The sequence below is a fragment of the Primulina tabacum genome, chromosome 2 (assembly GCF_025594145.1).
Source record: "Primulina tabacum isolate GXHZ01 chromosome 2, ASM2559414v2, whole genome shotgun sequence".
NCBI lineage: Eukaryota > Viridiplantae > Streptophyta > Magnoliopsida > Lamiales > Gesneriaceae > Primulina > Primulina tabacum.
Window position 1 is genome coordinate 41364692 of NC_134551.1, and position 144179 is coordinate 41508870.

General features: G+C 37.4%; 2 protein-coding genes and 2 long non-coding RNA genes across 5 annotated transcripts; 1 reads left to right on the forward strand and 3 right to left on the reverse strand.

Moving 5' to 3' along the window:
• Positions 1-16141: 16141 nt before the first annotated feature.
• On the reverse strand, positions 16142-82997 carry LOC142531925 (uncharacterized). Of its 2 annotated transcripts, XR_012816416.1 has the most exons (5): positions 82855-82997; positions 82065-82388; positions 81052-81169; positions 80803-80862; positions 16153-16227 (listed from the first exon to the last, which is right to left on the reverse strand). It is a non-coding gene; the product is annotated as an uncharacterized LOC142531925 (long non-coding RNA). The 2 variants fall into 2 exon arrangements; XR_012816413.1 differs by lacking the exon at positions 81052-81169 and having other exon boundaries at positions 16142-16227.
• Positions 77742-79344, forward strand: LOC142531931 (uncharacterized). Its single transcript, XR_012816418.1, has 2 exons — positions 77742-78229; positions 78274-79344. It is a non-coding gene; the product is annotated as an uncharacterized LOC142531931 (long non-coding RNA).
• Positions 82998-117414: 34417 nt separating the features above from the next.
• On the reverse strand, positions 117415-119890 carry LOC142531936 (fructose-bisphosphate aldolase 5, cytosolic). The gene is made up of 3 exons (XM_075638217.1): positions 119756-119890; positions 118262-118944; positions 117415-117940 (listed from the first exon to the last, which is right to left on the reverse strand). The coding sequence occupies exons 1-3, from the start codon at positions 119781-119783 to the stop codon at positions 117575-117577; spliced, it is 1077 nt and encodes a 358-aa protein (XP_075494332.1). The 5' UTR covers positions 119784-119890; the 3' UTR covers positions 117415-117574.
• Positions 119891-139295: 19405 nt separating this feature from the next.
• LOC142537921 (histone H4) lies at positions 139296-139936 on the reverse strand. Its single transcript, XM_075643383.1, has one exon. The coding sequence runs from the start codon at positions 139842-139844 to the stop codon at positions 139533-139535; it is 312 nt and encodes a 103-aa protein (XP_075499498.1). The 5' UTR covers positions 139845-139936; the 3' UTR covers positions 139296-139532.
• Between the last annotated feature and the right edge of the window lie 4243 nt (positions 139937-144179).

Consider the following 144179-nt stretch of genomic DNA (forward strand, 5'->3'; position numbering starts at 1 on the left):
AACAAATAACAAAAAGTATAATATGACAAGATTGATGCAAGAATGAAAGAATATACATGTCTTGATCTTTAAAGTTACCAAAACGATGATATTGAGGCGGAAAGGATGCGATGGACGCTACGGGACGAATAGTGGCGCGATTAAATGAAGAAAACCCAACGTGAATCACTGAAAATAGAGGGGCAAGGTGACATCTAGAAAAAGGGTCAAGAACCCTAACTCTACTCAAGAGAAAAAATGAAATGGGAAGGAAATGAATTGTATGTGTGCAAAAACGTGTGTGTGTGTAGGCGTGAATGTGTGTGTGTGTGTGTTAGTGGGTTAGTGGGGAGGGAATTAAGGGATTAATTAGAATAATAAAATACTAATAATCACTTAATATACTGACTAAAATACTAATTTCCCACAAAATACTAGCATCTTTAAAATTGAAATAAAATACACATGAAACAAATCTTTAAAGGCTAAAATTCAAAAAAAATATCACCTAATAAATAGGTAAGGCTTTAAAATGCTAAAAAGTTAATAAGTCATTTGAAATATCATTTTCTCAACTTTAAATAAATACCGCATTTTAAAATTGCCAAAATCGTCGTCGGTCTCTTTTCCTCGATCCCGCATCGAATAATCGCCTGAAACATGAAACTTAAGAAAACATCTTAATGTGCATCACATAAAATTAAATAATTTAAAATAATGCAATTAAATAAATCATGCATCGCTAAAATCAATTAAAACTTAAATAAACAATTTAAATAAATACATGGGTTTTACGTGTAGTGATTTTGGGCTCTACATAGGTACTTATGCAACATATATATCGAAACAAGTTTTAATCAAATTCTAGCTTACATATAATCAAACCGATGTATTTTCATGCATATTTATATCAAAATACATTATATAACATGATCAATGCATAAAAGAAAGGTTTAGACATGCCTTTGCGTTAAAACGCACGATATATCGACAAACGAACACGAGGACGAACGGAGACGGTTTGCTGCGTTTAATGGCTTCAAAATGGCCAAATTTATTAAGTATGGTAGTGTCATGATTGTCTAGGCTACTGGTGGAAGAAAAATCAACCAAAAATCCTCCTACCCTAGTGACGAATTCGACCGAACTATGTGCTCTTGGTATGTGTTTGTGTGTGTTTTGTGTCTCTGTGTGTGTGTGAGAGTTGTGTTGTGAGATAGTATTAGGACTCTTCTTGTATTTAAATAGGATAATGACTAAGTGTGTAGTTAATTAAATCACAATTTGAAATTACTAATTAAGCCGTCCAATTTTTGAAATGAAGAGTCCTACAAATTTTAAATTATACTCATAATTAAATACTGCCTAATTTACTTAATTAAGTCATAAAATAATTATTAAAATATTATATTTCGAGTGGACGTATTTAAATTCCTTATTTTCTGTTAGGATCGGTTGATTGATTGGGAAGTGTTTAGAGGGGGAGTTGAATAAACACTTACGCTTATGATCTCTTTTCGAAATGAAGTATCAGTTCGGTGACAAACTGAAACTAGAATCTTGTCAGTCGATGACAATCAGTTTAACTGATAACATTTGCGGAAAATAAACTAACTGAAAGATAGAATAAATAACTGAAGTAATAACACGAAGATTTATGGATGTTCAGAGATTTAATTTCTCCTACGTCACCCATTCTATCACAAGGATAAGATATGCAATAAAAGAATTTGATCGATACAAAATTTGTACAGACCCACTTCAGTTTAGACTTAACACTACCAAAACTGAAACTCTTAGTTTATATAATATTTCCCAGTTTTACGACTGATTTTATCACAACTGATCTAATTAAATATCGAATGAAATACAAAAAAGTTTGTGCTTATAAGCTCTAAACATAGCCTCAAATGCACAAATATATATGACAAATGTGAGCTTTTTCGATTCTTGAATAAGAGAGATGATTTCAGCAGAGTAACAACAAGCTTTTGAGAATGTATAGATCGATTCTTTTTCTCAACTGCTCTTCTCACCTATTTATAGGCTTCTCTTCCAACGGTAACATTAAATATAATTTGAATCTTTATAACCGTTGATTGCTACGTCAATATTCTTTTGACATTCGTACATTGTAGACTCTGAAATGCGAAGTTCCACTATGAGTTGCAGTCTGCTTTGTACTATTTGTCGGTTGAATGTCCTTTTCAACTGATGACGTGTACAGCTGAGTGATATCTGATAAGCAATAGCTGATACGCTTAGAACTGAATATATGAACTGATCATTTTCCAACTGATCAGTCAGTTGTCTACGAGAATTCAGTTATGCTGTAAATGAAGTTCAGTTACAGTTTAGGCAGCTGTCAGTTGATTTGTGTAGATCAGTTTATTTTTAGATTTTTTGAATAGTTAGTCCAATAAATTAGATACTTAGTTTGTCAAATAATCGAAATTTGGTTTCCAACAATTACCCCCTTTTAGGTGATTGACAAAACTTGGAACTTAATAAACTGATCAACTGAACTTTAGGAAAATTCTTCGAACTCATTGTAGATAAAATGAGAACAGAAGAAACCATGTACAGATTCGTACAGAGAATAACATAATAAATTTTCAACCAACAACTGAAGTCAGTTGATTTTCAGCTACTATTCTCCTTTATGATCAGTCTTTCATCAATCTTTCTACTTCTCCCTTTTTGTCAAGCACGTCAACTTTTAGGGATAAAACGAGAACATCGGCTGCAATATCTTTGATAGCGGTCAACACAATGTCTTGCAGCAGGCCAATCTTTTTGGAGACTGTGCTTTCCAGAAAGTCAAATCGTCTGTCGACTAGTTCTTGAGTTTGAAAATGGGATTCAGTCGACAATCTGTCTTTCTTGATTTCATCCATTTGATAGTAAAGAGAATTAATATGCTGAGTGATTTTATCTAGTCTGTTTGAAGAGAACTCGTAGTTTTAGTTAAGCTTTAATGAATGCGCAAGCTGGGTCGACTGAATTTCAGATATAGCATTCATCATATTGTTGAGGTTATGCTGAACAATCTGAATTTCTTCAAATAGAGCATCAGTATCTGAAATACTTGGAAACATTACTCTGGAAGTTCCTGGACTTTGCACCCTTTCTTGTTGAGTAAATACAACCAATGTGCCATCAGTTGCTTCAGTTACATGCTCCGCTATTTCTGATATAGTTTCAGTTGTATGCACTTGTTGTTTTTGGGGAGGAGAAGAGACAGATGGAATAACTAAAATAGTGGAGGGTTCTTCAGTTTGTTGAGTAACTGGCTCTTCAGTTGGTTGGATTATTGGTTCGTCAGTCGGTTGAGAAACTGGCTGTTCAGTCGGCACTTCTTCAACTGTAACTGAATGCAGTTGAGCTTCTGCAGTTGTTTCAAAAACTGCATGTTCATTCTGAACAACTGACTGAACTTGCTCGTCAGTTCCTCCAAAAATAGCCTTCTCGGCTGGTTCTTCAAAAATAACAGCTTGATGAGCCGATACTTCAACAAAATGGTTCCACGGATGCTTCAGTGACAAGTGGTGGATATGCTGATTCTTCGGTTAGAACAGCATCTTCAATAGACCTGGATTCTTTTAGCTGGATGTCAGAGGTGACTGATTCAATGACCTCATCAAGATTGGCAAATGACAATTCATCTTCAAAATAAAGTTTTGGATCAGCAGTTGTTTCCTTGAAGGGCTCTTGAACTGATTGTTCAGCTGGCTCTTCTGGTGAAAAAGCTTGGAATGTTGCTGGAATGATCATCTCTTGATCCATTTCCCAATGCTTGATTTCTCCTTGTAATCCAATAAGATCTGTCTCCAGTTGGGTATACACCGCTTTGTCATTGAATGCGGTTGGACTGGTAAGATCAAATTTTTGTCGAAGTTCAGCAGCTATCTTCAATAGCTGCTTTGCTCTCACTTGGTCGAAGAAATATTTCTTCCGCTCTAAAGCTTGAGCAATAGTAGAAGCTTTGACCATCTTCAAAACTCCAGTTTCCAGCTGAATGAATTTCTTGAGTTTTGACTTCTTCTGCAGTTCTTTGGCAAAGACATGAGTTCTAAATTTTACCCATGCATTATAAACTTTGAGCTTTTCTTCCGAAAATTAATTGATCTCTTGCCAAATGAGATCAATGTGCGTCTTAATAGCATTGGTTGGTCTGAGCTCTTCTTGCATTTTTCCTTTTCCCTTTGGATCAGTCAGGATATGACGAATGCTCAATCCTAAGGTAGTTGCATCAATGCGTTCTCTAATCACCACCCCTTTTGGTCTGGAAAAAGGTAAAGGGTTGTGGCCTGAGATCATGATCAATGGAGCCTTAACTCAAGCAGGCTTCTGCTTTTCACCGGAATCGGTGATCTTCTTCTTCGTGAGGATGGTTGACAAAGGTAACTGATCCTCAGTTGAGGATTCAGTTGGAACAGCTTTCAGAGGAATAGTCTTGATAGACTGTGGAGCTTCTGATTCCATCAATCTTTCAGTTGGTATGGCTCCAACTGTAGCAACAGGTTTGGTCTTCAAGGTCCTTGGTTTCTTGACGACCTTGGGAGACGGAGTCTTCTCGAAATCAGATTCAGTGACAACGAACTTGCGTTTGATTGTTTTATTCTTGACTCTCTTCTTCTTTTGGACTGATTTGGGAGCTTCTTGAGTCCCAATCTCCTTCTTGATCTTCAGGAATTGCTCAGGGGAAATTTCCAATTTCTGCTTTGGTGGCTGAATAGTTTTGGCATTGAAGATTTTCAGTTTTGATGATTTCTCAGAATCATCAGCCACCACCCCTTTGACTTTCATCAAATAACTAAGATGCACTGCACAACCTTTGGACTGCTTGGTCGATTGAAACATATTCCTCAAAATATTGAAGATAAGATTCTTCAAGTTCAACCTTCGACCAACCATAATAACAGTTATGGCTTGAAACTTCTCAAGAGTAAGTGCGGCAAAGGATCCAGTCTTTGTCAATAGCCCTTTGTCTACAATATCAGCTAGAATTTGTACCTCAGTTTTAAGTTCCTTTTTGGGATCGGAAACCTTGATTTTCCGACCATCATCAGATAGAATAGATTTCATCTCCTCAATATCAGATGCTCTCACTTCAGCAAGATTTGCTAGCCCATCAGAAGGCAACTGAAAAATTTTGCAGAAGAACTCTTCCTCGATGACCAGCAATTGACCATTCACAGTGGTTGTGATATTTCCATTCTGATCGATGAATCCATTTGCATAGAGATCCATAATCTCTTTGGTATAAATTTATTGGGAAGATAAACCCAGAAATTGATTCAATCCGGCATCTTCTAGTTTGATGAAGATGTTCTTCACAGCTTCATCTGATACGGTCATAACTGAATCGAAGTTGATAGCCATTGCATTCATGATGTGAGCTGGGATCTGATTTGACATTTGAACTGAATGTTTTGCTGCAAGAAAGAAAGCTTTGAGTTTGCTTTTTTATCTGGAAATCTGAAGTAAGCGTAAGAAAGAAAAACTGAAATGGAGCGGGCAAAGAACTTATGTACATGACTGTTCAAATCATTGGACATTTGTCAGTCCAGGAAAAATTGAATTAAAAACGTGTGTACGTGTGGTAGAAACGTGTGTATGAGATACATGGATTGTGTGGGTCCACGTTGCGAGATACTATGCAATGAAAGATAGCATTTAATGCTTCGACAAACAGTCACATCACTTGTTTTGGAATAAAATACGATTAATTGGTTAACTTATATGAGAAGATTAGTTAAATTATCAACTGAACAATCAGTTGTGAGACTGAATTATTTCATATGAAAATTCACTAACTACTGTCTTCTCAGTTAACCTCTTAAAATCGATATTCCCCCTAAATAAATGCATGATTAAGTTTCAAAAATTTAAACAACAGATAGAGTGACAAAGTAAAGTAAATCTTATTCTTCAGAAGATGAAACGTTGTGTGTAATAATTACGTCCTTTCAGTTGCTTTGAACCTGAGTTATAAATAAGAGTAACACGGTTAGTCTTAACACATTGGCACATAAATATTTCAAGAGATATAATGGCAGGTTCAAGCAGTTCGAAGGTTCCAGATATGGCTGATGAGTTCATGGATGCAGCGCTGGAAACAAGAAAGACTGCTATGGAAGATGAAGTCTTCCACAAGATTCTCCAATTCTGGCAAAAGCTTCAAGATCTCCAGTCCCTTCAGCAGGGAGGAGCAGTTGCCACCGCCAAACGGGTGGCAAAAATGAAGAAATATTGGCGGCGCTTGCGTGTTGCTGATGAGGTGGACATCTTCACTGATGAAGTTGTCTACCTACTGATGCTTAAGAAAGAGAAGAGGACTCTGAAACGCATTGCTATTTCAGAGGGCTTCCTGAATGCTTCCACATGGGTTTTAACCGGTTGGTTGACCTTGTGAAGGTCTCCTGTTAAGAATGAAATCATCAATGTACGCAAAGTTTATAATAAATAAAATGTTTATTTAGTTTATCATTGTCTTTTTATTTTACTGCACAACTTAACATCCATCAGTTGATAAATAGATAACAAACTGGATACAGTAAATGATAAAGGACTGACTGACATCAGTTGAGAAACAGTTAATGAACTGAATATTGTAGCTGATAAGTGTTTAACTGACATCAGTTGAAAAACTCAAACTGATAAATGACGAACTAAATGAGCAGCAGTTGACAAACAAGCAATAAAACTGATTAAGATAAATAAATTAAACCGAGTATATTGCGAAAGGGAGAAAACTTAGTCTTTGACAATGATTTGGTGAAAATGTCAGCTGCTTGTTGTTCAGTTGACATATATTCCAGTCTGATAGCTTTCTTCAGAGCATGATCTCCGATGAAGTGATGCCTGACATCAATATGCTTGGTCCTTGCGTGAAGAACTGGATTGTAAGTTATTGCAATCGTGCTTATATTATCATAAAATATAGGAGATTCTTTAGCATCAACTCCATAATCTTTTCAGTTGTTGCTGAATCCAGAGCAGTTGAGCACAGCAGCAAGGTATTCTGCTTCAACTTTGGAAGTAGCTATGGATGTTTGCTTTTTGTTGAACCATAAGATCAGTCTGTCTCCTATAAACTGACAAGATCCACTGGTGCTTTTACGATCTAGCTTACACCCTGCATAATCTGCATCTGAATATCCAACTAAATTGAAAGAAGAGTCTTTAGCGTACCATAATCCCACATTTTGAGTGCCTTTTAAATATTTTAAAATTCTTTTGGCAACTGTAAAATGCGATTGCTTAGGATTTGCTTGAAATCTAGCACACATGCAAACAAAAAATACTATATCTGGACGACTAGCAATTAGGTACAATAATGAACCTATTAAACCTCTGTAGAGTGTCGTCTCAACTGATATTCCCCCTTGATCATTGTCCAGTTTGACTGATGAACTCATGGGTGTGCTTGCAGCTGAGCATGTTTCCATGCCAAATTTCTTCAGCAACTCCTTCGTGTATTTAGTCTGACTGATAAAAATACCAGTCTCCAATTGCTTCAATTGCAGTCCAAGGAAAAATGTCAGTTCACCCATCATGCTCATCTCTAATTTGTCCTGCATTAACTTGGCAAATTTCTCACTTAATTTGGGGTTAGTTGACCCAAAAATAATATCATCAACATATATTTGCACAAGTAAAATGTGATCATTCTTAGTAAATTTGAACAATGTCTTGTCAACTGATCCAACTGTAAAATCATGATCAGTTAAGAATTTTGAAAGTGTCTCATACCAAGCTCTTGGAGACTGTTTAAGACAATATAAGGCTTTGTTCAAATAATAGACATGATATGGGGAACGGACGCTAACTCATTTTCTTAAATCGTCATTGGGATTAAATGGATCAATTAAATAAATTAGGTCGAATTTTTTTTTAAGTCGAACACTTTATAAACAAGTGTACAAAGTTCTACAACAAGTTATGCTCCATCTTATTTAATTACAAGTTCAAGTTCAATATCTACAACCTGATCACGATACACAACTTGTTCAACATCAAGTCATAACAAAACTATAGATATAACAACTACATATCAAGTGTTGAACAACCATTCTATATCAAAGCCCGGATCACCACTCTAATCTCAATCTTTCAAGCTCTTCTCGACCCTGATCATGTCCCACCTGTTGTCATGCACACATACGAACACAACAACTGTCGGATAACTCCGGTGAGAAACATATTTTCCAGTATAAACAATGTATACATGCATTTTATACAAGCATATATAACAACATAAAACATGTGTCCACTAATATGTATCATGATCCATAATCTAGGAAAACATAAATCGATACAAAGCTGTAAATCAAACTCTTTAACTCTTACTCTTTGACTCGACTCTTATCTAGGGATCCCGGTTTGAATAAAAATGTAACAAGTCTCCCACCTGCTCCCCCCTTCTAGATGGTGGTACGTTCTTATTCCCGGACTTCGGTACACTATATTGAGTATCTACAATAGGAGTCGATCTGTCTCCTAGGCGCATCGATATTAACCAAACGTCCAGTGACTTGGCACCTCTGCCAAAGACTCATTCAAGACATTTATCTCTTATTTCATGCCGTCTATAAATCAATAGAACAAACATATAATTCAAAGTACAAACAATGACAATCAAGTATGTGGTTTTGGGAACTGAAATTATATCTTACTCGAGTTATCTATCCTGGTTTAACATTGATTTATACCTTTCTTTTCTTAGTACAAAAGCTTGGCAACTTTGATCTTTCTTCTATCGGTTCTGAAGTTAAACTCTCGAGTTCGAAGCCTTCACTAACAAATATCCTTTTGAAGCCCTTGACGAGAGAAGCACGGAACTAAACTCGGATTGAAAATCGGACGGCCAGGTCTTGCACGATCAAATTCTGAAATTCTAGGAAACTTAGAGGAATTTCTATGGAGTTCTGTCTCGGTTTTTCTTGCTGGAATTCTGAGGTGATGGGGAATTTACACTTTTAAATGCATGGTAAAGAAAAGTGTAACTTTTCTATTCAGCATGTCTCGCGCATATGCGCGTCCAATGCTGGCGCATATGCGCGAGACTTTCTGTCTCGGTGCTTGCACAATTCAACTGCTCGATTATGCGCGCTCTGTCCCCACGCATATGCGTGAGACTTGCTGTCTCGGCATTCAGCATTTCATCTGCTCACGCATATGCGCGAGACGTTCTGCCTCATCGATTGGCTTCTCGCGCATATGCGTGTCTCTTCTCCGCGCATATGCGCGACATCTGCTGGTCTCCACTCTTATATGATGCTTTTCCACTCAATCCCCTTAATTGCACTTTAGCCCCTGAAATCTTCATTATTTGCGATTCTGTTAATTGATTAATGTCCGATTAAAATGATATAATCTCAGGCATTACAATTCTCCCCTTCTGAGACATGATTTCGTCCTCGAAATCGCAGGCAATCAAATTATATAAGATAAGAAGAAATAACAGAAGCTAAATAAGAAACTCACATCAGTGAAACAACTCTGGAAATTTCTGTCCCATTTCTGATTCAATCTCCCAGGTAGCTTCTTCAATGCCATGACGACTCCACTGAACTTTCAAAAGCGGAATAGTCTTCGTTCTGAGCTGTTTTTCTTTACGATCGAGAATCTGAATTGGATTCTCAAAATAACTCGGAGTTTCATCAAGTTCGGCCACATCAGGTTGAAGAATATGAGAAGTATCAGGAAGATATTTCCGTAGCATAGACACATGAAAGACATCATGTATTCCAGATGGAGACGATGGAAAAGCGAGTCGATAGGGTTGACTACCTATCTTCTCAAGAATCTCATACGGACCGATATAACGTGGAGATAACTTTCCTCGTTTGCCAAATCTGGTAATGCCTGTGAAAGGAGAAATCTTCAAAAATACTGTCTCCTTGCTCAAATTCTAAAGGACGACGTCGAATATTTGCATATTTGGCTTGTCTATCCTGAGTTGTCTTCATTCTTTGCTGAATCAGCTTCACTTTTTCAGTCATATCTCGAATCACGTCAGGTCCAAATTCAGGTACTTCTGAGATATCATCCCAACTAGAGAGGAGATCTGCACTTCTTTCCGTACAAAGTTTCAAACAGAGCCATCTCTATACTCTTCTGATAGCTGTTGTTATAGGAGAATTCACAAAGTGCTAAGGAATCTTGCCAACTAGTGCCAAAATCTAGCACTACCGCTCTAAGCATATCCTCCAATGTCTGGATAGTTCTTTCTGAATGTCCGTCTGTCTGAGGATGATATGCAGTACTCAAATGTAATTGCGTACTTAGAGCCTGTTGCAAACTGTGCCAAAAGTGCGAAGTAAATCAAGGATCACGATCTGATACGATGTACTTTGGCACGCCATGCAATCTGACCACTTCTCTGACATAAATTTCTGCCATCTGATCATGTTTGTATGTCATTTGGTAGGGAATAAAGCACGGTGATTTGATCAATATGTCAATAATGACCCAAATCGCATCAAAACCTCGGGAGGATCGCGGTAGCTTTGTCACAAAATCCATGGAAATGTGGTCCCATTTCCATTATGGAATAGATAAGCTATGCAATAGACCTCCTGGTTTCTTCCTTTCTGCTTTCACCTGTTGGCAATTCAAACATTTGGACATAAAACTGCAATATTTGATTTCATCTGTTTCCACCAATACTGTTTCTTCAAATCATTGTACATTTTTCTGCCATCAGGATGAATACTCAAAAGACTACAGTGAGCTTCTGCAAAAATCTGTTGTCTCATGTCTGAAACATCTGGCACAACAAGCCGATTATTCACATATAACACATTATCACGAAACTGATATTCTGATTGATGCCCTGATCTGACCATCGCAATCGAACTCTGAATATTCTGATCGACTTTCTGTGCTTTTTTGATTCTTAACATCAGCTCTGGTTCAACTTGAATGGTACAAATTCTCAGAGGTTTACAATCTGTCTCAAATACTAATCCAGAAAGACAGCAATCTTCAATCAAATTCGAGACACCAATCGTCAATAGGGATAAAGAACATACCTTTCGACTCAGTGCATCAGCTGCTGCATTTGATTTCCCTGGGTAGTAATTGATTTCACAATCAAAATCTTTCAGCAAATCAAGCCATCTACGTTGCCTCATATTCAGTTCAGACTGTGAAAAATAGATATTTAAAACTCTTGTGGTCAGAAAAAATCTCAAACTTCTCACCATATAGATAGTGTCGCCAGATCATCAATGCAAAAACAATGGCAGCCAGTTCAAAATCATGAATCGGGTAGCGAGTCTCATGCGATTTTAATTGTCTCGAGGCATAAGCAATAACATGTTCTCGCTGCATTAAAACACACCCTAGTCCCCTGTGAGAAGCATCACAATAAACAACAAAATCACCAGTACCTGATGGAATAGTCAACATCGGAGCACTGGTTAATCATTTTTCAACTCCAGGAAACTGGATTCACACGCCTCTGACCAAACAAAAGGTGCATTCTTCTGGGTTAAATGAGTAATCGGCTTAGAAATACCAGAGAAATCTTTGATGAATCGTCGATAATAGCCTGCTAAACCATAAAACTGGTATCTTTGGCACTGATGTCGGTCTAGGCCAATTGATCACAGCCTCAACTTTGCTAGGATCAACAGAAATACAATTCCTAGATATAATGTGCCCCAAAAATACAACATGTTTCAGCCAAAACTCACATTTCGACCGCTTTGCATACAGTTTCTCAGTTCTCAACGTCTTCAATACAATTCTCAAATGCTCAGCATGATCATTCAGATTCTTCGAATAAATCAGAATATCGTCAATAAAGATAATTACAAAGTCATCAAGATATTTCTGAAATATATGGTTCATCAAACCCATAAATACAGATGGAGCATTCGTTAAACCAAATGGCATGACTATAAACTCATAGGGGCCATACCTGGTTCTGAAAGCTGTCTTCGATATATCAGAATCTCTGATTCTCAGCTGATGATATCCAGATCTCAGATCGATCTTGGAATAAACAGAAGAACCCTGCAACTGATCAAATAGATCATCAATACGAAGCAAAGGGTATTTATTCTTTACCGTAGCCTTGTTCAATTGCCGATAGTTAATGTAGAGTCTCATTGAACCGTATTTCTTTCTGAAAAACAATACTGGAGCGCACAAAGGAAAAACACTCGGTCTGATGTAACCATTGGCTAGTAACTCCTCTAATTGATCTTTCAATTCTTTCAGTTCAATTGGTGCCATTCTGTATGGAGTTTTAGAAATAGGTACTGTACCTGGTATCAGTTCAATGCTGAAGTCTATTTCTCGGACTGGAGGTAAACCTGGAATCTCATCTGGAAAGACGTCAGCAAACTCACATACCATTGGCAAATCTGCCAATGAAGGGCTCGACTTCAGTACATCTACTGAATACACAAGGACTCTCTCTGCTCCCTTCTGCAATAATCAAGTCATAAACAAAGCAGATACTAAAGGAATTCGAACTCTGGAACCCTTACCGTAAAATTTCCATTCATCATCCATATTAGGTCTGAATCTTAGAATTTTCTGAAAACAATCTACGGTAGCTCTGTACTTGGTCAGCATATCGATACCAATAATGCAGTCAAAATCAGACAAACCGAGTACAATACAATCTAACTCTATCTCATTACCTTCATACTGCAACATACAATGTCTAACAAAAGTCACTGATATAAGACCTCTCCCCAAAGGTGAAGAGACAGATACTTCAGTAGATAAAAACTCAACGGGCAAAGCATGCATCAATGCAAATCGCTCAGAGATAAAAGTACGGGATTCACCAGTATCTATCAACACATAAGCAGGATAACCACAAAGAGAACAGTTACCTGCAACCACATCATCAGGTGCTTCCTGGGCCTGTTCCTCAGTCAATGCAAACACTCTGGCCTGCTGTCTTGGAGGATGGTTAACAATCTGGCTTCCTCCTGGCCTCGGCTCTGACTGGGTAGATGGTGGCTGAAAAGAGTGAACAGCAGATGGTCGTCTATCAGCCTGAGCCACTGATCCAGATGATCCTGCTCCCTGGGATCGTTGAGAACCTCGCTGTGGACAGACTTTGGCGAAGTGTCCCGGCTATCGACAGATATTGCAACTACCAAACACATTTTGGCATTGCTACGTGGGATGTCTTCCTCCACATGTTCTGCAATAGACCCCTGTATAATTCTGGCCAAAACCGGTCTGTCGTGAGCCACTGGAGCTAGATGAACTGCTTCCAGATTTATTAAACCGTTTCCCTCGGGCTTTCAGATTATCTTTCTTTCCACTGCTGCTACTGCCACTATCAAATCTGGGAGGTGGTTGGTGGAACTGAGCTTGAGGTTGTTGTTGTCTCAGTGTCTGAGCAACATATGAAGTTCCTCGCTGCTTAATCAAGCCTGCTTCAGCTCCTTTTGCTCTGTTCAATGCATCAGCAAAATTATTTGGTTGCCCCATGTTTACCAATGTAAAAATATCAGGATTCAGCCCATTGATAAACTGATCAGCCACGACTTCATCATTATCAACAACGTGAGGAGCAAAATGTAACAAGATAGAGAATTTGGCCACATATTCTTCAATATTCAACAGACCCTGTCTCAGATTAGCAAACTCTGCACCCTTGTATTTTCTGTACGATACTGGGAAAATTGTTGATAAAATTCAGCTTTAAATATTTTTCAAGTAATCACCGTACCTCGATACTCCAAAGCTCTCTTAGTTGTGAGCCACCAGCTTTTTGCAACCTCGTGTAATTGATGTTTAATCAGTCTGACTCTACGCTCATCTGTATAATCGAGGGAATCAAACAACATCTCAATATCATCAAGCCAGCTCTCACAATCAATAGACGCCTCAGTGCCTTTCAAAGTCGGCGGTTTGAATGACTGAAATCTCTTTAACGGTGTTTCCATGGGTGTCATTGTAACATCCATCGGATTATTTGAAATACTACCCTGTTCTGGGTCTCTTCGAGGAGGCATATCTAATTATCAAAATGATTAGCAATCAAATCTAGCAAATCTATCTCAGTCCTCCTCTGATCATCACACTTCTGATGAAGAATCGGTTCTAATTCATTCTCCAATAATACACGTTTCCAATCAAATCAGATAATCAGGTAAAATGTATTTTCTAAAGCAGTAAAACATGCTGTCATACTAGCATATAGCATTTGTAAATCAACATTATAATAAATTATATACTAGTATCATAGAAGCAGGAAAGAAAACACAATCTACCCTGCTTACTCGCTTCTATTTCAGTCTAAGAAACCTACTGCTCTGATACCACCTGTTGTGAAGACCCGGACGCTAACTCATTTTCTTAAATCGTCATTAGGATTAGATGAATCAATTAAAAAAAATAGGTCGAATTTTTTTTTTTAATTCGAACACTTTATAAACAAGTGTACAAAGTTCTACAACAAGTTATGCTCCATCTTATTTAATTACAAGATCAAGTTCAATATCTACAACCTGATCACGATACACAACTTGTTCAACATCAAGTCATAACAAAACTATAGTTATAACAACTATATATCAAGTGTTGAACAACCATTCTACATCAAAGCCCGGATCACCACTCTAATCTCAATCTTTCAAGCTCTTCTTGACCCTGATCATGTCCCACCTGTTGTCATGCACACATACAAACACAACAACTGCCGGATAACTCCGGTGAGAAACATATTTCCCAGTATAAACAATGTATACATGCATTTCATACAAGCATATATAACAACATAAAACATGTGTTTACTAATATGTATCATGATCCATAATATAGGAAAACATAAATCGATACAAAGCTGTAAATCAAAATCTTTAATTCTTACTCTTTGACTCGACTCTTATATAGGGATCCCGGTTTGAATAAGAACGTAACAAGTCTCCCACCTACTCTCCCCTTCTAAACGGTGGTACGTTCTTATTCTCGGACTTCGGTACACTATATCGAGTATCTACAATAGGAGTCGATCGGTCTCCTATGTGCATCGATATAAACCAAACGTCCAGTGACTTGACACCTCTGCCAAAGACTCATTCAAGACATTTATCCCTTATTTCATGTCGTCTATAAATCAATAGAACAAACACATAATTCAAAGTACAAACAATGCCAATCAAGTATGTGGTTTTGGGAACTTAAGTTATATCTTACTCGAGTTATCTATCCCTGTTTAACATTGATTTATACATTTCTTTTCGTAGTACAAAAGCTTGGCAACTTTGATCTTTCTTTTATCGGTTCTGAAGTTAAACTCTCGAGTTCGAAGCCTTCAATACCAAATATCCTTTTGAAGCCCTTGACGAGAGAAGCACGGAACTAAACTTGGATTGAAAATCGGACGGCCAGATCTCACAAGATCAAATTCTGAAATTCTAGGAAACTTTGAGGAATTTCTATGGAGTTCTGTCTCGGTTTTTCTTGCTGGAATTCTGAGGTGATGGGGAATTTACACCTTTAAATGCATGGTAAAGACAAGTGTCACTTTTCCATTCAGCATTTCTTGCGCATATGCGCGTCCAATGCTGGCGCATATGCGCGAGACTTTTTGTCTCGACGCTTGCACAATTCAACTGCTCGATTATGCGCGCTCTGTCCCCGCACATATGCGCGAGACTTGCTATCTCGGCATTCAACATTTCATCTGCTCGCGCATATGCGCGCCCTGTCTCGCGCATATGCTCGAGATGTTCTGCCTCGGCGATTGGCTTCTCGCGCATATGCATGTCTCTTCTCCGCGCATATGCGCGACATATCCTAGTCTCCACTCTTATATCATGCTTTTCCACTCAATCCCCTTAATTGCACTTTATCCCCTGAAATCTTCACTATTTGCGATTTTTTCAATTGATTAATTTCCAATTACAATGATATAATCTCAGGCCTTACACATGATCAGGAAAATAGTGATTGATAAAACCTGGAGGTTGTTCTACATAAACTTCTTCCTGCAACTGCCCATTTAGAAATGCACTTTTTACATCCATTTGGTAGACTTTAAAGTTCTAGTATAATGCATAGGCAAGGAACATTATGATATCTTCCAGTCTTGCAACTGGTGCATACGTTTCATCGTAGTCAATTCCTTCTTCCTGCCTATATCTTTGTGCTACAAGTCTAGCCTTGTTCTTACCGGGTCAGATGGTTTACCTATCACCAATTCTGGAGGATGTGATTTCTTCCATCTGAGCTCAGTATTTGTTTCTTCCATATCGGCAACTGCTTCTATTGGCAATTTAACGTTTTCAGTTTCAGTTGGAGATGTAACAGTTGGTAACTGAATATCATTTGTTTGCTCCACCAACTGAATATCAGAAGCAGGTTCCTGTTCAACTGATAGATCTAGAATTTTTGGTTTAGGTGTTTGAATGATATTTCTATTGATATGATTTTATTCTTCACTATCATCCTCCAAACTGATCTATGTAAGACGATCAACTAGCTCAACTGAATCAGTTAGCACAGTTTCATCAAAAACAACATGGATAGATTTTTCAACATTCAAAGAGCTTTTATTAAAGACTCTATATGGTTTGCTAACTGAATAATATCCAAGAAATAATCCTTCTGCAGATTTAGCATCAAAGTTTTTTAAATGATTTTTACCATTATTATGGATAAAACATCTGCAGACAAATATTTTGAAATAGGAAACCACACTTTTTCTTGCATGCCAGATCTCATAAGGTGTTTTCATATGATTCTTATTTACCATTGATCTGTTCTGAGTGTAGCATGCAGTGTTTACTGCTTCAGCCCAAAACCTTTGAGAAATACCAGAATCAGCAAGCATTGTTCTAGCAGCCTCTTTAAGGATCCGATTTCTTCTCTCAGCTACACCATTTTGCTGAGGTGTTCTAGCTGCTGAGAGCTCATACTCGATTCCAGTATTTTCTAAAAAAATTGAAAGATTTTGATTGATGAATTCAGTCCCTCTGTCAGACCTTATTCGATCAATCCCAACTGATTTTTCATTTAAAAGTCTTTTGAAGAGCTTAATCAGTTGGCAAGCAGTTTGGTCTTTAGATTTGAGAAAAATGACCCAAATAAATCTTGAAAAATCATCCACAACCACTAAAGTGTATTTCATTCCCCCTAAAATCATGACTTGTATTGAACCAAAAAGATCCATATGCAACAGTTCTAAGCATCGGGAAGATGATTTACAACCTCTGTTTTTGAATGAAGATCTTACTTGTTTACCAAACTTACATGCCGAACAAACTTTTTTTTTGTAAAATCTATTTTGGGCAAACCAATTACAAGATCATGTTTACTCAGATAGGCAATAGACTTAAAGTTTAAGTGGTTCAACTTCTTATGCCACAACCAATTAATGGAAGACTTGGAAGCAATGAAACAAACTGGTGCATAAGGTTGTTCAGTCCAACTGACTTTGTAAGTGTTTCCACAACGATTTCCAGTTAGGATGACCTCATCAGTTGAGTCTCTAACTGAGCAAATATGTTTGTCAAACTGAATAGAGAAATTATTGTCGCATAACTGACTGATTCTTATCAAGTTATACTTCAAATTCTCAACTAGTAGAACATCTTTAATTGTAAAGTTACCATGGATAAGCTTACCCTTACCCACAGTTTTACCTTTGGAGTTGTCTCCAAAACTGATGTTTGGTCCATTATATTTGATCAGTTGAGATAGCAAATTTTCATCTCCTGTCATATTCCGCGAACAACCACTGTCTAGATACTAAATTGATTCAATGATTGTACCTGTTATCTGCAATCACACACAATATATAATTTTGGTACCCATATTCATTTGGGTCCTAAACTGATTAGTACTTTAGGAACCCAGACTTGGATCAGTTTAACTGACTTCCCAGTTGCTGTGTTCCAAACGGTTTTTCTCAAATTCTTGGCAATATGTGTGTTATGTGAGGATGAAACAGTATGATTTGTATCATTTATCAACTGACTGTTCTTTTGATATCTTTTCTGAACTGGATTACAGTTGTACTGATTGTAATAGTCATTCCTTGAGTACCGATTTTTGTGACTGGGTCGTTTAGATGATCAGTTTCTTGTATCAGTTGGACTCTCAGAACTATATCCAATTCCATACCGTTTGCCTTTGTTCTTACTCTCAGTCAATTGAACAGTTGATTTACTAGGTTCTGGGAATTTATTTACCAAGGTTGATTTTACAAAGGTAATGTACTTTCTTTTGTTATTATTCAACTTTGGCTGAGTATCATTTGCAGAGTTTTCAACGTGATCGTTAAAACCTAAACCATTTGTCGGCAACTGATTTTTGAGCATTCTACGTTTCAGTTAACTTAATTGAAGGCTTGTTCCAAGCTTGAATCAGTTCGGTATTTTTTGAAATTTCAGTTTTTAACTGACATATCAAAGCTTGGTTCTCACTCAGTTCTGCTTTTTGCTGTGAAATCTCGCTCTTTAGACTCATCAGTTCAACTGACTTATCAGTTTCTATTTTGTTGTCATTGGGATCATTTTGCTCAGTTTTATCCTTCTGAAATGATCTAGCAAGTTTGTGATACTCATCTACCATAGTCATGCAGTGTGGTAATGAGTTCCTCACGTGTGAAATCAGTAGAGCTGAAATCAAATACATGTTCACTTTCTGACTCCAGTTCTTCATTGTCAGCCATCAAGCATTTGACTTCCTCCTCATCTTCACTTGAGCTGATTGGGCTTTCTGGTTCTGACTCGTCACTGTCAGTTTCTGCCCACTTGGATTTGCTTTCTTCAGCCAAAAGCACTTCATGCTTCTTTTTGGATGATTTCTTGTTATCTCTGGTCCTTCTTCTATGCTCGTATGGCTTCTTTGCCTTTTCAGTTGATCCACGACTATCCTTCTTCGTCTTAGGACAATCTGCTATAAAATGACCAGATTTGCCACAGTTGTAGCAAGCATATGACTCATCTTTGGGCTGACTTTTCTAATACTGCTTCTGGAAATTTCCTTGATTCTTCCTCATAAACCTTCCAAATTTCTTGATAAACAGTGACATAGCATCACTGCTCAGTTTATCAGCAGATTTGTCAGCTGAACCAGTTGGTTCCAGTCTGACAACACTTAAAGCAGTTGTAGCTGGTGGTGTTGAGGGTTCTCCTTCTCTAGTCTGCAGCTCAAATTCATATTCCTTTAAATCAGAAAACAGGTCGTGAAGCTCAACCTTGTTTAGGTCCTTTGATTCCCTCATAGCCATGATCTTTACATCTCATTCTTTGGGAAGACCTCTAATCACCTTTAGTGCCACTTCTTTGTTCGAATACAATTTTTCAAGTGCATTCAGTTCGTTGATAATACCACTGATCCTCTCATTGTATCATGCATGGATTCTGCATTCTTCATTTTTATGTTGTCATATTTTTGAACAGCCACTGATAGCTTGTTCTCTTTTGTTTACTCATTTCCTTCGCACAGCTGGATCAGCTTCTCCCATATTTCTTTTCCAGTTTTACACATCTTGATTTTTCTGAACGTGACTTTGTCCAGTGTTTTATTCAAGATATCCTTAGCCACATTATCTAGGTTGGCTTTCCTCTTATCCTCAGTTTTCCATTCCTCTCTGGGCTTTTCTAAGCGATGAGGTGCCCCATCAATAATGGCAACTACTGTATTTGCTTTTAGGATTCTCATGGGACCGTCAGTAATGACGTACCACATGTCGTCATCTTGTGCAGCTAAATGAGCATGCATTCTTATTTTTCAATCATCAAAGTCTTCTCTGGAGAACAACGGTATTTTGTTGAATGAAAACATGTTAATCAGTTTTGTGAATAATAGTATTCTGAGACAAGATTCAATTGCTCTGATACCACTTGTTAGGATTGGTTGATTGGTTGGGAAGTGTTTAAAAGGGGGGTTGAATAAAAACTTACGCTTTTGATCTCTTTTCGAAATGAAGTGTCAGTTCGGTGACAAACTGAAATTAGAATCTTGTCAGTCGATGACAATCAGTTTAACTGATAACAGTTGCGGAAAATAAACTGTCTGAAAGATAGAATAAATAACTGAAGTAATAACACGAAGATTTATGGATGTTCATAGATTTAATTTCTCCTACGTCACCCCTTCTATCATAAGGATATGATATGCACTAAAAGACTTTGATCGATACAAAATTTGTACAGACCCCCTTCAGTATGGACTTAACACTTCCAAAACTGAAACTCTTAGTTTATACAATATTTCCCAGTTCTACGATTGATTTCGGCACAACTGATCTAATTAAATATCGAATGAAATACAAAACAGTTTGTGCTTATAATCTCTAAACGGAGCCTCAAATGCTACAAATATATCCAATAAGTGTGAGCTTTTTTGATTCTTGAATAAGAGAGATGATTTCAGCAGAGTAACAACAAGCTTTTGAGAATGTATAGATCGATTCTTTTTCTCAACTGCTCTTCTCACCTATTTATAGGCTTCTTTTCCAACGGTAACATTAAATATAATTTGTATTTTTATAACCGTTGATTGCTACGTCAATATTCTTCTGACATTCGTATACTGTAGACTCTGAAATGCGGCATTCCACTATGAGTTGCAGCCTGCTTTGTACTATTTGTCGGTTGAATGTCTTTTTCAACTGATAACGTGTACAGCTGAGTGATCAGCTGATAAGCAATAGCTGATACGCTTAGAACTGAATAAATGAACTGATCATTTTCCAACTGATCAGTCAGTTGTCTACGAGAATTCAATTATGCTGTAAATTCAGTTCAGCTATGGTTTAGGCAATTGTCAGTTTATTTGTGTAGATCAGTTTATTCCAGATTGTTTGAACAGTTAGTCCAATAAATTAGATACTTAGTTTGTCAAATCATCGAAATTTGGTTTCCAACATTTTCGAAACTTGCTAATTGAAATGCTTAACATACTTTTATTTCACTCGATAAATTAAATTTAGCCTTAAATGCTAAAATTTATAAATCCTTTAAAATACTATTTTCTTGACTTAAATAAAAATTATAACTTTAAATTTTTAACACCTTAATCGTCTCCGGTCTCCTTTCCCGGTTCGGCATAGAATATTCTTCTGAAAGATACAACTTGAGAAAACACTTTAAATTGCATAAATAAATATATATACATTAAAAATAATTTAACACATAACATACATTACATAGATTATTAATTAAATACTTAAATTATTTCAATCATGCATGGGGTTTACATGTACTGGTTTTTGAGCACTACAAATCCTCCCCCTTAAATAAATTTCATCCTCGAAATTAAGACTTACCAAACAACTCTGGGTAGCGAGTCCTCATGTCGGCTTCAGTCTCCCAAGTAGCTTCCTCGTAGGAATGGTTCATCCACTTGACGTTGACCAACTTGGTAACCTTGTTCCGTAGTCTCATCTCCTATCGATCTAGAATCAAAATAGGCTTTTCCTCGTATGACAGGTTCAGTGATAGCTGTAACAGTTCAAAGCTTAGTACATGTGAAAGATTCTCCATGTACTTCCTTAGCATCAAAACATGGAACACATTGTGTACTCCTGCCAGATTCAGCGGCAGTGCTACTCGATAGGCTAGTGTTCCCATTTTTTCAAAGATCTCGAACGGTCCAATGTGTAGAGCTCAAAATCAGTACACGTAAAACACATGCATTTATTTATTTTTTAAATTATTTAATTACTTTTAAAATGATTTTTAACGATGCATGATCTATTTAATTGTATTATTTTAAATTATTTATTTTTATGTGATGCACGTTAAAATGTTTTCTTGAGTTTCATGTTTCAGGCAATTATTCGATGCGGGATCAAGGAAAAGAGACCGGCGACGAGTTTGGCGATTTAAAATATGGTATTTTATTTTAAAGTTTGGATTGAGGCATTTTAAGTGATTTATTTAGTTTTTAGCATTTTATAAGCCTAATTTAATTTATTAGGTGATTTTAAGATTTTAAACTTTTAATGTCTAGCACATGTGTATTTTATTTTAAATAGGGGATTTTTGGTAAAGTTAGTGTTTGATTAACATTTAATTAGTTGTTAATTTTTAATTAAGCAAAATTTTATCCTCTAATCACCTAAAACTCACGCACACACACTTAAACACACACACTTACCCGACAACACACACACACATTTTCATTGCTTAGCATTTCATTTCATTTCTTTTTTTTAGAGTAAACCTAGGGTTCTAAGAACCAAGAGCAGCCGCCCCTATCCTCTGCATCTTTCCAGAAATTTTCGTCCGCTTTTCTTCAAGAAAATCGTGCCACATTCATCCCGGATCAACCCTCGCACCATTTTCGCTTCGGCATCGCCGTATCGTGAGTTTTAAATATCAAAAGGCATGTATAATCTTTTGTTTCTGCATCAATCTCGTCATATTCTGTGTTGTGATATTTATTGTGCATAAAAATCCATGTATGTGGTGAAAAGTTTGAGCAAAAACGTTTGAGTTGAATTTTTGCTCGAAAATTTTAGATATAAACATGTGTCTGCTGTAATTTCGATTCTCGTGTAAATTCAGTCAATGTTCTGGGAAAACTTTCAACATATAAAACATAGAACTTTTTGATACCTTCGATTTGACAGTAAATTTGTAATTTTTGGATAAAAAACGAGTGAATTATGATTGTTTTTGTGGGACTGCTGAAACTGCATTTTTCTAAAAATGTGTTCTTGATGGGTTCTTGAAGTTTATTATTTGCAGGCTTAGTTGGGAACAATCGGGTGATAGCTGCTGCGTTTAGGTATATGGAGTAGGATGTTGGGATAAGTTTTGATGTTTCGTTTCCTGTCAACAGTCCTTGGGTGCATTAGAAGTCATAAGAAGCATTTGGTATAAAAAAAATTTGAATTTATGGGTTTTATTGCATGGCGTGTGGTGCGTCGTTTCTGTGGGGACGTTTGGGTTGTTTTTATGGAGTCGATTCAGTGCCATAGCGTCCTAGGATGAATCTCGATGTTTTGGTTCATGGTCCGTATGATCGAATTAGGAGGATTAAGCCACAAGTGTAGTGATTTCCGTTGGTTTACCTTTTTCGTAGGCACACGGACCCTGAAACGGGGTCCGTGCCCTTGTTTCTTTCGGCGTGTGAAATTCCAGAGTCTACATGGACCCGGAGCCAGACCCTAACACGGGGTCCGTGCCTTTGTTAATTACGTAGGTTGAGTTTGTCGTGTCTTCCATTGCTTGGGAAATGATCACACTTCATATAGAGATTGTTTTGGGGTTCGATGTCATGTTTTAGTACGATGATTAAACGAGGTCAAGTCCCAAGTGATTTGGAATGTCATAATGAAATTTGTCATTTTGGGTGTGAGCATGACTAATACGTCTAAGTTATGGAAGTTAAGTGCTGGAACTCATGTTAGTATGCGCAGGAGGCTAAACCCGAGGACCTATAATGCTTTAAGATTTTATGCATGTTTCAAATACTTTGATTTTCATTAGATGTGTTTACGTTGATGAAACAAGTATCTTTAGCAAACTTTATTCGTGATCTTTTTATTGCAAATATTTTTGGATTAACAGTTTATTTTAATCTAAAATTTGAAAGTTTATTTCTTATTTAAGAAATTTTTTTAATTTTCTGCAAATTTTAAAGTTGTTCAAAATACAGTACGTTACATTAGGTATCAGAGCGGTGTTCTTGTAAAGGGTTATGCATACTGCCAGTTGCGAGAAGCTCACGAAGTCACACCTCAAGTCTGTAAGTTTTAAAGTTTTAAATTGTTTCATGTAGTAAACATCAAGTCATGATTTCAGCACTTTCATCATATGATATTAGTATTATGTTCATGTATGTTTGGTTTACGTGTTGGATAAATTTTGGAACAGTATGCCTCCTAGACTTATGGTTGCGCGTGGAGCAAGATGAGAATAGGGAAGCCCAGGATGGGGAGAGGGCCACTCTTCCTCGTCACCACTAGATATGTAGGCTCAGATAATTGCAGGTATGGTTCAGTTCTTTGCACAATTTGCGGAGAACAATGCTGCAGTGGATACAGGGGCGAGGCCTAGACCAGAGGCAGTTTATGAGAGGTTCAGGAGGATGCACCCAAAGGAGTTCTCGGGTACTACTGACCCGATGGTAACTGAGGGATGGATTAAGTCCATCGAGGTAATTTTCTCTTTCATGGAGCTGCAGGATGCAGACAGAGTTAGATGTGCCACATTTCTGCTGACAGGAGATGCCAGATTGTGGTGGGAGAGCGCATCTGTGTCAATGAACCTGCAAACAATGACTTGGGATGGCTTTAAGGAGGTATTCTACTCCAAGTACTTCACTGAGGAAGTACGCTCCTGTCTGACCAGAGAGTTGATGACTTTACGACAGGGAGACAGCAGTGTTGCAGAGCTTGTCAGGAAGTTTGAGAGGGGGTGTCACTTTGTACCCCTGATTGCGATTGATGCCCGGAAGAAGCTGAGTCATTTTATTGATGGCTTATGGCCGATCTTGTGCCGTGATGTGAGGGTTGCTGGTCCTATTACTTATGCAGTTGTCGTGTCGAAAGCTTTGGTGGCAGAGCAGGACCAGAGAGAAATTGAGAGCGACAGGCAGGGCAAGAGACCCTATCAGGCACCACAGCAGCAGCAGCGATCTCAGTTTGAGAGGCCTTTCCAGGGACAGCAGGGGAAGAAGCCATTTCAAGGATCGCCGAAAGGCAAGGGTCCTATTCCTCAGCAGAAGGCTCCTCAGAGGCCGGATGAGCAACCGGTGTGCCTGAAGTGCAACCGCCAGCATCCGGGACAGTATTTATGGAGATCGGGCAAATGCTTCAAATGCGGAGCCAGTGATCATATGCTGAGAGACTGCCCACGGTGGAAGCAGCCGACCTAGGGGGGAGAGTGTTCGCCATGCAGGCAGAGGAGGCAAACCCATACACGACCCTGTTGACTGGTAACTTATTTATTTCAGCATCGTATTAACTTTGTTATTCATATCTCAAATTTTATTTGAGATTATTAGTGTGCTAGTTAGTATTTTTGGTGACTTGTGTAAAGATTTTCTACTATGCGCGAGGTAAAGATTCGACTTTTGGGATAAGTTTTGTGTTGTGCTAAAGTCTCTCAGGAAATATTTTTATAAAGAGGGTAACCACAAAGGCCTTGATAGATTCCGGGGCCACCCACTCTTTTATTTCGGAGTCATTCGCTAATCACCTGGATGTCAAGTTTATTGGACTTGACGTGAGCTATTCAGTGATAGTCTCATCAGGGGAAGAGTTATCAGCTACTAGCATGGTCAGACACATCGATCTTGAACTGCAGAGCCACTTAGTGTATGCCGATTTGATTGTGTTGCCGATGCCAGAATTTGATACTATTTTGGGAATGGACTGGCTGACGAAGAACATTGTTCTTATTGACTTCCAGAAAAGGTCAGTGTTGGTAAAACCGTTGGGCATGGAGAAGTTTGTCTTTGAGCCAGATAGATGGAAGAGTTTCCCTCGCATAATCTCTTGCATGCAGGCACGGAGACTTATTCACAAGGGATGTCAGGCTTTCTTGGCCAGTATTATTTCCACACCTAACGTACCCACTCCGTCGATATCTGAGATGCCAGTAGTCAGATATTTTCTTGAAGTGTTTTCTGATGACGTCACAGCTTTCCACCAGAGATAGAGGTGGAGTTTGCTATTGATCTTATGCCAGGAACTGTGCCAATCTCTAAGGCACCGTACCGTTTAACCCCAGTTGAGATATTAGAGCTCAAGCAGCAGATTCAGGAGCTCCTAGACAAAGAATTCATCTGCCCTAGTTTCTCACCATGGGGCGCACCAGTGATCTTCGTTAAGAAGAAAGACAGGATCATGAGGTTGTGTATCGATTACCGAGAACTGAACAACGTAACGATCAAGAAACAATACCCACTACGAGGATCGAGGACTTGTTTGATCAGTTGCAGGGAGCTACAATGTTCTGTAAGATAGATCTGCGATCAGGGTATCATCAGCTGAAGGTAAAGTATGCAGATGTTCATAAGACGGCCTTCAGAACCAGATATGGGCACTACGAGTTCTTAGTGATGCCGTTTGGACTGACGAATGCTCCAGCGATATTTATTGACCTCATGAACCGAGTATTTCAGCCCTACCTAGATCAGTTCGTCATAGTGTTCATTGACGACATTCTTATCTACTTGAAGAGCCATGAGGAGCACAGTCAACACTTGGGTACAGTTTTGCAGGTATTGCAGAGTCGTAAGTTGTTCGCAAAATTCAGTAAGTGTGAATTCTGGTTCGAGAAGGTAGCATTTTTGGGTCATATAATATCTAGCAGTGGTATCGAGGTGGATCCAGCTAAGATGGCAGCAGTTAAGGAATGGGTTGAGCCGAAGAATGCGTCAGAGATCGGCAGTTTCCTAGGCTTAGCAGGCTATTATAGGAAATTTATTCGGGGATTTTCTTTTCTTCGATAGCAGTGCCACTCACCTCATTGACCAAGAAGAATGTCAATTTTTTATGGAGTGATGATTGCCAGAAGAGCTTTGATACTTTGAAGTAAGCTCTTATCACAGCGTTGGTATTAGCCATGCCAGCAGGACAAGGCAATTTTGTGCTATACACCGATGCTTCTAATCATGGTTTAGGCGCAACTTTGATGCAGCATGGTCAGGTCATAGCCTATGCCTCCAGACAGTTGAAAGTGCATGAGAAGAATTATCCGACTCATGATCTCGAGTTAGCTGCCGTTGTAACGCCCCAGATTCGACGACTGTCCTCACTGCACCACGACGAGTCTTTTCAACGTGCTTATGTCCTCACTCACACGCACCCTAGGAAACTTCCTAGGAGGTCATCCATTCCAGAATTTCCCCAAGTCAAGCACGCTTAACTTTGGAGTTCTTATGTGATGAGCTACCGAAAAGAAGATGCACCTTCGTGATATGAGTAGTACAAATCAAATCTTTTAAGCCATTTTCAACTGTACAGTCCATTACATTGAACAGTCTCGGAATCCCTCTCATTCCGGTATGGGATCGGTTCATTCATGTTCCCTCCACCTAGAAGCCTGCCAAGAGCCGCTCATTGTCCGTGCAACCTCATGGCACTGGCGATCACCCCCCGCCCTTTTCGACCCCGGGCCTCACATGCCCACCAGCTTCCGCTTGGTTCGTCCCCGAACCACAGCGTACTAAGAGAGGTTGGCTCTGATATCAGCTGTAACGCCCCATATTCGACGACTCTCTTCACTGTACCACGACGAGTCTTTTCAACGTGCTTAGGTCCTCACTCACACGCACCCTAGGAAACTTTCCAGGAGGTCACCCATCCCAGAATTTTCCCAAGTCAAGCACGCTTAACTTTGGAGTTCTTATGTGATGAGCTACCGAAAAGAAGATGCACCTTCGTGATATGAGTAGTACAAATCAAATCTTTTAAGCCCTTTTCAACTGTACAGTCCATTACATTGAACAGTCTCGGAATCCCTCTCATTCCGGTGTGAGATCGGTTCATTCATGTTCCCTCCACCTAGAAGCCTGCCAGGAGCCGCTCATTGTCCGTGCAACCTCATGGCACCGGCGATCACCCCCCGTCCTCTTCGACCCCGGGCCTCACATGCCCACCAGCTTCCGCTTGGTTCGTCCCCGAACAACACCGTACTAAGAGAGGTCGGCTCTGATACCAGCTGTAACGCCCCATATTCGACGATTGTCTTCACTGTACCACGACGAGTCTTTTCAACGTGCTTAGGTCCTCACTCACTCGCACCCTAGGAAACTTTCCAGGAGGTCACCCATCCCAGACTTTTCCCAAGTCAAGCACGCTTAACTTAGGAGTTCTTATGTGATGAGCTACTGAAAAAAAGATGTGCCTTCGTGATATGAGTAGTACAAATCAAATCTTTTAAGCCCTCTTCAACTGTACAGTCCATTACATTGAACAGTCTCGGAATCCCTCTCATTCCGGTGTGAGATCGGTTCATTCATGTTCCCTCCACCTAGAAGCCTGCCAGGAGCCGCTCATTGTCCGTGCAACCTCATGGCACCGGTGATCACCCCCCTCCCTCTTCGACCCCGGGCCTCACATGCCCACCAGCTTCCGCTTGGTTCGTCCCCGAACCACATCGTACTAAGAGAGGTCGGCTCTGATACCAGCTGTAACGCCCCATATTCGACGACTTGTCTTCACTGTACCACGACGAGTCTTTTCAACGTGCTTAGGTCCTCACTCACACGCACCCTAGGAAACTTTCCAGGGGTCACCCATCCCAAAATTTTCCCAAGTCAAGCACGCTTAACTTTGGAGTTCTTATGTGATGAGCTACCGAAAAGAAGATGCACCTTCGTGATATGAGTAGTACAAATCAAATCTTTTAAGCCCTTTTCAACAGTACAGTCCATTACATTGAACAGTCTCGGAATCCCTCTCATTCCGGTGTGAGATCGGTTCATTCATGTTCCCTCCACCTAGAAGCCTGCCAGGAGCCGCTCATTGTCCGTGCAACCTCATGGCACCGGCGATCAGCCCCCGCCCTCTTCGACCCCGGGCCTCACATGCCCACCAGCTTCCGCTTGGTTCATCCCCGAACCACACCGTACTAAGAGAGGTCGGCTCTGATACCAGCTGTAACGCCCCATATTCGACGACTGTCTTCACTGTACCACGACGAGTCTTTTCAACGTGCTTAGGTCCTCACTCACACGCACCCTACTAGGAAACTTTCCAGGAGGTCACCCATCCCAGAATTTTCCCAAGTCAAGCACGCTTAACTTTGGAGTTCTTATGTGATGAGCTACCGAAAAGTAGATGCGCCTTCGTGATATGAGTAGTACAAATCAAATCTTTTAAGCCCTCTTCAACTGTAATGTCCATTACATTGAACAGTCTCGGAATCCCTCTCATTTCGGTGTAGGATCGGTTCATTCATGTTCCCTCCACCTAGAATCCTGCCAGGAGCCGCTCATTGTCCGTGCAACCTCATGGCATCGGCGATCACCCCCCGCCCTCTTCGGCCCCGGGCCTCACATCCGTCGTCTTTGCGTTGAAAATTTGGAGAGATTATTTGTATGGCAAGAAATGCCAGATATTTACTGATCACAAGAGTCTCAAGTACTTTTTAACGTAGAAAGAGCTGAATATGAGACAAAGATTGTGGTTAGAGTTACTGAAAAACTACGATTGTGAAATTAGCTACCATCCAGGTAAAGCAAATGTCGTGGCAGATGCCTTGAGCAGAAAAGTTGTAGTCGTAGCAAGTTGTAAGTGCAGAGATATCTTCAGTCAGAGATTCAGATATTTGGGTTAATGGTTTATCCTAAGGGCAGGGCTCCTAAGCTGACTAATCTGACAGCCCAGTCTTCTATGTTTGACCAAATCCGTAGAGGTCAGCCTTCAGATGAGAAGTTACAGAAATGGGAACTGAAGGATGAAGCCAAGGGCAGTGTACTTTACACTGTGTCTTATGGTATTGTGAAGTACAGAGGAAGGATGTGGGTACTTAGTGTTGATTGGATCAAAGAGAATATTCTAACAGAGGCACATACATCTCTGTATTCCATCCACCCAGGAGGTACCAAGATGTACAAGCATTTGCTGATTTTGTATTGTTAGCCAGGTATGAAGAGAGACATCCGCCGATTTGTGTCTGAATGCGTCACTTGTCAGCAAGTGAGAGAAGAGCATCAGAGGCCAGTAGGAATGCTTAAGCCGCTCTCCATCCCCGAGTGGAAATGGGAGAATATCACCATGGACTTCGTTGTTGGTTTGTCGAGGTCAGTCAGAGGATCCATGCTATTTGGGTTATAGTTGATCAATTTACTAAGTCGGCACACTTCTTGCCAGTGAAGACGACTTTCTCCATGACGCAATATGTGAAGCTCTATATCATGGAGATAGTTCGATTGCACGGAATCCCAGTTTCTATTGTGTCCGATAAGGACCCAAGGTTTACATCGTCCTTTTGGAAGAGTTTACATGCAACCATGGGGACGAAGTTCCTATTCAGTACAGCATTTCACCCTCAGACAGATGGCCAGTCAGAACGAGTAATTCAGATTTTGGAGGATTTGTTGAGACCTTTTGTGATAGATTTCCATGGGAATTGGGAATCAAAGCTACCCCTAATGGAGTTTACCTACAACAATAGTTTCCAATCGTCTATAGGTTTGGCTCCCTACAAGGAACTGTATGGAAGGAAGTGCAGATCGTCGATTCATTGGGATGAAGTCAGTGAGAGATCAGAACTTGGTCCAGAGTTTGTTCAGCAGACTGCAGATGTGGTGGTCAGGTTCCGAGACAGGATGAAGACCGCCCAGAGTCGTCAAAAGAGTTATGCTGACAAGAGCAGAAGGGATCTTGAGTTTGCCGTAGGTGATCACGTTTTCGTAAAGATAGCACCTATGAAAGGTGTTATGAGGTTTGGGAAGAGAAGCAAGCTTAGTCCAAAGTTTATTAGACCGTTCGAGATTCTTGACAGAGTTGAGACACTAGCTTATCGTGTAGCTCTTCCGTCGAATCTGGCCGGTGTACACAATGTGTTCCATGTCTTGATGCTGAAGAAGTATATAGCAAATCCTTCGCATGTTTTGAGCTATGAGCCGTTACAGCTTGCTCCGGATTTTTCGTATGAGGAAAGACCTGTCCAAATCCTAGACCGACAAGAACGGAGACTTCGGAACAAATTTACCAGGCTGCTCAAAGTCTGGTGGCTAAATCAATCAGTGGAGGAGGCCACTTGGGATACCGAAGCAGATATGAGAAACCGCTACCTGGAACTGTTTGGTAAGACTTAATTTCGAGGACGAAATTTATTTAAGTGGGGATGGAATTGTAGAGCCCAAAATCAATACACATAAAACCCATGCATTTATTTATTGGTTAAATTATTTTATTAATTTTAAAATGATTTTTAGCGATGCATTATTTATTTAATTGTATTTTTTAAAATTATTTATGTTTATGTGATGCACGTTAAAATGTTTTCTTGAGTTTCATGTTTTAGGGAATTATTCGATGCGAGATCGAGGAAGAGAGTCCGGCGACGAGTTTGGCGATTTAAAATGTGGTATTTTTTTTTTAAAGTTAGGATTGGGGCATTTGAAATGATTTATTTAGTTTTTAGCATTTTAAAAGCCTAATTTAATTTATTAGATGATTTTAAGATTTTAAACTTTTAAAGTCTAGCACATGTGTATTTTATTTTAATTAGAGGATTTTTGGTAAAGTTAGTGTTTGATTAACATTTAATTAGTTGTTAATTTTTAATTAAGAAAAATTTTATCCTTAATTACCTAAAACTCACGCACACACACTTAAACACACACACACTTACACGACAAAACACACACACATTTTCATTGCATAGCATTTCATTTCATTTCATTTTTTTGATAGTAAACCAAGGGTTCTAAGAACCAAAACAGCCGCCCCTATCCTCTGCATCTTTCCAGCAATTTTCGTCCACTTTTCTTCAAGAAAATCGTGCCACGTTCGTCTCATATCAACCCTCGCACCATTTCCGCTTCGGTATCGCCGTATCGTGAGTTTTAAATATCAAAATGCATGTATAATCTTTTGTTTTCGCATCGATCTTGTCATATTATGTATTGTGATATTTATTATGCGTAAAAATCCATATATGTGGTGAAAAGTTTGAGCAAAAATGTTTGGGTTGAACTCTGGATCGAAAATTTTAGATCTAAAAATGTATCTGCTCTAATAACGATTCCTGTGTAAATTTGGTCAATTTTTTGGAAAAATTTTCAACATATAAAACGTATAAATTTTTTATACCTTCGATTTAACAGTAAATTCGTAATTTTTGGATTAGTAACGAGTGAGTTATAATTGTTCTTGTGGGACTGCTAAAACTTCAATTTTCTAAAAATGCGTTCTTGACGGGTTCTTGAAGTTTATTAGTTGCAGGCTTCATTGGGAAACGTCGGGCAATCGCTACTGCGTTTAGGTATATGGAGTAGGATTTTGGGATGAGTTTTGATGTTTTGTTTCGTGTCGACAGTGCTTGGGTGCATTAGAAGTCGTAAGAAGCATTTGGTTTCAAAAAAAATTGAATTTATGGGTTTTATTGTGTGGCGTGTGGTGCGTCATTTATGTGGGGACGTTTGGTTCATTTTTATTAGGTCAAGTCAGTGCCATAGCATCTTATGATGAGTCTTGATGTGTAACGTCAACTCTTTTTTTTAACTCACATTTTTTAAAAAACATTTAAACGTTTCGCATGCATACATTGTACAGAAAAATATAACATTTAAAAATGATCTTAAATATTTGATGGTAAAAATAATGCAATTTAAAATAATCAAACTCATCCCAAAATCATACGTAAACATGAACCAATCAAAATCTTAAAAATCATCAGCGTATGAAAATATTCATCACCACTCAATCTCATAAATTATAATGCGGAAAATATGTGGTCCTCGGGTCGTGTCACCGCACCAGGTCTGCCTACTCAGAGTTTGGATGCGGAAAATATGTGGTCCTCGGGTCGTATCACCGCACCAGGTCTGCCTACTCAGAGTTTGGCACCTCCAGTCCCCTCATCAATAAGCTCACCTGCATCACACACGCCCAGTGAGTCTAAAGACTCAACACACCTGTACCAGGAATAACAAGTACATATACATGGCACACAACAGTGAAAAATACCATAATCAACATATCTTATATGAACTTTAAAATCTTAATGTAAACGTGTTATATGCAATCGTGACATGTCAAAAACAGCTCATCGTTAATCATCATTCATCATTTATCATTCATCATTCGTCATTTATCGTTCATCATTTAGCAAATTCAGTTCATTAGAAGTGACTATCGTACATCATTCATCATTTACGATGGATCCATCATACATAGAACCGCGGTACCCGGCGGCTGTCGGACATCAGTGACAGGATCACCCATCCATTGTGCCTAGGCCTCATCATCAGCATTTACATATACGTCTTAAACATTTACATATACTTCGATAGCCACAACTCATTCCCATCATTCAAAACATTACCATTTTCATCACTTATAAAAATCATGCACCAATGCAATTTTTCTTAAATCCAAGCATCCGACGTATATTTTCATAAAATCTAAAAATCGTGATCATGATGCATAAACATTTAAAATATCATAAATTTGTGCTCAGGGCGTTACCAAGACCAAAATCTCATCCCGGGTGCGAAATGACCATTTTGCCCCTGGAAATCCAAAAATTTACATTTTGCCCCTAGACATAAAATTTAACGTTTTTGACGTTTTCTTAATACCATTGACTCTAACATGTCCTAAATAATTATTTAAGCCTACATGAATTTTTTTTATTTTGCTTAAATCGATGACTTTTAAATTAATCTTTAAATAAAACATATTAATGTGTTTTAATCCCGAATTAAACCAAACCTTAGCATAAAATTCTCAAATTAAAAACTTAGACTTATAATAATTATTTGAGCTTAAATATAATTTTCCACAATTTTATTAAGCATAAATCTAGGCGTTTCAATTAATTCTTTAATTAACGTTTCGTGCGGCAATTAAATCCCGGATAAATCCAAAACTCATTATTTTGATCTGAAACTTACCAAACTCTTAAAAATGTCCCAAAACATATTTACAATCATTCCTAGACATAAACTCGAGCTCATTTCATAACTTAACCGAATTGTTTTAAAACTTAGACTGGGGTCCCGGTTTTAACCCGAATCGATTCGAAATCCAACCAAAGTTTTCCAACTTTCTCCTACACCTATTAAACATATAAAAGGATCTAAAAACATCCAAACCAGACCTCTACAGCCCTCGGCCATGAACCATATACTGCTGGAAAAATTTCCCAAAAGAACTCACTTGAACTCTGGTTGCACCCCTACCATAATTTACGTCCCTAGCCCAAACCCAGCTGGACCAGCAATGACTCGACCTTCCCTAGACCATCCTAGGACACCTCTGGACTCAAGGAACTCACGGCTACAGCCCCATGCAAGCCATGAAGCGCAGCCACTCGAGGAAAGCTAGAACGAGCCCAACCCGAGACCCAACTTCACCAAGCTCACTCGATCGCCTACAACACCATGCCCAGCAGTGTTCAGGCTATCTAAGGACACAACTCAGACCCACCAGGGTCTGGTTCGAGGCTTGGGAGCAGCCCTTGCACCACCGCCTACTTCTAACCTCTCGACAGCCCCTTCCTCAAAGCAAAACAAACGAGACAAGCGCTCGGTTCCTCCCCGATGGAAACCCTTACGCACCACCAGCCCTTTGACAGCAGTAACTCACGACCCTAGCCACGTAATAGCCTAAGCTTGGCAGTCCCCTTGCAACAAAACTACAAAACGTAAACAACACAACACCAAAAGCAATAAAATTGAACAAAACCGAAGGATTCCTCATGTTCTTGACTAGATCGAAAGATTTCATGTACACATGCTGTAACGCCCTGAAAATTTTAAGGTCCACGCGAACCACATGCATACGATTTATTAAATTCCCCTGTATTTTAATTAATTGTTTTAATTACATAAATTAATTATGTTGTACATATTTGCATGTTTAAAATATATTTTTCTACATGGTTGCATTAAAATATATTTTTAAAGGATATTCGAGTTGCGATCGAAGAACGGAGACCGAGGGCTCGAAAATGAAAAATGTTTTTATTAAATAATTGTTTTTAATAATTTAAAATGTGGTTGATGTTTTTTCATATTTTTGAAAATAAGGGGTTTTGATGTGATTTTATACGTCGGGACGTACATTTTATCGGTGTTGATTTTTCATCAAAATACGAATGTTTTGTGCAACCCGGCTATTAAATTCACAAACTTATTTTAACAAAATTATTTTAATATTTTAATTAAATCCTAAGCAAGTATTAGCGGGCCTAAACTTAGGCTTAATAGGCCTAAATCCTTGTTAGGAAATAATTAAGTATAAAATATGATAATCACTCCAACCTTCCACCAATCTCACGCCACTTTGGAGAATTTGCACACACCAAAATTCTCCTCACACTACACGACACACACACACATCAAATTGAAGAAAATTTCGGTGCAAGCTCCAACGGTTTCAAGCCAAGGTCTCCTACGTCTAAGTTCTTCGTATCGCCATCGAATATTTGTGCGTTTAATACGCAAAGGTATGTCTTAATCTCTTTTTTCTCATCTTTCACACCATATTATATATTTGATACATGATTGCATGAAAAACATGATACCACTTTTATATTTTCGTTTTTATGACTATACATGCACAAAACTAGTGTTTTCATATTTTAAAACTCCTCATAATGATGCACAAAGAGCTGTCATGGTAGGGGTACTTGAAGGGATGTTTTTCCACATGTTTAAGGGTCCCTAGGTGTAGGTTTAAGGGCTGGAAAAAATAGGGAAGAAATAAAAACAAAAATAGATTCCTTAAGGGAAAAGACTCTTCGACTAGGAGTCTTTGAGGGTCATGGCTGCTAGCTGCAGTTGGGGAGGGTACACTAGACTTAATTGGGCTGCATAGGAGGGATGGGTAGAGGGTGGACATGGTGGTTAAGGGCTGGAGGCGAAGCTAGCCTAGGTTCGAATCATATTAGGACTAGGACTCTTGTGCAAAAAAATTCAGTAGCTTCCTAGGCATGTTCAAGGGACTTAATGGGCTGGAATTAGGTTTTATATGGGTTAGTTAGGTGTTATTAAGCTTTGGTTCAAGTTTGGTAAGTTTTGGTTAAGTTTCGAGTCCATACGAGTCAAAACGGGAAGTACGTCTAAGTTTAAAAACGAATCGGGAAACGCCTAGATTTAAGCTAAATAGAATTATGAAAAATTATATATAAGCTCAAATAATTATTAAAAGTCTAAGTTTTTAATTTGGAAATTTTATATTAATGTTTGGTTTAATTCGGGATTAAAACGCGTTAATATGTTATAGTTAAATATTAATTTAAAAATCATCGATTTAAGCTAAATAAAAATATGAGAAAATTTATGTAGGCTTAAATAAGTATTTGAGACATGTTAGAGTTAATGGAATTAAGAAAAAGTCAAAACGTGAAATTTTACGGCCTAGAGGTAAAACGGTCTTTTTACACCTAAAATTTAGTAAACATCATGGCAGTGCCCTGAATGCTGTTTTATGTGCTAACATGATTATTTTCAATGATTATGGAATTTTATATCTTAAAATGATTATTTTAAATGTTTATGGGATTTTATAAGTTAAAATGAGTATTTTAAATGTTTACGATTTATTATGTCAAAATATTATTTATAAATGGTTATGATTTAATACGTTAAAATACTTATTTTAAATGTTTATGATTTAAATGCATATTTTAAACTATTATGATGTTGAAATGTTTATTTTAAAGATTTATGGATTTTTATAAGTTAAAAGGTTTATGGATTTTTATGAGGAAACGATAACGTTAAAAGACGTGTTACATGCTTGTTTTTAAAAGAAAAAGGATATTAAATGCATGATGTTTATAAAGTAATGGGAATGTAAAACGTTGAAGGAAGTGAAGTAATTGTGACTATTGAGGTTATAAGTTTTGAGGTAAGAATGGGAATACCGTGAGGGGAGAAGGCCCCAGAGGGAGCCCATTTAAGGGAAAAGGCCCCAGAGGGAGCCTCGACGATCGTATTCTATTCGAAGAGGATAGGCCAAGGCTCAGTTGACGAGTGAGAGTGTCCCTGATGTCCCCGTCGCCCAGTACTGTGGTTACATGTAAATGGATCCATCGACTTTTTGAGGTTTGATGAAAATCACAATTAACGATCTGAATTTAACAAAAGAAAAGGAAAAGGAAAAATGTTTATGATCATGATAAAAGGATTCATGTTATGAAATGAGGAAAAATGAAAAGTTGAGGTTTACGCTATGCATGTTATAAAAATATTTATGTTTAAAGTTTATGCATCTTCATGAAAACGATATTTTAAGTACAAGTATTTTCACTGTTGCATGTAATTAGTATATGTATTACTTGTTATCAAGATTATGGGATGTTGAGTCTTTAGACTCACTAGGTGTGATTGATGCAGGTGATTATGATAATAATGTTAATGGAGGTCTTGATGGTTGACTTTGCTAGATTGAAGGAGCACATAACCCGAGGACCTATGCTAGTTTTCCTCACTAGTTTACGATTCATGGTTTTAAGTGATGTTAAGAATACTTTTATAACTTTTAATTATTTATGAGTGATTTTTGAGAGGTTATAGTATGGGCTATACTTTTCAAATAATGTTTTTTGGGTTGATAAAATAGTTGGTTGTTTTACTTTTAAAATGGTACCAAAATATTTTATGTTTCGGCCGAATGCTAATTGAAGTTTGAAAAAAAAATCTAGTACGTTTTAATAAAACGAGTAGCAGACGTTTCACATGCATACACATCAGTAATATCAACGTGAATGATGCAAAAACGAAGTAACAAGCGTGCCTTGATGTATTTTTAACGAAAACTTGAAGAACCGCGCGAAGGGAAGGCACCAGAGGAATTTTCTTTGAAAGCTTAAGCTTGGCCGATGGATGCTTGGTGTTTTGCTGCTGAAAACAGAGAGAAAAGTGATGATTGGAGGGGAGTGTCGGTTGCTTCAATTTATTAGGTGTAGGGTAGGTTTAGGTTTAGTTTAAGTGTAGTTTAGGTTAATTAAAATGTACACTAATAGACTTCAATTAAAATAAAAAGGATTTTAAGCCCAATAAGCTTAAAAGTAGACTCATTAAATCTAAACACACTCCCGAAAAATATTTCGTGTTGGAAAAGTTTTGAAAATATTAGCCGAACTCTCAAAAGTCCATCGATTTGATAAAATTTGCGCACCGTTAAAAATTAAAATCTTGCGGTTAAAAATTCCAATAAATCTCAATTCTTGAAAAATACCTTTAAAACATCTTAAATTAATTAATAAAAATTAATCATGTAAAAAAATAATTTTTTCTGATAATTCTCCGGACTCCGTTCTTCGTTCGAGCGCAAAATGCAACTTAAAAATCTTTAATGCATGAACCTTTAAAATTTCATGAAATAAATCCTATCATGCAATAATTATGCATGAAATTTAAATAAATCATGAATTAAAACACAAGTTAATGAAATAAACATGCATTTAATGCTTTAAAACAATTTAATAAAATACCAAAGAAATTTAATAATTTGCATGCATGTGGTTCAAGTTGACTTTTCGATTTTTGGAACGTTACAATCTCACCCCCTGAAATTGAATTTCGTCCCCGAAATTCGCTTATCCTTGATAATCACAAAGTTTAGACTTAGTTCTAGTATCCCAATGGTCCATGCTTCCGCGGCGCTACTCTGATAAAATAATAAATCTTAAGATGTCCTTATGTCTCCTCGATCCTAATTATTTCTCCTGTCAAAATCCTCGTTTGTGAATCGTAACCGAAGTCGATTTATAGCAACTTAGTTTTATTCTACTATGTCCTCGAAATTTGACTTTTTTCACAATTCTCAATATTAGAAATAATAGTCCAAACTTATCACATCTTAATTTTCTTATAATATACCCAAGATGTTCATTGACCTATTATATTACAATATTGAAATCTTTACAGCATCCTTTCTTAAATTTATTGAATTCAAGATATGTTAAAGCATCAAATCCAAGTATTGGCATTCATGCAATTCGACTTAGGAGATCTTAGCACAAATATTTTCTAATCATTTCTATCCCCGGTATTACACTTAAAAGTTACACCTTATCTCAACCCCATAATAATATTAGCCTAAGATCCTTGAATCGAATCTTTATCTTACGGCACCAAACTTACGTAAGTACGTAACTTACTATTTACAAATACATCCCGGATGTAAAATTGTTGCAATTCTTAAACCTCGAATAATGTTAATCCATAAAACCCAATTATACAATATCGATCTTCTACCTAATTAGTAAAACCCTTCTCGCATCAGTTGCATGCTTAAACTATTCCCTTCCCAATTACAATAGAGTTGAGGCCTAAGGCCTTGGACTATCCTCATTGAAACGAATGTTGCATTCTTACGTATCCTCAATGCTTAATACATACTAGCGTATAAAACTTATTTAGTCATCCCATGGGAGCCTTAGACTAACTGTTGGAAACTTAATTTCTGCTATTTGACAAACTAAGTGTTTAATTTATTTGACTAAACTGATCAAGTAGTCTGAAGTAGTGAACTACCTAAAACAACTGACAGATTTCCTAACTGAAGATTAATGCATAACTGAAGATTATTGCGAAATTTATCAAAGGCAACTGAAACCAGCAGAACTGAACTGACGAAGACAACTGACTGATCAGTTGATATATTCAGTTGTGAGTTTACCAGCGATTACTTATCAGCTGATCATTCAGCTGTACACATCACCAGTTGTTGAAAATGACATTCAACCGACAATAGTACAAAGCAGACTGCAACTCATAGTGGAACGCCGCACTTCAGAGTCTACAGCACAAACTGTTTTGTATTTCATTTGATCTATAACTAGATCAGTTGTGCTAAAATCAATCGAAGAACTGTGAGAATTGTGCAAACAAAGAGTTTCAGTTTTGGCAGTGTTAAGTCCAAACTGAATTAGGTCTGTACAATTTTGTGTATCGATCAAAGTCTTTTAGTGCATATCTTATCTTGTGATAGAATGGGTGACGTAGGAGTTATTAAAATCTTCGAACATCCATAAATCTTTGTGTGTTCTTTATTCAGTTACTTAGTATATCTTTCAGTCAGTTTATTTCAGCAACTATTATCAGTTAAACTGATTGTTATTGACCGACAAGATTCCTAGTTTCAGTTTGTCACATAACTGAAACTTCATTCGAAAAGATTGTGAAATTCGTAAGTGTTTATTCAACCCCCTTCTAAACACATCTCAACCTATCAACCGATCCTAACAAGTGGTATCAGTGCTCGTTTAATCTTGTCTCAGATTACTCTTACTCAAAACTGATCAACATGTCTTCATTCAACAAAATACCGATGTTTTCCAGAGAAGATTTTGATGACTAGAAAATCAGAATCCAGGCTCACTTAGCCGCACAAGATGACGACATGTGGTATGTCATTACTGATGGTCCCATGAAGATCCTAAAAGCAAATACAGCTGTTGCCATTACTGATGAGGCACCTCATCGCATAGAAAAGCCCAGAGAGGAATGGACAACTGAGGATAAGAGGAAAGCCAACATAGATAATGTGGCTAAGGATATCTTATATAAAACGCTGGATAAAGTCACGTTCATCAAAATCAAGATGTGCAAAACTGGTAAAGAGATATGGGAGAAACTGATCCATCTGTGTGAAGGAAATGAGCAAACAAAAGAGAACAAACTATCAGTTGCTGTTCAAAAATATGACAACATCAAGATGAAGGCTGTAGAATCCATGTATGAGTACGATGAGAGGATCGGTGGTATTATCAATGAACTGAATGCACTTGGAAAAGTGTATTCGAACAAAGAAGTGGCACTGAAGGTGATTAGAGGTCTTCCCAAAGAATGGGATTTCAAGACCATGGTTATGAGAGATTCAAAGGATCCTAACAAGATCGAACTTCATTACTTGTTTGCTGATCTAAAAGCTTACGAGTTTTAAGTACGAACCAGATAAGGTGAACCTTCAACACCAACTACCACAACTGCTTTGACTGTCGTCAGAATGGAGCCAACTGGTTCACCTGACAAATCTACTGATGAACTGAGCAATGATTCTATGTCATTGTTAATCAAGAAATTTGGAAGGTTAATGAGGAAGAATCAAGAAAACTTCCAGAAGTAGTATCAGAAAAATCAGTCCAAAGAAGAATCATATGCTTGCTACAACTGTGGCAAATCTAGTCATTTCATAGCAGACTTTCCTAAGCCAAAGAAGGACAGTCGAGGATCAATTGAAAAGAGAAAGATGCCCTATGAGCACAGAAGAAGGATCAAGGATGACAAGAAATCATCCAAAAAGAAACATGAAGTGCTTTTTGCTGAAAAAATCAAATCTAAATGGGCAGAAACTGAAAGTGAAGAGTAAAAACCAGAAAGCCCAATCAATTCAAGTGAAGAAGAAGAGGAAGTCAAGTGCTTAATGGCAGATGATGCTGAAATTGAGCGAGCAAGTGAACAGGTATTTGACTTCAGCTCTACTGATTTCACTCGTGAGGAACTCATTACCACATTACATGACATGGTAAATGAGTATCACAAGCTTGCTCGATCATTTGAGAATGTTAGAACTGAGTAAGCTGATCCCAATGACAACAAAACAGAAACTGATAAGTCAGTTGAACTGTTGAGTCGAAAGAGGGAGATTGCACAGCAAAAAGTTGAAATGATTGAGAATCAAGCTTTGATATGTCAGTTAAAAATAGAAATTTCAAAACAAACCAAACTTATTCAAGCTCGGAACAAGTCTTCAGTTGCATTTTCTGAAATGCAGAACTCACAAAAATCAGTTGCTGATAAAACTTGTTTAGGCTTTAACAGTCATGATGAAATTCTGCAAGTGATACTTAGCCAAAGTTGAATAAAAATAAAGGAAAATACATTACCTTTGTAAAATCAACTATGGTAAATGAATTATCAGAACCAAGTAAACCAGCTGTTCAATTGAATGAAATTAAAAACAAAGGCAAACGGTATGGAATTGGATATAGCTCTGAGAGTTCAACTGATTCAAGAAACTGGTCACCTAAACGATTCAGTTACAAAAATCAGTACTCAAGGAATGGCTATTACAATTACTACAATTGTAAGCCAGTTCAGAAACGATATTAAAAGAACAGTCAGTTGAAGAAGGATACAAATCATATTGTTTCATCCTCACATCACACACATACTGCCAAAAATTCGAGAAAAACCATTTGGAACACAAAAACTGGGAAGTCAGTCAACTGGTCCAAGTCTGGGTTTCTAAAGGACTAATCAATTTAGGACCCAAATGAATATGGGTACCAAAATTATATACTGTATGTGATTGCAGGTAACAAGAATGAACAAAGAATCAACTTGGTATCTAGATAGTGGCTGTTCACGGCATATGACAGGAGATGCAAATTTTCTATCTCAACTGATCAAATATACTGGACAAAACATCAGTTTTAAAGACAACTCCAAAGGTAAAACTGTGGGTAAGAGTAAGCTTATCAATGGTAACTTTGTAATTAAAGATGTTTTACTAGTTGAGAATTTGAAGTATAACTTGATAAGCATCAGTCAGTTGTGCGACAATAATTTCTCTGTTCAGTTTGACAAACACACTTGTTCAGTTAGAGACTCAACTGATGAAGTCATCCTAACTGGCAATCGTTGTGGAAACACTTACAAAGTCAGTTGGACTGAACAACCTTATGCACCAGTTTGTTTCATTGCTTCCAAGTCTTCCAAAAACTGTTTGTGGCATAAGAGATTGAACCACTTAAACTTTAAAGCTATTGCCTATCTGAGTAACCATGATCTTGTAAATGTTTGCCCAAAATAGATTTTTCAAAAGAGAAAGTTTGTTCGGGGTCAGTTTGGTAAACAAGTAAGATCTTCATTCAAAAACAGAGGTTGTAAATCATCTTCCCGATGCTTAGAACTGTTGAATATGGATCTGTTTGGTCCAATAACAGTCATGAGTTTAGGGGGAATGAAATACACCTTAGTAGTTGTGGATGATTTTTCAAGATTTACTTGGGTTATTTTTCTCAAATCCAAAGACCAAACTGCTGCACAACTGATTAAGCTATTCAAAAGACTTTTAAATGAAAAATCAGTTGGGATTGATCGAATAAGGTTTGACAGATAGACTGAATTCATCAATCAAAATCTTTCAACTTTTTTAGAAAATACTGGAATTAAGCATGAGCTCTCAGCATCTAGAACACCTCAGCAAAATGGTGCAGCTGAGAGAAGAAATCGGACCCTTAAAGAAGCTGCTAGAACAATGCTTGCTGATTCTGGTATTTCTCAAAGTTTTTGGGCTGAATGAGTAAACACTGCATCTTATACTCAAAACAGATCAATGATTAATAAGAATCATATGAAAACACCATATGAGATCTGACATGGAAGAAAAAGTGCGGTTTCTTATTTCAAAATATTTGGATGCAGATGCTTTATTCTTGATAATGGTAAAAATCATTTAAAAACCTTTGATGCTAAATCTGTCGAGAGAATATTTCTTGGATATTCTTCAGTTAGCAAAGCATATAGATTTTTTAATAAAAGCTCTTTAAATGTTGAAGAATCTATCCATGTTGTTTGTGAAGAAAATGTGCTAACTGTTAAGCCAACTGATTCAGTTGAGCTAGTTGATCGTTTTATAAAGATCAGTTTAGAGGATGAAAGTGAAGAAGAAAATCATATCAATAAAAATATCCTTCAAACACCTGAACCAGAAATACTAGATCAATCGGTTGAACAGAAACCTGCTCCTGATAATCAGTTAGTGGAGCAAACAGATGATATTCAGTTACCAACTGATGCAGCTCCAACTGAAACTGAAAACGTTCAGTTGCCAACAGAAGCAGTTGTTGATATGGAGGCAACAAATAATGAGCTGAGATGGAAGAAATCACATCCTCCAAAATTGATAATAAGTAATCCATCTGACCCGGTAAGAACAAGAAATCAAATGCTTAATTTGTTCATTCATTCTACTTTTGTTTCACAACTGGAACCAAAGAAAACTGACAAATCTCTTGCTGATCCTAACTGGATAAATGCAATGCAAGAGGAGCTAAATCAGTTTACCCATAACAATGTCTGGAACCTAGTTCCAAGACCAGTTTGCAAAACAATTATAGGTACAAAGTGGGTATTCAGAAATAAACTGAACGAAGAGGGTTCAGTTGCACGCAACAAAGCTAGACTTGTAGCACAAGGATATAGGCAGGAAAAAGGAATTGACTACGATGAAACGTATGCACCAGTTGCAAGACTGGAAGCAATCAGAATGTTCCTTGCCTATGCATCATTCAAGAACTTTAAAGTCTACCAAATGGATGTAAAAAGTGCATTTCTGAATGGTCAATTGCAGGAAGAAGTTTATGTTGAACAACCACCAGGTTTTATCAATCATTCTTTTCCTGATAACGTCTATCATTTGAACAAAGCTTTATATAGTCTTAAACAAGCTCCAAGATCTTGGTATGAGACACTTTCAAAATTCTTAACTGATCATGATTTTACTGTTGGATCAGTTGACAAGACGTTGTTCAAGTTTTCTCAACTAACCCCAAATTATGCGAGAAATTTGCCAAGTTAATGCAGGACAAATTCGAGATGAGTATGATGGGTGAACTGACATTTTTCCTCGGTCTGCAAGTGAAACAACTAGAGACTGGTATTTTTATCAGTCAGACCAAATACACGAAGGAGTTACTGAATAAATTTTGCATGGAAACATGTTCAGCTGCAAGTACACCCATGAATTCATCAGTAAAACTGGACAATGATCAAGGGGGAATATCAGTTGAGACGGCACTCTACAGAGGTTTAATAGGTTCATTATTGTACCTAACTGCTAGTCGTCCAAATATTGTATTTTCTGTTTGCATGTGTGCTAGATTTCAAGCAAATCCTAAGCAATTGCATGTTTCGGTTGCCAAAAGAATTTTAAAATATCTAAAAGGCACTCAAAATGTGGGATTATGATACGCTAAAGACTCTTTTTTCAATTTAGTTGGATATTCACATGCAAATTATGCAGGATATAAGCTAGATCGTAAAAGCACCAGTGGATCTTGTCAGTTTCTAGGAGACAGACTGATCTCAAGGTTCAGCAAAAAGCAAACATCCATAGCTATTTCCACAACTGCAGCAGAATACCTTGTTGCTGGAAGCTGCTGTGCTAAATTTCTCTGGATTCAGCAACAACTGAAAGATTATGGAGTTGATGCTAAAGAATCTCCTATATTTAGTGATAATACAAGCACGATTGCAATATCTTACAATCCAGTTCTTCACTCAAGGACCAAGCACATTGATTTCAGGCATCACTTCATCAGAGATCATGCTCTGAAGAAAGCTATCAGACTGGAATATGTGTCAACTGAACAACAAGCTGCTGATATTTTCACCAAACCACTGCCAGAGACTAAGTTTTCTCACTTTTGCAATATACTTGGTTTAATTGATTTATCTTAATCAGTTTTGTTGTTGCTTTGTCAATTGTTGTTCATCCAATTTGTCATTTATCAGTTTAAGCTTATCAACTGATGTCAGTTGAACATTTATCAGTTACTATATTCAGTTCGACAACTGCTTTTCAACTAATGTTAGTTAGACATTTATCAATTAATGTATTAAGTTTGTTATCTATTTATCAACTGATGAAAGTTAAGCTTTGCAGAAAGATAAAGAGACAACAGCAATGATACAAATCCAGATTTCATTAAGAATGGAATCGGAACCATACAACATCATTCAGTTCACGTTCTATAGGATCTTGCCAATCATTTAACCAGTTAATTAGTTCATGGCAACGCAGCTCTCTGAAGGACTCTGAAGAAGAGATCCTCTCAAGCTGATGCCACTCTTTCCACAGCAGTACATGAAACAGAACTGTATTAGAGGCAAGTTGTGAAACGCGACAAACTTTAAAACGCCTGAAGTATTTTCTTGCTACAGCTCTCTGCTTGGTAGTAGGAACTGAGCCTTGTCGTCGAATAGACTGGAGGTCTTGAACTTTCACCCAAGAAGACATGACCTTCCTCCAGACATACTCTTCGATGTTTTTCTTCAATTGAGAAAGTGTTCTTGGTGCAACTGAGTTATGAGTTCGGCTGCAGGCATCCGAATTCCTCGAATTAGACATACTGAATTGTTGTTTATCTAACATGTCTTTTTCTTATTAATAGACATGTTACATTCGATAGTAAAGAAGATGAAAAGACTCTAGTCAACCGAACCGACTTTTGACTTATTTAGACTGAGTTTTTCTTACCCTTTTCTCTCAATTATATGCATTTATTGAGGAGGAATGTCGATTTGAAAAGTTAAGTGAGAAGACAATAGTCAGTTGGTTTTCACCTGAACTGACTAAGTTTTCAACTGGTCATTCAGTTGCTGATCTAACTGAACTTCTTCGATAAGTTAACTAATAAATCGAATAATATTCTATATTAAATGATGTGACTGTTTGTCGAAGCATTAATTGCTGTCTTTCTATCAGTAGTATTTTGATACGTGGACCCACATAATCCATGTATTTTCTACACACGTTTTTACCACACGTACACACGTTTTTAATTCAAATTTTCCTGGACTAACACATGTCCAATGATTTGAACAGTCACGTACATAAGTACTTTACCCGCTCAACCTCTGTTCTTCTTTACGCTTACTTCAGATTTTCAGAGCAAAAATCATATTCAAGATTTATTTTTCGCGGAAAAAAATTCAATCCAAATGGAAAATCAGATCCCAGCTCATATCATGAATGCAATGGCAATCAACTTTGATTCAGTTATGACTGTATCAGATGAAGCTGTGAAGAACATTTTCATCAAACTGGAAGCTGCTGGACTAAAACAATTTCTGGGTTTATCTTCCCAAGAAATCTATACTAAAGAGATTCAGGATCTCTATGCCAACGGATATATCACTCAGAACGGCAGTATCACAACTACAGTAAATGGTCAGTTGCTGATCATCGAACAGGATTTCTTCTGCAACTTATTCCAACTGCCTTCTGATGGGCTCAAAAATCTAGTTGAAGTCAAGGCATCTGATATTGATGAAATGCAAACCCTTCTATCTGCTGATGGTCGGAAAATCAAAGTTTCCGATCCCAAGAAGGAACTGAAGACAGAGGTGCAACTACTGGCAGACAATGTAGTCAAAGGGCTACTAGGAAAGGCTGGATCATGTGCTGCACTCACTCTTGAAAAGTTTCAATCCATGACTGTTATCATGGCTGGTCGAAGTTTGAACTGGAAGAACCTTATTTTTGATATCTTGAGAAATATGTTTCAATCGTCTAAACAGTCCAATGGTTATGCGGTGCAGCTTAGCTATTTGATGAAAGTCAAAGGGCTGGTGACTGATGATTCTGAGAAATCATCGAAACTGAAAATATTCAACGCTAAAATTGTCCAGCCACCAAAGCAAAAATTGCAAATGTCTCCTGAGCAGTTCCTGAAGATAAAGAAGGAGATTGGGACACAAGAAGCTTCCAAATTAGTTCAGAAAAAGAAGATTCTTCAGAAGAAGACGATCAAACGCAAGTTGATTGTAAGTAAATCTGACTCTGAGAAGACTCCATCTCCCAAGGTCATCAAGAAGCCAAGGACTTTGAAGACAAAACCTGATGCTGCAGTTGGAACCATACTGTAACGCCCCGAAAATTTAGAAGTCCACGCGAACCACATACATGCAATTATTAAATTCCTTGTGTATTTTAATTAAATATTTTAATTGCATAAATTAATTATGTGGTGCATATTGACATGTTTAAAATATACTTTTCTATATTGTTGCATTAAAATGTATTTTTAAAAGGTTATTCGAGTTGCGATCGAGAAACGGAGACCGATGGCTGAAAAATAGGATAATGTTTTTATTAAATAATTGTTTTTAATTATTTAAAATATGGGTGATGCTTTTTCTTTTTTTTTTTTTTGAAAATAAGGGGTTTTGAGGTGAATTTATACGCCGGGACGTAAATTTTATCGGTGTTGGATTTTCAACAAAAATACGAACGTTTTAGCAACCCGGCTAATAAATTCACAAACTTATTTAAGCAAAATTATTTTAAATATTTAATTTAACACTAATGGGCTAGATGGGCCTAATTAAATTGTTAATGGGCCAAGTCTTTAATTAGTGATTTAATTAACTATATAATATTATAACCTACCCCATAATTCACACAATTCAAAACACCTCTAACCAAAAATCACACGCCACACACTTCACAAATTCCCTCAAGGACACGGCACCACACACATCACAATTTGAAGGAAAAATTCGAGAATTTGCTAAGGGTTACAAGCCAAGGTCCCGTCGTCCCCGTTCTTCGCAATCGTCAACGTAAAATCGTGCGTTAATTACGCAAAGACATGCCTATTCTTCCTTTCAAAACCATCATCACATCATAGTATTCTTTTATGCATGAAAAACATGAAAAACAAGTAACATATTATGTATTTTCGTTTTTGTATGTATCATGTAAGTTTCAAGTGCGATTTTTGATCCAAATTGTGTTGTTTGTGTGCATAAAGGGGCTGCCATGCCTAGGGAAGGTTATGGTATGGTTTTACATGAATTTCAGACACCTAAACACCACACACGATTCAAACGCATGCTGGGAAGCAACTCGCTGACATGGGAAGCAAGGGGCTCGGTTTTTGTTCTTCACGGCTAGGCTGGGCGTTGGCTGGTTCCAGGGGCTAGCCAAGGTCATGATGGAGTCAAGGGAAGAGTCCTGGCCATGCTAGGACTCGAGCTAAGAGGCTCGGAGGAGTCCTTGACAGCAAGGACTCCTACCCGAGAAGAGTCATGGACGGGCGCAACTTCTGTGCTTGTTGCAGACTTGTGGGCGCGGTCCAGGGAGCCTGGGCTGGGTTAGGTCGACTCCTTGGGGTCTTAAGTGAGTGCTCATCACGATGGTTCAGGGGTGGCTCGGTAGGTTAGAGTCCTGGAAGTTAGAACAAGAGTCCTTGTCAAGGTGTAACTCTCGGCCAGCTTAGGGTAGTTGTGTGAGGGCTTCGTTTTTCTGTTTGGGGTGGTTTCCGTGTGTTCTTTAGGTCCAGTAGGGTACTCTAGGGTGTTGGTCAGCGTTTGGACTAACATGGCTCGGGGGTGACTCGATAAAATCAAGAGATGGCTCGGGGTCGAAGTTTATGTGTCATATTAGGGTTTCCTAAGCTTTAAAACTTGAACAACGGCTCACGGGGGTCGATTCGTGGTTCATGGGGACTAAAATAATATAAAAGACTAAACTTAGAATTTAGGAATTTTATATTAAAGTTTGGGATTTTTTGGAATTAAAACGCCTTCAAACACGTCCGAATATGAATTAATTAAAAAGTCTCGTTTTTAAGCTACATAAAATTATGGGAATTTTAATTTAAGCTTAAATAATTATTTGGGACATGTTAGAGTCAAGAAAATCAAGGAAACGTCAAAAACGTAAAACGTCACGTCTAGGGGTAAAACGGTCTTTTTACACCGAAAAATTAGTAAACGTCATGGCAGTGCCCTATTTGCTGTTTTATATGCTAACATGATTATTTTTAATGTTTATGAATGTTTACAGGGTAAAATGATTATTTTATATGTTTATGATTTAAAATGTTAAAATGTTCATTTTAAATGCCTATAGATTTTCATGATGAAACAATAACATTAAAAGACATGTTGCATGCTTGGTTTAAAATGAAAAATATTATATGCATGATTTTTATTAAGTGATGATAATATGTTGAAGGATGTGAAGGGATTGTGACTAACACGATGATATGTTGGAGATATCGTGAGGGTTATGGTCCCAGTGGGAGCCCGACGATCGTATTTCCTTGGATACGGATATGTATATGTATATGTATATGTATATGATGATATGATAATACGTAAGGCCAGGGCCCAGTTGACCGGTGAGAGTGTTGCTGGTGTCCCCCGCCGCCCAGTACTGTGGTTACATGTAGATGGATCTATCGCCTAACACGTATATGAAAGTCACAATCAACGATCTGAATTCAACAAACACGAACATGAACACGAACATGAGTAGGAATACGAATATGGACATGAATATGAATATGTTTAAGTGATATGTTTATGTCTTTTGAAAATGTTTTTATGCATCATGAAAATGTTTACGAAAATATTTAAGTTTAAGTTTATGCATCCTCATGAAAATCATATTTTAAGTACAAGTATTGTTCACTGTTATATGTTAACTGTATTACGTATTACTTGTTACCAAAGATAGGACGTGTTGAGTCTTTAGACTCACTAGGTGTGTTGATACAGGTGGGATTAATGGCATATTGGAGGTCTTGACGGGTGACTTGCTGGACTGTCGGTGCACATAACCCGAGGACCAGCGCTTCTATTTTCGCATTTAAGTTTATCGCTTTAAGTTAAAGATTTCTACGACATTTTACTTTATGATTTTGAGATATTTTTGAGAGATAGTATGGGCTACACTTTTCAATTAATTATTGCTTTCTAGGTTTGGTAAACGATTTACGATTTCATGTTTGACTTCTCTCTTTGGATTTTCAAGCACTAGTAGGATGTTTTATTTTAAAAATGGTGACAAGGTGTTTTAAAACGTTTGTATATAAGTATATTTATTTACGAGGAAAAAAAAATTCTAGTACTTTTTAAGAAAACGAAAAAGAGGAGACGTTTCAGTTGGTATCAGAGCAAAGGTCCTGTAAAGGGTTGTGCCACCATCAGCGCCAGAAAGATCAGTCGTCAAGCCTCAAAGTTGTAAGTTTTTACGTGCTTTATATTATTTATATGTTGTCACCTGCATGACTACATGATTATATGTTCACGTCACATGTTTAATAGCTTCATGATAATATATGATTTATATGCTTTGGAATTTTTTTATATGTGATACGATATGAAATGAAAAATTATTTGATTTTAACGCATGTTGGTTTTGTGGTGGAATTGGATCATGTTGATTTTTGGGTTTTAGTATTGACGTTTTACTTTTTGGGTTATAGGTTAATCGTGAATATTATGAATGCTTTATGGGATACATAGATTTTCTAAGAAAATATTTATGATTCAAGGTCACTAGTTGAATTAATTCTTGGGAATTACTCATAAGAAATAATGATTCGAGGATTTGAAATGACTTGGGAGTAAGAAAATGTACAAATTGGGATTTTAAGTTTTGATGAAAAGTAAAATTGGTTATAGCAATTGATTTTGGGTAAATAAGTTTAAATTATCAAAATTTATGTTATGGGAAACCCGTAGAGGAAAATTAAGAATGTTAAGAACTTATGGGTTAATAGTAGGATTTTTTCGAAATTTGGGACCAATTAGGATGATTTTTGAGGAAATTAAGATTGTATTTTGCGAATATTAAGGAATTTGGGGGATTAGTTTAGCAATAAGTGAGAATTGAATGGGTTAATTGATTAGGGTTTTCAAGAATTTAGACTTTTAAGGATATTTGGAAACTTGAGATATCTTGGATTATAAAGTTATAAGAAATGTTAATCAAGGTATTGTAGGATGAATCGATATTAAGCTTGAAAATCTAAGCATTAGCGGAAGTGTTTGGGATTTTAAGATTGAAATTTGATAAGTTGAAGAATATTTTGGGTATAAAATAAGGAAAGTAATATACGATAGGCGTGGTCATCCATATTTTTATATTGGGAATTTTAAGAAAATTTGAAATTCGAGTTTATAATAGTAACAACACTAAGTCGTTATGGGTCTTTTAAGTTGCGAATTGCAAAATAAGGATTTAGAAGAAAATATAAATGGGATCAAGGAGACGTAAGGACATTCTAGAAATTAAGTTTTATCAGAGTAGCGCGACGAAAGCGTGGATATTTGGGATACTAGAATTAAACCTAAACTTTGGGTTATTAAGGATAATCGAATTTCGAGGACGAAATTCAATTTAAGGGGGGGAGATTGTAACGCCCCGAAAATTTAGAAGTCCACGCGAACCACATGCATGCAATTATTAAATTCCTTGTGTATTTTAATTAAATGTTTTAATTGCATAAATTAATTATGTGGTGCATATTGACATGTTTAAAATATACTTTTCTATATTGTTGCATTAAAATGTATTTTTAAAAGGTTATTCGAGTTGCGATCGAGAAACGGAGACCTATGGCTGAAAAATAGGATAATGTTTTTATTAAATAATGGTTTTTAATTATTTAAAATATGGGTGATGCTTTTTCTTTTTTTTTTTTTTTGAAAATAAGGGGTTTTGAGGTGAATTTATATGCCGGGACGTAAATTTTATTGTTGTTGGATTTTCAACAAAAATACGAACGTTTTAGCAACCCGGCTAATAAATTCACAAACTTATTTAAGAAAAATTATTTTAAATATTTTAATTTAACACTAATGGGCTAGATGGGCCTAATTAAATTGTTAATGGGCCAAGTCTTTAATTAGTGATTTAATTAACTATATAATATTATAACCTACCCCATAATTCACACAATTCAAAACACCTCTCACCAAAAATCACACGCCACACACTTCACAAATTCCCTCAAGGACACGGCACCACACACATCACAATTTGAAGGAAAAATTCGAGAATTTGCTAAGTGTTACAAGCCAAGGTCCCGTCGTCCCCGTTCTTCGCAATCGTCAACGTAAAATCGTGCGTTAATTACGCAAAGGCACGTCTATTCTTCCTTTCAAAACCATCATCACATCATAGTATTCTTTTATGCATGAAAAACATGAAAAACAAGTAACATATTATGTATTTTCGTTTTTGTATGTATCATGTAAGTTTCAAGTGGGATTTTTTATTCAAATTGTGTTGTTTGTGTGCATAAAGGGGCTTCCATGTCTAGGGAAGGTTATGGTATGGTTTTACATGAATTTTAGACACCTAAACACCACCTAAACACCACACACGATTCAAACGCATGCTGGGAAGCAACTCGCTGTCATGGGAAGCAAGGGGCTCGGTTTTTGTTCTTCACAGCTAGGCTGGGCGTTGGCTGGTTCCAGGGGCTAGCCAAGGTCCTGATGGAGTCAAGGGAAGAGTCCTAGCCATGCTAGGACTCGAGCTAAGAGGTTGGGAGGAGTCCTTGACAGCAAGGACTCCTACCCGAGAAGAGTCATGGACGGGCGCAACTTCTGTGCTTGTTGCAGACTTGTGGGCGCGGTCCAGGGCGCCTGGGCTGGGTTAGGTCGACTCCTTGGGGTCTTAAGTGAGTGCTCATCACGATGGTTCAGGGGTGGCTCGGTAGGTTAGAGTCCTGGAAGTTAGAACAAGAGTCCTTGTCAAGGTGTAACTCTCGGCCAGCTTAGGGTAGTTGTGTGAGGGCTTCGATTTTCTGTTTGGGGTGGTTTCCGTGTATTCCTTAGGTCCAGTAGGGTACTCTAGGGTGTTGGTCAGGGTTTGGACCAACATGGCTCGGGGGTGACTCGATAAAATCAAGAGATGGCTCGGGGTCGAAGTTTATGTGTCATATTAGGGTTTCCTAAGCTTTAAAACTTGAACAACGGCTCACGGGGGTCGATTCGTGTTTCATGAGGACTAAAATAATATAAAAGACTAAACTTAGAATTTAGGGACTTTGAACACAAAACCTGATGCTGCAGTTGGAACCATACCAACTGAAAGTTTGATGAAATCGGAAGCTCAACAGCCTTTCAAGGCTATTCCTTTGAAGGCTATTCCAACTGAATCATCAACTGAGGATCAGTTACCTTTATTTACTATTTTACCATAGAAGGTCATCGAATCAGGTGAAAAGAAGAAACTTACTGGAGTTAAGGCTCCATTGATCAAAATCACTGGTTACAACCCTCTACCTTTTGCCAGACCAAAAGGGGTAGTAATCAGAGAACAAGTTGATGTGACTACTTCAGGGTTAAGCATTCCTCATGCCCTGACTGACTTGAAAGGAAAGGGAAAAATTCAAGAAGATCCCAGACCAATCAATGCAATCCAAACGCACATTGATCTCATTTGACAAGAGATCAATGAATTTTCAGAAGAAAAGCTCAAGGTTTATAATGCATGGGTCAAATTCAGAACTCATGTCTTTGCCAAGGAGCTTCAGAAGAAGTCAAAACTGAAGAAATTTATTGAATTGGTAAATGTTGTTATGAAGATGACCAAGGCTTCTACCATTACTCAAGATCTGTAACGAGAGAAATATTTCTTCAATCAAGTGAGAGCAAAACAGCTACAGAAGATAGTTGCTGAACTGCGACTGAACTATGATCCTACCATTCCAACTGCATTCAATGACAAAGCTGTGTATACCCAACTGGAAACGGATCTTATCGCATTACAAGGAGAAATCAAACATTGGAAAATGGATCAAGAACTGATCATTCCAGCAGCCTCCCAAGATTTTTCACTAGAAGAGCCAGAGAGTCTTCCCAGGAAACAGTTGATGAAACTTCTCAACTAGCAACTGCCCCTTCCACATCAGTTGCTCCACCATCATCATCTTCATCACCTCCTTCTTCAACTGATGATCCGAAGCTTTTTTCTGAAGCTGAATTATCATTGGCCAATCTTGACGAGGTCATCAAGTCAATCACCTCTAATATTCAGCTGGATACATTCAAATCAGTTGAAGATGTTGTATTAACTGAGAAATCAACAGATCCACTTATTGCTATTGAAGCATCAGTAGATACTTTTTTGTTGAAGAACCAGCTGTTTAAGCTGCTATTTCTGAAGAACCACCCACAAAGGCTGATTTTGGAGGAACTAATGAGCCAGTTCAGTCAGTTGACATGACTGAACAGCCAATTTTTGAACAAACTGAAGAGGCTCAGCTGTACTCAGTTACAGTTGAGGAAGTGCCAACTGAAGAGCCAGTTTCTCAACCAACTGAAGAGCCAATAATTCAACTGACTGAAGAACCAATTACACAACAAACTGAAGAACCTTCTTCTACTTTGGTTCTTCCACTTGTCTCTTCTACTCCCCAATTTCAACAAGAACGTACAACTGAAAATATTTCAGAAATATTGGAGCATGTAACCGAAGCTACTGACGGCACCATGGTTGTTTTTACTCAACAAGAACAGGTGCAAAGTCCAGAATCTTTCAAAGCAATGTCTCCTGGTATTTCAAATATTGATGCTCTGTTTGAAGAAATTCAGACTGTTCAGAACAACCTCAACAATATGATGAATGCTATTTCTGAAATACAGTCGACTCAGCTTGCTCACTCATTGAAGCTTAACTCAAACTATGAGTTTACTTCAAACAGACTAAATCAAATCACTCAGCATATCAATTCCCTCTTCTACCAGATGGAAGAAATCAAGAAAGACAGACTGTCGACTGAATCCCATTTTCAAACTCAACCATTAGTCGGCATACACTTTGATTTTCTGCAAAGCACAGTCACTAAAAAGATTGATTTGTTGCAAGACGTTGTGATGACTGCTGTCAAAGATATTGTAGCCGATTTCGAATTTTATCCCTAAAAGTTGATGTGCTTGACAAAAAGGGGGAAGCAGAAAGATTGATGAAAGACTAAAAGATCAGAAAGAAGACAAAGGGAAGAAGAAATGAAGATCAACTGACTGACTTCAGTTACTGGTTGAAGACCTTTCTTTTAATCTTTGTGCGAATCTGTACATAGATTAGTTTCTGATTTTCTTTCTTTGTACGAATCTGTACATTATAAGAATTATTTTATCTACAATGAGTTTGAAGAATATCTTTCAGTTCAGTTGATTAGTTCATACTTTACAAGTTTTGTCAAACACAAAAAAGGGGGAAATTGTTGGAAACTTAATTTCGGTTTTTTGACAAACTAAGTGTTTAATTTATTTGACTAAACTGATCAAGTAGTCTGAAGTACTGAACTACCTAAAACAATTGACAGATTGCCTAACTGAAGATTAATGCAAAATTTATCAAAGGCAACTGAAACCAGCTGAATTGAACTTACGAAGACAACTTACTGATCGGTTGGAAACTGATCAGTTGATATATTCAGTTGTGAGCTTACCAGTGATTACTTATCAGCTGATCATTCAGCTGTACACGTCGCCAGTTGTTGAAAAAGACATTCAACCGACAATAGTACAAAGCAGACTGCAACTCATAGTGGAACGCTGCATTTCAGAGTCTACAGTGTACGAAAGTCAGAAGAATATTAACGTGGTAATCAAATGATATAAAGATTCAAATTATATTTAATGTTACCGTTGAAAGAGAAGCCTATAAATAGGTGAGAAGAGCAGTTGAGAAAGCATATATACGATCTATTCTTTTAAGCTTGCTGTTACACTGCTAAGATTACTTCTCTTATTCAAGAATCAAAAAGCTCACACTTATCAGATATACTTATAGCATTTGAGGCTACTTTTCGAGCAAATAACCACAAACTGTTTTGTATTTCATTTGATCTTTAACTAGATCAGTTGTGCTAAAATCAGTCGAAGAACTGTGAGAAATTGTGCAAACTAAGAGTTTCAGTTTTGGCAGTGTTAAGTCCAAACTGATGTGGGTATGTACAATTTTGTGTATCGATCAAATTCTTTTAGTGCATATCTTATCTTTGTGATAGAAGGGGTGACGTAGGAGTTATTTAAATCTCCGAAAATCCATAAATCTTTGTGTGCTCTTTATTCAGTTACTTATTCTATCTTTCAGTCAGTTTATTTCTGCAACTGTTATCAGTTAAACTGATTGTTATTGACCGACAAGATTCCTAGTTTCAGTTTGTCACATAACTGACACTTCATTCGAAAATATTGTGAAATTCGTGAGTGTTTATTCAACCCCCTTTCTAAACACATCTCAACCTATCAACTGATCCTAACACTAACTCTAATAAATAAACTTCAATTATACCCCATAGAGTTCCAGGATTTCCATATCAATGTTTTAGATTTTTTACTCGATAAAAATCTTAATATTCGTTCATTGATAACCTGTGTTGAACACCACTAATTCCTTTTTTTGTTTATTTCACCCAAAATTTTTGTATAAACACTTATCTCATAAACTTGAAATTCAAGCTTACTCAACCCAAATAGTAATAAATAGTATAACTCCAACACACATATCCGCTTAGTTCCATTTCTCTTAATAACTTCCTAAAATTTCTCAAAACAAGGTGTCTACTTTAACCCTTACATGCTTCTACCAAATACCCTAACCATCAGTCATGCCCAACTTTGTAGAAAAATTAAACCGTAGTAATGATTTAATTTTTAACTCCTAAAATCATGATTAAAACTTATGCTACATCAAACTTTATGTCCCCAAAAATAAGTTAACTTAATGTTTAATCTTGTAACTTGACCAATTGATCAATTTTATCTTAAATTTTTCCACAGCACTATTCCATTAACACCTAGATTTTCAAGCCCAATATTGATTCATCCTGCCATGCCCTTGGTTACCATTCCTTATAACCTCATAGACCAATTGTTTCAAGGTTCTAGATATCCCTTCAAATCTAAATCATCAAAAATTCCGGTCATTTAAACCATTCGTTTCTCGCTTACTGCTAAACAAATCCCCCAAATTTCTTAAAAATTACAAAATTAGTTCTTACTTTCCTCGAATATTATGTGATTTGTCCTTAATCTCAAGAATATAACAATTACCCATAAGTTTTTGGCGTTCTTAATTCCATTTTATATGTTTCTCATAACATAAAGTTCAATAATTTTAAGCTTATTAGACCCAAAATCAATTCTCATAACCTCGAAAAATTACTAATTTAGCTCAAGTGTTCCTCAAAAGTTTGAATTTATTCCTCAAAATTATCAGAATTTGCAATTTAGCCCCTAAAGTTCTCGAAAATTACTTTTTTAGCCCTACAACTCTCGAAATTTGTATTTTTGTCCCCATAAAATTTTCGGCTTGGCCTCATTAAACCTTAAAATTCTCGAAACTCAAAATTTAATCCCAAAGTTCGGTAAATTCGAAAATAGTCTCTTAGAATTTTATTTTTTCTACTTAGGTCCTCAATTATTGGTTATTACAATTAGATCCTTAAAATTCTCAATTCGTGCAATTCAATCCTTAAATTCAACTAGGTAGAGTATGCATCCTAAATAAATTCTACGTCTTTATAATTCCAAAGATCGTCGTAGTCTTCGAATCATTAATCCTTACATGGAATCTTCAAAAATTAACTCAACTAGTAACCACGAACCATCAGTAAATTCTTAGAAAATCTATAAATCCCAAAAGTATTCATAATTATCAAAATTAACTTATGACCCATAAGGAGGACATCAGTACTACTGACCCAAAATTTAATATAGTCAATTCATTCCCAACTTTTCCCTTCGCCCAATTAGTCATAATCTTAATCATGTCCAATTCCACCACAAAACCAGCATGCATGAAAATCATATAATTTCTCGTTTCATGTCGTAACATGCATAAAAATTTTAAAACATTAATTATCAAAACATAGCGACAAATAAACATGTATTGTAAGTATATATCATGTAAACATGCATGTGATAGCATTAAAAACATTTAAATCATAAAAGCTTACAAACTTGAGGCTTGAAGACTGAGCGGCAGAAGCTGGCGGTGGCACAACCCTATAGAGGACCCTTGCTCTGATATCAACTGTAACGTCAACTCGTTTTTTTTTTAACTCACATTTTCGAAATAACATTTAAACGTTTCGCATGCATGCGCTATACAGAAAAATATAACATTTAAAAATGATCTTAAATATTTGACGGTAAAAATAATGCAGTTTAAAATAATCAAACTCATCTCAAAATCATACGTAAACATGAACCAATCAAAATCTTAAAAATCATCAACGTATGAAAATATTCATCTCCACTCAATCTCATAAATTATAATGCGGAAAATATGCGATCCTCGGGTCGTGTCACCGCATCAAGTCTGCCTACTCAGAGTTCGGCACCTCCAGTCCCCTCATCAATAAGTTCACCTGCATCATACACGCCTAGTGAGTCTAAAGACTCAACACACGTGTACCAGGAATAACAAGTACATATACATGGCACACAGCAGTGAAAAATATCATAATCAACATATCTTTCATGAACTTTAAAATCTTAATGTAAACGTGTTATATGCAATCGTGACGTGTCAAAAACATCTCATCGTTAATCATCGTTCATAATTCATCATTCATCTTTCATCATTCGTCATTTATCGTTCATCATTCATAATTTATCATTTAGCAAATTCAGTTCATTAGAAGTGACTATCGTACATCATTCATCATTTACGAATGATTCATCATACATAGAACCGCGGTACCCGGCGGCTGTCGGACATCAGTGAGAGGATCACCCATCCACTGTGCCTAGGCCTCATCATCAGCAATTATATATACATCTTAAACATTTACATATACTTCGATAGCCACAACTAATTCTTATCATTCAAAACATTATCATTTTCATCACTTATAAAAATCATGCACCAATGCAATTTTTCTTAAATCCAACCATGCGACGTATATCTTCATAAAATCTTAAAATCGTGATCATGATGCATAAACATTTAAAATATCATAAATTTGTGTTCAGGGCGCTGCCACGACCAAAATCTCACCCCGAGTGCAAAATGACCATTTTGCCCATGTAAACCCAAAAATTTACATTTTGCCCCTAGACGTAAAATTTCATATTTTTGACATTTTCTTAATTTCATTGACTCTAACATGTCCCAAATAATTATTTAAGCCTACATTAATTTTCTCATATCTTTTATTTGGCTTAAATCGATGACTTTTAAATTAATCTTTAAATATAACATATTTATGCGTTTTAATCCCGAATTAAACCAAACCTTAGCATAAAATTCCCAAATTAAAAACTTAGACTTCCAATAATTATTTGAGCTTAAATAAAATTTTTCATAATTTTATTAAGCTTAAATCTAGGCGTTTCAATTAATTCTGTAACTAACGTTTCGTGCGGCGATTAAATCCCGGATAAATCAAAAACTCATTATTTTGATATGAAACTTACCAAACTCTTAAAAATGTTCCAAAACATATTTATAATCATTCCTAGACGTAAACTCGAGCCCATTTCATAACTTAACCGAATTGTTTTAAAACTTAGATCGGGGTCCCGGTTTTAACCCGCATCGAACCGAAATTCAACCAAAGTTTTCCCAACTTTCTCCAACACCTAATAAACATCTAAAAGGCTTTCAAAACATCCAAACCTGACATATACACCCCTCGGCCATGAACCATATACTGCTGGAAAAATTTCCCAAAAGAACTCACTTGAACTCTAGTTGCACCCCTACCATAATTTATGTCCCTAGCACAAACCCAGCTGGACCAGCAAAGACTCGACCTTTCCTAGACCATCCTAGGACACCTCTGGACTCAAGGAACTCACGGCTATAGCCCCATGCAAGCATGAAGCGCAACCACTCGAGGAACGCTAGAACGAGCCCAACCCGAGACCCACCTTCACCAAGCTCACTCGATCGCCTACAACACCACGCCCAGCAGTGTTCAGGCCATCCAAGGCCACGACTAAGACCCACCAGGGTCTGGTTTGAGGCTTGGGACCAGCCCTTGCACCACCGCCTACTTCTAACCTCTCGACAGGCCCTTCCTCAAAGCAAACCAAACGAGACAAGCGCTCGGTTCCTCCCCGATGGCAACCCCTACGCACCACCAGCCCTTTGACAACAGTAACTCACGGCCCTAGCCACGTAATAGCCTGAGCTTTGCAGTCCCCTTGCAACAAAACTAGAAAACGTAAACAACACAACACCAAATGCAATAAAATCGAACAAAACCGAAGGATTCCTCATTTTCTTGACTAGATCGAAATATTTCATGTACACATGCATACACATCAGTAATATCAACGTGAATGATGCAAAAACGAAGTAACAAGCGTGCCTTGATGTATTTTGAACGAAAACTTGAAGAACCGCGTGAAGGGAAGGCACCGGAGGAATTTTCTTTGAAAGCTCAAGCTTGGCCGTTGTAAGCTTGGTGTTTTGCTGCTGAAAAGAGAGTGAAAAGTGATGATTGGAGGGGAGTGTCGGTTGCTTCAATTTATTTGGTTTAGGGTAGGTTTAGGTTTAGTTTAAGTGTAGTTTAGGTTAATTAAAATGTACACTAACGGACCTCAATTAAAATAGAAAACGTTTTAAGATCAATAAGCTTAAAAGTAGGCTCATTAAATCTAAACACACTCCCGAAAAATATTTCGTGTTGGAAATTTTTTGAAAATATCAGCCGAACTCTCAAAAGTGCTCGATTTGATAAAATTTGCGCAACGTTAAAAATTTAAATCACGCGGTTAAAAATACCCAATAAATCCCAATTCTTGAAAAATACCTTTAAAACATCTTAAATTAATTAATAAAAATTAATCATATAATAAAATAATTTTTTCTGATAATTTCCCGGACTCCGTTCTTCGTTCGAGCGCGAAATGCAACTTAAAAATCTTTAATGCATGAACCTCTAAAATTTCATGAAATAAATCATATCATGCAATAATTATGCATGAACTTTAAATAAATCATGAATTAAAACACAACTTAATGAAATAAACATGCATTTAATGCTTTAAAACAATTTAATAAAATACCAAAGAAATTTAATAAGTTGCATGCATGTGGTTCACGTTGACTTTTCGATTTTCGGGACGTTACACGATGTGTTGGTTCACGGTCCGTATGATCGAATTAAGAGGATTAAGCCACAAGTGTAGTGATTTCCATTGTTTTACCATTTTCGTAGGCACACGGACCCGAAGCCGGACCCTGACACGGGATCCGTGCCCTTGTTTCTTTCGGAGTGTGAAATTTTAGGTCTACACGGACCCGGACCCGGACCCTGACATGGGGTTCGTGCCCTTGTTTCTTTCGGGGTGTGAAATTCCATAGTCTACACGGACCCGGAGCCGGACCCTGACACGAGGTCTGTGCCTTTGTTAATTCCGTAGGTTGAGTTTGCCGTGTCTTCCATTGCTTGGGAAATGATCACACTTCATATAGAGATTTTTTGGGGGTTTGATGTCATGTTTTAGTCGATGATTAAACGAGGTCAAGTCCCGAGGGATTTGGAATGTCATAAGGAAATTTTTTATTTTGGGTGTGAGCATGATTAATACGTCTAAGTTGTGGAAGTTAAGTGTTGGAACTCATGTTAGTATGTGCAGTAGTGACCCCAAGCGAGATCCAACGCCATGTAAGTATGTTCGACGTGCAAAATGAGAAAATATTATTTTTGAGGTATACTAAATGTCTTGTGACCAATTATGAACGGGTTTGAAGTCGGTGAACGTGGCCGAGGACCTCTCAACCCCGGTAAAGCATGACTGGGTTTAGATCAGGATTGGAAAGCGGTAAAGTATGACCAGGGACAAATCCACCCGGTAAAGTATGTCTGGGGATCTCATGTATGTGGTAGTGGATTTTCCCTGCCAGCCCAGTATTGTGGTTTAGTCTGATCAGGCGCATTTATGTATGGGTCACTTGCTTTGAAACATATCTCTACGCAAAATGAAGTATGAGGAGACGAGGGGTGAGGACCAATGAGCCGGCTTGGACTGCGCAGGAGGCTAAACCCGAGGACCGCCAGTGCTTTAAGATTTTATGCATGTTTCAAATACTTTGATTTTCATGAGATGTGTTTACGTTGATTAAACAAGTATTTTTATCAAACTTTGTTCGTGATCTTTTTATTGCAAATATTTTTGGATGAAAAGTTTATTTTAATCTAAAATTTGAAGGTTTATTTCTTATTTAAGAAATTTTTTTATTTTTTCGCAAATTTTAAAATTGTTCAAAATACGGTACGTTACACTATGAATCTCGAACTCAACTTGCCTTTCTTCGTGAATCACATAACACCCTTCATAGGTGTTATTTTTACGAAGACTTGGTCTCCTACAGCAAACTCTAGGTCCCTTCTTCTCTTGTCAGCATAGCTCTTTTGACGACTCTGAGAAGTCTTCATCATGTCCTGGATTTTGACTATGTATACAGTCTACTGAACAATCTCTGGACCAAGTTCTGATCTCTCGCCGACTTTATCCCAGTGAATAGGCGATCTGCATGTCCTTCCATACAATGCCTCATAGGGAGCCATACCTATGGATGACTGAAAGTTGTTGTTATAGGTGAACTCCACTAGCAATGACTTTGATTCCCAACTCCCATGGAAATTGATCACGCATGCACGCAGTAGGTCTTCTAAAATTTGTATCACCCTCTCAGACTGACTATCTGTCTGAGCATGGAATATGGTACTAAATAGCAACTTCTTCCCCATCCTGGAATGCAAACTCTTCCAAAAAGACAACGTGAACCTCGGGTCTCTATCAAATACGATGGTAACGGGGATCCCGTGTAATCTGACTCTCTCTCAGATATAAAGATCTGCATACTGCGTCATCGAGAAGGTCGTCTTTATAGGCAAGAAGTGCACCGACTTGGTAAGACGATCAATGATTACCCAAATGGCGTTGGACCCTCTGAATGACCTCGGCAAACCAACTACGAAGTCCATGGTAATGTTCTCCCGTTTTCACTCGGGGATAAGAAGAGATTTGATCCTCTCTGCTGGTCTCTGATGCTCTGCTTTCACCTGCTGGAAAGTTAAACGTTCATATACAAAGCGTCGAATGTTTCGTTTCATTCCTGGCCACCAATATAGCATCTGCAAGTCTTTTTAATTTATGGTGCCTCTTGGATGAATGGAATACGGTGCTTTATGCGCTTCCGTCAAAAGGTCTCCTATAATCGAATCATCTCAAGGTACCCAAATCCTTCCTCTATACCTTACAATCTCATCGCTCACTGTATAGAGCTTACGGCCTTAGATTCATCTCTCGATCGCCATTTCTGCAATTGCTCATCAGATGTTTGTCCACTACGAATATGGTCTATCAAAGTGGACTGCACTGTCAAGGTGGATAATCTAGGAGCTCTGTCCCTAGGATACACCTCGAGATCGAATATCTACGTCTCCAGTTGAAGAGGTCTCTGTACCGATAGTTGTGATATAACTCCTGCTTTCCTACTCAAGTCATTAGCGACTACATTGGCTTTTCCCGGATGATAGCTGATATCGCAGTCATAATCTTTCACAAACTCTAGCCACCGTTTCTGTCACATGTTCAACTCCTTCTGAGTGAAGAAATTTTTAAGACTCTTGTGATTAGTAAATATCTGGCACTTCTCACCATACAAGTAGTGTCTCCATATCTTCAAGGCAAAAACCACGGCAGCTAACTCCAGATCATGAGTCGGATAGTTCTTTTCATGCACCTTCAACTGTCTGGCGGCATAAGTGATGACTTGGCCTTGTTGCATCAATACAGCACCTAATCCGAGCTTAGAAGCATCGGTGTATAACACAAATTTGCCTTGCCCTGATGGCATGGCTAATACTGGCTCTATTATAAGAGCTTGCTTCAAAGTTTTGAAGCTCTTCTGGCAGTCAGCACTCCATACGAACTTGGCATTCTTCTTCGTCAATGATGTGAGTTCAGCTGATAGGTGGTTCACCAGAAGACCTTCAGAAGCCCGGCCAGCAAATGAAAAGTTCAACTAATGAAGATCCCAGCTGACCAGTTCAACTGAATCAGTGAAATCAGTTCATCTGACGAGCCAACTAATTTCACCACATCTATTCAAGACCAGTTTAGCTGGCCAGTTCAGAGCATCGGTTAGAAGCCGACCAGTTTTCAGAAAACAAAAAGCTTATCTAAGTGGAATCCAGTTGTGCACAAGGGTATAAAAGCAATCGTTCGATCAAAGGACAATAATGAACATTGCAGCAGATCTTAAAGTCAATAAGTTCTATAATGGCTGTCAGAAATGACAAGACACAAATTTCAAGGAACGGATTCAAACTGCAACGAACATATTTGATGATTCTTGGTGTACGATCACATTTCCCCTATAAATACAAGATCAAGACCATCAACAGAAGGAGTGTGAAGAATAGAAAAGCGTGTGGAAAAACAAGTGTGGGAGAAGATAGGCCACGCATAATGCATATCAGCTTAAAAAAAGCAACCAGCCCAGTTTTGAGGGAACACTTCATAGTGTTATCAGCTTAGATTAGAAGCACAATTCTCTCATTGTGTGATAACACTTTCGTTTTTTATTCATAGATCAGTTCTCACACACGCACACAAAATCACTCACATATACACAGAGAATTGAGCTTATTGAATAGCTGAGTGAGTCTTGCACAAAGACATTAAACTTGTGTATATAGTCTTTAGCACATAGACGTTAAACAAATGTTGGCTGGTAGGTGCTGCCTTCAGTCTAGACTAGGAGTTCAGTTAGGCAGTAGTGTAAGTGCTAAGCTGAGTGGGTTTGTACAAAGAGTTGTATAAATCAAAATGTTCTAGTCGATCCTACCCGAGGTGGTAGAAGGAGTGATGTAGGAGCAATTGAAGTCTCCGAACATCCATAAACATATCTTGTGTCTTTAACTGATTAACTATTGCTTTGAAACTGATTTGATTAGTTGAGCTAATATCAGTTTAGTTCTCATCATAACTGAACTGATATAAGCTCGAACCGATCCCCCTTATTTCAGTTATACAGTTCACACAAATTAAAAACTTTAAACTGTTCAGTTTTCTTAACGAAAGATTATTTCGAGTATTCTCCGCTATTTGAAAATCAAACTCGATTTAATTAATTGGCGTTTACATACTTAGAACACGAGCTATTGCAGCTCATTGAGAATATTGTGTTTGAAACACTTTTGCTGGTGCTAAAAATGATCCTATCAATTGGTATTAGAACTAGCTATTCTAAGAAGAACATTTGAAAACTGAAATTTTAAAATATGTTTCAAAATGATATTTAAAATGGCATTAAAATCATTTTAAAAATTTTATATGTGTTTGTCGTGGGAAGAGAGAAGATTTTTGGATCTGCAACTAACATTGTAGTCACTTCTCTCGACTCCATAATTTTTGTTGTTTTAGCAGCTTGCAAGGTTTTGAGTCCAAACTAACAGCAGAATAGCTAAACTGATCAACGAATAAGATTTCAGATTCCAGCCTACCAGTTCAGCCGATCAACAGACGAATCTCAACCACCAGCTGAAATGTTGGATGATTAGGAGCTTAATCATCAGCAGTATACCTCCACTTCATTTCCATATCAGATCAAAGTAGATGATCAATGTGTTTCAGCATCAGTTGAGTCCAGTTTGCATCAGCTAGACAAGTTAGCCAGCACAGAGATAAAGTCCAAGGCAATTAGCTGTTCTTGTAGCAAAGAAACTCAAGATCGATGCAGCATTTCAAGTGTTCAAGGCAACCGGTTATTGGTATATCCAGTTCTATTATATATAAACTGACTGATATTTGATGTTGTTTAAAATTTGCTATTGTAGTACCAATTTCCCCTACACATATTGGTGTGATTAAATATATGATACAAGGGACGCGTATTTGATTAAATAAACATCATGTTTATCCCGTTAGTTTTTATGTGACTGAACTACTATGTTCATATTTGTTGCCTAAACTGCTTGAATGTTAAATGATGCTAAAACTTCTTTTTAAATAGCCTAAATGATTATATTTTTAAGGAGGAGTTTTTGAGGGAGAGATTTTCTTTAAAAACTGTTTTTAAATATGATATCCCTCGAATTGAAAAATATTTTGAATTTTTAATTCAGTTCTTGAGGGGGAGTTTTTAACTATTTTAAATATTTTTTATTCTTACAAAGGGAGAATTATTAAATATTTAACGGTTTTATTTTTAAATCGCTTTAATTGCTCAAGTTTTGTGATCATAAAAAAGGAGGAGATTGTTGGAACATTTCGCATTCGCAATCTTATTTTAATGTTAACAAAACTTGTTGTTTTGTTTCTAACGAATTTACCTAAGTGCGCAGAAAGCTGAAACTGATCAGGCTTCGAACTGATCAGTTATCGAGCCATAACTGAAGTTATCGAGATGCAAACTGAAAGTACCAACTGATTGACCGAACTGAACCAGCCCAACTGATATATCAAAGAACAGTTCAACTGATTGTTCAGCTGATAGGTGGTTCAGCAGAAAACCTTCAGAAGCCCGGCCACCAGATGAAGAGTTCAACTAATGAAAAGCCCAGCTGACCAGTTCAACTGAATCAGTGAAATCATTTCAGTTGTCAAGCCAACTGATTTCACCACACCAGTTCAAGACCAGTTTAGGTGACCAGTTCAGAGCATCGGTTAGGAGCCGACCAGTTTTCAGAAAACGAAAAGCTTATCTAAGTGGAATCCAGTTGTGCACAAGGGTATAAAAGCAATTTTCTGATCAAAGGACAATAATGAACGTTGCAGTAGAGCTTAAAGTCAATAAGTTCCAGAATGGCTGTCAGAAAGGTCAAGACACAAATTTCAAGGAACGGATTCAAACTGCAACGAACATATTTGATGATTATTGGTGTACGGTCACATTGCCTCTATAAATACAAGATCAAGATCATCAACAGAAGGAGTGTGAATAACAGAAAAGCGTGTGGAAAAACAAGTGTGGGAGAAGATAGGGCACACATAATGCATATCACCTTAAAAGAAGCAACCAGCCTAGTTTTGAGGGAACACTTCATAGTGTTATCAGATTATATTAGAAGCACAATTCTCTCATTGTGTGAGAACACTTTCGTGTTGTATTTATAGATCAGTTCTCACACACGCACACACAATCACGCACGTATACACAGAGAATTGAGCTTATTGAATAGCTGAGTGAGTCTTTCACAAAGACATTAAACTTGTGTATGTGGTCTTTAGCACATAGGCGTTAAACAAATGTTGGCTGGTAGGTGCTGCCTTCAGTCTAGACTACGAGTTCAGTTTGGCAGTAGTGTAAGTGCTAAGCTGAGTGGGTTTGTACAAAGAGTTGTATAAATCAAAGTCTTCTAGTCGATCCTATCAGAGGTGGTAGAAGGGGTGATGTAGGAGCAGTTGAAGTCTCCGAACATCCATAAACATATCTTGTGTCTTTAACTGATTAACCATTGCTTTGAAACTGCTTTGATTAGTTGAGCTAATATCAGTTCAGTTCTCATCATAACTGAACTGATAAAAGCTCGAACCGATCCCCCTTATTTCAGTTATTCAGTTCACAAAAGTTAAAAGCTTTAAACTGTTCAGTTTTCTTAACGAAAGATTATTTCAAGTATTCTCCGCTGTTTGAAAACCAAACTCGATTTAAATCATCGGCGTTTACATTCTTAGAACACGAGCTATTGCAGCTCATTGAGAATATTGTGTTTGAAACACCTTTGCTGGTGAAAAAACCGATCCTATCAAAGTGGCACTGCAATAGATGAAAATCCCTGAATGAATTTTTTGTAGTAACCCGCTACGCCCTAGAAACTGCGTATCTCTGATGTGTTCTTCGACTCAACCCATTGCTTCACTATTTCTACCTTCGACGGGTCAACTTCATTGCCACTACTAGAGATAACATGTAGTGCCCAAAAATCAGTACACGTATAATTCATGCATTTATTTAATTGTTAAATGGTTTATTTAAGTTTAAAATGAGTTCTAGCCATGCATGATTTATTTAAGTATATTATTTTAAATTATTCATGTTTATGTGATGCACGTCAAAATATTTTTCGAGTTTCATGTTTCAGGCGATTATTCGATGCGGGATCGAGGAAAAGAGACCGGTGACGATTTTGGAAATATTTTAAAAGATGGTATTTTATTTTAAGTTGAGAATGAGGCGTTTTAAATAATTTATTAAGTTTAGCATTTTAAAGCCTAATTTATTTATTTAGTGGATTTACGAGTTTAAAACTTTTAAAGATTTATTACTTGTGCACTTTATTTTAAATTAAGGGATTTTATTAAAGTAAGAGGTGGATTAGTATTTTTATTAGTTGTTAATTACTAATTAAGCAATTTATTTTCCTCATTAACATCCCCAATCCCCTCCCCACTACCCAACTCACGCTACACACACACATTACATGTTTTACACACTTTTACACACACCAAGAGCTGTAAAACACGCACACACATTCAGATTTCTATTTTAAGTTTTTTTAAAAAGAGCAAAACCTAGGGTTCTTTGCTAGAGAGCAGCCGCCCCTCCCCTTCAACATTCCAGCAATTTTTGTGTGCTTTAGTGCAAGAAAATCGAGCCACCATCGTCCCGGATCAACCCTCACTCCGTCTCCGCTTCGGTATCGTCGGTTCGGTAAATTTTAATATCAAAAGGTACGTATATTTTTTTGTTTATGCATCGATCTCGTCATATTATGTGTTGTGGTGTTATTTATGCGTAAAAATACATGTGTGATGTGTAGAAGTTTGAGCAATTATTTTTAGATAACTTTTGAAACCATTTTTGGATCTAAAATGACGTTTTTGCTGTCTTTTTAAATACTGCGATTTTTCAGTTGTGATTCTGAGAAAACTTTCAACACAAAAATTGTAGAACTTTTTGATACCTTCAATTTGACAGTAAATTCAAAATATTTGGATAAAAATTGAGTGATTTATGGTGTTTTTTTGTGGGACTGCTCAAACTGCGTTTTTCAGAAAATTATATATTGATGCGTTCTTGAAGTTTTAATGTTGCAGGCTTCGTTGGGGATCGACGGGTGATCGTTGCTGCCTCTAGGTATTCTTAGTATGATGTTGGGTTGGCATTTGGATTGTCGGTTAGTGTTGATAGGCAATTGAATTTCTTAGAAGTCGTAGGAAACGATTTGGTGTCATTTGCCGTATTTTTTAGTTGTATGTGTCGTAGGGTGGAAGTCGTTGCTTTGGGGCGTTTGTACGAGTTTGGTTCCACGTTAGGGTATGCTAAGATGGGTCTCGGGATGTCGGTTCATGGTCCGTTCAATCGAGTCTAGAATGATAAGCATTGCATGTATTGAGTTTTCGTGGGTTTACAGGTCGCGCAGGAACACGGACCAGGACACAGACCCTGGCACGGGGTCCGTGCCTTCGTTTTCTTCTTGGTGTCATGTTTGCGAGCCAACACGGACCCCCACACGGACCAGGGCACGGGGTCCGTGCCTTTGTTTTTTTCACGGTGTCAATTTTGCGACCCTACACGGATCTCCACACGGACCTTGTCACGGGGTCCGTGTCCTTCCTTCTTTTCGGTAGGTTTTGTAGCGAACCTACACGGACCCGTAGCCGGACCTGGGCACGGGGTCCGTGTACTACTTTTTTGGGAAAAATGTATTGTGTTCTTGGGAGTTTCAAGTCATTGTTTAGTACGATGATTTAAATGAGGTCAAGCCCCGAGCGTTTTAGAACGTCTTAAGTTATTTATTTAATTCGGTGGTGAGCACGTAAACCTACGTCTAAGTTATGCAAGTTAAGTATTTAAAATTCATGTTAGTATGTGCAGCAGCGGCCCCAAGTGAAATCCAACGAATCCCTCAATGCCAAGTATGTATGTTGACGTGCAAGAAAATATTTTCAAGTTTTTGAGTTATGCTAATTGTCTTGTGACCAATTTATGTATGGGGTTGGAAAGCGTTAAATCATGAACGAGGACCAACCCACCCCGTTAAAACATGAACGGGGCGTTAAATCATGAACGGTGACCAATCCGCCCGTTAAAGCATGAACGGGGATCTCATGTATGTGGCAGTGGATTTTTTCTTGTCAGCCCAGTACTGTGGTTTAGTCTGATCAGGCTATTATGTTATGGGTCACTTGCTTTGAAACATGCCTCTACGCAAAAATGATGAAGTTAATATGTACAAGTATGCAAGCATGTTTATGAAAATCTTTCATGTTATGGCACGTCTATGTTATATATGCATGTTCCAGTTTATTTCAAGTTCAAGTTTCAAGTATGTATGTTCTATTTGAAGTTGTATGTGGTTTTATTACGTATTATTCGTTACTTCCACTTTATACGTGTTGAGTCTTTAGACTCACTAGACTTGATCTATGCAGGTAAGGATGCATTTGAGGAGACGAGGGGTGGGGACCAAGGAGCTGGCTTGGACTGAGCGGGAGGCTAAACCCGAGGACCGACCAAGTTTTTAGTTTTTATGAAAACGTTCAAATACTTTTGCCGAACTCTTTTTTTAAGATCTTTCGCTGCAACAACGTTTGAGACGTACAGTTTATTTTATCAAACTTTGAAGGTTCACGAATTGTTTAAGAAAATTTTTAATTTTTCCACAAATTTTAAGTAGTAAAAGTACGGTACGTTACATAACATGTCCCAAAAATGCCATCTTCTCTAACCAAAAATCATACTTGCTGAACTTTGCAAACAACTTACAATTCTGCAACACTTGCAATGCGGTACGCAGATGCTGGTCATGCTCCTCCTGGTTCTTCAAATAAATGAGGATGTCATCTATGAATACGATGACAAACTGGTCCAAGTAAGACTGAAATACGAAATTCATGAGATCCATGAAGATCTCTGGAGCATTTGTCAATCAAAACGGAATCACTAGGAACTCGAAATACCCATAGCGAGTTTTGAAGGTTGTCTTGTGCACACTGCGTCCTTCACTCTTAGCTGATGATATCCAGAGCGAAGATATTTCTTAGAAAAATAGAAGCTCCTTGCAATTGATCAAATACGTCATCGATCCTAGGCAATAGGTACTTATTCTTCACCGTAACTCTATTCAGCTCCTGATAGTTGATGCAAAGCCTCGTACTTCCGTATTTTTTCACGAAGAGCACTAGTGCGCCCCAAGGTGAACAACTAGGGCGTCTGAATCCTTTATCCAGTAGCTCATGTATTTGTTGTTTGAACTTCTTCATCTCTGCGGGCACTAATCGATACGAAGCCTTAGAGATTGGCACGGTACCCGGCATAAGATCAATGAAACATTCCACGTCGCGCTCAGGTGGGATACCAGTAATGTCATCAGGAAAGACGTCCGGAAAATCTCTGACAACTGGAACGTCTGCTACTTTCTGACTGGTAGTAACAGGGGCTGAAATAATGCTCGCCAAGAATGCATGGTTATGCATAAGATTCCTCACCTAAAGACATGATCTCATCCATGGCGTGCTGGTACGTCCACTTGGCTCGAATACAAACTCCTCCTTGCCCAATGGTCTAACCCTCACTGATTTTCGTTGGAAGTCAATTGTTACTCCATTCTTTGACAACCAATTCATTCCTAGAATGATCTCAAACTCGAGCATCGACAGTACAATAAGGTCGGCGTAGATTGTGTGGCCCTAAAGCTTGAGGCTCAAGTCTCTGACCACGTTAGAAGTAGATAGTTCCTCCCCAGATGGAACGGTCACAGAATAACACACATAAATCTTGGTGGGCTTAATGCCCAAATAACTCACAAAATCGTCTGCTATAAAAGAATGAGTAGCCCCGGAATATAATAGAGCATTGGTGGCGACTCTCGCTATATAGATCCTCCCTGAGATAATGTTAACATACACTCAACCCAACAATTCTCAGAAAGACTAAACTTAATCTCACGCACAAGCTAAATCTACTATCCTAGATTTCTCATATAAATTTCGAAATTTAGCCTACGAGTATACCAAAAATTTTCGAACCATACATAATAAATTCCAACAAATAATACGGTGCTAAATAAATTATATTACCTGTCAAGAGTTTAATATCTGGGTCTGTCTCCTCGGCATGCATCACGAAGATTCGGCCCTGAGTCGGCTGCTTCCACTGTGGACATTTCTTAAGCATGTGGTCAGCGGATCCACGCTTGAAGCACTTGCCTGAACCCCAGACACTCTCATTCATGCTTTCACTGCACTTTGGGCACATTGAATATTCGATAGGCTTCTGGACCAATCGATTCGGGAATCGACCCACATATAAAATACATCCTAACATACTGCACAAGGTCCTAAACCAGCCCCGAACCATAACCAAACCATGTGCCATGCTTAACAAACAATATAGACACAAGCTGCCTAAAGAGTGACGCTATGCCACTTATAAGTTTTGTACGACTTACTATTGATTCCATATCAAACCAAGCCCAAACCAAGCCCTAGACTCGACCCTTAAACATAACTTTAGCCTCAGTTTTAGCCCGTTCCAGCCCCTGACACACCACAACCCACTATAACCCATAAAGTCGTGGCCCTAGTCACGCCCTCTCCTATGCGTGCAGCCCAAATTTCGGATCCAGCAGTTTTTCCACCCAACCAGCCCTTAATCGACCCGCACCACGCTTACCTCGCGACCCTAAGACCCCACCTAGACCCTAGCCATGAGCTCTGGTCCAGCCTACATCCCAACCGACGTGAAAACCTGCGATCTAGCTCCTATGTTCGTCGTTGTGTGCTTGTTTTGTTTCATGCTGTCTAGCGGCCTATCGGTCCATCCGGACAACTTAACGACATCTAAACACATCTCATAACAAGACCATACTTAGCAGCAAGTCATAGGTACTACTCAACGAAGGCGGCGATCAAAACTCGAAGAAAACGTAGAACTTCATGCAATATATATATATATATCGAAACGAGTTTTCATCAAGTTCTAGCATACATATAATCAAACCAATGTATTTTCATGCATATTTTATATCCAAATATAGTATATAACATGATCGATGCATAAAGAAAAGGTTTAGACATGTCTTTGCATTAAAACGCACGAAATATCGACAAATGAACATGGAGACGAACGGAAACGGTTTGCTACATTAAATGGCTTAAAAAGTGGCTAAATTTATGAAGTATGGTAGTGTGATGATCAGCTAGGCTAATGGTGGAAGAAAAATCAACCAAAAATCCTCCTACTCTACTGAGGAATTCGGTCGAATTATATGCTCTTGGTGTGTGTTTGTGTGTGTTGTGTGTGTGCTTGAGTTGTGTTGTGAGATAGCATTAGGAATTTTCTTGTATTTAAATAGAATTATGAACAGGTGTTTAGTTTAATTAAATCACAATTTAAAATTACTAATTACACCCTCCAATTTTTGAAATTAAGAGTCCTATAAATTTTAAATTCTATCCATAATTAAATACTACCTAATTTACTTAATTAAGTCATAAAAATAATTATTAAAATATTATATTTCGAATGGACTTATTTAAATTCTTATTTTCGAAACTTGCTAATTGAAATTCTTAACATATTTTTATTTCACTTGATAAATTAAATTTATCTTTTAAATGCTAAAATTTATAAATCTTTTAAAATACTATTTTTTTGACTTAAAATAAAAATTATAACTTTAACTTTTTAACACATTAGTCGTCTTCGATCTTTTTTCCCAGTTCGGCATAGAATATTCGTCTGAAAGATACAACTTAAGAAAACACTTTAAATTACATATATATATATACATATATAAAATAAGTTAACACATAGCATGCATTACCTAAATTATTAATTAAATACTTAAATTATTTCAATCATACATGGGATTTACATATACTGATTTTTGGACACTATAATCAGTTTCTTCCACAATGCCTCAAGGTTCAACTGCACATTTTGAATGTGAACGGAACGAGAAACCTTCTCCTCATCCTCTTCTAAACGATCACATTGCACAAATATGTTGTTGTTTTGGTTTCACGTGTTGTTTGATTGCAAATTGTGCTCATTCGAGCAATTTTCTTTGTAATTACGACACGTTGAGATAATATGACACAATCAGTATTATTGAAAATTTTGTTACTATTTTACAGTTTATTGTTGAACAAACTATACCCGTTTTTAAAATATTTGTTCTCAAATTTGCATATCATATACCCAATAATTAACTATTTGTACTCAAACATGTGACAGAAACTGGACATGAATTGATCATTCATAAACATACCACATAAACCAGTAACACAACCAAAGGTGTCCACCATAAAACATATAAGAACAAAAATACGTAAAGAAACGTAATGTACAAGATTACAATAATTATTTCATGCTAATTAAAAAAAATTATTAATATTTTACGTTTTATTTTTGAACAAACTATACCCAATTTTAAAATATTTGTTCTTGAATTCCCATGTCATATAACCAATAATGCACTATTTGTACTCAAACCAGTAGCAAAAATTGGAAATGAATTGGTCATTCATAACTTACTACATAAACCAGTAACACCACTGTTGGTTCCCATCACACAATATAAGAACAAAAATACGTAAAGAACACATCAGTAACATGGAAACAATGTCTTGCACAAGATTTCTATAGACAAAACAATCACACAATGTGTAAATCATCAATGCTACCACTCGAGCGTGTCTTTCTTCTCGAATGTAACAACATGCTTGATTATCCTTCTAGCAATCTTTTGTTTCCTATCATAGAGTAAAAAGAACACGTTTCTGTCATCAAACAATAATAAAATCACACTGATAGAAAAAAATTCAGATATTTAATAATAAACAAAAAAAATGAAACACCAACTCAATGAAACAATAACAGCTAGTTTATAGCTACTTTGCAACTGCCCTGTTGTGGCCTACCGTATGACAACGACTACACTTTGACACACATGATTCGACTTGCGATAGTATCCTCTTAGTCCTCTTTCATCCTGGCTAGCTACAAACATCATGAGCTTTGATTACATTTACTTCGTCAACATATGACTCATTAATGTCAAAAGTTGGGATTGAATTAATAATTCATTTGTATGCTTGGCGTTAAAATTCTATCTTGAAATACTTGTCGCAAAAATCATAAAATGACAGACTTAATAGTGGCGCAAATGTGCTTGCATGGAAGTTTATTGATTTGCCAATCTCTGTATGAACAAGTTAGATTAATTAAATCAATAGTAAAGGATTTGTCAACATCAACTACTTCAAATCTCCAATTACATGCTGCCGCGTTCCCGCGTAAATGATCGTGTAACGGGTCTCTTGCAGGAGGAAACCGTGGAATCCAGATTCCACGTTGGTTTATTAGTCTTCCTTCCTTGACGACCAATCGTATGAATGATGGGGAGGCTCGATAGAGAGAACCTCGCAATCTCGGAACACTTTTTGTTGGGAAATTCGATGATAACTTTTATTCACGCAGGATGAATATAAATAAATACACAAGAGTCCTAGCTTACCATATCCTAAAGATGATAATCATCTACCATATCCTAACAAACCAGATCCTAACTACCAAATCCTATCAAAATTCAAAATAAACAAATAAGAAAAGAATCATAATCCTTGGGTTTAAAGCGGCCGTGCGTGTACGTCTTGTAGACCTGAACTTTCAGACTCCCTTGCTGGGCCTGGCCCGCTGTGGTGGTCGTGACATCACCCACCCCCTGAGATAGGTGTTTGTCTGCAAACACAAAAGCTGGAAAACGTTCTGTGAACAAAGCCTCATGTTCCCATGAAGCCTCGGTTGGTGACAACCCGTGCCAATGAATCAACAACTCTGCTCTCCCCTTGTGAACACGTTGGTCGAGTATGGCCTGAGGAGTAGGGAGTTGCTCTCCCCAATGGAGAGAAGGGAGCGTGGGCTCGCATGTTTCCGCACCACGAAATGGCTTCAAAAATGAGACATGGAAAAATGGATGCATTTTGGCGGATTCAGGTGATTCTAGTTTATAGGCAATTGACCCAATCCATTCTAACACCTTAAAAGGCCCATAGAATCTAGGAGATAACTTCCGATTACCTCGAGCCGATAAACTTAAGTGGCGATAGGCTGGAGTTTCAACAAAACCACATCATTCACATTAAATTGTAATTCCCGGTGAATTGTTGTCATATTGCACCTTCATGCGATTTTGTGCATGCATCAACCGGTCTGTAACGTCTCGTAGCACCCTGTCACGAGACAGTAGCGCTTGATCCACAGCCTCGAGGTGAGCTATCCCTGGACAATAAGATAAAAAACGAGGTGGTTGCCTCCCATAGATGACCTCAAACGGAGAGGCACATAATGAAGAATGAAAACTCGTGTTGTAGCAATATTCTGTCCATGTGAGCCATTCCCCCCACTTCTTCGGATGGTCTCTTGTAAAACAAAATTAGTACATCTCCAAAACTCGATTAACAGCCTCCGTTTGCCCATCAGATTGAGGGTGGTACGATGAACTGAAACAAAGCTTGGTCCCTTACAAACGAAACAGCTCTTTCCAAAATGAACTCGTGAATGTCACCTCCCGATCGCTGACAATAGATTCGGGTAGGCCATTCAGCTTAAACACATAGTCAAAAAATATGCGATCCACCGAAACAGCAGTAAAAGGGTGGGAAATCGCAATAAAATGTGCATACTTTGAGAAACGGTCTACAACGACGAAGATCGCATTTTTTCCAAGCGACGAGGGGAGACCCTCCACAAAGTCCATCGAGATATCTGCCCAAATTTGGTGAGGGATCGGTAGTTGTTGTAGGAGCCCCGCCGGCCGAAGGTGCTCAACTTTATTCCGTTGGAAAACAAGGCATGTGGCCACAAAGTCCTTCACATGTCGTCGCATTCATGCCCAATAGAAGTCGCGAGTCACTCTCTGTAATTTCTTTTGATATCCTTCATGGCACGAATTGTGTAGGGACCCAATAATTCGAGTTTTCAATTGTGACGTCTTGTGCAGAAAAATCCAGGATTTATAAAGTAAAAGTCCTTCTACATAAGCCAAGTTGTCATGGTGAGCAGCCCTTACATTTTCCTGTATGAGATGCTGGATTTCGTCCGAGTGTGTGTGTTCGGCCTTAATATCATCTAAGAAATCCCAAGATGGAGCTGAGACAGCGGTGGCGCATGCTGTAGAAGATTCTCGTCAGGACAAGGCGTCCGCCACGATATTAGAACGCCCATACTTGTATTCTATGATGAAATTAAACCCCAATAACTTGCATAGCCAGCGTTGTCAGGATGACGTTGCAATCCATTGTTCTAGAAGATACTTGAGACTGTAGTGGTCGGTGCGCACTACAAAAGGTTGGCCCCAAAAATATGAGCACCAATGGCGTATCGCCCTGGTTAAGCCCATTAGTTCCTTCTCGTAGGTGGGTAATTTTTGGTGGTGTTGAGCGAATGAATGACTAAAGAAATCTATTGGGAATTCGTCTTGCTGAAGTACTGCACCAATACACGAGTCTGAAGCATCACATTCAACGATAAATGGCCTGGAAAAATCTGGAAGGGTAAGAACCGGGGTCGTAGTGAGTGCCTTTTTTAGTTTCTCAAATGCCGTTGTGGATTCCAAGGACCATATGAAGGAATTTTTCCGAAGAAGAGATGTCAGCAATCAATCTATAGTATTTGACAAAATGGCGATAATATCCTGCAGATCGATGAAGCCACGTAATGCTGTGGGTGAGGTCGGTTGTGGCCATTCTGCGATGGCCTCGATCTTAGACATATCAATCTTAGCACCTGAATGTGAAATCACATGGCCCAAGTACGCGACTTCCTGTTGAGAAAAGAAACACTTGGAGCATTTTAAGAAAAGCTGGTGATGCTGCAGTGCAGTGAGAACTATGTGCAAGTGATGTAAATGACTTTCCCATGTAGGACTATAAATCAAGATATCGTTAAAAAACACGAGAACGAATTTTCGTAAGTAAGCCTGGAAAACATAATTCATAAGAGCCCGAAATGTGGCGGGCGCAGTGAGACCGAATGGCATAACCAAGAATTCGTAGTGCCCATGGTGTGTTCGGAATGTTGTCAAGTGAATGCTTCCTGGATCCATGCGAATCTGGTGATTACCTACTCGCAAATCTAGTTTTGTAAAGAAATAAGCACCAAATAATTTATCCAATAGTTCCTCGATGATGGGTATCAGAAATTTGTCCTTGACTGTTTTAGCGTTTAGAGCACAGTAATCAACACAAAACCTCCAAGTTTTATCTGCCTTAGGAAGTAGGATGACGGGTGACGAGAAGGGAGACTTACTATGTCGAATAAATCCTTTGGATAACATCTCGGTGCATTGTCTTTCAATTTCATCCTTCTGACAATGTCCATAGCGATAAGGGCGGACAGCAATTGGGCTCGTCCTGCATTCTAGACTGATTTTGTGCCTGAATTTGCGGAGGGGGGGAAGGCCTAAAGGCTCCGCAAATACTGCCGCAAATCCTAGTAGAAGACTATGTAAATCTTGATCCTTTTCCTTCTGTACGTGCATGGCAGCAAGGTGGCCACTCGATCTAGGGTGGTCCTTTGTGTTTCCCTCGAGAGTAACTGTCTGCCCATGGGACACAAACCGCATACACATCTTGGTGAAGTCCCATTGAATTGGTCCAAATAGTTGGAGCCAATTGACCCCTAGAATTGCCCCAAAACCACCCAAGGGAATAATAATGAAATCGATGCAAAACTTGCATTCTCCCAAACCTAGAACGACGTTATGGAAAACTCTCGTGCAGGGAATCCGTCGCCCATTGGCCACCAAGACCCGAAGAGTAGCCTTGGGTTCCATTGAGAGCCCCAAACTCTACGCCAAGGACTTGTCTAGAAAACAATGTGTGCTGCCAAAATCAATTAAGGCGAGCAGTGGGTTGCGTGAGATCGACCCTTTGATCTACATGGTTTGTGCCCCCTGTGTACCCGTGAGGCATGAATTGAAACCGCTGGCTCGTCTTCATCGATGGGGGGGCTCGGATCATCTCTTTGTGTTGTATCATGCAATGTTTCTATCCAGAACAACCTCTTACAGCGATGCCCCGGAAGATATAGTTCGTCGCAATTATAACACAGTCCTTTCGCCTTTCGTTCTTCCATCTCGGAGCGATTTAATCTCCGGATAAATGGACCTGTTGACTGTTGGGCAGCATTGCGGCGGTTAGTGGGCATGGTACTGGATGGACGCACCCCCGAGAGCATGTCGTATAACCTTGCGAGGCGCATGGCCCTTGGTAAGTCCAGAGGTAGATGAATGAGAACCTTTGCTGTGATAACCTCATGTAGCCCGCTAATAAAAAGTTCCACCAGCTGGTCTTGTGATAGGTTGGACGTTCTAGCCATTAATTGCTCGAATTTCTTTTGATAGTCTTCCACGGAACTCGTCTATTTTAATTCAGATAGTTCCCCTAATTTAGTGCAACGTAGGATTGGGCCGAAACGTAGGTGGCACTGCTCCTTGAAGTCATTCCAAGTCATGTTGGGGTTGTTCTCCTCTGCCTTCAAAAACCATAATTGCGCATCTCCCTCCAAGTGGAACACTGCGATTCTTACTTTGTCATGGGCTGGTTTGTTTTGATAGCGGAAGAAAAATTCACAGTGGATGAGCCACCCGAGCGGGTCGGCCGCCCATTATATCAAGGAAGGTCCAGTCGTGAATAGCTGCCTTCCGAAAAAAGCCTCTCCTCTATCGGGTCCGCCATGACGAAAATCGCTCGAGCCCCTCGCGTTACTGTCCATGTCATGATTTTGAATGGATTCTGTTCGAATAGCCGTCACTGAGAGGAATAGTTCTTCCAGTTGCTCTCGAAACCCTTGCTGGATTTGGTCCTGTACCTTCTTGTCCTCGATGTACATTTTCATGAATGCATCTAGTTGTTTCGAGATTGCCGAAGTCACCCATTACACCCTGCTCTGATACCACTATGTCGCGTTCCCGCGTAAATGATCGTGTAACGGGTCTCTTGCTAGAGGAAGCCGTGGAATCCAGATTCCACGTTGGTTCATTAGTCTTCCTTCCTTGACGAACAATCGTATGAATGATGGCGAGGCTCGATAGAGAGAACCTCGCGATCTCGGAACACTTTTTGTTTGGAAATTCGATGATAAAATACACAAGAGTCCTAGCTTACCATATCCTAAAGATGATAACCATCTACCATATCCTAACAAACCAGATCCTAACTACCAAATCCTATCAAAATTCAAAATAAACAGATAAGAAAAGAATCTTAATACCTGGGCTTAAAGCGGCTGTGCGTGTGCCTCTTGTAGACCTGAACTTTCGGACTCTCTTGTTGGGCCTGGACCGCTGTGGTGGTCGTGACACATGCCCGGTGAACTTTCAACTTCTGAGATTCAAGAGATACGCTAGCGATAGTCTTCTCCTTTGATGTACTTAATTCTTTAACCCTTGCCAACGTTGATTCACGTCGATGGTGCATCATGTTCATGATTTGAATGCGTATGTGGTCCACTATGGCCACAATATGGATATACCGAGCTGGTTCAACCAAATGGCCACAATATGGATATACCGAGCTGGTTTAACCAAATTATTATAACACTCGGCTATAATATTATTTATAACACCTCATTTATTACCAAGAAACAACACATTTCTCTAACTCGATGGCTCAGAATTTGCAATAAAATCGATAGAAATTAGCATAGGACTGTAGGATATGGTTTATATGTGTTTCATATTCTTGCAAAGATGGAACATACACAGCTTTCTTAAGTACTAAAGACCAATGTTTTTTGTTATATTTTGGATAGCTTCGCAACACCTACAATGACAAAATAAAACATATAAGTTAAGTAAATGTCTAATAAATCAAAACTTATATTGATATGAAATCAATCAAAATATATAGTCTCGCCAAAATTAAGTAATTGATAATTTACCTGTTACACAAAATTTTAACTAAATTTCTTAAGTGATATGCATGATGACTACCCGCAAATAGTAACTTAACTGCCTTAATAATCATGTGATGTCTATGGGAGAAAATAGTGACTTGAATGGAATGTTTTGATATGAAATTAGGACATTTCTCAAATGATAACAAAATCATTTCCATTTAATATCGTTATCTGCAACCACAACAGAATAAGCAATTGTGAAAAGATCATCATTAGTATAGTTCGACACATCAAGTAAGAGACAATATTTATACTTATTATTTATATGAGTCTCATCCAAAAAAATCAACAACCTACAACTAGTAACAAAACAAATTGCACATGCATGAAAAAAATTAATAACCATTTAAATTTTTTAAATACGGAATCAATTTCACACTCAGCATCACAGCCATGATTTTTTTGTCAAACAACGTGACAACACAATCTTAGTCTATCATAACATCCCTTATATGTGCCAAGAATATCTTGTATCGCTAACTTTTGCCCTTCCACACTTTGCGGCTGTCTAACTCTACCCCATAATCCCTTTGTAAGTCTTTCTGAATTGTACAAAGACAATAAGATGGCTCTCCTATCAATTTGTCTTTCACCACATTAGCGATCCAAGTTACATCAGCTCTAGGATCCCTCAGCTACGTAAATTGTCCTCACCGCATGTATGCTGGGAGTTGCATTTTCGAATACCAAATATATTTTCTGGTCTATATTTAGAAGCATAAATTATGCATTCTTCAACCTCATTATCAGTCCTTGATTGTGTGTCTTCCTCGTCAATCTTACCAGTTTGATATTAAATTAGTAAGATGTAGCAAAGACAAATAAGCATAACATACATAATGCAAGGAATTAAATGTAAAAAAGATTAGTAATTAAAATAAACGATACAAAAATCATGTTCACTATTGCTAAAAATGTTTTCAACTCTATCAAGCTTCATGAAGCAATAATCAAACATAAAAATGTATAACTAAAAAAATTCACCGATTGCACAACTTCAGCCTTGCTAGATATAAAATAAAACGTTATCAAAACACAATGCGACCATGGATCTAATATATTTTACCTCGAAAAATTTGGGTGGCCAAAAACTTCGTTTTTACTCTCAGCCCTCAAGTTGATCATGGTCAGTTTCAAACACATAATGAAGATTAATCATGTTAAGGACATCATCATCAGCGTTCAAAGACACATCTTTTGCTGAGGAGCTACTATCGTAGAATCATAAATTCGGATGTAATCTCAACATATATTTTCCCAAGACTCACATATATATCCATCAAATAAATGACATCCACTGAAAAATCGAAATCACAAACAACTAGTTCTTGAACCTACAACTGCCCAAAACACAAGGTTGCAAGAACCACTTCCAGATTCCATTTTTCACCTGATCCACACAAAAAAAAAAAAAACACATTCAATTTAATAATATAAAAGTTGAATATGAAAGTTTCAATCATATAACATTCCAGACTAAAACCAAAAAAAAAAAAAAAAAAAAGAGTCGGTGGTATGCAGATTTCAATACCATAAAAAAATTTCAATAATCTTTAACAATTTCACAGCTTTACAATTAAAGAACTAAATCATGAAAATTAGAGATAAAATCGTTAGAATCAAGAGCTAGAAGGATTTTCTAGATAATAATTTCATAATTGAAATATATAAAACACAAACCCAATAACAAAACTAAACCCTAAATATTGGCCATGAAATCTGTAAGATTAACATGGTGTAGAGAACTTCCATAAAATCACTCTATAATAGACCAAAAATCTGATAGAATCATTTAATTGAAAAAAAAAACACAAAGCAACTCATAATGGCGCAATTTCAAAGAAAAAAATCGAAACCTTCAACACGTTTGGAATTGCTTTGGATTTTCAAAGTTCTGGAATTTTTCTTTCTAGCTCCTCGTTTCCTAGCAAAGAAAAAAAAGGGTTTTTTCAGGGAGTGAGAATTTTTTTTTACTTTCCTAGGGAGTGACAGAAAAGCTGAGAGTGGTGTTGGGGTTTTAAAGCTAATTAACCGTTATTTTAATGTATTAAATTAAATTTAAAAAATGAATGTTAAAAAAAATAATTATTAGCTTTTATTGTAACATTTAAAAATTTACTAAAATCTATCAAGTAATTAAGGCGCCGTTTAGATAAATATTTATAAAATATTTTTATAAAAATGTTTTTACAAAATTAAAAGATGTTTTAATTAAAAAAAATATGTGTTTGGACAATTATTTTATAAAAAAAAAATTTTATAATTAAAAAATAATATGTTTTGATTTTCATCATTACCTTCATTTCTAAAAATATGTCTCAATTGTTATTTAAAAATTATACTTCGATAACAAATTTTTAAAAATATATTTCAGAAACCTTTTACATAAATCTTATGTTAACAAACAGTTTAAGTTTTTTCACTTATGAAATACTAAAAAAAAAACATTTTCAAAATACTTGTTCAAATGAAGTCTAAATTTTTTTATAAGAGTTATTTTATCTATATCTATTTATTAGAATTCAGTAGAACGAAGTCTAAATTTCTTGATAAAAATTATTTTATCAATGTTTATTTTGAAACGTTTGCTATTCATTTTGCTTAAAAAATACTAGAAAAAAATAATTTTAAAAAAACCTACTATTGAATCGGTTGAACCCTTTAACAACATATAAAATATTTGACACTATTTTTAGAATAAAACAACCAACTAATATTTGAAAATCAAAGGAAAAGGTCAAAACATGAAATCGTCAAACGTTTTATCAAACCTAAAAAGTAATAAACTTGAAAAGTATAGCTCATACTAAACCTCTCAAAAACCACTCAAACATAAATAAAAAGTCTTAAAAATCTTTTAACGTAAATCATAAACTTAAATCATAAGTGCGTAAAATAGAAGCGCTGGTTCTCGGGTTATGTGCAGATACAGTCCAGTCAAATCAAGCATCAAGACCTCCACTACCCTCATCATCATATTCATCTGCATCGATTACATCTAGTGAGTCTAAAGACTCAACACCACATATTCTTGATAACAAATAATTAATACAGATCACATGCAGCAGTGAAAATACTTGTACTTAAAATAACATTTTCATAAACATGTAAAATCATAAATATTTTTATATTATCATAAACATATCTATATCATCATCAACATATGGATATTCATATTCATATTCGTGTTCGTGTTTTGTTGAATTCAGATCGTTGATTGTGACTTTCGTGTTCGTCTACGTGTTGGGCGATGGATCCATCTACATGTAACCACAGTACTAGGCGGCGGGGACACCAGCGACACTCTCACCCGTCAAATGGACATTGGCCTTACGTATTAACATATCATCGTATTCATATTCATATCCAAGGAAATACGATCGTCAGGCTCCCACTGAGACCTTAACCCTCACTATATCTCCAACATATTATCATATTAGTCACAATCCCTTCCATCCTTCAATATTTCGTATTTCCATCACTTTATAAAAACATACATAATAATATCGTTTTTGTTTTAGATCAAGCATGCAACATATCTTTTAAATGTCCTTATTTAAACCATAAAAATCCATAAACATTTAAAAATCATAATTTAACATAGAAAAATTCATAAATATTTAAAATAATCATATTAGCATATAAAACAGCATTCAGGACACAGCCATGACGTTTACTAATTTTTGTGTAAAATTATCGTTTTACCCTAGACGTAAAATTTCACGAATTTGACTTTTTCTAATTTTATTGACTCTAACATGTCTCAAATAATTATTTAAGCCTAAATTAAAATTTTCATAATTTTATTTAGCTTAAATACTAGACTTTTTAATTTATCTTTAATTATTCAGTTTTAAGACGTTTTAATCCCAAAAAATTCAAAACTTTAATATAAAATTCCTAAATTAAAAACTTAGACTATTTAAATTATCTTAGCCCTCGTGAACCACGACTCGACCACGTGAGCCGTGTTTCGATTTATTTGCTCAAAGAAAACCCAAACTTGACCCAAAGTTTTCACCCCGAGCCATGGTCCGATTTTCTCGAGCCACCCTCAAACCATGATGGACGGAACCCTGACCAGCCACTCTAGGAACCCTCCTGAACCCATAGAACCAACAGCCTTGACGCCTAGCTCGAACCCGAAAGCATAACAGCAGGACATGCACTCGGCCGAGAGACCTTCATGACAAGGACTCCTTGAACTCAAGCCTAGGACCTAGCCCTCGACCCTGCTCTTAAACCAGCCTATTGTGTACCCACCTAGGACCCTAAGGACTCGCCCTAGCCCAGCCTTGAGCCCTCTGGCTGATCCCCTTAGTTCCTGGAAGTCTGCGCAACCCTGCGCGATTTCCCTTGGGCTCACGGGTGGGCTAGGATTCCTTCACAGCCCTTGTGCTCGAGTCCTAGCAAGGCTAGGACTACCTCCCTGACTCACACAAACCCTGACCAAGCTGAGACCAAGCCGACCATCAACCTAATGAAAACCGAGCCCTATGATCACCCATGCCCAGTTTCAGTTCCAGCTTGTGTGTTTCGTGTTTGTGCAATGTTTTGGTGATGTTCTGTTGGAAACTAGATTCTGGAGTTTGACAAAACATGAATCAATCGATTAACAAAATATGAATCAACTGATACGCGCAAGCGAATTCGGCAACTGAACTTATCAACTGAAATCAGCTGATACAATGATACAGAGTAAACTGATCAGTTGGAACTGATCAGTTAAAACATTCAGCCGAATGCCTCAAAGTCTCTCAACTGAAGATGTCTCGGGAAAGAACAAAGAAGACATTACAGATTACAAGAGCACCGCACAACAACCAAGACTACTTAAAACAACGCATTCCGGACAAAGCAATTAAGACGCCGAATTACAATAAATGAAGCAAACAATATCGAAGGAATAATCAAGTGGAAACCAACGGATACAAAGATTCAAATTTATCTCAAGATTACCGTTGGAAAAGAAGAGTATAAATATGGCAGAAGAAAAAGAAGAAGTGACGATACATCATTCAAAACTTGCTATTACTCTGTCAAAATCTCGGCTCACTCTTACTTGATTTATTCGTAGCAATCAAGGCTACAAGTTAAGCAAACTAGCACTCTGTAATATTTGTTAATTCAATAGTGCTAAGAACAGTTACGCACAGAGATCATTTTGTAATACTAAGAGTTTCAGTTTAGACAGTGGGTAAGTCCTAACTGAAGTGGGTCTGTACAAGTGTTGTATTGGATCAAAGTCTTTTAGTGGAAATCCTATCCTTGTGATAGAAGGGGTGACGTAGGAGTAATTGAATTCTCCGAACATCCAGAAACAATCCTTGTGTATTTTATTTCAGTTCTGTATTCTATCTGTCAGTCAGTTACCTTCCGCAACTACCTCAGTTTAACTGATTGATATTGACCAACAAGATGCCGAGAATCAGTTTGTCACCAAACTGAACTCGAAAATTCGATAAGACCAATATTAATTGAGAGTGTTTATTCAACCCCCCCTTCTAAACACTCTTGACACGTCAATGGATCCTATCAAGTGGTATCAGAGCGGTTGAATCTTGTTCTTGAATACTTCTGATCTATAAATCTCCTAGCATGACTTCATTCAATAAAATTCCTATGTTCTCAAGAGAAGATTTCGATGACTGGAAAATCAGAATGCAGGCTCACTTAGCTGCACAAGATGATGACATGTGGTATGTCATAACAGACGGACCCATGAAGATTCTAAAAGCAAATACAACAATTGCCATAACTGAAGGGGCACCACAGAGATTTCAAAAGCCCAGAGAAGAGTGGACAACTGAGGACAAAAGAAAAGTCAATCTTGACAATGTGGCCAAAGATACTCTATACAAAACACTGGACAAAGCAACATTCAACAAAATAAAGATGTGCAAAACAGCAAAAGAAATTTGGGAAAAGTTGATTCAGTTATATGAAGGAAATGACCAAACAAAAGAAAATAAACTCTCTGTTGCTGTTCAGAAATTTGACAATATCAAAATGAAGGTTGGAGAATCAATGAATGAGTATGATGAAAGGGTGAGGAGTATTGTAAATGAATTAAATGCACTCGGAAAGGTGTATACTAACAAAGAGGTTGCACTAAAAGTGATGAGAGGTCTTCCAAAGGAATGGGATATCAAAACTATGGCTATGAGAGAATCTAAAGACTTGAACCAGATCGAACTTCATGAACTATTTGCTGATTTAAAGGCTTATGAATTTGAATTGCAGAGCAGAGAAGGAGAACCATTTACTCTTACAGCTACAACTGCTCTAGTAGCTGTAAGAACTGAATCAACCAGTTTAGTCGAGAAATCTGCCGATCAGTTAAGCAATGATGCTATGTCATTATTCATCAAAAATTTTGGGAGGTTCATGAGAAAGAACCAAGGAAACTTTCAGAAGCAATACCAGAGAAACAATTCCAAAGAAGAAATAAATGCTTGCTACAATTGTGGCAAAACAGGTCATTATATTGCTGACCGTCCTAAACCTAAAAAGGACAGTCAAGGATCAACTGACAGAAGAAAGAAATCATATGAGCATAAGAGAAGATCCAGAGATGATAAGAAAACCTACAAAAAGAAACATGAGGTTCTATTAGCTGAAGAGAACAAATCCAAATGGGCAGAAACTGATAGTGACGAATCAGAACCAGAAAGCTCATATAGCTCAAGTGATGAAGAGGAAGTCAAATGTCTAATGGCCAATGATACAGAAGCAGAATCTACAAGTCAACAGGTATTTGATTTTAGTTCAACTGATTTTACACGAGAAGAACTCATTTTAACATTGCATGAAATGGTAAATGAGTACTAGAAACTTGCATCATCATTTGAGGAAATAAAGTCAAAGCAAAATGATCCCATGGACAATAAAACCAAAACTGATGAATCAGTTGATGGGTTGAGTCTAAAAAGGGAAATTGCTGAGTTAAAAGCAGAGAGAAAGAAAGATCAGTCACTGACCCAGAAATTGATCCTTGAAAATTCAAAACAGACTGAACTCATTCAATCTTGGAATAGGTCGTCTACTGCACTGAATGAGATGCAGAATTCACAAAAATCAGTTTCTGATAAAACTGGTTTAGGGTTCAGTAATCAAGGAGAAACGTTTTCAAATGATACTCAACCAAAGCTGACAATGAACAAAGGGAAGTACATTCACTTTGTCAAATCAGCAGTGGTACAAGAACAAATTGAGCCCAGTAAACTGATTGAACAACCTACTGAGAAGTTGAACAAGGCTAGAAGATATGGGATTGGCTATAGCCAAAAGCTTTCAACTGATTCACAAAGCGGGTCATCAAAAAGATTTCACAAAAACTATTCGAATGGCTATGTCAATTACTATAACTGCAAGCCAGTTCAGAAGAGATACAGATTGAACAATCAGTTGAATAAGACTAAAACACATACTGTATCAACTGTACACTACTCACCAAGCACACAAAAGCCGAGAAAAACCATTTGGAATACAACTACTGGAAAGTCAGTTAGACTAATCCAAGTATGGGTTCCAAAGGGACTAATAAGTTTTGGACCCAAATAGATATGGGTACCAAATCATATTATGTGTGTGCTTGCAGGTAACAGGTACAGATAAAAATTCAATATGGTATTTGGACAGCGGTTGCTCACGACATATGACAGGAGATGCAAGTATGCTATCTCAACTGACCAAATATAGCTGTTCAAACATCAGTTTCGGAGATAATTCCAAAGGTAAAACCGTGGGTAAGGGTAAGCTTATCCATGGTAACTTTACTATTAAAGATGTTTTATTAGTAGAGAATCTGAAGTATAACTTGATTAGCATCAGTCAGTTATGCGACAAATGGATTCTCGGTACAATTTGATAAAAACTCATGCTCAGTTAAAACATCAACTGATGAAATCATACTAACTGGCAAACGATGTGGAAACACATATAAAGTCAGTTGAAATGAACAGTCTCATGCACCAGTCTGCTTTATTGCTTCAAAATCATCTCAAAACTGGTTGTGGCATAAAAGGTTAAATCATTTAAACTTTAAATCCATTGCCTATCTGAGTAAACATGAACTTGTAACTGGTTTGCCCAAAATAAATTTTTCAAAAGAAAAACTTTGCTCAGCATGTCAGTATGGAAAACAAGTACGATCTTCTTTCAAAAACAAGGGCTGTAAGTCTTCATCCCGATGCTTAGAACTATTGCACATGGATCTCTTCGGTCCAATACCAGTCATGAGCTTAGGGGGAATGAAATACACCTTGGTGGTCGTAGATGATTTTTCAAGATTTACTTGGGTTATCTTTCTCAAATCCAAAGACCATACGGCTGCACAACTGATTAAACTCTTTAAAAGACTTTTAAATGAAAAATCAGTTGGGATTGATCGAATCAGATCTGATCGAGGAACTGAATTCATCAATCAAACACTTTCAAGCTTTCTAGAAAATGCTGGAATCAAGCATGAGCTCTCAGCAGCAAGAACTCCTCAGCAAAACGGTGTAGCTGAGAGAAGAAATCGAACCCTTAAAGAAGCTGCTAGAACAATGCTTGCTGATTATGGTATTTCTCAAAGATTTTGGACAGAGGCAGTAAACACTGCATGTTATACTCAGAACAGATCAATGATTAATAAGAATCATATGAAAACACCATATGAGATCTGGCACGGAAGAAAAAGTATAATCACTTATTTCAAAATATTCGGCTGTAGATGTTTTATTCATGATAATAGTAAAAATTACTTAAAAGAATTCGATGCCAAATCTGCAGAAGGAATATTCCTTGGATATTCATCAGTTAATATAGCTTATAGAGCCTTTAATAAGAAAACTTTAAATGTTGAAGAATCTGCGCATGTTGATTTTGATGAAACTGCACTAACTGATAAGCCAACTGATCAAGTTGAGCTAGCTGATCGATTTTCAGATATCAGTTTGGAAGATGGTGACAAAGATGAAAATCATAATAATCAAAACATCCTTCAAACACCAGAACCAGAGATATTGGATCAATTAAATGAGCAGGAAGTCAATGCTGACAATCAGTTATTAAAGAAAAATGATAATATTCAAATATCAGCTGACGAGGCATCAACTGAAGCTGAAAACTGCATTCAGTTACCAACTGAAGAATTTGCAGATGCAACGAATGCTGAGTACAGATGGAGAAAATCACATCCACCAGAATTGGTAATAGGAAATCCATCTGATCCAGTAAGAACTCGCAATAAAATGTTAAATTTATTTATTCATTCAGCCTTTGTCTCACAAATGGAACCAAAGAAAACTGATGAATCTCTTGCTGATCCTAACTGGGTTAATGCTATGCAAGAAGAGCTGAATCAGTTCACTCACAATAACGTCTGGAACATAGTTCCAAGACCAACTTCAAAAACCATTATAGGTACAAAATGGATGTACACGAATAAACTAAACGAGGACGGTTCAGTTATACGCAACAAAGCAAGACTAGTAGCACAAGGATATAGGCAAGAAGAAGGAATTGACTACGATGAGACGTATGCTCCAGTTGCAAGATTGGAAGCAATCAGAATATTTCTTGCTTATGCATCTCACAAAAACTTTAAAGTTTACCAGATGGATGTGAAGAGTGCATTCCTAAACGATTTCAAGAAAATCCTAAGCAATCACATTTCTCAGCTGCTAAAAGAATTCTGAGATATCTTAAGGACATGCAAAATGTTGGCTATGGTATTCCAAAGACTCCACCTTCAATTTAGTTGGATATTCAGACGCAGATTATGCAGGATGTAAGCTTGATCGCAAAAGTACAAGTGGATCTTGTCAGTTCTTAGGAGACAGACTGATCTCTTGGTTCAGCAAGAAGCAGACATCCATAGCTACCTCAACAACAGAAGCAGAATATCTTGCTGCTGGTAGCTGTTGTGCACAACTGATCTGGATTCAGCAACAACTGAAGGATTATGGAGTAACGTCAATTGAATCGCCCATATTTTGTGATAATACCAGCACAATTGCCATCACTTATAATCCAGTTCTTCACTCAAGAGACCAAGGACTCAAAGAACCTAACCAATAACCACAGTGGAAGTCATTCCACCTGAGAAAATTATTCAATCAGCTGCTCAACAGCCCATTCAGGCTATCCCTTTGCAAGTAGTCTCACCTGATGATTCAGTTACCAAAGCAAAGACATCAGCTAAGGTAAGAGCTCCCTTGACTCTTGTAAATCGCCCTACCATCCTGCCTAGAGCCAGATCTAAAGGTGTAATATTAAGGGAACCAGTGCACTACACACATTCTGGAATGGATCTTCCTCACATTCTCTCAACTGACAAAGGAAAAGGCAAGCTGGTTGAAGAACCCCGGCCATCCAATGTCATTCAAACACACATTGACCTAGTTTGGGAACAGGTCAATGCATTTGCCACATCACAATTAAAATCTTTTGATTGTTGGAAAAGTTTCAGAACAGAAATCTTTGCTAAAGAACTGAAGCATAGATCTCAACTGAAAAAGTTCATCAAGCTAGAAGCAATTGTGATGAAAGTAGTCAAAGCTGCTACAATTCCACAGGCATTAGAAAGGCAGAAATATTTCTTTAATCAGATTCGCGTCAAAAAGCTAACAAGAATGGTAGCAAAGCTGAAGTCCAACTACAATCACACAAGTCCAACTGCATACAATGATAGAGCTGTGTTCACTCAACTGGACACAGATCTTAGTAGTCTGCAGAGTGAAATCAGATTTTGGGAAGAAGATCAGGAACTAGTTCTTCATGACAAACCCCCCAACTCAAATATTGAAAAAGATTTATCATCCTCTCCACAAAAAGAACCATCTCCACAACAGGCAACTGAAAAGCCAGTTCAGGGAATACCTCAATCCTCTCAGACAGAACATCAGCTATATTCTGAAGCAGAACTATCCTTGGCAAACATTGATGAAATCATTCAAGATGTTACCTTGGAAGCTCAGCTAGAGGAAATACAATATGACTCAATTACCCATTCAGCTGAACAACCAGAGCAAGACATTAAGATATCATCTAAAGCACCAGCTGAGTCACTTATTGCTGAAAAATTTATATCTGCTCAAACTGAAGATCAAACTGAAGTGCCAAACCAAAATTCAGAAAAAGAAATAACTGAATCGGAAAAAGCTCAAACTGAAGCACCAGTTCAGCCAGAAACTTCTGCTGAACAAGATATTCAAACTGATGAACAAGCAAAACCCTCAGAACAAGAAACTGCTGAACTTGTAGAAGGTCAGTTGCTCATTGAATCAAAGGAGCAAGAACAAATTTCAGTTAATTCTCCAAAGGAGGCCCCTATGTATGAACCATCCATCTCCATCATTCAGCCAGACAGTCCATTTCTTGATCAAAACCAACGTTCATCATCTCAAATTCAAGAAAACATTCCAGCTCAGCCTATGGCTGGAACAATGGAAACTAATCAAGCATTAGTTCTTTTTGGACAAACATCGAAGCATTCAGAAACGCCCAGTCAGCGACCTCCAACTCAATCCACAGAAATGGATGTTGTTCTTGAAGAAATCCAGAACATACAGTACAATATGCAGCAGATGCTCGCTGAAATCAAGAAAATTCAATTCTAACAAATGTCTCATACTGTCAAATTAGATTCTTCGACTGAATTTGACTCGGCAAAACTAAACGCTCTTCAAGCCAACATGGACTCTCTTAGCAGAACTGTGCATGAAATAAAGAAGGGGCTAGTTAACTCACTCTTTACAACTCAGGATGTAATCAGTCAGAGAGTTGAGCGACTGGAAACCTCTGTTTCAAATAAAATAGAATTGCTACAGACCTCCCTCACAACTGTTGCCACAAGTATCTCATCAGATGTAAAAATTCTTTCCATTGACGTTCGAAAGTTATCAGACAAAATGGAGTTGTTTGACAAAAAGGGGGAAGAACAGCAGCTGAAGAAGAATTAATAAGATTATTAGAATCAACTGATATAATATTCTCAGATTTTATGTTATCTACAAGGAATCCAATTATTTTATGATTCAGTTGTGTAATCTATTATCTACAAAGATCTCAGTTATTCGATCTTAAATCACTTGGTTTTGTCAAACACCATAAAGGGGGAAATTGTTGAAAACTAGATTCTGGAGTTTGACAAAACATGAATCAATCGATTAACAAAATATGAATCAACTGATAGGCGCAAGCAAATTCGGCAACTGAACTTATCAACTGAAATCAGCTGATACAATGATACAGAGTAAACTGATCAGTTGGAACTGATCAGTTAAAACATTCAGCCGACTGCCTCAAATTCTCTCAACTGAAGATGTCTCGGGAAAGAACAAAGAAGACATAATAGATTACAAGAGCACCGCACAACAACCAAGACTACTTAAAACAACGCATTCCGGACAAAGCAATTAAGACGCCGAATTACAATAAATGAAGCAAACAATATCGAAGGAATAATCAAGTGGAAACCAACGGATACAAAGATTCAAATTTATCTCAAGATTACCGTTGGAAAATAAGAGTATAAATATGGCAGAAGAAAAAGAAGAAGTGACGATACATCATTCAAAACTTGCTATTACTCTGTCAAAATCTCAGCTCACTCTTACTTGATTTATTCGTAGCAATCAAGGCTACAAGTTGAGCAAACTAGCACTCTGTAATATTTGTTAATTCAATAGTGCTAAGATCAGTTACGCACAGAGATCATTTTGTAATACTAAGAGTTTCAGTTTAGGCAGTGGGTAAGTCCTAACTGAAGTGGGTCTGTACAAGTGTTGTATTGGATCAAAGTCTTTTAGTGAAAATCATATCCTTGTGATAGAAGGGGTGACGTAGGAGTAATTGAATTCTCCGAACATCCAGAAACAATCCTTGTGTATTTTATTTCAGTTCTGTATTCTATCTGTCAGTCAGTTACCTTTCGCAACTACCTCAGTTTAACTGATTGATATTGACCAACAAGATTCCGAGAATCAGTTTGTCACCAAACTGAACTCAAAAATTCGATAAGACCAATATTAATTGAGAGTGTTTATTCAACCCCCCTCTTCTAAACACTCTTGACACGTCAATCGATCCTATCATGTTCTAGGACCCTAACCCCGTGTAAAACAATGTTTGATTGTGTCCTAATGCTGGCAGCCTTCTTAAACACACAAAATCATGAATTTGGAATCAAATAACCCAAGTTTAGAACATGTATGCATGTAGTTACGAAAATACAACTTGTGTGCCATGTTTTCCTTCAAAATATGCTTAGATAATTACTATGGTGTGATAGATGTTTGAAGGAAAGAAATATGTGTGACTTTGCGTATTTAACGCACGAATTCTCGTTGATGATTGCGAAGAACGGCGACGACGACCTTGGCTTTAATTCCCCTTGAAGCTTTCGACTTTTACTTTCAAAATATTGTGTGTGTGTGTGTGTGTCGTGTATATTGAGGGGAATTTTGGAGTGGAATTCTGAAAGTTGCGTGCATCATGTAGGGTTATGGGGTGGTTTTAGCATGTTATATACTTAATTAATCCATTAACAAGGCTTAGGCCCATTAATAAATTTAATTAGGCTCATTTAGCCTATTAGTGTTTAATTAAAATATTTAAAATAATTTTTTGGTTGAATAAGTTTGTGAATTTATTAGCCGGGTTGCCAAAACATTTATATTTTTGTTGAAAAACCAACACCGATAAAATTTACGTCCCGGCGTATAAAATCACCTCAAAACCCCTTATTTTCAAAAATATGAAAAAGCATCACTCATATTTTAAATAATTAAAAACAATTGTTTAATAAAAATATTTTACATTTTTCAGCTCTCGGTCTCCGTTCCTCGATCGAAACTCGAATAATTCTTAAAAATAAATTTTAATGCATGTAAGTAGAAAACTACTAAAACGTCATGTAAATATGTCACATAATCAGTTAAGCAATTAAAATAAATTAATTAACCATTTTTCATATTCCCTATATTTGCATGCAGTAGTATTAAGTCGTCTTAACTTTGGATCTTACAATTCCTACCCCCTTAAATAAAATTTCGTCCTCGAAATTAGAACGTACCCCTTAAGTCTCTCTCGGTTTTCCAAGTAGCTTCTTCTTCCGAGTAATTCAGCCACTTGACCTTGACTATTGGAATGACTTTCTTTCGCAGTCTTCTTTCTTGCCTTGTCAAGATTTGGACAGGTCTTTCTTCATATGTCATATTTTGGAGTCAACTGTAGAAGTTCATGAAAGGATCGGTTAATAAGGTGATAAGTGTTTAGAAGGAGGGTTGAATAAACACTTACGGATTTTATTTCTTTTCGAAGATTGGGTTCAGTTTTGTTACAAACTGACACTCGGTATCACGTCAGTCAATGAAAATCAGTTTAGCTGATGAAAACAGTTGCGGAAATTAAACTGTCTGAAAGATAGAATATCTAACTGAAAATATTAACTGAAGTAAAATGAACACGATTTGTTTCTGGATGTTCGGAGACTTGAATAACTCCTACGTCACCCCTTCTATCACGAAGATAGGTTATCCACTAAAAGACTTTGATCTAATACAAGAATTGTACTGACCCACTTCAGTTTGGACTTAACACTTGCCAAAACTGAAACTCTTAGTATACAACAATTTTTACAGTGCGTGCCTGATCTTAGCACAACTTAAAGAATCTAGCAAAGATTACAACGTGCTAATATGCTCGAGAATGTAGCCTTAAATGCTACTGATAGATCTGATAAGAGTGAGCTTTTGATATTCGAATACGAGTAGTGATTTTTGCAGCGTAACAATAAGCTTGAATGGAATAGTTGTTCGATGTGTGTATTTCAGCTGCTTTTTTCACCTATTTATAGGCTTCCCTCTCAACGGTAACATTAAATAGATTTGAACTTTGTATTCGTTGATTGCCACGTCAAAATTCCTCTGACACCCGTACACTGTGATCTCTGAAATGCAACGTTCCACTAAGTAACAGTCTGCAGTGTACTACTGTCGGTTCCTGATAACTGATGACGTGTTCAGCTGAAGAATCAGCTGCTGAGCAATAGCTGGTAAAGAATACAACTGCCGGTAGTTAGCTGTGCATTCAGTTGCGTAGTTCACTTGCTGGATTCAGTTTCTTAGTTCAGTTTTCTCGTGTTCAGTTATTTGCATAATCAGTTGGTTCGCATTTTGTCAAACGCCGAAACTTAGTTTTCAACAATTTCTCCCTTTATGGTGTTTGACAAAACTAAGCAAATAATAACTGATCAACTGAATTCATTGTAGATAATAATTTGATCAACTGAATTGAACCGAGTAATATTCTTCAAGAATACAAGACAAACTGCTACTTAAAACTAAGACTTCTTCTGTTGTTCTAGAATCTCTTTAATCTCTTCCTCCTTTTTGTCAAACATATCCATCTTAAGATATAATCTTCGAACATCAGTTGATAGGATATTGACAGTAGTGGATATGCTGGAGACAGCATAGCTCATTGTGGTTTGCAGCAAGTCTATTTTTCTTGAGACAGATGTCTCCAAACCTTCAACTCGTTTGCTAATAGAGTCTTGGGTTACGGAGAGACTCTTAGCTAAACATTTGTTCTTTTGAATTGCATCCAATGTAAGGGAGAGAGAGGTTACAGCAGCTTGAATTGCCTTTAGATTCTCTGAGTGAACACTTCTGAATGTTCCAGCTTCAGAGTGTGAGACAGCTGAGTGTGCTGAATCTTGGTGATGGCAGAGATCATCTGATTCATGTTATCCTGAATATGTTGAATTTCTTCAAGAACTAAATCAAAATCTGAGGAAGAATGAGGAGGTGACTGTCCAAATGTTCCAGGTTCCTTTGAGACTTGATCAAAAACCGCTAAGGTCCTGTCAGATACTATTGTTTCAGCAATAGTCTGTTATGGAACATCTGTTTCAGTGACTTCTGCTAGAGCTTGAGGCGGTGAAGACTGATCCTGAGCAGCAGATGAGCTATCCTGTTGAATATGAGAATATGCGGGATTGTCTGTTGTAGGATCATGAACTGGTGCTTCTGTTTGATAATCAACTGAAACTTGTTTTGGCTCGGCAGTTGGAATGAGCAACTGACCCTCCATATTTTCAGCAGTTTCTTGATCTGGTGATTTATCTGGCACATCAGTTTGATCATTTGGTTCAGCAGAGACAACAGGCTGAACTGGTGCTTTTGTTAAGATAGGAACCTCTTCAGCTACTTGATCAGTTGAGTGATCAACTTATTCAAAAATGGGTTCACCTATCTGAGATTCTTGTACCACTGCCTGAATGATTTCATCAATGTTGGCGAGTGTTAAATCAGCTTCTGAATACATCTTATGTTCAACAGCAAAAGATTGTGGCGCATCTTGGACTGGCTCTTCAGTTGTAACAACAGCCTGTTCCGGGGATGGCTCTTTATGCTGTGATGAGGGTTCTTCTTCTTCGTCTTCTGAGGCTCCTTCAGGATGAACTAATTCCTGATCCAATTCCCAAAATTTTATCTGTGATTGCAAGCCAATAAGATCTGAGTCTAAATGAGTGATCACAGCTCGATCATTATAGGCAGTTGGATTTGTAGGAATGTAGTTTGCCTTCAACTTTTCAACCAGTTGAGCCAACTTCTTGGCTCTCATTTGATCAAAGAAATAAGTTTTTCTCGCCAATGCTTGAACAATGGTAGCATTTTGACCACTTTGAGAACAACTGCTTCCAGTTTGATGAATTTGTTCACTTGAGACTTCCTCTTCATAAAATAGAGATTTGTTAATAATAAAAATATAAACTATTTGTTTGAATGAATAATAGGGAAATTATCCAATCTTAAAAACTATTATTTATATTTAAAATTATGTCATAAAATTGCGGAGATGGGAAAATTAATGGTTGGCAAGACATATATATATATATATATTACTGTATATCTATTTTATATGTGTCATTACAACAAATTTTTAAATCAACAACACCTCTACGACAACGGTTTTAACTAAAATCGTTGTTAAAAACTTTTTAACAACGGTTTTAGTTAAAACCGTTGTCATAGAGCGTTTTTTTAAGCAAAAAAGACAACCGTTGTCTTTTGAAGGAAAAATACAACGGTTTTATAAAAACCGATGTCTTTTGGGGCTCAAAGACAACGGTTTTTAGGGTCAATGACAACGGTTCTATAAAACCATAAAACCGTTGTCTTTGAGCATTTATGACAACGGTTCTGCGAACTGTTTACTATTAGCGTGTTTTTTTGAAACTGTTGTCATATTTAGCGACGGTTTAAAAAAATCCGTCGCTAAATTTAGCGACAGTTTCATCAAATTCGTCGCTTTTTCACATTTGCGACGGTTGGAAATATATCCGTCGCTATAATTAGCGACGGTTTACATAAACCGTCGGTATATTTAGCGACAGGTTAAGTTAAACCGTCGCATGTTTTCATTTCGCGACGGTTTTTCTAAACCCGTCGCTAATATTAGCGACAAATATAGCTTTACTGTCGCTAAATATAGCGACGAAATGACAAACCGTCGCAAATTTAAATTTTGAAAATGCCGCCATTATTAGCGACGAATATTTCAATAACCGTCGCTAATAGCGACGATTTAACCAATAACCGTCGCACAATTTTCTATAAATGCCGCCGCTTTGGATCCACTTTCTTACCCCTCCCTCACAACACTTAAAATTTTTCTCTCTTACACAATTTTACCACTTCACAACATTTAAAATTTTTTCTCTCTTACACGATTTTAATTTCTATTTAATGTAAATTTTATGTCTTTAATTTTTGGTAAATTTTTAAATGTTAGTTAAGATCATGAATTATGTTATCATAGTAATATTGTAAGTTTGTTTAGATTTATTAAATTATTAAAAGTAATTTTTTTATTTTAACGAAAATATTAGCGACGGAAGCCATGATACAACCGTCGTTAAATTAGCGACGGAATGCATGAACAAATTGTCGCTAATTTTAGCGACGGTTTTTACTTCCGTCGCGATATTTGAAGACGACGGTTTTTTAATCCGTCACTAAATAGCGACGGATTTACATAAATCTGTCGCTAATGTTGTAGACCACGGTTCATCATAAACCGTCGCAAATGTTAGCTACAACAACGAAAAAAACCGTTGTCTTTGAGCGCATCCTTTAACAACAGTGGCTTTAACAACAGTTTTAAAAAACCTACGACAACGGTTTAGGCCTTTTTTCTTGTAGTGCGTGATTAATTTATATCTTTCCTCGTACGTAGGTAAGAACAAATATATGTTTACTAAACATGTTAAATCCATGATTTTAATATGATTTTATTAATTTATGAACTTCTAAAAAATTTGTCAAATTTGATTATATTTATGTGTTATATTGCATTATACATTAATATATTTCTAGAAAAAAAAAATTTAAATATATTTCAAAAAAATAAGAGACTGACTACATCACTACAAGGCTTTGATATTCTTGTTCAAAGAATATTATTTTGCAAGTTAGATATCTGTATATATATCACTTCCATAATTTTATTATTTTTGTATATGCTAGTTTGATTATTTTAATATAATAGTATGATTGAAAGTAGTGTTTATTTAATAAATCTATTTTATTTGTGTGTAATAATATATATTTAAATTTTTAAAAAAATAAAGACCATTTAATAATATAAAAATATTAACAATTGAGATCCAATATGTTTCAAAATTAACATATTAATTATTATTTTTTAAAAATTATACGGGTATCCGATTGGATATTGTGTAGAAAGAAAAATTTTATCGGCCCCAATCCAACGTATATAATTTGAGTTCGGATATTTTAAAAAATAATCCGATCTGATCTAGAAATTATCATTCAGGTACTTGTGTCCAGATGCCCCACCCGTACAATTCAGTTAGACATCATCACTTTTGTTTTATTTTAGATAATATTAAGTTATTTTTAAGCAAATAAAATTTGTGTCCCTAGAAATGTGCCTTAAAATTGTAAATTAAAGAATAAAAGTTAAAATTACACTTATGTTAGTTTGAATATGTCTATATTTTGGTGATAACAAACAATATCGAATTGTCCAGAGATCACCTATTATTTTCATGTCTTTACAGGTTTTAAGATGGGCATCACTAACTCAAGCCGAACAATCTAACCATTGAACATCCTACTGTACTACATAAACAGGTTGACGTTCTGAAGTCTGGCCACATCTCTAATTGTTAGATCAAGTTGGCTCAAAGACTAACCGGATGTTACAAGGAAACTCTAGCTGCATATTAGGTTCTAGCTAGTACGTCCACACATCAAGTCAATCTATCAGCATACCAGCTCGATTCTTCAGAAGATCCTTATGTTCAACCATTTCACAATATTTGACATCTCCAATTTTCAAGAATATCTTCTGAAAAGATAGATATATTTACAGAATTTTTCTCTCTCGTGAATCAACTTTTCAGAAGCTATTTTCATATTTGGATACATGCAAAAGTGCATTACTTACTACATACTATAAAGATAAAGAAGGCAAAAGACATATTGCTTTTGTGTCCGTTGACAATACAAATGATCGTTGATATAGTTTTGAGCATTGAAGAAGTTCAAGTATAAATAGGCAAATTCAAGATTTGAAGAAAAACGATCGGAGCAATACCTTCACAAAGATTTTGAGCATCATTCTAATTCTCAACTTGCTCTTTAGCATACAATATCATTTCATATCGGACCATCGAGAATCAATATGCGCAACCTTGCCAAATCTAGCTTCTCAAGCTTTATGTTTAAGAGTTTTGTTTTATTTATGTATGAACTTTGAGTTCAATAGACAATGTTGTTTTTGTGTTTGTGTAGAAGATACTAAGAATCTCAATTTAGACATTGAATAAGTCCTAAGTAAAATAGATTTGTACAAGAGGTTGTATAAATTAAAGTATTTTAGTTAAATTCATTAATTGAGTGGAAAATGAGAGACGTATGAGGATATTAAATTCGAATGTCCATATATATTTTGTTCTTTGCTTTCACTCACTTATTGTCTATCTTCTATTATATATATATATATATATATATATATATGTGTGTGTATGTGTGTGTGTCGCTTCTTTGTTAAACAATATCTAATTGAATTTATTTCTCGCTCATCATTAATCCAGCTGGATCCTTCCGAAAAATCATTTTTAATGGTCTAGATGCATCTAGAGTCTAGACTATCAAGAAACAGACTTTTCACCAGGGGTGTCAAAATGAAACACGATCCGTCAACCCAACACGACCCAACACGAAAAAATCAGGTTTGGGTTTGGGTTTGGGTTCGGGTTCGGGTTCGGGTTCGGGTTCGGGTTCGGTTCGGGTTCGGGTTGGGTGGGTTCGGGTTAGTTCCTGGTTAGACGTGTTTCAGGTTGGGTCGGCTTAGGTCGCAGGTCGACCCGAAAACTTTTTTATTTTATTTTAAATATTACCTATATTTTTATATATTGTGTTTTACAAAATTTATTGTATATTTATATGATAAATTTTCATCATTTAATATTTATTTTGTATATTTTTTAATTTTTTAACAATTGCTTATTTGATTTAGTAAATATACTTTTAATTTTCTACAATTAAACTTTCAAATTTAAATCGAAAATTTTGTTATTATGAGTTTAAATTAAAATATTATTATTATTTTTTATTTTTTCGAATTTTTTTCATTAATTTTTTTTCAAAAAATAAATAAAATTCTGGTTAGGCGGGTCAGACGGGTTGAGTCGGGTTAGACGGGTTCGTGTTCGGGTTGGGGGTTTTCGGGTTGCTTCGGGTTCGAGTTGGGTTCAGGTTAAAAAAAATAAAAAAAAATTGTGGGTTGACCTAAAACCTGACCCGATTGACACCCCTACTTTTCACCCAATAATTGTTAGGGTCAGCTCAGTTTTTAAAGAAAATTTTAAAAAATTTACACATCACCTTCTAACTTTATCTTTAATCCTAAAAACTTAATAAAACTTATTTAATAAAGAAATGTGATGTGTCAAAAATAAAATATGGTTAGAAGTCTATATAAGTTAGAAGTATTCAATCTTTTGATAATGAACATTTAAAAATATATATTGTTGGAACTTTTTAAGTTTGCAATCTTTATTTTGATATTAACAAAACTTGTTATTTTGTTACTAATAATTTATTATAGTGCTCAGATAGCTAAAACTGAAATAATCAGTTTACGAAGCCACAACTGAAGCTATAGGAGATGTCAAATGATTGAACCAACTGATCGCTGAAACTGAATCAGTCAAACTGATTTATCAACAAGTATTTCAATTGACTGTCCAGCTAATAGGTGACTCAGCAGGAGAACCTCAGAAGCCTGGCCAGCCGATGATGTGTCCAACTGACGAATAACCCAACTGACCAGTTCAACTGAAGGAGTAAAATCAGTTCAACTGACGAGTCAACTGATTTTACTAGTCCAACTGAATATCAGTCAAGCTGAACAGTACGCAGCATCAGTCAGAATCTTTCAATTGCAGACCAAGACAAGCTTATTCAAAGTGGATTCCAGCTGTGCGTAAAGGTACAAAGTCATTGTCCAGTCAAAGTGTTAGAATTAAATTTATTGTGGAGATGCTAAGGAAAAACCAGTAGATGTTGGATTAGTACAAAACCAGTAGAACCAGTAGATGTTGTAAACCAGAAGTACTTGTATCGCGCTAAAACCTGCTTAAATTATTTCTTAGCTAAAACCAGAACTAGAAGGATACAAAATTCGAAATATACACTAACAGAATCTTGCGTATCTCAAAGTCTCTAAATATTACCGTTGATCTATTAACGTGATACCAGCATTTATTGCTTCATTAAATGCCATTAAATGCTATACAAGAACATTTAAGAAGGTATATCATTTTTGGTATGAACTGCGACTGATTACTTTTAATGTATTCTGCAGGGTCCATTTTAAGCAATAAAGCTGAACCACAAAAAGAAAAGAACCATTCAGTTTTTGAACGTTGAATAGAGCCTATATATGGAGATGAAGGATTTTGTGAAGAAAAATGAAGTATTGAACAAAAATCTGAATTGAAAAACATCATTCGAGCATTGTTAGAACTTTCAGTTATCTAAAGAGCTCAACACTGAAAAAGGCAGCACACGCTTCATTGCATACTGTTGATCATTGAGATCATATTGTGCTAGCTACTTCAGTTATATCTTCTTAAGCTATTATTTCATCAATTCATTGATAGAAGAATTTGTAACTGGAAAAGAGTCTTTTCCAGAATTTAAGATCATTCAAGAAGTTGAGTTGTAAAGCTAAGAGTTTCAATAGGCGAAGGACAAGTCCTATTGAAGTGGGTGTGTACAATTGTTGTGCTGTATTCACCAAAATCTTTTAGTGATACCTTCTGGAAACAGAAGAAGGGGAGACGTAGAAGATTCATCTTCGAACTTCCAGAAACAAACCTTGTGCTATCTACTGCTTTTCGGCTTTATCATTTTTCACCCACTAACCAACAGATCGTTTTCCGCACATTATCTTGTGATCTGCTGGTCTTTATACTTGAACAAGAATCGTTAAAATCTCTAACAGGATTTTAGCACATCATTCGAAAGAATTTAATAAGTTGGCCATTGAGTTTATTCAACCCCCCCCCTCCTAAACTCAACCCGATCCTCAACACAAAGGACAATAATGGACATTGCATCAGAGCATTAAAGACAAAAAGCTTCAGAAGAGCAGTCGAAAAGTCGAGACACAAAGTTTAAGGAGCCGATTCAAATGCAACAGATACATTAATGTATCTCTCTGTACGCTCATGCTTCTCTCCTATAAATAAGAGGATAAACTGAAGACTCGAGAGAGAGATACAAATAAGAAAGAGTGTGGAAAAACAAGAAGGGTACGCTTATCAGCACATCAGCTTTCAAGAAGCAATCAGCCCAGATGGATACAAAAGACATATCAGCTTAGATTAGAAGCGATTTTCCCTCAGTGTGTGAGAACATCCTTTGTTCAGTTCTCACACACGCACACACTCCACCACCACCCAAAAATACAGTATTGGACAAAGACGTTAAACTTGTGTATGTAGTCTTTGACACATAGACGTTAAAAAAGTGTTGGCAGGAAGGTGCTGCCTTCAGTCGTAGCTAGGAGTTCAGTTTAGGCAATAGTGTAAGTCCTAGCTGAGTGGGTTTGTACAAACGTTTTGTATAAATCAAAGTCTTCTAGTGGATCCAACCCGTGGAGGTAGAAGGGGTGACGTAGGAGCAATTGAAGTCTCCGAACATCCATAAACATATATTGTGTTTTTAACTGTTTAACTGCTGTTTTCAAACTGTTTGGATCAGTTAGAGTATCCGTCAGTTAAGTTGTCAGCATAACTGAACTGATGAATGCAAAAATTAATATACCCTTTTTCAGTTATTCAGTTTACATAAGTTAAAATGTTTTTCTAATAGAACATTTTTCTTCACGAAGGATTACTTCGAGCTTCTTCCGCTTGGTTTTAAACCAAACTCGATTTATCGGTGTTAATATTCTTAGAACACGAGCTATTGTAGCTCATTGGAGAATATAGTGTTCGAAGTGCCTTTAGCACACTCGATCCTTCATATATATATGTGTGTGTGTGTTAAAAAAATATTACTTTGATATGGTTTTTGTAGATGAGATAAATTAAAAATTTTTATGCCTTATACCCAAGTTACCTTTCTAATATCCTACAATTAAATCCACTTTGATTTATCCCACCTTATCCACTATACTTATACAACATGGAAGAAATCAAATCCACTTTGATTTATCTTTATCTATTTTTATCTAAACGATTTATGTTAAATTCATCTCATAAATCGATGGAAAATCGATTAATTAATATATAAAATAATCCCCATTCTAATGTAAATCCTTCATCAAGATTTTAAAGAATCCTAAAAAAAGGCAACATCCTATCAAGATTTGCGTAACGCTCGAACCGTCGAATATCGTCGCGAGAAAGAATGGAGGATGAACGGAGGCGTTGTGCTGCTTTAATCTTGCTTCCAAGGATCCAAAAATCCTCCAGAATTGTGGGTGATGTTTTGGTGATGGTGTTTGCTAGAAGAAGAAGCCAAAAACTCACCTGTGTGGCTTTTGTGTGTTTGTGTGTGTGTCGGTGGTGTGCGTGGGTTTTGAATAGAGGTAGAATTAGGACTTTTTTATAGATTATTTAGGATGTTAATTAGGTGTTTTAGGTGGATTTAAACTCTAATCAATAATTTAAACATGCACTAAAAATATCTCCCTTTAATTTAAAAAAATAGGTGCCAAAATTAAATCCTCAATTCCAAATAGTAATATCTCCTATATATATGTATATATATATATTTTTAAATTGTTGAATAAGATACCTAAAATCCTAATCCAACTTAATTACTAATTAAATTATTTAATTATGGCATAAAAATCATTATAAAATATTTTATCCCAAATTTAATGAATAAATCCTTAATTTTTAAAATTTACATTTTAAACGCTTAAAATTTTATAGCTCGCCTAATAAATTAAATTAGACTTTAAAATACTAAAACTCATAAATTATTTAAAATAATTAATTTTCTTGGCTTAAATTATAACATTCAATTTTAGCTCCTAATCGTCTCTGGTCCCCTTTCCCCGGTCCGACACCGACTAATTCGTCTGAAAAGCTAAAACTCGTGAAAACATTTTAATTGCATAAATATGAGTATATAAACATTAAAATAATTTAATCATGTATCATGCACTATTTAAATCATTAATTAATGAAATTAACTTTTATAATTATGCATGAGGTTTACGTGTACAAGTTTTTGGGCACTACATGTAAGGTCTAGGAAATTCGAACGGCGTAACCTGACTGCATGCAATCTAAGATTTTACTAAATTATGTGATTAGTTATTTAATGCATGTTTATTGCATGGATATGTGGTTTATTTCATGGTTTATTAAAGTTTAATGCATAAGGGTTTTTAGTAGTTTTTCGCGCTCGAACGAGAAACGGAGACCGGGGATAATTAACGAAAAATATTTGGATTAAATAACTATTTTTAATTATTTAATATATGGTGTAATTAAGTGTAATTTTTGAATTGGACATTGGTTGGATATTTTTACTCGCCGAGTCATATTTTAAATTGGTACGAATATATTAGCGAATCGAGAGACTTTTTGAGAGTTCGGGCAATATTTTCAAAAACGTACCTAAACGAAATATTTTTTGGGAATGTTATTGATCTTAATTGGTTTATTTTATTGTTTAATGGGTCCAAAATCTTTTTAATATCTTTATTTTTAATTAAGGGCCCATTAGTACTTAATTTATAACTTAAACACTACAATTAAACCCTTATCCCCTACCCTCTCTACTCGGCCGCCCCCTCCCTCATTTCTCCAGCATCATCTTAGAAATCCAAGCAGCTTCCCCCTTAAGTTTTCTCAAACTTTTTGCGAAGAACTTCTTCCCCGTCTCTCCGGTGCACGTCCTACACGAGTATCTCATAGTTTTCAAACGTATATACACAAAGGCACTCCCGATTCCTTTATTTTCTTATCAATAACACTGTATTATGTATGTTGAATGGTATTTGCATGTTATAATATGGATATGGTTGCACGCACGGTTCGTGCATGGTTTTTCATGGTTCTTCATTGATATATTGAACGCTAATCCTCCTCAACTCACGTTTTGTTGATTTGTTATTTAAGGGGCTGCCGGAATCGAGGTTTATGGGACTCAAACCATGGCTAGGGAGAGATCTTCGAAGGTTAAGAGCAGATCGGTGGTGGTTGGTTGAAGGGCGATCGGATCTCCTAGGTCTAGGACCTTCGATGGCTCGGTCAGTTGTCAAGTGGGGTGCGGCCGTGCAAGGGCTACTCAAGGCCATATTTCTGACCCTCTTGGGTCCGAGACACGGTCTAGTGTGGCTTAAACACGGCTGGTCGCGAGTTGGAGTAGATCGAAGGGGGTTGAGTGTAGGTGATACTCGGTTTTTGGGTTATTTCGGGCGATACCGCGTTCCTGCGTGCATGGCTGGTGGCTGTTGGTCCAGGCTGGGTCACATAGGTGTGGTCTTGGTCCTAGAACGTCGGGCTATGGATTGGACGCGCGAAGTTTGAAGTTAGAGTCGTGAATTGGAGGCTCGCTTGTAGAATGGTTCGAGTGGTCCTTGAGCAGAAAACTTCCAGCAGCTGTTCGGTCTTTTCCGATGGTTTTAGGTTGTCTGAAATAAGTGATTTAATGGCAGGTCATGTAGGTTCGAGTCATGGTTTAAGTTGGGAAAAGTTTAGTTGAGTTTCGGGTTAATTTGGATTAAAACTGGGACCCCGGTACAAGTTTTAATACGAATTATAGAAATACTTGTGTGGGCTCGAGGTTACGTCTAAGAAATGATTATAGTTATGTTTTGAGGTATGTTAAGGAGTATTGTTGGCTTCGGGTCGAATTTGGAGGTCCAGGGATAAAATAGTCAATTAGGGTTTTTAGGGGCAAAATGGTCATTTTGCCCCCGGGTCGAGTTAGCAGTCCTGGAAGCACCCTGATCACAATTTGACATGTTTTAAATGTTTATGTTACCACAAACATGAATTTTTATGGAAATATGTAAAGTACGTTGCATGTTTGATTTTAAAGAAATTTATGTATATGGATGATTTTTATAAGTGATGAATATGATGTTATGTTTTGAAGAATGAGAGTTGGTTATGACTAATACGAACACGAACACGAAGATGTAAGGCTAAGGATCAGTGGATGGGTAAACCTGTCGGTGATGTCCCCGCCGCCGGGTACCGCGGTTATACGTAGATGGATCCATCGATTAGAGTTGATACGAAAGTCACAACTAATGATCTGAATTCAAATAAAGAAATTGAACACTTATATGCTGATATGATGTGATATGTTATGGACACGTTATTCTTTGACATGCTATGTTTAAGTTAATGTTTTTAAGATCATGAAATATATGTTAATTACAGTACTTTTCACTGTTGCATGTGTACTTGTTATAATGATTCAGGTGTGTTGAGTTTTTAGACTCACTAGGTGTGATTGATGCAACTGAGCATATTGATATGGAGACTGGAGGTGCCGAAGATTGAGTAGGCGGGGCTGGCTATGCGCACGCTAACCCAAGGACCATATTTTCTGCACATTATGTTTATGAGTTAGGAGTAAACAGTGATATTTTGATACACTTTCGCTTTTATCTGTTGATGTATGATGGTTTGATGATGAGACATTCTTTTTAACTGTTGTATTTTTATCAGTAGTTGAATACTTTTATTTTAAAATGTGTGATTGACAACTGTTATTGCATGCATGCGTTTAAATGTAATTTTTGAAAATTAGTTTACAAAAAAAATTTTCTAGTAGCATTTTAAGTAGTAAACATTTCAATTATTAATGAATATTATCAAATATAATACAAGTGTATTTCCTAACAAAAATGAGCATCAAATGGCAAAATCAGGTATCTAGTATCCCAATTTAGTTATTGTTAAATTAAATCTAGTACTAACTCATATTTGATGGTGTGAACATGTTTCATTTTGTGTGTTAAATCACTGAATATTTCATCCTAATGTATCTTCAATTGAAACTCCAATAGTATTTTGTTTATGGTGACTATTCGAATATCAAATGTACTTTCAAACAATATGAGTATCAAATAGGCCAAATCAGGTATCTGACATATCGATTTAGGTAATTCGTAGGTTATACTAAGTACTTACTTGTGCTCGATGGTTAGTGGGAAACATGTTTGTTTGGTATTAAATCATATGAATATTTTATCGTAATGCATCTTCAATGGAAACTCCGTAGAGATTTCATTTATGGTGATCACTCAAATATAAAATGCATTTTCAAACAAATATAGGTATCAAAAAGCCAAATCAGGTATCTGATATATTAATTTAAATATTTTACAAGTTAATTTAAGTACTTATTCGTGTTCGATAGTTAGTGGAGAACATGTTTTTTATTTATACTAAATCACATGAATTTATCCTAATGAATTTCAATGGAAACTCCAGGAGGACTTCGTTTATGGTGACTACTCTAAAATAAAATTAATAATTTTTAAGCTGAATTAACATGGAAAAAAAATCAAATACATGCTAACTAGGCAACATGTTTATTTAAATCTATAAATCTGACCCATCCGAATTGACACACTTAATTTTTTAGGTCTTATTAAGTATTTAACCATATTCCATGATAACTACACAACATGTTTCTAAAACATAAAAAATATTTATAATATACACATCTTATTTTCATTTTTCTCAACTCAATAAATTAGTATAATTTACTGAAATTAAAATCACATTCCAAAATAATTAAAACAAATTTATCTTGTTACACATAATTTTTTTAATAATATTATTGTGATATAAATACAACTAATAAAAATAATTATTTTATGATAAAATTATAAATTATTTTTGTGATAAAAATAGATATCGGATGATAAAAATAGATATCGGATTTTATAATAACTAAACAACATATTTTTTTATTATAAAAAAATAACATTAATAATTCATCATAATATACACATTTTATTTCCATTTTTCTCATCTTAATAAATTAGTCTAATTTACTGAAATTAGAATCACTGTCCCAAGTAATTAAAACAAATTTATCTTGTTGCACATCATTTTTTAAATAATAATAATTTTATTGTAAGGTCCAAAAAAATTAAGACGACGTAATCCAACTACATGCAAATCTAGGAAATATGAAAAAGGGTTAGATAATTATTTTAATTGCTTAATTAATTATGTGACATGCATGATTTTATGTTAAATATGATTTAATTGTCATTATGCATAAAATTATAATTTTTAAGGATTATTCAAGTTGCGATCGAAGAACGGAGACCGAGGGCTGAAAAATAGAAAATATTTTTATTAAATAATTGTTTTTAATTATTTAAAATACGAGTGTTGGTTTTTCTTATTTTTGAAAATAAGGGGTTTTTGAGGTGATTTTATACGCCGGGACGTAAATTTTAACGGTGTTGGTTTTTCAACAAAAATACGAACTTTTTGACAACCCGGCTATTTAATTCGCAAACTATTTTTACCAAAACTATTTTAATAATTTAATTAAATTCTAATCAAGCACTAATGGGCCTAAACTTATGCTTAATAAGCCTAAAGCCTTGATTAGTGAATTGATTATTATAAATTATGTTAAAACCCTCCCCAAAACCCTACAATGCACGCCCACATCCCTCAACCAATTAAAACTCTTTCTCCCAACACCATACACGGCACTCACAATATTATTCAAGAGGAAACTTTCAAATCCTTCAAGGAAAAATCAAGCCAAGGATCTTCGTGTCGTCTTTCTTCGCAATTGTCAACGAGAATTCGTGCGTTTAAAACGCAAAGGCACGCCATATTCTTTTCTTCAAACATCTATCACACCATAGTATTTTATTTAAGTGAATTTTGCATGAAAATAAGTGCATCATGAACAAATTCGTTTTTATAGTACATGTGAATTTTGAGGCATGAAATTGTTGCTAAATTATGTTTAACATGATCCTAAGGGGCTGCCATGATTAGGAAAGGGTTAAGGGTGGTTTCTACATGTTTTATAGAGTCATAAATCACACTAGATATGCTGCACACGTCCACAGAAAAGCTGGAACCAAAATTGGTGTTTGTTGATCAAGGGGCTCGATTTAAGGGCATGTTGCTTGGCTTGGGTCACGGCTGGGACCAGGACCGAGCTAAGACCATGGTTGAGGCAGGAGAAGGGTCCAAGACATGCTAGGACTCGAGCTTAGATGGCTGGGAGGAGTCCTAACCATCGAGGACTCCTACCCGAGAAAGGAATGAGATGTGCGCAGGGTTCAGCGCTTGAGTAGGGTTAAGGGGCTCGATCTGGGGGCAAGCTAGGTGGTCTAGATGGTGCCATAGGATGGTCCAGTGAGGGTTAGGAAGGACTGGGCTCGGTGGTAGCCTGGGTAAGAACCTCCACGAAAATAGAGCAGCAAGAACGTGAGGGAGGCTTGGGGGCGAGGCTGCTGTCCTTTGGTTCAGGGGCTTCGCTGCTTGGGTTTAGGGCGCTGGGTTGTTCTGGGCTGGGTCTAGGCGTGGTCCAGAAAGGTTAGGGTCAGGTTGGTTCAAGTGGTTAACAGCTAGTAGGGTCCTAGAAGGAGGAGGAGTCTTGGTGTGCCAAAACACTACACACGTACACATGCATGTAAACGGGGTTGAGGGGCAGCAAGTTTTTGAGCTGGTTAGGTTCATGTTCTTTGGGCTGGGCTTGGTCAGTAGGGTCCCTAGATGGGTTGGCTAGGTTTTGGCTCAAGGTGGCTTGGGCGTGGCTCGAGTAAATTAGGAGATGACTCGGTGTGTTCGATAAAGGGTCAAAAACAAAAATTAAAGAAGAAAAATTGAATCCATGGGTCCACGGGGGTGGCTCATGACTTGGAAGGGTATAATAAATTATAAAAATGTTATGTTTAAAATTTGGGATCAAAATAACGAGTTTTGGATTTATTCGGGATTTAATCGCCGCATAAAACGCTAATTAACGAGTTAATTGAAACGCCTAGTTTTATGCTTCATAAAATTATGGAAAATTATATTTAAGCTTAAATAAGTATTATAAGTATAATTTTTTAATTTGGGAATTTTATATTAAGTTTTGGTTTAATTCGGGATTAAAACGCAGTAATACGTCTTATTTAAAGATTAATTTAAAAGTACTCGATTTAAGCTAAATAAAAATATGAGAAAATTCATGTAAGCTTAAATAACTATTTAAAATAATCTCATGTCATTAAAAGTGAGAAAAAGATAAAGTATAGAATTTTTACGTCTAGGGGCAAAACGGTCTTTTTACACCTAAAAATTAGTAAACGTCATGGAAGTGCCCGTAATGCTGTTTTATGTGCTAATATGATTATTTTCAATGGTTATGGATGTTTATGGGGTTTTATATGTTAAAATGATTAATGTAAATGTTGATGGAATTTTATATGTTTAGGGATTTTTACGACGAAAGATTTATTTTAAATGTTTATGACTTAAAATGCTAAAATGTTATGTTTATAATGTTGAAATGTTTATTTAAAATGTTTGTGAATTTTTATATGTTAAAATATTATTTTTAAAACGTTTATGGATTTTATGGTTTAATTATGGACATTTAAAAGATATGTTGCATGCGTGGTTTAAAAGAAAAACGTTAGATGCATGTTTAAATTTTTAAAGTGATGAGAATATGAAACGTTGAAGACATTGAAGTAATTGTGACTAATACGATGATATGTTGGAAATTTCGTAAGGGTTATGGTTCCAGTGGGAGCCCGACGATCGTGTTTCCTTGGATACAGATATGTAGATGTATACGATGATGTGTTAATACGTAAGACCAGGGCCCAGTTGACCGGTGAGAGTGTTGCTGGTGTCTCCCGCCGTCCAGTACTGTGGTTACATGTAGATGGATCCATCGCCCAACTCGTAGACGTAGATGAACACGAAAGTCACAATTAACGATCTTAATTCAACGAAAGGAAAAAGGAATACGTAGATGTTGATGATGATATGAATATGAATATGTTGATGATGATATGAACATGAATATGTTAAGGATGATATGAATATGTTTATGAAAATGTTTATGAAAAAGGATCATGAAAATGTTTATGAAAATGTTTATGTTTTGAAGTTTATGCATTTCATGAAAATGGTATTTTTACGTATAAGTAATTTTCACAGTTGCTTGTGGTTTTATACGTATTATTTGGTATCAAGAATATGTTGTGTTGAGTCTTTAGACTCACTAGGTGTGATTGATGCAGGTGGGTATGATAATAATATTGAGGGAGGCTTTGATGCCTAATCTGACTGGACTGAAGGTGCACATAACCCGAGGACCAGCGCTTCTACTTTTCCGCACTCATGATTTTAAGTTTATGATTTAAGTTAAAGATTTTTAAGACTATTTATTTATGCTTTTGAGTGCTTTTGAGAGGATGATACTTTTCGAGTTTATTGCTTTTTAGGTTGGTAAAACATGCGACGATTTCATTTTTATAGGGTAAAATATTTTATAAAGGGTAAAATATTCTACTTTTCCGCACTCATTTTGATGTTTTATTTTAAAGGGTAAAATATTTTCATGTGATGGCCGAAATTTAGAGTTTAAAAAAAAATATTTTCTAGTACTTTTAAACAAATAAAAAGGGCAGACGTTTCATTTATATTAATACAACTAATAAAAATATTATAATTTTATTAATAATGAGAATTAGTTAAAATAATTATTTAATAATAAAAATAGATATCGAATCGATAATTATTAATTATAAGAAAAAATTATTAATAGTAAATAATAAACTTTATTTCGACTAATTTTGTTATTAAATATATAATCAAACAATTAATAAAAATAATAAATTCAAAAATGAATATATGGTACATAGTGAAATAATAAAAAAGAATATGTGTAAATATGTCAAAATATTTTGGGTATTAGAGAGTGCATAATAAACTTTATTGATATAGAGACTGAACTTTAAGTTTAATATATGATTAGAGATTTTTATGGATGAGATAAATTAAAAATCTTTCTGCCTTATGCCCAAATGACCCTTCTAATATCCTACAATTAAATCCACTTTGATTTATCCCACCTTATCCACTATACTTATACAACATGGAAGAAATCAAATCCACTTTGATTTATCTTATCTATTTTTATCTAAACGATTTATTTTAAATTCATCTCGTAAATTGATGGAAAAGCGATTAATTAATATATAAAATAATTTCCATTCGAATGCAAATCCTTCATCAAGATTTTAAAGAATCCTACGAAAAGGCAACATCCGATCGTCCTAATAGAAATGCACATCCGATCGTCCTAATAGAAATACACATCCTCAACTATAAATATAACTCTAACCCCATTAATTCATCACCAATAATAATTATTATCAAACGACTTTGCAAATATAACTCTTTTCTTTCCTTTCCGTGAATCGATGGCTCATCAACGGGCTCTCGCCGCCTTCTTGTTTCTTGTTTGTTATGCTTCACTACCCATTGTTAATGCTCATCCATTGAAAGTTTGCAAGTTTGATCGGATCTATCAGCTTGGAGATTCGATTTCTGACACTGGAAATTTGATACGTGAGTATCCTATCGGAGTCAACACTGCCTTTGCAAGACTTCCTTATGGAATCTAACCCAAATTTAATGTGTAAATTCACTAAAATATATAATGAGAGTGCTAAACTTTAAGCAATTAAAATACAAGATTTAAACAATAAAATACCATGCAAATTAGCAATAATAATTTTGAGTCCAACATTTAAAATAATTCAAAGGTTAGTAACACCCCATTTAAACCACTCCTAATTACACTTCATGGTGTATTCATTTACCCTCTTAATTCACCACGTAATGGTAATTCAAATATTATAGCACACCACATTCATCCTCATCTTACTACCTAGCATACCAACGTGTATATGCAACAAAAATAAGGGAAAAGAATAGGCTAACAAGGAATAAGAAAACATTTCAAACCATTTCACTTCTTGAGTTGTAACCTCCCACCTTAATGCATGTTATGACCCATTTAACACTACTTATAACATTCATCTTCATCACCTACATATCCTACACCTATATGCTCAAAAATATCAAGAGAAACCAGCTGCCATAATCGTGTAAGAATAGTAGCAATAATAAGGAAAATAATGAAGAATCCTTCGGCAGCAAGGGGTGAAGGGAAATCAATTCAATCTCATTCAACTTCTTGCACTTGTAACTCTCCACTAAATGCACTTCAAGACCCCTTTAACACCTCCTATATCATACACCTTCATCCCTAACATCAACTACACCCCTACATTCGAAATATCAGAAAGAACAAGCTGCTGAATTCGAGAGAACAACAGCAGAAACAAGAAGGAAAAGCCAACTCCGATTCCGTTGCATCGTATTGTCGTTTTGATTTGTTTTATTCAAAACAACTTCCAGGCATGTATATGTTGTTTCTTTGCTCCTCAATCAAGTCCTATAAATATTTTTAAACATTATATGTTAAAGATTCATGAAGCAAAACGAAATTATGGCAGCAACATTTTCGAAAAATCTGCACAGGTCCTCGGAATTTGCTTATGTTTTTGTTTGAGATGTTTCTTGTGATTTCAGGAGTTGTTTTGGTTCCAGGCTCCCAAGGCTGATTATAGGCATGATTTAGAGTATGTTAGGGGGTTTTTGGTTCATGTGTTTCAGACCATACACTCAAGAACGAAAGAATGACAGCAACTTTCCCTTAGGTGTAATAATGAGTCACGGTTTTGGTCATTTGGGTGGTTAAGGTGTGTGTTCTAATCTTTGCTGTCCTAGGGAGTGTAGCCATGGTTAGAACCCTCATTACCATGTCTAGGACGTGACCAAGATGTCCTTTCAAGGTTTGGTTCATGGTTAACTCAAAATTTTTAAACAACAACACAAGTGCATATTTCGGTCTTTCCATTTCCTGTGTGAGTGTGTTTCGGTTTTGGGGTGTGGTTTGGTTTGTGGTTGGCTTCTAGCCCTTAGCCATGGTCCAAGTCATGCCTTAGGATGTTGGTAAGAGTCCTTGGGAGGTGGTTCAAGCCCTTGGTCAATAAATTTCAGAGTTTACACCACAAACGCACAACTTGCCACTGCTGGTTTTTTTTTTACAGCAACTTTCATCTTCGGTTTTGAGGTTGGTTTGAGTTCTTGGTTGGCTTTTAGCCCATGGCCTTGGACTGGACAACACCTTATGAGTTAGGAAAGTCATGTTTTTGGCCGTTCGTGATTTGGTCGAGTTTAGAGGTCGTACGAGAATTTACGGTGAAAGGTGCCAAAATGACTCTCGAAAGAGTGTTTTATGTTTTTGGATTCCTTTCACCTATTTTCGTGTTTTACAGTTAGTATGTATATTTTTCAGTATGTTTGGGGTATTTTTAATCATGGTTAAACGTCGGTTTAATGTTGGTTCGGGTTGGTACGAAGCCATGGTTAAAAATCAAGTTGTTGGTCCGAATCGTCTCGTTTTTGGTTCTATTATTAAAATTTTGTCAAGTTAAGATTTATTGCATGTGTCACATACTAGAAGTAAGTCGCAGCAAACCTGGGAACGATCCAACTCATCCGGTAAAAAATAAGGTTATAATTATATTACGTGCATAAAAATATAAAATGTTTATTTTTGAGATATATGATATATGTCTTGTGGCCACCTTATGCTTATGGGTTTGGAAGTCGGTAGGCGCAACCGAGGACCTCTCCGCCCGGTGACTTACGACCGGTTTATGATTATGTATGGGTACGGACATTCAGTCCAAGGGCTGTGATTGATCTCTACCGCCCAGTATACTGTGGTTTAGTCTGATCAGGCGCTTACGTTATGTTATGGGCCACTTGCTTAGAAACATTATCTCTACCAGAAAAATTATGATATGTTATGACAGAGCTCTATTGAGTAAAGCTTTTACGTATGATTTTCAGATATGCACGTAGTTATAATTATTCATGATACGATTTTCACCGTACGCTTTACGATACGTTATTTTTACGTTGCATGCGATTTTATGATATATTTACTTGTTATTCACGATATATACATGTTGAGTCATTAGACTCACTAGACTTGATTGTTGTAGGTATTAATGGGGCCGAGACCGCGGGCGGAGACCAGTGAGCGATCTTGGGACAGCAGTAGTAGACCCGAGGACCTCATGATTTAGTTTATGCACCTTTTATCATTTATCATTCAAACTCGATTTTAACATGTTGGATTATTTTTAAATTGTTGTTTGAAATACAATGTTGACTTCCGCTGTTATTTTAAAGTTAAAATTATTTACATGTTTATTTTATAAATTGGGCAAGTTAATTATTTATTTAGAAAAATTTTAATAATTCCGCAAAATTATGAATACGAAATACGGGCTTTTACACTTCAGATGTAAATAAGAATTAAATTGTCCAACCAAAAACAAAGAAAGAAGAAAATTCAAAATTAAATATTCGACAAATGACAACATTACAAAAGTACTATATAACAGTAAAATAAATATATGTAAGTGGATCAACTCATCAAGTTTCCTTTGAAATGAGATCCATTCAAGAAAAAACACTTGTCATTCGTTGGTTATTAGCGACATCTCGAAAATGTCTAAGTCGAAATATGGCTTTCAAATTAAGTCAATTTAGTAAACAATCAATGAGAACTACAAATGTTAAATCAATTATTGTTAATATGAAAATCTATATACCCAAAAATTTAAAAGTAGATGAATAAAAACTGAAGAACACACGTTAATTATACATAGATCAATCAAAGCAAAATACATTAGATTAATACTAATATGATTTCGTCCATTTTGATTATTTTATGAAATCGAAATACATTAACCCGACTCAAAAAACTCAACTAGATAGCATGTATTGCATATAGATATAGATATAGATTTAACGTTTTGAAACAAAAATTTTAATTATGTACTCGGAACGAGCTTAATTCGCCACCAGTCAACAATGCAGACAAAAGAAAATATTGATTTAGTTAATACACACAATCCTCGCACAAAAATTGATCAATACTTGTAACCCTTTTCGTACAAGCTCTCGGAAGCCAAACTGTCGCCGCTTCCCCCGCCGTATTTCCCCAGCGTGGCCTCGGAATTGGCTTTGCACCTCTCCAAGAATGCTGCCTGTGCTTTCTCCACATTCTCCTTCTTCCCGGACCATATCTTCAGCGTGCTCTGCTGCAGAGCTCGCCCGAATGAGAATGACAGTGTCCATGGCTTGAGTACATGATCCAATTTGTTCATGGCGTTCAAGTTCAACGTCGCCTCTTCCTCACTCTGCCCACCTGATAAGAACACGATCCCTGGCACCGCTGGGGGCACGGTTCGACGGAGAGCTGTCACTGTGTAATCCGCAATCACCTCCGGAGTCACCTAAGTACGCAAAAGTTAACAAATCATACACCTACAAACTTTCTTTGTTTATTTTTATTTAAATAAATTTTTTTCATCTCTCAGTATAATTACTACTGTGTATCAAAAGGTTATGTTATTCTGTTGTCTTTAATTTTCAAATTTTTTTAACTGTAGAAGTTGTGTGTGTGTGTGTGTGTACATATATATATTATGTAGAATGTAAAAAATATCGAGCTTAAACTAAAAGAAATTATAAAAGTTAATGAATCCTTGGAGAACCTTGAAAATTAACATTAACTTAATCATTTGTTCGCTGAATAATAATTCCATTAATATTACCTTGGGGCTGTTGGAGCCAGGAGTAACCATGTTAGGCTTCAGAAGGGTCCCTTCCAACAGCACATGCTGCTCATTCAGCGCCTTGTAAACCGCCGCAAGAACAGTTTCAGTCACGGCAGCGCATTTCTGAATATCATGGCTCCCATCCGTCAGTACCTCCGGCTCCACAATCGGCACCAGCCCGTTTTCCTGACAGATTATCGCATAACGAGCCAACCCCTGCGCATTCTGCTGAATACTCAACTCAGAAGGCTCAGTGACACCAATCTTGAGAACCGCCCGCCACTTGGCGAACCGGGCTCCGGCCTTGTAGAACTGTTGGCATCGAATGCCGAGCGAGTCGAACCCCTGAGTGGTGGTCTCTCCATTGGTCCCAGCGAGATCTACGGTACCCTTATCGACCTTGATTCCTGGAAGTACACCGTTTTCTTGGAGGACATCGACGAAGGGCTTGCCGTCGGATGTTTTCTGGTAGAGGGTTTCCTCGAAGAGGATGACACCGGAGAGGTATTGAAGGGCGGAAGGGGCGGTGAAGAGAAGCTCACGGAGGGCTTGGCGGTTGGATTCAATGTTCTCCACGTTTATGCTGGAAAGGCGTTTTCCGATGGTTCCGGTGCTCTCGTCGGCGGCTAATATGCCCTTGCCCGGTGTGGCTATGTACTTGGCATTCTTGATCAGTTCATCTACACATATACTTACATACATAAATTCATTGTATTAACTAGACTAGTATAATGATATACTTCTCTGTACATGATTTTACAATATTTGGAATACTCATTTAATGATCCACCAAGTATTTCAATCCAAGGTTTATGGAATTTCTAATTGTATTGATTTATCCATAATAATTAAAAATTTTAATTTCCTTGAAAACTCCAACTAACCGATATCCAATTTTCGAACTTTTTTCACCAATTGAATATGCTTTTTCCTCCAGGGAAGAGATCGCGCTTTATCAATACAGAGAAAGCCATGCAGCGAGGCACATTAATTTCAAACATCTTGTCTCACTTTTGTCCCATAAAAGTGGTACAATAATAAGATGCTACTTAGGACATTACCTCAACAATGTATCCAAAAGCGAATATTTATCAATACAAGCAGAGTCTAAGCTTTTTTTCAGTAGACTCTATATGCGAGGATAAATGTTCATTTAGATACACCGTTAGGTAAGATGTACGTAACATGAAATTTTCCGAAAAATTTGAGCTTTGCAGCCATCTCTATCTACTGTTCAAATTACAAAAGGTAACCTTCCATATTCAATAATAATCCATCTGGCATCAAGATCTCAAACTTGTTTGAGACTCAACAAACTGTAACAAACTTTCTTTAATAGTCAAAAAAAAATAAAAAAAATTGAATGCATTCAAGTGCTATTACTCCCCTCGCCATCCGACAAAGGTCCATATATGTTCAACATGCAAAATACACATAATGGATATGATAGCACGAAAGAGAGGTGAAATTAATAAAAGCATGCATACTTACCAGCGTACTTTCCTACAAAGGCAGACATTGTCACACTTGAGAATATATTATATTATATAATTTTGAAGGATAAGAAGCCTAAAGCAAGCCGACCGATGTTCACAACATACAACCATTCCATATATATTGGCTTCGAATGGAATCAAATTATTGGTTGACACGTGTCAGAAGGTCATCCCGACGAAGTTTATCATGGTGGGATAAAGGAATGAGTGATCACTCTCACCGCCAAATGGCGATGCCGTAGCCAATATCTCTATATTCTTTTTATCCTTCGATGTGTTTCTTGCCTCCAAGATTTTTGAAGAGTTCCCACTCATACATAAATTCGAAGAAAGGGTCCCGAGAGATTCCCTAAGAGAAATTCCAAAACCAATAAACAAAAATCACTCTATTTCTTATTTAGTTTAAAGAAAATATTTTAAAAATCAAAAGTGTGTAATAATAATAGAATAAAACTACTTTCATATTGACTATCTTGCCCTTTTGAAATTTGATTTTTTATATGATACTCACTGAAAATTTAGGCACTACAACAAATTTGTCATTCAACAACACACGTACGACAATAGTTTTTTGCTAAAACCGTTGTCTTTTATTTTTCACAACGATTTTTTTGAAAACCGTTGTCGTATGGCATTTTTAAAGCAAAAGACAACGGTTTTTGAAAACCCTTGTCTTTTGGGGATCAAAGACAACGGTTTTCTAAAAAGCGTTGTCTTTGAGTGTTTTTTTATGGTCAACGACAACGGTTCTATAAACTGTTGTCTATTAACGTGTTTATTTGGACAATCGACAACGGTTTTCTAATAATCGTTGTCTATTAGCGTGTTTTTTTGGACAATCGACAATGGTTTTCTAAAAACCGTTGTCTTTGAGCGTTTTTTTAGGGTCAACGAAATGGTTTTATAAACTGTTGTCTATTAGCGTGTTTTTTTGACAATCGACAACGGTTTTAGAAAATTGTTGTCAATTAACGTGTTTTTTGGACAAACAACAACGATTTTACTAAATTGTTGCTATATTTCGCGACGGTTTTGCTAAAATCGTCACGAAATTTAGCGACGGTTTATTCAAAAATGTCGCTAAAATTTAAATTAGCGACAGTTTAATAGTAACTGTCGCAATTAGCGACGGTTAATACTAAATCGTCGCTAATAGCGACTGTGAATGATTAACCGTCGCTCATAGCGACAGTTATTAAAATTATTAGCTACTGTTAATCAAAAACCGTCGTAACTTGTCTATAAATACCAGCGTTCCCACTCTATTTTTCTACACACCATTTCACAACACTTAAATTTTTCTTTTACACGATTTTAGTTTCGGTTAGTGTAAATTTTTTCGCTTCAATTTATTGTAAATTTTTAAGTGTTAGTTAAGATCATTAATGTTGTTAGATTTATTAAATTATTAAAAGTAATTTTTTTTATTTTACTGAAAAAATTAGCGACGGACTTCATGACAAACCGTCGCTAAAAGTAGCTTTATGGAAAATATGTCGCTAATTTTAGCGACGATTTACTTAACAGTCGCTAATTAGCGACGGTTGGCATGATTTTCGTCGCTAATTTTAGCGACAGTTTATGATAAACCATCGCTAATTAGCGACGGTTAAATTCGCCGCTAATGTAAAAAATCTGTCACAAATGTTAGCAACACTATCAGTTACAACAGTTTTTAAATGGCCAAAATCCGTTGTCGTTTGGCGTTTTTGTAGTAGTGAGGGTTCGGTTTTTGCAGGTGACGCTAGCTCGGATGCAGACCTCGAATTCACTCTAGACCTGAAATCACGAAGGAGTCCGTTAGAAGAGAGCCGGGAGGGTGTCCCGGCGTATTCCCTCCGACGCTCAAGTCAGATAATGCGAATAGAGTGAGAGAGCAGCTAAGGGTGTTGCTAAAAACTAATATAGTGAATCTGTATATTGTATGAATGAATTTGACGCTCAAATATGGTATTTATAAGAGGATACATGGGTCTGTCATGAGCCTTCTACCTTGGCTAGGGATGGGCCAATGGTCCGAAATCTGGTTTGAGTCTAATCTTAATGGGCACATTCATGGGGTATTACTAGTCTCCCCCTCTCAAATCGAACGGAATCGTAGATTCGAAGTTCGATTAATTGTGTTGTCCTTGATTTACAACATGTGAGTTATGCATTCTTTCCCTGCTGCTCACTAGTCTCCAAAAATTTGGAAACAAATTGAATCACCTTTCCATTTTGGAAGGGTCGGATCTGCGTTGGGCTCGCCCACACCCACGCCTAGCGCCCTCGCCTTACTCACACTCTTGTCTCACCTTCGCCCCTCCCGCGTACCTCGCTAGCCAGCCCTCGCCCCTCCATCGCCTCGCCTGCCCACGCTTCCTTTTCTCCTCGCCTCCCCCTTTCCCCTCGCCTCTAACTCCTCGTCCACATCCACGCCCACGCTAGTTCGTCTAATCTCCTCCGTCTTCGCCCACACTAGTGCCCACGCTCACGCCCGTAGCCTTGCCCACGCGCCTAGCATCCTTGGCTTGACTCATCCACGCCCACACCCTCAACCCACCTCATTCCTCAACTACAACCCCTTCTCCGCTCTCACCCATAGCACCACACCCTCGTCCAGTCTCCTCCAACGACTCGCCCATAGCGCCGCACCTTCGCCCAGACACGCCCCACACCTCGCCTCCTTCTTCCTCACAGCCTCGCCTGCAGCCCATCTCCGCTCTCGCCCATAGCCCTGCACCCTCCCCCAGACATGCCCCACGCCCGTGCCTCGCCTCCTCCTTCATAGCCTTGTCCACCCTTGCTCACGTTCGTGCCCTGCCTACACCCACGTCATCGCTTTGCCTGACCCTCTATCCTGTTTTTCTACTCGCCCTCACCTGTTTTCCTACTCGTCCTCGCCATTCCTCAGCCTCGTCTCGTCTCGCCTTGCCTCACCTCGCCTCGCCGTCGCCCTTCGCCACAGCCCCTCGTCCGCGATCCTTCGCCCGTAACCTCCTCTCATCACCATCTCGCCCTCGCTAGCCCTTCACTCACACACCTCGCCTTCTCGCCTCTGTTTCACTTCACGTACGCCCTCGTCCACCCTCGCCTCGCCTCGCCACAACCTCATAGCCTCGCATCATCACTCCGCAACGAGAATTTAAATTCATTACCCTTATCTTATAACTCCACTCACTAGGCCTTTGCCATAGGAAAAATGTGAACCCCTTCTCTCCATACTTTGAGCTCTTCGATCACTCTTATCACCTCAAGATCATGTACTAGGCTCCAACCTTCACCATCACCACCTCAAGTTCCTATACTTGGCATTAGAAGAAAAATAAAATTTCCACTTCCCTGCACCCTTGACTCCTCTTCTAAGATAGTCCATAGCAAGAAAAATAAAATCTCCTCCTCTTCACCCCTTTACTCCTCTGCTAGGATATGCCTTAGAAGAAAACTAAAACTCTCACCTCATCATCACTTCACTGCACCCTTGATTCCTCTGCCAAGATAGTCCATAGTAGGAAAAATAAAATCTCCTCTTCTTCACCCCTTTACTCCTCTGATAGGCTATGCCTTAGTAGGAAAATAAAACTATCAGCTCATCATCTCGTAACTCCTCTGCTTATCCGGGCCTTAGCAGGAAAATGAAATTTTCACCTACTCACCCCTTTATTCATCTTCTAGGCTATGCCTTAGCAGAAAAATAAAATTCTCATCTCATGATCTCGTAACTCCTCTGCTAAGCCGGGCCTTAGTAGTAAAAATAAAAATTTTCAATCTCCCCAACTCTTCTTCTCTACTAAGCGTAGTCCAAGTAGGTAAAATTTGATTTTCGATCTCCCCACCTCTTCTCCTCTACTAGGTTCAGCCTTAGTAGGTAAAAATTTAATTTTCATTCTCTCCAACTCTTCTCCTCTACTAGGAATAGCCTAAGTAGGTAAAATTTCATTTTCAGTCTCCTCACCTCTTCTCTTCTACTAGGCTCAGCCGAGATAATAAACGTTCCACATCCTCACTGTGATGATCATGGGCCATTAGGATGAACCAACATGGGTATCGGCCCATACCCATGCACCACTACTGATCATGGGTCGTTAGGATGGTCCAGCATGGTCCTCGACCCATGCCTATGCACCATCACTCATAGAACATCCCACCCCTGGAAAGTGGTTACTTTCGCTTTTCCTAACACTTGAACCTAGGACCTCTAGGCTTAAGTACCTAGATTCTTAAAGTATTGGTACCAGTTGGGATAAAAACAAATAATATTTTCGTATTTTAAATTAGTAGACGTTTCACTCACCCCATGACTCCTCTGCTAGGCGATGTCGTAGCAGGAAAAATAAAACTTCCACCTCCGTATCTCGTAACTCCTTTACTAAGCTGGACGTTAGCAGGAAAAATGAAAGGTACTTACCAAATTGCCTCAGCGGGAAATATGAAAAACACATTACAACCTCGCTTGCAAGCTAACTCCTCTTCTAGGCATAGCCCGGATAGTAAATGTTCGACATCCTGACCTCCATTACTCCTCTGCTAGACGATGCCTTAGCAGGAAAAATAAAACTTCCATGTCTGGATCTCGTAACTCCTCTGCTAAGAGGGCCTCAGCAGGAAAAATGAAAGATACTTACCACATTGCCTCCCCACATAACTCCTCTGTTTGATATAACATTAGCAGGAAATATGAAAGACCCCTTACGACCTAGCCCTCGACCTAACTCCTCTTCTAGGCATAGCTCGGATAATAAACGTTCCATATCATCACCCCATGACTCTTCTGTTAGGCGATGTCTTAGCATGAAAATAAAAATTTCATCTCTGCACCATCTGACTCTTCTGATAGGCGATGTCTTAGCAGGAAAAAATTAATTTTTCTCCTCCCTAACTCTCCTCTTCTACTAGGCGCAGCCCCAAGTAGGTAAAATTTAATTTTTCTCCTCATCAGCTCTCCTCCTCTGCTAGGCGCAGCCCGAGTAGGTAAAATTCATCTCATGTCATCCTTATAATACAACAAAATTCATGGACTTAGTGAAAGAACTTGATTTTATTAAATTTCAACCGATTACGTATACAAATTCAAAAACGAAATATATCAACAATAAAGTCAATAATAATATTTCCCAAGGTGGCAAGCATTCCAAGGTCTCTTTAAAGTCTTGCCCTGCGCATTCTCCAAATTTCCTCTTTGATCCTCTTGTACCTCCCCAGGACAAAGTCACCCACTTAGAAGCTTCTTTGAATACGATTTTTATAAGCTTCCAATGCGAATGCTCGTGGCCTTTCCTTTCTCTTCCAACATCTCAAGGCCAGGGGCTATCTGGAGCCTCTTTTTCTCGGACCCCAACTCTAGAATTTCAGATTCTTCGTCTGCTACCTCCTGAACCTCTTTCTCCAATACAGGCAACCCACTTCTTCCCTTCCTAATCATGTTGACTTCTACACGTGCTCTTTTTCCCTCTTTCTTCACTACCCTTTCATAACACCGACGCGCGACGTTTTGGTCCCCGCACAAGACTCCAACTCATTTTCCCACGGAAAACTTAAGCTTCTGATGATAGGTGGAAGCTACGGCTCTAAATTCTTTTAGGTCTGGCCGTTCCAAGATTCCATTATACGATGCTGAATAATCTACCACCGTGAATTTTATCACCTTTGTTACCCTGCCGATGATCATTCCCCAAGGATAACGGAAGAAAGATTTGTACCCAATGGCTGAATGACATGTCCTGTGAACCCATACAGAGTGGTTGAAACTGGCTCACTTAAATCCTTCAACTCTCATCTGATCCAACGTTCTCTTGTATAAAATATTTACGGAATTTCCATTATCAATAAAGATCATCGTCACATCTTAATTATCAATGGTGGCCATCACCACAAAAGAATCATTATGTGGAGCCACAACACCTCGGAGGTCTTCTGGCCCAAAGATGATTATGAGATCTTTTGGTAAGTCTGCACCACTAGATATCTCAAAGTTCTCCAACCTTCTTCCGTGTGCTTTTCGAGCTCGCTTGGAGTCTCCATATGTAGCACCTCACGAGATCAAATGAATCATTCATCTCGTAGGAGGGTTGTCCTCGTTCATTCTCCTCCTCGAATCGACAGGCTCTCGAGGGACATCTTGACCCCGCCACTCCCTTCTTGGCTCTTCTACCCTATGGTTTATCGAGGGAGGGCCCTGACCTCGCTTAGGGTATGGACGAGACCTCGGGCGGCTCCCGAATGAGGATCCTTCTTGTATGTCCCGTGGAGGCAATCTAGCATTGTTCTCAACCCTTTCCGACTTCTCCCACCTCCCCTCGGGCTCCCTCACCTCCATCACCTTATCATGATTCATACTCAGAGGAACATGGGATGAGAATGTTCCTCTGTCCCTAGTCTTATCCTCCTCCCTCTCGCTTGCACCTCTCTTCCTACCTCTCTTCTCCGCTCCCTCAACTCTACTTCCCCAAGGCCGCTGCTCCATCTTCTTATGTCCCTGGACATCTTCTAGATTTACATATTTTTCTACCCGAGAAAACCTATCATCGTAACTTGATGAAGGTTTCTTGACCAACGATTTAAAGAATTCATGTCACGCCTCAGGACGGGGGTTGGTTGACACCGGCGTTGCTCTCAAATTTACATTCGAAAACAACAAGCCTCAGAAGTACAAAATTCAGAAACCAGTCTTTTATTCATACTATTCATTTTCTGATACAACTCAAAGAAGAAATGTTTTACAGCGGAAATATAAAATCAAATATAACATCATTTTAACAGATATAGTGGAAACATAATTTAGAATAGTCTTCTTCACCAGCCCCATAATTGAGTCTGCTCTTTCTCTTCTAACAATTCTTCCTCGTTCTTATCTGAGATGGGTTTGGTGGGTGAGTGATATGGCTGTCACTCAGTAAGCGGGGGCGGGAATAACTCCCAGTTTTCAAAATCTTTTTTAATCAGAAACAGTAATACGAATTATATACTGAAATTCTTAGTTTCAGAACAGAAATCAGTATTCAGAAATCAGTAATCAGAAATTTATCAAATAAGCACTGAGCACGTTTGTGAATTTCATGGCTAAACTGATATCAGTCCCCTATATGTTCTCTCCTCTAAGGGGTGAGGCCAGTAATCAGTAATGTTCAGAATATATATTCCTACCATTAGTTCACTAAGTTTCACTGCTTCAAAAATCAGAGATCAGGAATACTTAAAATAGGAATTATCAAACTGATTTCAAGATATTTATACATAGCCCACTTACAGTAATTTGATAGAGTTTCGGTTGTTGAAGTCTGGAATCTGATTGCTCTTGTTATTGGATTTTTCAGCTCGAAAATACACTCTCTTAGTTCGAATGATAACTCAAGATTTGGGTAACACCAATTAAGATGTTTGAAGGTGTTATTTATAGGCAAACTTTTGACTGTTAGCCTCCCAATTAATGGCTATAATCTGCCATTAACAGCCTTTATTCCGTGTTAAATTCTTCAGTTACAAGTCATAAGCTGAATTAGTAACTATCTGCTGGAATTTGTCTGCTACTGGATTCTATCTACTGGAATTCTCTTTGTTGGAAAAATACCAGCTTCTGAAATATTAGCTGATGCTGGAATTGTTAGCTTCTGCTGGAATTTTCCTTTGCTACTGAATATTGCTAACTGCTGAAAAATGCTAGCTGCTGCTGGAAATTCAGGTTCTCACATCCCTCCTTCCTTATGAGAAGTTTTGTCCTCGAAACTTGGCTATACCTGATCCTCAAAGAGGTACGGGTATTGATCTCGCATCTTTTCTTCCAACTCCCAAGTAGCTTCTCTTTCGGTGTGATTGGACCATTGTACTTTGACATATGGAATAGTTCGTCGCCTTAGTACTTGGTCTTTGTTATCCACAATTCGAATCGAAATTTCTTCATATTTTAGTTCTTCATTTAAATTACTCTCAATCAACAGTGGTCCAGCTTCAGGAACATGGCTTGGATCGGAAATATATCTTCTTAACTGTGAAACATGGAACACATTATGGATCCTTGACATCTCAGGGGGAATTGTTAATCTGTAAGCAAGTGTTCTCACTTTCTCTAGAATGTCAAAAGGTCCAACATATCTGGGATTCAGTTTTCCAACCTTATTGAATCAGATTACACCCTTCATGGATGACACTTTCACATATGCCTTTTCGCCCACTACCAATTCCACGGGTCTTATTTTCAGGTCAGCCCAGCTTTTCTGCCGATCTTGTGCAGCTTTTAGTCGCTCTTTGATCATAGCAACTTTATTCAATGTTTCTTGGATTAGTTCGGGTCCAACAATGGCTTTTTCCCCTACTTCATCCCAATACAGTGGTGATCGATATTTTCGTCCATACAGAGCTTCGTATGGTGCCATTCCAATATTGATGTGATAACTATTATTGTACGCGAATTCGATTAAGGGAAGGTGCTCACTCCAATTGCCACTGAAAGTTAGAGCACATGCTCTCAGCATATCTTCTAGAGTTTGAATTGTCCTCTCTGTTTGGCCATCGATCTGAGGATGATAGGTCGTGCTAAGAGTAATTTTGGTCTCCATAGCTTGTTGAAAACTCCTCCAAAATCGAGATGTAAACCTAGGATCTCTATCTGACAGTATGCTAGCTGGAACTCCATGTAGTCGTACGATTTCATTCATGTACAATGTGGCTAGCTTGTCCCGATTATAGTTCATGCGGACAGGTAAGAAATGCGCAGATTTCGTGAGTCTATCTACGATTACCCAAATGCCATCATGACCTTGTCTCGACTTGGGTAAACCAACTACAAAATCCATAGAAATATGTTCCCATTTCCATTCCGGGATTTATAAAGGTTGAAGAAGTCCACCAGGTCTCTGGTGTTCTGCTTTGACTTGTTGGCACATGTGACACTTAGAAACAAACATTGCCACGTCCTTCTTCATTCCACTCCACCAGAAATTTTTCTTCAAATCTCTGTACATCTTGGTACTGCCAGGATGGACTGAAAATTTCGACTTATGTGCCTCAGACATTACTTCTTGTCGAAGGTTATCGATGTCTGGTACGCACAATCGTCCTTTCATCCACAAGATTCCTTTGTTATCCGTCACAAAATCTGGTGATTTCTCTTCTTTAGCTTGCTCTTTTAGTTTCACCAAAGCGGAATCTCTATCCTGACTTATCTTGATTGTCTCTCGAAGACATGACTCTGCTGAAAGTGATATCAGGATCACCTTACTCATATTCTTTCGACTTAAAGCATCTGCTACCTTGTTAGCTTTGCTTGGGTGGTAGCTTATCGTTAAATCGTAATCCTTCATGAGTTCGATCAATCGTCTTTGTCTCATATTTAGTTCCTTTTGAGTGAACAAATATTTGAGACTTTGGTGATCAGTGAAAATCTCACACTTGGATCAGTGAAAATCTCACACTTGGCTCCATAAAGATAATGTCTCCAAATTTTTAGTGCAAACACCACTGCAGCTAGTTCCAGATCATGCGTTGGGTAATTCTGTTCATACGGCTTCAACTGTTCGAAGCGTATGCAATCACCCTTCCCTCTTGCATGAGTGCACATCCTAAACCTCCTTGAGATGCATCACTGTAGATTGTGAAGTTTTTGTCTTCCATCGGTAATACCAACACTGGCGTAGAAGTAAGCTTCTTCTTCAAAGTCTCGAAGCTTTGCTCACATTTTTCACTCCATTGAAACTTGGAGTTCTTCTGTGTGAGCTTGGTGAGAGGTATGGCTATTGAAGAGAATCCTTAAACAAATTTCGATAATATCCTGCTAATCCCAAGAAGCCTCGAATTTCTGTTACAGTCTTTGGTCTAGGCCAATCGGATATTGCTTCTACTTTCTTAGGATCCACAGATACTTCTGCTGCTGATATTATGTGTCCCAAGAATGTGACGCTCTCTAGCCAAAATTCGCATTTCTTGAAGTTGGCGTAAAGTTCTTTTTCTCTCAGCGTCTGGAGGGTGAGACGAAGATGTTCTTTGTGGTCTTCCTCACTTGACGAATGTACTAGAATATCGTCGATGAATACCACAACAAAATTGTCAAGAAACGGCTTGAACACCCTGTTCATGAGATCCATGAATACTGTCGGAGCGTTTGTTAACCCGAACGGCATCATCGTGAACTCATAGTGTCCATACCTTGTTCTGAAGGTTGTCTTCGGAATATCGTCTGTCTTGACCTTGAGTTGGTGGTAGCCTGACCTTAAGTCGAGCTTGGAAAAGACTGTAGCTCCTTTGAGTTGGTCAAACAAGTCATCTATCCTTGGAAGTGGGTATTTATTCTTGATTGTAATCTTATTCAGTTCTCTGTAATTGATACACAATCTCATGCTTCCGTCCTTCTTCTTCACAAATAGGACAGGAGCTCCCCACGGAGATGCGCTTGGTCGAATTTGTTTCTTTTCCAACAATTCTTGAAGTTGTTCTTTGAGTTCTTTCAACTCTGCTGGAGTCATTCGGTACGGTGCTTTTGAGATTGGTGTAGCATTGGGCACTAAATTAATCTCAAATTCCACTTCGCGGTCGGGAATTTCGCCAGGGAGTTCTTCAGGAAATACATCCGGAATCTCTTCTAGCGTAAGTGTGGTTTCTTTCTTTACCTCGCTTAACATAGCTAGGTAAACTTCTTCTCCACTTTTCATGGCTTTCCAAGTTTGAGAAGCAGAAAGAAGAGTCTTTCGTTCTATTGTCTTACCATGAAATAAAAGTTTCTCTTGGTGTGGAGCTTGGATGGTTACCGTCTTTCCATGACAGTCTTCTAAAGCATGATTCTTGGCTAACCAATCCATTCCAAGAATTACATCGAATTCCACCATGTTCAGTTGGATTAGGTTTGCCTTGAAATTCTAGTGCGAGTTTCTAAAATTCGATTTGCAGGAGTTGCTACTCTATATGGTTCTTCTAAGTTATCGGACTTAGTTCTTAACTTCTTGGCAAATCTCTTAGACATGAATGAATGTGTAGCACCACAGTCAAATAACGCATAAGCAGGTATATTATTGATTAGAATTGTACCCGCTACGACATCATTCGAGTTGTCAGCTTCTTCTTGAGTGATAGCATAGACTCGAGCATTTGGCTTGTTCTCCTTAGGCTTGTTTGGAGTTGTTTCGCCTGCTGGATCATCCCTTGGATCTGGAAAAGGACATTGAGCAATGCGGTGGCCCATCTTTCCACAACGAAATCAAGCTCCAGAATTCTTTACGGCATTCACCATGTGAGTGAATCCACAATTTTGGCACTTGACTCCTTCTTTGCTTGATGGAGAAGAAGTGGTTCCTTTAGCTGGAGCACTGTTGACTTAATTGCTTGAAAACCTAGGCGTCTTGAATTGTTGGCACGATTGGTATTGGCTTGACTGAGGATGTTTGAGTTTGTTCTCACCTTCACGCCTCTTGATGTCATTCTCAGCCCTGATGGCAGCTCCCATCAATTCATCAAAACTATTGGGCTCGATAATGGCAAGGGTGGATTGAATGCGGCTGTTCAACCCTTTCTTGAAGTGATGTATCTTCAAAGCCTCGTCTCCCATGATAGTTGGGGAGTAAGTTCCCAATGAGTGAAACTTGGAGGAATATTCCACCACTGACATGTTTGGTTCTTGGACCAAACTTTCAAATTCTGACAGCTTCTGCACTCGAACTGCTGTCGGGAAGTACTGCTTCAGAAATGCCTCTCGGAACCTTTGCCAAGTGATAGGTCCCGTCCTTACCATTTCTGGTGAGACTTCTTCCAACCATTTGGCTGCTTTATCCACAAGAAAAGGTGTAATCAAATCTACCTTGATCCCTTGTGGAACCTCAAGTAGTCGCAGATGATTCTCCACCTCTTTCATCCAATTTTGTCCGACCTCAGGATCGGAGCTTCCATCGAAGTTTCGGACTCTTGCTCTTCGTAAAGACTCAAAGTGTTGCTTAGTCCCATTCTGAGCTGGAGGTGGTGGCGGTGGCTGATTAGCATTAGGGTTCACTAACCCTTGTAGGGTGGTTGCCACAATCGTGGCTATAGCCATCAAGTCCACCTGACTGAGGTCCAACTGCTGTCATTGCTGTTATTGTTGCGGTTATTGAAACGAGGGTTACGGTTGTTTCTCACAGGTCGTCCGTCCATTTCCTACAATTATGAAAGTTCTAAGGTTGATTGCAGAATAGAGATTAAACAAAGGAATCACAATGATCGAGTAATTGCACCAAAAATTAAATATGAAACCAATGGATAGAAATAAATTTTTATTGATTTCCCAAGAAAGTGCAATTACAAATAACCTTTGAAAATGCTAACAAAATGCAAATAGAACAAGTGCTATTACAAAAAGCTACTACTGAATGTCTAATCTATCTTCTCCTAATCCCAAATCCATAGGATCTTCCTCGAATTCTTCATCTTCTTCGGGATCCTCCTCAGGTTCGTCTTGATGGTTGGCTATCACTGTTTCCAGATGTTCAATATGACCATGCAGAACTGCATTCTGGTCGCTAAGAACTTCAACAGTTTCATGCCGCTCTTGAATCTGAGCATCAGTATGTTCACTATACTGGTTATGCTAGTGTACGAGTTGGTGATTTTGATCTTAAGTATTTGGATCTTCTCAACTAATGTATCACGTTCGATGAACTCTGCAACAGTCTCTTGGGAGGTTTCAAACTCTTCTTGAGACTTCCTATTTCTCTCTTCTTCTTCATGCAGATAGTGAGCATAACGTTGAACATCACTTCTTAAGTGTTCTGCTCGACGCTCTAATTCATCTTTGTCAGCTCTAGGCAGTAGTTATGTTCCTTTAGTTTCTCTAGCTTCTTCTCTAAGCTCTTAATGTAGCTACTCTGATCAACCATATCCTACATCCAAAACATGAGAGTGAAGGTTCAGAAATAATCTCAAGATTACAAGTCGAACTATAGACAATTACTGGAATGAACAGATCAGTACAACCTATAATATTCAATGGAAGAAAATAGCTCAAAATTTTTAGTCTTAGAATTGCGTGAAAAATTTACTAAAAATTCTTCGCATTGAGAACATGAAGTGTACCAAGTTTGGTGCAAAAATACTAAGCCGTTTAGGAAATGAAAATTCCTAAAAGTTTCAAAAAATTGGAAAATTTCACGGAAATGATGATATCACTATCTAAACGAAAGATTTTGGGGTTCGTCGGCGGTGCTAGAACGAAAGTTTGGTTTTAGGTTAGGTTCTTCTCGTCGAGAGCTTTCCAACCGTATCTTTTAATAGTAAAAATTCTTTCTGGATCAAAAGTTATGGCCGTTTGAAGTTTGCGCGAAAAACACATCAACTTCCATGCCATTTTGCAAGGCCTACTGCATGCGCTTGCTGGAATTCACTTCCTACTGAAATTCTGATGCTACTGCAGTCAAGTCTGCTGCTTTCCAGCATTGTTAAAACCAGTCTGATGCATTCCGATCTACTGATTTTCATTTGCTGGTTCTGGTTCCAGACTACTGGTTTTAATGCTACTGTTTTTCGGTTATCTGCTGGTTCCGGTCTACTGATTTTGGCCTACTGATTTTTTTTCTACTTATTTCAGTAGTCTATTACAGTAACTTAATTTCAGTAGTCTATTACAGTAGTTTATTTTCAGTAGTCTATCTCAGTAACTTTCAGGACTTATTTTCATAAATCTATCAGAACTTATTATTTCTAGTTCCTCCTCCCAAGATTATGAAACCTGGTTTGCTCTGATACCACTTCAATATCACGCTACCGGCGTTGCTCTCAAATTAACATTCGAAAACAACAAGCCTCAGAAGTACAAAATTCATAAACCAGTCTTTTATTCATACTATTCATTGTCTGATACAACTCAAAGAAGAAATTTTTTACAGCGGAAATGTAAAACCAAATATAACATCATTTTAACGGATACAGTGGAAACATAATTTAGAACAGTCTCTTCACCAGCCCCAAAATTGAGTCTGCTCTTCCTCTTCTAACAATTCTTCATCGTTCTTATCTGAGATGAGTTTAATGGGTGAGTGATATGGTTGTCACTCAGTAAGCGGTGGCGGGAATAACTCTCAGTTTTCAAAATCATTTTTAAACAGAAACAGTAATACGAATGATATACAGAAATTCATAGTTTCAGAACAGAAATCAGTATTCAGAAATCAGTAAGCAGAAATCAGTATTCAGTAATCACTAATCAGAAATTTATCAAATAAGCACTGAGCACGTTTGTGAATTTCATGGCTAAACTGATATCAGTCCCCTATATGTTCTCTCCTCTAAGGGGTGAGGCCAGTAATCAGAAATCAGTAATCAGTAATGTTCAGAATATATATTCCTATCATTAGACTAAGTTTCACTGCTTCAAAAATCAGAGATCGGGAATACTTAAAACAGGAATTATCAAATTGATTTCAATATATTTATACATAGCCCACTTACAGTAATTTGCTAGAGTTTCGGTTGTTGAAGTCTGGAATCTGCTTGCTCTTGCTATTGTATTTTTCAGCTCGAAAATACATTCTCTTAGTTCGAATGATAACTCAAGATTTAGGTAACACCAATTCAGATGTTTGAGATTGTTATTTATAGGCAAACTTCTGACTGTTAGCCTTCCAATTAATGGCTATAATCTGCCATTAACAGCTTTATTCCGTGTTAAATGCTTCAGTTACAAGTCATTAGCTGAATTAGTAACTGTCTGCTGGAATTCTGTCTGCTGCTGGATTCTATCTGCTGGAATTCTATTTGCTGGAAATATACTAGCTTCTGAAATATTATCTTATGCAGGAATTGTTAGCTTTTGCTGGAATTTTCCTCTGCTACTGAATATTACTAGCTGCTGAAAAATGCTAGCTGTTGCTGGAAATTCAGGTTCTCACAATTCCCCTCCTCTCAGTCCTTGGGTAAAGGCACTTATCATGATGTCAGGGATAGTCGCTGGTATTTTCAGCGCTGCATTGTTGAAACGCAGGATGAATTTTCGCAAAGTTTCGGCTTCTTGCTGCTTCATCATGAACAAGCTCAAGTAATTTTTTGGTGTCATTTGCTACTACCAAACTTGTGCAAGAAAGCAGTGGAAAAATCCTCGACAGATCGTATGGAGTTGGGCTGCAGCGTATTAAACCACTGCTGGGCGGATCTCACCAACGTGCCCAAGAATACCATACACCTAACTCCATCTGAGTACTAATGTAACAAAGTTGCATTCTCAAATCTCCTCAAGTGTTCTTCTGAGTCAGTACGCCCGTCATACTCTCCCAAGTTTGACTGTCGAAAACTTGGGGGAAGCCCTTCCTCGAAAATGGCAGGGGAAAAATGACTCTATTTCTTGGGCGCTGGAGCTCTGTTTCCTAATTGCTGCCTCAACATTCTTATCTTCCTCCACATCTCCTCCATCTCCGGATTTCTCTTCAACCCTGCTCTGACGGCCCTCCACATTCTCCTCTCGTTCCTAGCGAGTGGCCTGTTATTCGGCAAACATAGATTCTTGGTTCCTCTTCTTGGCCTCATCTACTGTCTTGTTAATGAATTGGCCTAAATGTTCCAGGGTCAGGTTCCCCACATTCTCATTGGGACGAGGTTGCTAGGCCCTCATCTCTCGTCTCAGGACGAGGTTATTCCTGTCTCATCTCAAGAAGAGGTTGCTCGGGTCTCGTCTCAGGACGAGGTTGTTCCTGTCTCGTCTCAAGACGAGATTGTTCGAGTCTCATCTGAGGATGGGAAGATACTGAGTTAGTTCTTCTGCTTCCTCTCCGGCCTACCATCTCTACGTCTCAGCTCAATTTTCCCACAGACGGCGTCAGGTGATACTCACTGAAAATTTTGGGTTCAGTTCCACCATGTGACGCTAGCCTAAATGCAGACCTCGAATTGACTCTAGGACTGAAATCACGAAGAACCGTTAGAAGAGGGTCGGGAGGGTGTCCCAGCGTAGCCCCTCCGACGCTCAAGTCAGATAATGCAAATAGAGTGAGAGAGAAGCTAAGGGTGCTGCTAAAAACCAATATAGTGAATCCATATAATGAATGAATGAACTGGACGCTCAAACTTGGTAATTATAGGAGGATACATGAGCCATTCATGGGCCTTCTACCTTGCTAGGAATGGCTCAAGGGTCCGAAATCAAGTTTGGGCCTAATCTTAATGGACTTATTCATGGGTATCACTATAACAGCTTATATTACTTTCTAGTGATGGCATGCTCAAGAGGTATGGAAATTATCATTACTATGGCCTTGGCTAGTTCGTTTCGGACAAGCAGATTGTTTGATTTATATTGCTGGATTTCAGAGAATGGAAAAGGGGATAGCCTTTGTGCTATTGCTATGATAATCTGGAGCTTATGGGATGCCCGCAATAGATTTTTTCACGAAGTTAAAATTTAAATACACAGGAAGTAATGGAGGGAGCAAACCGATTGTGGGGTTCTATCATTAACTATTTAATTAATTAATTGTGGCTTCATTATAATCCCGATCGGTGATCAAACAACGTCGATGTAATGTGGGTACAAATCTTGTTAATAAAATGAAAAACGAAAATTTTGATCATGGTAAGAACTTCTAGTAGCACCGTCTCATTATCTCATAGGTATCACTGATAGTACCTGCAAGAACCAGTAAGTTAGGGTTGACGTACAGTACGCTCCTTTCAACTCATATATCCTGATTGAATCTGCTACCATTGTTATATCGAGAGTTGCAAATGAATTTGATAACAATGTAATGTATCTTTGATTAATAATAATGACAGCATATGTGCAACTAAGAAACACATTTCCTTAAAGCGCATGTCTTGCTCTGGAGAGAGACTCCTTGCATTATTAACTAATCCGATCACATAGAAAAAATTTACCCTTAGGCGAGCGGTGAATTCCTGAGTATAATGCATTTGTTCCTACGTATTTTGAAACCACACCCAACATTGCCACCTGATGACCCTCAATAGAGTCGGTAAACAGATCAAAGTGCATGCTATTACGCAGAGCCTCCATGTTGTCCTAGGTCAAAAGATTAACATTGTACAACTATAATCGCGTACTATTTCACTCGATAAATGATAAGCTTGGCAGTCCGAGAGAGAGTTGTTCAATGTAACATCAAATGTCACTCATCTGTACGAATGGACATTTGCACGCCCTTACCAATGAAACGTGACTTCTTCATCACAGATGTTAGTATCAAACTCGAACGACATTTATCGTTGTTTTAGGCGATTGAATCGACTAGAAACATATTTAGAATATGCAGTAAACTTCTTAGTGAATTTCATGATCTATTAAACCCGTGGACCCCATGATACTTACAGTATATTTAAGTATTTTTTCTTTGCAATTTATTGGGCATACAGATAAATTAAATGTCATAATTGGACAAAACCATATAATATTATTTTTACATAATATTCAATAAAGTTCAAGTCACAAGTTGGTTTATTAGATACCTACTCTAACACCTAAATCATGGGATGCTTTAATTGTGGTACACGCAAAAGCCAATGTCGTGGTTCAGTCTCCGGAAGCACTTCTTCTCCAAAGTATCAAGGGAATTTGCACCAACCATCAAGAGGCTGCTCTTATATTTTGTGGTCTTCGCGCTAATCTTATGGCACATGCCTGATTGGCTCATCACGCCTTGAGGTCCATAACTAGTGTCGAGTACTTGGATAATTTATCTAATGTAAACAAGGATAATGTTCTTGAATGTGTCAAATAATGATAGGTATTAATAAAAATAGAATTTTTTTACCTGTTTTTCAAATAAAGAAATAAAAAAACACATTTGATCCAATGACAACGAGAAGAAGAGCTGTCAAAATAAGCTAAGCTCGTCTCATCCCACCAAATGGTGGTATGTTGTGACGTGTTGCGGGTCAGTTTGTCATGTCCCGCCTAATATAAATGAAAATTAGTCGGGCTCGTCTTGTCCCGCCAAATAAGGGGTTGTGTTAGCAATTTCCCAACCCGTACAAATGGTGAGCTGGACCGTGCCGCTAACTCATTTTGATAGTTTTAACAAGGAGAGTCACACCATTTTTTTATGTGATGTAATACGTTGTACAACATAAAAAAACACGTGTAACTGATCATCATTTACAATTATTAGATGTAGGGGTATGGCCAAAAAAAATTGATCAAGGACCGACTGATTCGATAAAAAAAAAAATTGATCGTGAAGATTGCTTCCCACTAATCGATATAATTTTGATTTAACAATGAAAACATATTTCTTCTTCACTCATTGAACTTCCATTATAAAAACCAACCCATTAATAAATGTATAAATCACTAGTCAACAAAAAAATGAACGTTTGCATCCAAGTTGTAACAATTAAGTCCCAAAAATTACTATTAAGCAGGAGTAGGTATCTTGTGAGACGACTCGTGAATCTTTATATATGAGACGGATCAACCTACCGATATTTACAATAAAAAAATAATATTTTTAATATAAAAAGTAATATTTTTTTATGAATGACCTAAATAAGATATCTGCCTCACAAAATATATGACATGAGAAATCGTCTCACATAAATTTTTGCCATATAGCATAATGAGAAGAAAAAAATGCAAGAATAAAAAAAAATTATCACAAGCATTTCCTCGAACACGTTATGTGCAAGAAATGAGATTTGACAAATACACAAACTACAAATTAATAACAACTCAAAGCAATACAAAAACACAACCATACTCAATAATATCCAAGAATTCAATAAAAATATCACCAAAAATAGAATATTATTTACTCAAACAAATAAACAGGCTGAAAATCGAGCTCGGAATCGAAATCAATTTAAATCGAAGTGAATAATTTCTCCTCACCGGACAGCCGACTAATTAAAAAATAGACTGAAAATCGAGCTCGAAATGCCCAAGGCTCAAAGCTAAATTTGAGCAAGGGCAAATTTGTGATAGCTTGTGGCTGTGCTCGGAAGAACTCAAGGTGGCAGCCATTAAAACCGGTTGAAAATTGAGGCTTTCAACACCCAAACTCTAAGAATACTTATAATTGTTCATATCCTAGCTACACGACCCAAAAACAATCAGAAATCGTTAGAAAAATCGAAGAACAACTCGAGTATTAGTGTTTTGAGTTTCGGCTTGGTTCGCAATTTACACGCCAAAATTGGTATCAAATTGAAGCTTATGACATGAAAGAACAAAAACCCTCAATCAATTTTGAGGTTCCGTAGGTTGAGGACGGCGCTTGACAAGAAGTAGCGACCGATTTTGAGGTTAGGGAGAAAGAAAATTTGGTTGATAAAAATAACTAAATAGGCTTCAAATGAGTTAGGGATACTGGTTTCGGTTTGAGCAAAAAAGGGGAAGACAGACGTGCTTCAAATAATAATGAAGTGATGTGTAGTTGGGGTTGGACGAAAGTGAAGATTGCCTTTATATCAAATGGAAAACTATTACTATCCAATTTTAAAGATGAGTAATTAAGAACCAAGGAATCCATCATATTAAAATACATGCTCGATTATCATTGTGCCACAATTCTTATATGTTAAATCTGCAATATTTCTTCCCTCGAGATGTGAATGAAATTGTATCACTTGGATCATTAAAAAAAAAAAGCAATTTCTATTGAGTGCCACTAAACTTGCAGAACAAGATATAATGGATATAAAACTTATCAATTGCTTAAAATATTACCACAATCAACTAAATCAAACAAAAATGTAAATTAATTTCAATGGAATCAGAATAACAGAACCCTTTCATTAAATCCACAGATATTGACATTCGAAAAACAGATCACCATACTTCGAATTTAACTAGGGATAGTCGCACCCAATCTACAGGTATTTCAACACCCCTTTAAAAAACCCTAACCCCCAAATCCATAAAGGGTGCGGCCTTGCCTCTTGAGAGCATACACGACATCCATGGCCGTCACCGTCTTCCGCCGAGCATGCTCCGTGTAAGTAACAGCGTCACGGATGACGTTCTCGAGGAAGATCTTTAGAACACCACGGGTCTCCTCGTAGATGAGGCCGCTGATGCGCTTAACTCCGCCTCGGCGAGCAAGACGCCGAATCGCCGGCTTGGTGATGCCCTGAATGTTGTCCCTCAGCACCTTGCGGTGCCTCTTTGCTCCTCCTTTTCCCAAACCCTTGCCACCTTTTCCTCGCCCAGACATTTTTCAAGCTCGGATTCAGATATAGAAATCACAGAGGACAACTGCCAGTCAAATTTAATTTTGATTTGATTAATCGATCACGAGGGAAGTGGACAGTCGAGGATTGTTTATTTATACCGAGATTGGTGCGTCATGAAACGTCGGATTTTGTTGACAATCCACGGTTGTGGTTTCGATCCGCGTCATTTACTAGGTGAGATTTCTAAGCCAATGATGAAATATCGACGGCTATGGGATGATGATGTCGCGGATCCTCTTGGGGTAGGTCCAAGTTCATCTGGTACTAGTAGATAGATATTAGGTATGTAACTTTGTTATTATTATTATTATCATAAAATGTATAAGATATTTTTCCAAAATTTATTTTTAAATATCTAATTTTTAGCCGACAAATTTGTTTATGATATATTGCAACAAACATTGTGTTATAAAATAAAGGCAAAAACTTGTGTGAGACGGATCTCTTATTTGGGTCATCCATTAAAAAGTATTACTTTTTATGCTAAGAGTATTACTTTTTATTGTGAATATCGGTAGGATTGACTCGTCTCACAAGAGACATACTCTAAAATAAATGACATATTATAAATTTATATATTTAATTCATATTTTCACTTTTTATAACCTAAATCAAATTTAAAAGTTATTACTAAAAAACATATATATTAAAAGAAATAAATTAAAATTATAGTTGATGAATTATTAAATTATTTTTAAAAAATTATGAGTCTTCATTTTTTAAAAATAAGATAGAAGGTTTAAAATGACCTGGTATTTTGTGTCAAGCACAAATGACTTTACATACATAACATGATAAAGTTTTTTTTAATTTTGATGAACTATTTTTTAAAAAAAATGATATACTCAATTGTACTTTTTAATATATTTAAAGAGTTTATGTTTTTTTAAAAAAAAAATCTCTCCGTACTTCAAATATTATATACTTACAAAACTAAAAATCTATTTACATGCAAATATTTCGGCTGCAAGGCGATACCAGGGGGCGCAATGATTGCGGGAAATGGACTACGGCGCCACGGAGTACGGATTCTGTTTGGCTTGTTGATAGAATTATATGGAAAAGCATGACAAATATACTGTAAATCAAACAAGTGTGTTGTTCACAGTAGAGTATGACTAATGTATAAAACCAGCAAATCAGTATCTTGAGGAAAAACAATAGAGTAATGCTTAATTAAATCAAACCGAGGCCTGTAGCTTGTACAGTTTCCTTAAAACAGATTCGCCCCCTCCAGTATGTGCTCCAAGGATTCAGCGGACGTCTGTTTCCCAGGATACAATGGGCAAACCAGCAGAGTTGTAGCACAAAGCACTATGCTAGCGAACAAAATCAGTACCTGAACTTTATCAGTAGACGGAGCAGAAGCAGAACAAGCAGAAACAGTACTGTAGCAGAACAAGCAGAAGTACTGTAGCAGAACAATGCAGAAGTACTGTAGCAGAAGTACTGTAGCAGATTCAGTACTGTAGCAGAATTTCAGCAGAACCAGAAATTCAGCAGAACGGCAGCAAGATGGAAAACAGAATGCAGGGGAAAGTGAATTTGCATGTGTTTTTTTTTTTCTCTCTTCTTTCTTGGCTAAGCACATATCCTATTTATACATGTCAATATCCATCCATATGAAAGGCCAAAGGTTGCCTTAAAGATGGTAGATGAAACACCAAGAGTTGGTGAGATGAAGCATCAAAAGCCAAGCCATGTGAAAGGTCCTCAAGGGCATGTGAAAGGTCTCAACCAAAAAAAATAACAAAAGATGGCATAGACTGCTAGGCGATTTTTGTCCTTGATCGGTCCGACATTCGACGCGCCCAGGTCGCGCTCGTACGCTTGCACACAAGTCAAGCCTTTTTTCCACTGCAAATCGGGCCCATGATTTGCACCCCCCCCTGCGCCTGTGTGCGCGAGAGAGAGCGTCTTGACCAATCATAGTTACACCTCCATAAAGTGCAACACAATATAACTTATCTATACTACTTCATTTTTCCAATGTGGGACAAACCCACCTTTCCAAATTTTCATTCACTCACATGGAAAGCCCATAAGCCTAAAAGCACACCTTTAATCCAACAATCCCCCACATGAATGGTAATTTAAAGTTATACGAAAGGATTCCACTGATAAAGTTCAACAGTTGAGTCTTGCATAGGATAGGTAGGTATTACCCTTTGAACCTTCCTTTGTGAAAGCATATTAATTCACTGGTTGACAGTAGACGTGATGTCTTTGAACTATACATCCGTTTGTGTGAATGGTGATATACTTCACACAAGACTCTCCCTGATACTATTAAGTTCTCATGATTGTGTTCTTTTTGGCCATGAACACACGCCTGGTTCTGCAAGAGGGTCTAGAATTGAGCCCTGCAATTCCTTCGAAGCGGCCCCACTTCTCTCTCACATAGGTGATTCTATATTGCTTCTTATCAGAATCATTAAAAGTCGTAAGCTTATCCTCAACATTCACCGTTTCATAATAGGAATGGATTAGGGATAACCCCCACAGTGATTCTCCAAATTAGTGCGATTAGGTTGTCCCATTGAACCTAGTTCTTGGGATCTCCAGTCAGCGTAGGTTGGGTTTTCCTTCGCACCAATTTATTCTATAGGCTTGAGCCCCATTCCCCTTGACATTTTCGCAACTAACTCTCTGTTTAACCCTTTGGTTAGCGGATCCGCTATATTATCCTTTGACTTTACATAGTCAACAGAGATAACTTCAGTTGAGAGTAGTTGTCTAATGGTATTATGTCTACGACGTATATGCCTAGACTTACCATTATACATTTTATTTTGTGCCCTTCCAATCGCAAATTAGCTATCACAATGTATGCATATAGCTGGAACAGGTTTTTCCCATCCTGGAACATCTTCTAAAAAATGACGCAGCCATTCAGCCTCTTCACCACACTTGTCAAGAGCTATAAACTCAGATTCCATCGTGGATCTGGCTATTACAGTTTGTTTGGAAGATTTCCACGCAATTGCTGCACCTCCTAAAGTGAATACAAATCCACTTGTAGATTTTGAGTCTTTCATATCAGATATCCAATTTGCATCACTGTATCCTTCGATAACAGCAGGATATTTGGTATAGTGCAGCCCATGATCACGAGTGTACCTTAAGTATCTTAGAAATCTGATAATTGCTTTCCAGTGTTCAACTCCTGGATTACTCGTGAATCTACTCAATTTGCTTACTGCATAGGCTATGTCTGGTCTTGTACAAATCATTAAGTACATCAGACTTCCAATGACTCGAGAGTGTTCTAATTGAGACATACTCTCACCTCGATTCTTTGATAGATGCTGACTGGTGTCAATCGGGGTTCTAGCCAATGCAGAGTCATGGTTATTGAATTTCTCAAGTATTTTTCAACATAATGTGACTGACTTAGGACTAGCCCTTCTGATGTTATATGGATTTTAATTCCAAGGATTACATCGGCTAAGCCCAAATCTTTCATGTCAAATCTTGAGTTCAATAATTTCTTTGTGGATTTAATCATCTTATCATTACTACCAATAATAAGTATGTCATCTACGTAAAGACATAAAATGACATATCCATTTTCAGTGTTTTTTATGTATACACATTTGTCACATTCACTGAATTTAAATCCACTTTCCATCATGGCTTTATCAAATTTTTCGTGTCATTGCTTTGGTGCTTGTTTTAAGCCATATAGAGACTTCACCAGTTTACAAACCTTATTTTCTTGCCCAGTGGCAGAAAATCCCTCAGGTTGTTCCATGTAAATTTCCTCTTCTAAATCTCCATTTAGAAAAGCTGTCTTTACGTCCATTTGGTGTACTTCAAGATTCCGCAAGGCGGCAATCGCAAGTATCACACAAATAGAGGTTATTCTCGATACAGGAGAATATGTGTCAAAGTAATCAAGCCCTTCACGTTGATGGTAACCTTTAATTACCAATCTGGCTTTATACTTATCTATTGTTCCATCTGATTTCATTTTCCTTTTGAAAACCCATTTACAGCCTAGTGGTTTGCTTCTCGGAGGAAGATTTACTAATTCCCACGTATGGTTTTGTAAAATGGATTCCATTTCGGAATTGATAGCCTCTTTCCATAGAGGTCCCTCAGATGAACTCATTGCTTCCTTGAAGCTTTGAGGTTCACTTTCCATCATGAAAGTGATGAAATCCGGACCAAAGGATTTCTCAGTCCTAGCTCTCTTGCTACGTCTAGGTTCTGTGTCTTGATCAAGCTCTTGTTCTTCATCATTTGTTTCATATAATCTTTTGGATGAACTTGGTTCTTCCTTAGATTTGCATGGAAACATGTGTTCAAAGAAC

Coding starts and splice junctions, on each gene's coding strand:
- LOC142531936 (XM_075638217.1), bottom strand. CDS start 119,783: ATGTCTGCCTTTGTAGGAAAGTACGCTG. Junction 118,945..119,755: donor CTTTGTAGGAAAGTACGCTG/GTAAGTATGCAT, acceptor GTATATGTGTAG/ATGAACTGATCAAGAATGCC. Junction 117,941..118,261: donor CTGGCTCCAACAGCCCCAAG/GTAATATTAATG, acceptor TTGCGTACTTAG/GTGACTCCGGAGGTGATTGC.
- LOC142537921 (XM_075643383.1), bottom strand. CDS start 139,844: ATGTCTGGGCGAGGAAAAGGTGGCAAGGGTTTGGGAAAAGGAGGAGCA.